At 47.4% G+C, this 127,422-nt stretch overlaps 5 protein-coding genes and 1 long non-coding RNA gene across 19 annotated transcripts; 4 read left to right on the top strand and 2 right to left on the bottom strand.

Annotated features, from left to right (window-relative positions):
- The first annotated feature begins 21,230 nt into the window (after window positions 1-21,230).
- On the top strand, window positions 21,231-37,567 carry LOC308556431 (class I histocompatibility antigen, Gogo-C*0203 alpha chain-like). Of its 6 annotated transcripts, none has more exons than XM_081135620.1 (8): window positions 21,231-21,454; window positions 25,156-25,263; window positions 31,887-32,147; window positions 33,113-33,388; window positions 35,359-35,634; window positions 35,745-35,843; window positions 36,146-36,178; window positions 36,423-37,567. In XM_081135620.1, the coding sequence occupies exons 1-8, from the start codon at window positions 21,325-21,327 to the stop codon at window positions 36,440-36,442; spliced, it is 1,203 nt and encodes a 400-aa protein (XP_080991746.1). In that variant the 5' UTR covers window positions 21,231-21,324; the 3' UTR covers window positions 36,443-37,567. The 6 variants fall into 6 exon arrangements, with proteins under 6 accessions (XP_080991746.1, XP_080991743.1, XP_080991741.1 ...); XM_081135617.1 differs by having other exon boundaries at window positions 21,239-21,454; window positions 35,359-35,497; XM_081135618.1 differs by lacking the exon at window positions 21,231-21,454 and adding an exon at window positions 21,511-21,659.
- Window positions 28,645-62,868, bottom strand: LOC308556436. Of its 2 annotated transcripts, XR_013998704.1 has the most exons (4): window positions 50,507-50,660; window positions 49,741-49,833; window positions 46,653-46,793; window positions 28,645-28,905 (listed from the first exon to the last, which is right to left on the bottom strand). It is a non-coding gene; the product is annotated as an uncharacterized lncRNA (long non-coding RNA). The 2 variants fall into 2 exon arrangements; XR_013998703.1 differs by lacking the exons at window positions 49,741-49,833; window positions 50,507-50,660 and adding an exon at window positions 62,187-62,868.
- TRIM52 (tripartite motif containing 52) lies at window positions 50,752-61,997 on the top strand. Of its 6 annotated transcripts, XM_081135628.1 has the most exons (3): window positions 50,781-51,879; window positions 61,572-61,639; window positions 61,741-61,997. In XM_081135628.1, exons 1-2 carry the CDS (start codon window positions 51,097-51,099, stop codon window positions 61,608-61,610), a joined length of 822 nt encoding a protein of 273 aa, XP_080991754.1. In that variant the 5' UTR covers window positions 50,781-51,096; the 3' UTR covers window positions 61,611-61,639; window positions 61,741-61,997. The 6 variants fall into 6 exon arrangements, with proteins under 6 accessions (XP_080991750.1, XP_080991751.1, XP_080991753.1 ...); XM_081135624.1 differs by lacking the exons at window positions 61,572-61,639; window positions 61,741-61,997 and adding an exon at window positions 54,726-56,466 and having other exon boundaries at window positions 50,752-51,879; XM_081135625.1 differs by lacking the exons at window positions 61,572-61,639; window positions 61,741-61,997 and adding an exon at window positions 56,645-58,237 and having other exon boundaries at window positions 50,777-51,879.
- On the top strand, window positions 62,626-67,524 carry RACK1 (receptor for activated C kinase 1). Its single transcript, XM_081135623.1, has 8 exons — window positions 62,626-63,154; window positions 64,143-64,314; window positions 64,859-65,006; window positions 65,217-65,312; window positions 65,710-65,820; window positions 66,240-66,380; window positions 66,890-67,000; window positions 67,416-67,524. Exons 1-8 carry the CDS (start codon window positions 63,046-63,048, stop codon window positions 67,479-67,481), a joined length of 954 nt encoding a protein of 317 aa, XP_080991749.1. The 5' UTR covers window positions 62,626-63,045; the 3' UTR covers window positions 67,482-67,524.
- A 1,205-nt stretch (window positions 67,525-68,729) lies between these two features.
- Window positions 68,730-78,601, bottom strand: TRIM41 (tripartite motif containing 41). 2 transcript variants are annotated; one of them, XM_081135610.1, is made up of 6 exons: window positions 77,071-78,601; window positions 73,521-73,616; window positions 71,555-71,785; window positions 70,984-71,006; window positions 70,699-70,826; window positions 68,730-70,272 (listed from the first exon to the last, which is right to left on the bottom strand). In XM_081135610.1, the coding sequence occupies exons 1-6, from the start codon at window positions 77,884-77,886 to the stop codon at window positions 69,668-69,670; spliced, it is 1,899 nt and encodes a 632-aa protein (XP_080991736.1). In that variant the 5' UTR covers window positions 77,887-78,601; the 3' UTR covers window positions 68,730-69,667. The 2 variants fall into 2 exon arrangements, with proteins under 2 accessions (XP_080991736.1, XP_080991735.1); XM_081135609.1 differs by having other exon boundaries at window positions 71,555-71,818; window positions 77,071-77,982.
- Window positions 78,602-93,911: 15,310 nt separating this feature from the next.
- On the top strand, window positions 93,912-104,946 carry TRIM7 (tripartite motif containing 7). Of its 2 annotated transcripts, XM_081135613.1 has the most exons (7): window positions 93,912-94,431; window positions 95,241-95,336; window positions 99,647-99,877; window positions 100,831-100,853; window positions 101,121-101,236; window positions 101,654-101,689; window positions 103,340-104,946. In XM_081135613.1, the coding sequence occupies exons 1-7, from the start codon at window positions 93,925-93,927 to the stop codon at window positions 103,849-103,851; spliced, it is 1,521 nt and encodes a 506-aa protein (XP_080991739.1). In that variant the 5' UTR covers window positions 93,912-93,924; the 3' UTR covers window positions 103,852-104,946. The 2 variants fall into 2 exon arrangements, with proteins under 2 accessions (XP_080991739.1, XP_080991740.1); XM_081135614.1 differs by lacking the exon at window positions 99,647-99,877 and having other exon boundaries at window positions 93,916-94,431; window positions 103,340-104,940.
- The last annotated feature ends 22,476 nt before the right edge of the window (window positions 104,947-127,422 follow it).

Below are 127,422 nucleotides of genomic sequence, written 5' to 3' on the forward strand. Positions count from 1 at the left end.
AGGAGAAAGAACTTGTGGGGCTTCGTTCACTGAGACCACGATTTAAGATCTTCATCCCAGCTGTTGCCGGCTGATTTCAGGAAGGCCTTCCATGTAAAGCCTGCCCATACATTCCTGCCCAGTCACCCACCCACCCCCCAAATCAGTCACTGACTTTTGTTCATTCCGTCCTAGAAGTATCGCCTGAATGTATTTGTCTTCTCCATTCCAGCAGACACTGCTTTTGCTAGCTCAGCATTTTCTAATTCCCCTCATTGGTTCCCTTAGCTTCAGTCTTTCCCACTTCCAACAGACCTTGCAAATCCAGTCATCAAAGAATGACTCCCCAATGTCTTATAAAAAATAAATACGATCTGATTAGCTTAGCCTGTAAAAGACTTGACATTCTTTGAACCTAACTTTTAAGTTGACTGCACGTTGTTGTTTTTTCTTGAATGTGTGTTTTTTTAATTGAAAGGAAGATTTTTTTTATGTGTAAATACCGTAAAGATTGTGCAGAAATGTATATGGTCTAAGCCAGGCAGTTCCATTTGCAGCACTGTTTTATATGTAGTTACATAATGTGATTATAGCTTTTTTTAAAAAATCCTCACTCAAGGATATTTTTTCCATTGTTTTTCAGAGAGGGTGTAAGGGAGAGAGAAACATCAATGTGAGAGAGACACATCCATTGGTTGCCTCCAGCTCTCACCCCGACCGAGGCTGGGGATCGAGCCTTCAACCCGAGGATCGTGCCCTTGACAGGAAATTGAACCCGCCACCCTTCAGTTCAAGGGCCAACGCTCTAACCACTGAGCCAAACCGGCTACTGCTAGAGCTGGCATTTTCTAATTTTGCATGCAAAAAAATTAATTTCTGCACCTAAAGACAACTGCATTTTGGCCTTGTTAAGCTGATATCATTTCTAGTTAAATCTTCCCACTTCTGTAAAGCACTTGCAAGTAAAGTCTTCTTATCAAGAGTATTAATGAGGGCTGGGGTCTGGGAGTTTCCAGCCTTGAAAGCATAACTTCCCATGTTAATTTTAGTTTTATTTTGGGATCTGTATAGTCTGAACAAATTTTTCTAGGGATGTTATGTAGTGGGTCAAAGTGTGCTGCTTATGGGTTGAACTCCACGAGACTCTCAGCCCTCAAGTTGCATTCAACCCTCTACATGCCTTGGTATCTCTCCCTGGCTGTCTAATAGGTGACCAACCTTCATATGTGCATCCCCGAACAAGTCAATTGTTTAATTACAGTTGAGTCGGAATTTCCCTATGGGGCTCCTGCATGTTGTGAGAAATGACCTCTAACACCTTTACAAAGATTATTAGTTGCCTAAGAACACCCCCAAGATTCAGGCTGGAAGGAGGAAATGCCCCTTATCTTCGGAGGTGAGTTCAGCTATCACTTATCCAGCAAAAGGTTTTTTGTTCAGACTCTCAGAAAGCAATTCCAGCTGAAAAGCCAAAGTTAAAAACCAGCTACCTATTTTTATTTCCTGTCTCGCCTTATCCTAGGGTCTGCCAACCCTTAACCTTAGTTCCACCTCAAGGATTTAAAAATACAGCTCAGATAAAGTCAGGCCCTCTACCACAAACAAAGGAAGGTCTTGAATCCAAGAGACAACTCACCCAAGTTCACCCAGTGCAGTGGGTACCAGTGGGCTCAACGGGCCCCTTGCTGGATCCTACCATTGGGTCCAGGTCCGGGTCAGCGGGGCGGTCCTGGGTGAGCTTCTTTGGAATCCTGCTGCAATACTCCAGGTAAATGTCAATGTAAAAAACATTCAAACCTGTAGAAAATTGTTGTGAGTTTATTTGAGCCAAACTATTGACAGTTGCTAGGAAGCAAAACCTCAACGGATTGAGAAAATGCTCCAGAGAATGGCAGTTTGCATCTTTTTTTTTTTAAAGAAATTTTATCTTTTTTATGTTTTTATTGATTTTAGAAAGAGAGGAAGAGAGATGGATAGAGAGAGAGAAGCCTCCTGCACACCCCCTACTGGGGACTGAGCCTGCAACCTGAGTATGTGCCCGCACTGGGAACCGAACCAGCGACCTCTTGGTTCATCTTGGTTCATGGGTTGATGCTCAACCACTGAGCCATACCAGCTGGGCTGCATCTTATTTTATACATTAGAATCAAAGGAGAAGACCTAAGGGGGCTACATGAAATCCATTGGTGAGAGATTAGGGAGGAAGGAGAAAGCAAAGCTGAGAAACTTCTGCGATTGGATAAAAGTAAAATAAGGCCTGGTCAGTGAGGCTCAGTTGGTTGGAGCATCTTCCTATGGACCAAAGGGTGGCAGGTTCAATTCCTGCTCAGGGAACATATCCAGGCTTGGGGTTTGACCCCAGTCGGGGTGCATGCAGGAGGCAACTGATCGATGTTTCTCTCTCACATCATGGTTTCCTTTCTCTCTGTTTCTCTCTCTAATAAATAAATAAAAATAAAAAATAAAAGTAAAATGATAGACACATGCTTCTTTTACATAATTGGGTGCAGGATAATTAACAGTCAACAATTAATTCAATAACAATGAGGGGATTGTGGTCTCCACTCTGGTGCAATCCCTGTGCTTTGAGGGGTCTGGAAAAAGTAAATTACTTTGACATTCCAAAGGTATGTTATTGTAGATGCAAAAAGACAATAGACATGCTTAATTAAGGTAAAGACACTTTCCATCCTGCCCGGGAGAGGGCCTAACCTGGGCCCGGTGGGCTGCCTGGGCATTTCTGCGCAACCTGGGCCCCAGTGATTCCATGGCACGAGGCAATTTACCAAACATGCCTTAAAAAGTGAACGTTTTAATACATTCAGCTTCTGTGAGACACCTCCATTGCTGGGAACATTCTACGGGGGGACTGGCTGGAACCTGCAGGGGCCCCTCGGGACTCTTGGAGACTGGAGGTCCCTGGCTGCTTCCAGCTCTACCACCCTCACCTTCCTGGACCTGGATTGCAGTGCTTCAGGCAGGACTGGGTCCCGAGTCTGGCTCATCTTCGGAACCCAGTGCAAATGGCACCTGCAGGATGCAAAAGTGCCTGCTCTGTCCCTGGACAAGCTCTCCAGGCTCTGAGCCCACAGTCCCTGCAACCTGGCAGGCACATCTGACTGACATCCAGGTATTGAGGACTTCCCTGAGCATCTTCGGTTTTTCCTTCAGAACCAAGGATCCCGGCTCCCGAGATTGACAGGAGGACAAGAAAACACCGGCCCACGGCTTGCCCCGAATCTCTACCCAGCCCCTCCTTCCTATGCCCTGAGACAGGTTCGCGTGTACACAGAGACAGCACTTCCAGGCGCCGTCCACACCGCCCACCCACACCCTCCCTTGGCTCCCTAAGGACCAGGGACCGAGGATCAGCTTGCCCTTCGGAGGATGGGACTGGGATTAGTGTCATTCGGGCAGAGAATCAGGGCACTGGGGACCTTGGTATGAGACCTAAGCGAGGGAAGGGGCCAGGGCTTGGGATGGCAAGTACCCTGGACCACGAGAACTTCCCACCAGGGGCAGAGTCGCACTGCTGGGGGCTGACCAGAGGGCTCGCCAAGTGCTGAGCTCAGAGCAGGAGCACCCCCATGCACACTGATACTGTTCTGGCGGATCCTACCCCCCCACACAAGCGCTCATCCAACCCATCCTCCAGGTATCTTCCAGGTTGTTTTTTTCTGCATTCCCTCAGAAATAAAATGTCCACCCTTTCTTTTCAGAGCTAGAAACAAAAGTTAAACCCAAAGTCTCAGTAAAAACAGGGGCTCAGAGACCCCACCTCTTTTGAATTTGGGCAATTAGCTTCTGAGTTTTCCAACTTCCTGCTCCACTGAGGTACACCTTCCACTCCCTCCGACCTACCCCTGGGATTAAGCCCCTCAACACAGAATGCCTAGAGGGTCCTTTACTGGCACCCAACTAAGAAGCCAAAGGTGGGATAGGGTTAAGGGTCAGCCCCACAGAGTGGCTTACTGAAGGTATGAGAGTGTGTGTGTGTGTGTGTGTGTGTGTGTGTGTGTGTGTGTGTAAGGGCTACAAGGTCTGGATAGGCCTAGGAAAGAGACACATGGAAGAAGGTTTTGGGGCTCAGGATATTCAAACTGTGTGCCCTTATCAATTTGTTTACAGGACTCTTGGGTTCACCTGAGCCCTGACATCCCCAAACCAGCAAATGGGAAGTGGGAAGCTAGCCTAGGGTACCTCAACTAGCATGGAGATGCTGCCATTTTCCAGGGTGAGATGGACTCATGTGCCCCAGATTAAGGAGGGCATGGACCTCAGGAACTCAGGTCTGGGGCCTAAGCTTGGCCAGGTGAGGGCAGTGGGGGAGTAACATGAGTGTAAGACAGCTGTCTTTCCACCATATAGGCTCTTTGGTCACAGAGACAGGAAGCCCAAGGTCAAAGAAGTTGGGTCCTCTCGCCCATCTTCAGAGCTGACCCTTGGCAAGCCACCTGTTCTGGCAGCCTGGGGAACAGCGAACTGCTGAGTTCCCAAGATTCCTACTACCACTTCTCCTTCCACTGTGAGAAAGCTTCTGCTTTTTGTTGTTGTTGTTGTTAGACCCTCAGATATGGAAGCTAGAATTCTGTGCATTTACTGGGCACTTACCTAGTGCCAAGATGGGAGTCAGATGCTGGAGATTCCCTTTGAATCCAAGAAAGTCTCACCAGACGCTGGGACATACAAGAAAAGGAAGACCATGTGAATCCAGCCTCTGAAAGACAGAGGAAGAACAGAAGGCTCTGAGAGGAGATTCACACCCCCACAAACACACACACTTCAGGAACATTGTCCCCACTCTGTTGAGCTCCTCTTCCTTGGTTAAATTTATTCCAAGGTATTTTCTTCTTTTTGATGCAGTTTTAAATGGGGTTGGTTTCTTAATTTCTCCTTCTGATGATTTATTATTAGTGTATAGAATCATGACAGATTTCTGTATATTAATTCCGTATCCTGCTACTTTTCTGAATTTATTTATTAATTCTATTACTTTTTGGATTCTTTAGAGTTTTCTATATATAGTATGATGTCATCTGCAAAGAGTGATGGTTTTAACTCTTCCTTTTCAACTTGAATGTTTTTTATTTATTTTTCTTGTCTCATTGCTGTGGCAAGGACTTCCAAAACTCTACTGAATAATAGTGGTAAGAGTGTGCAGCCTTGTCTTCTTCCTCATTTTAGAGGGAAAGCTTTCAGCTATTCAACATTTAGTATGATGTTAGCTGTGTGCTTGTCATATATGGCCTTCATCATGTTAAAGTAAGTTCTCTCCTTTTTTTTCCCCAATATGTTTTTACTGATTTTTTAAGAGAGAGAGGAAGGGAGAGAGAGAGAGAAAGAGAGAGAAACTTCAATGTGAGAGAGAAACATCAATCAGTTGCATCCCGTACACACCCTGACTGAGAATCAAACCCACAATGTGGCTATGTACCCTGACCAGGAATCAAACCAGTGGGCTTTTGGTACATGGGACAATGCTCAACCAACTGAGCTACACCAGCCAGGGCTCTTTTTTTTTTTTTAATTTAATTTTTTTTATTGTTGACATTATTGCAGATGTCCTCATTTCCCCACCCTTTGCCCACCTCCACCCGGCCCCCACCCCCACCTCCATTAGCCCTCACCACACTACTGTCTGAGTCCATGGTCTATGCATATATGTTCTTTAGCTAATTCCTTTACCTTCCTTTATCGTCTCCCCTAACCCCCTCCCCTCTGACATTTGTCAGTCTGTTCCATGTATCCATGCCTCTGGTTCTATTTTATTCATAAAATTTTATATAGTGGGCCCGGCCAGGGGTGGCTCAGTGGTTGAGCGTCGACCTAGGATCCAGGCGATCGGGGTTCGATTCCTGGTCAGGGCACATGCCCAGGTTGTGGGCTGCAGCCGATCAATGACTCTCTCATCATTGATGTTTCTATCTCTCTCCCTCCCTCTCCTTTCCTCTCTCTGAAATCAATAAAGATATATTTTTTTAAAAAAGTTTTATATAGTGAGATCATATGATATTTGTCTTTCTCTGACTGGCTTATTTCACTTAACATAATAATCTCCAGGTCCCTCCATGCTGTCCCAAAGGGTAAGAGCCTCCTCTTTTACAGCTGCATAGCACTCCATTGTGTGAATGTACCACAGCTTTTTAAACCAGCCATCTACTGATAGGCACTTGGGCTGTTTCCAGATCTTGGCTATTGTAAATAATGCAGCTATGAACGTAGGAGTGTATATATTTTTTTTTTCTGATTGGTGTTTTGGGATATTTAGGATATATACCAGCAATGGGATTGCTGGATCAAATGGCAGTTTGATTTTTAATTTTTTGAGGAAACTCCATACTGTTTTTCCACAGTGGCTGCACCAGTCTGCATTCCCACCAGCAGTGCACTAGGTTTCCCCTTTCTCCACACCCTCATTAGCACTTGTTGTTTGTTGGTGTATTGATAGTAGCCATTCTGACAGGTGTGAGGTGGTACCTCATTTTGGTTTTAATTTACATCTCTCTGATGAGTAGTGACATTGAGCATTTTTTCATATGTCTGTTAGCCATCTATATGTCCTCTTTGGAGAAGTGTCATTCAGGTCTTTTGCCCATTTTTTAAATTGGATTTTTTGTCTTCCTGGTGTTAAGTTGTATAAGTTCTTTATATATTCTAGAGATTAAAGCTTTATCAGATGAGTCATTGGTAAATATGTTCTCCCATATGGTAGGTTCCCTTTTCATTTTAAGGCTGGTATCTCTTGCTGTGCAGAAGCTTTTTAGTTTGCTGTACTCCCACTTGTTTATTGTTTTCCTGTGTTTCCCTTTCCCTCAGAGACATATCAGCAAAAATATTGCTCCTAGAGATGTCTGAGATTTTACTGCCTGTTTTTTTCTAGGATTTTTTATGGTTTTGATACTTACATTTAAGTCTTTTATCAATGGTTCAGTTTATTCTTGTGTATGCTGTAAATTGGTGGTCTAGTTTCTTTCTCATGCATGTCCCTGTGCAACTTTCCCAGCACCATTTTTTTTTAAAATATATCTTTATTGATTTCAGAGAGAGGAAAGGAGAGGGAAAGAGAGAGATAGAAACATCAATGATGGGAGAGTCATTGATTGAGCCCACAACCCGGGCATGTGCCCTGACAGGGAATCAAACCCCGATCGCCTGGATCCTAGGTCGATGCTCAACCCTGAGCCACGCCCGGCCTGGCCCCAGCACCATCTTTTGAACAAACTGTTTTTACTCCATTGTCTACTTTGTCAAATATTAATTAACAAAAAGGGTGTGTGTTAACTTCTGGACTCTCAGTTCTGTTCCATTGATCTATATGCTTGTTCTTGTGCCATTACAAGGCTGTTTTGAATACAGTGGCTTTGCAGTATAGTTTGATATCTGGTATTGGGATCCCTCCAACTCCAACGTCGTTCTTCTTTCTCAAGATTGTAGAGGCTAATCGGGGTCTTTTTTGGTTCCATACAAATTTTTGGAATATTTGTTCTACATCTGTGCAATATGCCTATGGTATTTTAATAGGGATTTCGTTGAATCTGTAGATTGATTTGGGTAGTATGGACATGGTATATGCTTCCACTTGTTTGGATCTTGCTTTATTTTCTTCAGTGTTCTATAGTTTTCCAAGTACATGTCTTTTACCTTGTTGGTTCAGCTATTCCTAGGCACCTTTTTTTATTGTTTTCGCAATTGTAAATGGGATTGTTTTCTTAGTTTTTATTTCTGAGAGTTTTTTATTGATGTATAAGAATGCCACTGATTATTGGATGTTAATTTTGTATCCTTCTACTTCGCCTCTTTTTGGTGAAGTCTTTAGGGTTTTCTATGTACAATATCGCACCATCTATGAACGACAGTTTTACTTCCTCCTTTCCAATGTGGATGCCTTTTATTTCTTCCTCTTGTCTGATCGCTGTGACCAGGACTTCCAGTACTATGTTGAATAAGAATGGTGAAAACTGACTTCCCTGTCTTGTTCCTGATCTTAAGGGAAATGCTTTTAATTTTGCCCATTGAATATGATATTGGCTGTAGGTATATGGCCTTTATTATGTTCAAGTATGATCTGTCTATTGCCACCTTGCTGAGAGTTTTCTGCATCTATTGATATGATCATGTCATTTTGATCTTTCATTTTTTTTATATTATGTATCACATTTAATTATCAATTTTTAAACACTTCTTTAATTCTGGGGAGGGGGGAGTGGTTATTTTTTTAATCCTCACCCAAGGATATATTTTTATTTATTTTTAGAGAGAGAGGAATGGAGAGGGAGACAGAGAGATAGAGAGGGAGAGAGAGGGACCGGGGTTGGGGGAGAGAGAGAGAGAGAGAGAGAGAGAGAGAGAGAGAGAGAGAATATCGATGTGAGGGAGAAACATCCATCAGTTGCTTCCACACGTGCCCTGAATGGGGATCTAACCCACAACCCAGGTATGTGCCCTGACTGGGAATTGAACCCATGACCATTCGGTACATGGGACAACACTCTAACCAACTGAGCCACACCAACCAAGGCGGTACCGCATTTATTGATTTGTGGATGTGGTACCAGCCTTGCATCCCTGAAATAAATCCCACTTGGTCATGGTGTATGATCTTTTTAAAGTATTGTTGGATCCAATTTGCTAATATTTTGTTGAAGATTTTAGTATTTATGTTCATCAAGGATATTGGCCTGTAATTTTCTTTCTTTGTAGTGTCTTTATCTAGTTTTGGAATTAGGATAATGCTGGCCTCATGAAAACAGCTTGGAAGTCTTCCTTTCTCTTGAATTTTTTGGAAGAGTTTGAGGAGGATAGGTGTTAGTTCTTCTTTGAATGTTTGGTAAAATTTGCCTGTGAAGCCATCTCATCCAGGACTTTTGCTTGCTGAGAGGTTGTTGTTGTTTTTATTAATGCTTCAATTTCATTAGTTGTTATCAGTCTGTTCATATTTTCTGATTCTTTCTGATTCAGCTTTGGAAGGCTGTATGTTTCTAGGAATTCATCCATTTCATCGCATTGTCCAATTTGTTGGCATATAGTTGTTCATAGTATTTTCTTACAATTCTTTTTATTTCTGTGATGTCTGTTGTTACTTCACCTCTTTTATTTCTGATTTTATTTATATGGGTTCTCTCTGGTGTGTTTTTGTTTTGTTTTGTTTTGTTTTTTGCTAGTCTGGCTAAAGGTTTATCAATCTTATTTATCTTTTTAAAGAATAAACTCTTGGTTTAATTGATCTTTTGTATTATTATTATTTTTTTTAGTCTCTATGTCATTTATTTTCACTCTGAACTTTATTATTTCCATCCTTCTGCTGTCTCTGGACTTTTATTATTGTTCTTTTTCTAGTTCTTTTAGGTGTAAGGTTAGATGATTTATTTGAGATTTTTCTTGTTTCTTGAAGTAGGTTTGTATAATTATGAACTTCTCTCCTAAAACTGCTTTTGCTGCATCTCCAAAATTTTGGAAACTTCAGTATTTTCATTTTCATTTGTCTCAAGTTAGTTTTTGATTGCCTGTTTGGTTTCCTCTTTGATCCATTGATTGTTTAGTATCATGTTGTTTAATCTTGACATATTTATGTGTGTTTTTTCAGTTTTCTTCCTGTAGTTAGTTTCTAGTTTTATGCCATTGTGATCAGAAAATACACTTGATATAATTTCAATCTTCTTGAGTTTATTGAGGTTTGTTTTGTGGCCTAGTAAGTGGTCTATCCTGGAAAATGAGAAAAATGTATAATCGGCAATTTTTGGATGAAATGTTCTATAAGTGTCTATTAAATTGATCTGGTTTGATGTGGCATTTAAGACTATTATTTCCTTATTAATTTTCTGCCTGGATGATCTATCCATTGAGGTAAGTGGAGTATTAAAGTCCTCAGCTATTAGTGTATTACTGTTAGTCTCTGCCTTTATGTCCATTAATATTTGCTTCATATCTTTGGGTGTTGCTATGTTGAGTTTGTAAATATTTACAATTGTTATATCTTCTTCATGGATTGACCCCTTTATCATTATATATTGTCTTTATTTGTCTCTTTTTAAATTCTTTGTTTTAAAGTCTATTTTATCTTATATGAGTATTGCTACTCCAGCTTTTTTTTCATTTCTATTTGCATGGTATATCTTTTTCCATCCCTTCACTTTCAGTCTGTGTATGTCTTTTGTTCTAAAGTGAGTCTGTTATAAGCAGAATATTGAGGGGTCTTATTTTTTATCCATTCTGCTACCCTATGTCTTTTCAGTGGAGCATTATTCCATTTATATTTAAAGTAATTCTTGATAGGTATGTGTTTATTACCATTTTGTTAATTGTTTTTGGTTCTTTTCTGTTCTTTTCTTCTTCTCTGATCTCTTTCCTTTTCATTTTCTGGCTTTCTTTGGTGTTTTGATTGAGTTTCTTTTTCTTCATTTTTCTATGTATTTTTTGTAGGCTTTTGGTTTGTGGCTACCATGAAGTTCATATACATCCATTTATATCTGTAGCAGTCTAATTCAAATGCATTCTAAAAGCACTACATTTTTACTCCCTCTCCAGGCTTTATGTTTTTGAGGTCAGGCTTAAAATTGTTTGTTTTGAGTATCCCCTGACTGTTAACTGTAGTTATAGTTAATTTTGCTTCTTTTGTTTTTTAACTTTCATGTCAGTTTTTTAAAGGGTTGATTCACTATGTTTATGTTTGCCTTTACCAGAGAGATTTTTTCTTTCCTGCATTTAGTTATTTCTGGTTATGGCCTTTTCTTCTCTGCATAAAGAAGATCCTTTATCATTTCTTATAAAGCTGGTTCAGTGTTGGCAAACTATTTTTGATTTTGTTTGTCTGGGAAATTCTTTATCTCTCCTTAATTTCTGAATGATAATTTTGCTGGATATGGTATTCTAGGTTGTAGGTTCTTTTCTTTCAGCACTTTTAATTTCCAGGTCCTTCCATGCTGTTGCAAAGGATAAGAGTTCCTTCTTTTTGACAGCCACTAGTATTCCATTGTGTAAATACATCACAGCTTTTGTATCCACTCATCTACCAAAGGGCACTTGGGCTGTTTCCAGATCTTAGCTATTATAAACAAAGCTGCTATGAACATAGGGGTGCATATATTCTATCTGATTGGAGTTTCGGGATTTTTTTTTAAATCCTCACCCAAAAATATTTTTTTCCATTGCTTTTCAGAGAGAGTGGAAGGGAGAGAGAGAAAGAAACATCAATAGGAGAAACACATATTGATTGGTTGTCTCCCGCACAGGCCCAACCAGGGTTGGAGATTAAGCCCACAACCGAGGTACGTGCGCTTGGCTGGAATCGAAACTGGGACCCTTCAGCCTGTGGGCCGATGCTCTAACAACTGAGCAAACTTGGTAGGGTGGGATTCTTAATATATATTCCTAGAAGTGAGATCGTTTTTTAAAACAGCAGATCCACCTTAAATTTTTGAGGAAATTCCATATTGTTTTCCATAGTGGCTGCACCAGTCTGCATTCCCACCAGCAGTGTACTAGGGTTCCCTTTTCCCCACATCCTTGCCAGCACTTGTTTGTTGATTTATTGGTGGTAGCCATTCTGGCAGGTGTGAGGTGGTACCTTGTTATCGTTTTAATTTGCATCTCTCTGTTGATTAGTGACGTTGAGCATTTTTTCATATGTCTCTTGGCCATTTGAATGTCCTCTTTGGAGAAGTGTCTATTTAGGTCCTCTGCCTATTTTTAAATTGTATTGTTTGTCTTCCTTTTGTTGAGTTGTATGAGTTCTTTATATATTTTGGAAATTAACCCCTTATCAGATGTATCATTGGTGAATATATTCTCCCATATAGTGGGTTCCCTTTTCATTTTGAGGCTGGTTTCTTTTGTTGTGCAGAAGCGTTTCGATTTGATGTAGTCCCATTTGTTTATTTTTTTTCTTTGTGTTCTCTTTCCCTAGGAGATGTATCTGTGAAAATTCTGCTATGTGAAATGTCGAGATTTTACTGCCTATGCTTTCTTCTAGAATTTTTATGGTTTTGTGACTTACATTTAAATCTTTTATCCATTTTAACTTTATTCTTGTGTATACTGTAAGTTGGTGGTCTAGCTTCACTTTTTTGCATGTATCTGTCCAATTTTCCCAACAGCATTTACTAAAGAGACTATCTTTACTCCACTGTATGGTCTTGCCTCATTTATCAAATGTTAATTGACCATATTGGTGTGGGTTGATTTCTGGGGTCTCTGTTCTGTTTCATTGATCCATATGCCTGTTCTTGAGCTAGTACCAGGCTGTTTTGATTACCGTAGTTTTGTAGTATAGTTTGACATCCAGAATTGTGATCTCTCCAGTGTTGTGTCTCCTTCTCAAGACTGCTGTGGCTATTTGCAGGGGTTTCTTGTTCATATAAATTTTTGGAATATTTGTCCTAGATCTGCGAAATATGCTGATGGTATTTTAATAGGGATTGCATTGAATCTATAGATTGCTTTGAGAAGTATGGACATTTTAATGATGTTAATTCTTCTAACCCATGAACACAGAACATACCTCAACTTGTTTGTATCTTCCTCTACTTCTTTTTTCAATGTCCTATAGCTTTCTTAGTACAGGTGTTTTACCTCCTTTATTAAGTTTATTCCTAGGTACCTTATTTCTTTGTTGTTGCAATGGTAAATGGGATTGTTTTTATAGTTTCTCTTACTGAGAGTTCATTATTGGTGTATAAAAATGCCATCAATTTCTGGATGTTAATTTTGTATTCTGCTGTTTTGCCAATTCATTTATTAAATCTAGTAGTTTATTGGATGAGTCTTTAGGGTTTTCTATGTACAATATTATGTCATTTGCGAATAATGACAGTTTTACTTCCTTCTTTCCAATCTGGGTGCCTTTTATTTTTTTTCTTCCTGCCTGATACCTGTGGATAGGACTTCCAGTACTATGTTGAATAAGAGTGGTGAAAGGGGACATCCTTGTCTTGTTCCTGTTCTTAAGGGACACGCTTTTAGTTTTTGCCCTTTGAGTATGATGTTGGCTGTAAGTTTGTCATATATAGCCTCTATTATGTTGAGGTATGTTCCCACCACTTCCACTTTTCTGAGAGTTTATATCAAAATTGGGTGCTGGATTTTGTCCAAGTCTTTCTGCACCTATTGATATGATCGTGTGGTTTTTATCTTTCATTTGTTTATGTGCCACATTTATTTATTTGCAAACATTGTACCAGACTTGTATCCCCGAAATAAATCCTACTTGGTCATGGTGTATGACCTTTTTAATATGTTGCTGGGTCCAATTTGCTAATATTTTGTTGCAGATTTTAGCATCTATGTTCATCAGGGATATTGGTCTATAACGTTCTTTCTTTGTAGTGTCTTAACCTGGTATTGGAATTAAGATAATACTGGCCTCATAAAAACAGCTTAAAAGTCTTCCCTTCTCAATTTTTTTTGGATCACTTGAGGAGGATAGAGGAATGTATAGTTCCTCTTTGAATGTTTGATAAAACTCCCCTGTGAATCCATCCAGTCCAGGACTTTTTTTGCTGGGAGTTTTTTTATTGCTGTTTCAATTTCATTAGTTGTTATTGGCTTATTCAGGTTTTCTGATTCTTCCTGATTGAATTTTGGAAAATTGTATGTTTCCAGGAACTTCCCATTTCACTTAGGTTGTCTAGTTTGTTGGCATATAAGTGTTCAATGTATTTTCTTACAATCCTTTGTATTTCTGTGATGTCAGTTGTTACTTTGCCTCTTTCATTTCTGATTTTATTTATTTGGGTCCTGTCTCTTTGTTTCTTGATGAGCCTGGTTAAAGGTTCATCAATCTTGTATATCTTTTCAAAGAACCAACTCTTGGTTTCATTGACCTTTTTTATTGTCTTGTTAGTCTCCATGTCATCTGTTTACACTGTGATCTTTATTATTTCCTTCCTTCTACCTACTCTGGGCTTTTCTTGTTGTTCTATTTCTCATTATTTTATTTTTTTCATTATTTTAGTTGTAGGGATAGATCGTTTACTTGAGCTTTTTCTTGTTTCTTGAGGTAGGTCTGTAATGCTATGAACTTCCTTCACAGGACTCTTTCACTGTGTCTCATAGGTTTGGGCTTGTTGTGTGTTCATTTGCTTCCAGAGAGATTTTTATTACTTCCTTGGTCTCATTGGTAACCCATTCATTGCTTCATAACATGCTCTTTAGCCTCCATTTGTTTGAATGTCTTTGAGAGTTTTTTTTAATTATAGTTGATTTCTAGTTTCATGCCATTGTGATTCGAGAAGATGTTGATATGATTTCAATAAGCTTGAACTTGTAAAGACTTGTGTCCTAACATGGGGTATAGTTGAGAATGTTCCATGTGAACTTAAGAAGAATGTATATTCTGCAGCTTAAGGGTGAAATGTTCTGTAAATACCAATTAAACCCATCTGATCTAGTGTGTCATTTAAGGTTGTAGTTTCCATGTTGATTTTCTTCCTGGAAGATCTATCCAGTGATGTCAAGGGGGGGTTAAAGTCCCCTACTATGACTGTATTGCTGTTGATCTTCCCTTAAAGTTCTCAAAGAGTTTTTCTTAAATATTTAGGGTGTCCCTATATCAGGTGTGTTATATGTTTACCAGGGTTATATCCTCTTTTTGGATCAATCTCGTTAGTATTAAGTAGTGACCTTTGTGTCCCTTACTATGGCCTTTGCTTTGAAGTGTATTTTGTCAGATATAAGTATTGCTACCTCTGCTTTTTTTTCCTCATTTGCATCGAAAATTTTCTTCCATCCCTTCACTTTTGTCATGTGTGAGTATTTTGTTCTGAAGTGGGTCTCTTGTAGAAATCATATATATGGGTCATGTGTTTTTTATCCATTCATCTACCCAGTGTTTTTTGATTGGATCATTTAAACCATTTACATTTAAGGTTGCGATTGATAGATACTTATTTTTTTTCTTTTTATCCTTTTGCATATGTTCCTCTCTCTATCTCTAGTTCTTCTTCTTCTTCCAAGAGTTTCTTTAACATTTCTTGCAATGGCTTTGTAGTGATAAACTCCTTCAGTCTTTTTTTTTTTTTTTTTGGTCTGTGAGCTCTTTATTTCACCTTCAGTTTCTAATGATAGCCTTACTGGATGGAGTAGTCTTGATTTCAGATCCTTGCTTTTCATTACTCTGAATACTTCATGCCATTTTCTTCTGGCCCGTTGTGTTTCTGTTGAGAAATCATCTGACAGCCTTATGGGAGCTCCATTGTAGGTAACTGACACTCTCTCTCTTGCTACCCTTAAGATTCTCTCTTTGTCTTTAATGTTTGACATTTTAATTATGATGTGTTTTGGTGTGGGTCTCTTTGTGTTCAACTTGATTGGGACTCTCTGTGCTTCCTCTACTTGTGTGACTTTTTCCTTCACCAGGTTAGGAAAGGTTTTTGTCATTATTTCTTCAAAAATGGTCTCTAGCCCGGCCGGGCATGGCTCAGCGGTTGAGCATCAGCCTAGGATCCAGGCGATCGAGGTTCGATTCCTGGTCAGGGCACATGCCTGGTTGCGGGCTCGATCAATGACTCTCTCATCATTGATGTTTATGTCCCTATCTCTCTCCTTTCCTCTCTCTGAAATCAATAAAGATATATTTTTTTAAAAAGTCTCTATATATTGTTCACTTTCTTCTCCCTCTGGTACCCCTGTGATGTGGATATTGTTCCATTCCATGTTGTCCCAAAGTTCCCTTAAACTCTCCTCATGCTTTTTAAGTGCTTTTTCTTTTTCCTGCTCTAATTTACTGGATTTTTTCCCCTACCTTGTCTTCCAAATCGCTTATTCAATCCTTTGTTTCATCAAGTCTGTTTTTAATTCCTTCCACTTATTCTTAATGTCAGATATAGTATTTTTCATTTCCAACTGGTTCTTATTCATGGTTTCTATGTCCTTTTTTCATGCTGATGTAGTTCTCACCAAGTTCTTATAGTTCTCTTTAAGTTTCTTATAATTCCCATTAAATTCCCTGTAGTTCTCACGAAGTTTCTTGAACATCCTTATAACCATTACTCTGAACTCTACATCTGATAAATTGCTTACCTCCATCTCTTTTGGTTCTTTTTCTGAAGATTCCTCCTTTTTCTTTTGTTTGGGGGTTGTTTCTTCATCTTCCCATTTTAGTTGTTTCTTTATGTTTGTTTCTATGTATTAGGTAGAACTGCTATGACTGCCTTTTGTAGTAAATGTCCTTTGGGGCCCAGTGGTGTGGTCTCTTTGAACTCTTGAGCTGGGTGCTCTAGAAGTGTTCCTTTTGTGGGTTATTTGGGCTCTTCTGTTGTAACTGCATTTTGATTCTTGTTGTTCCATTCATGTATGGGATCTCCTCTCAGGCTGGCTAACTGTGGGGCTCAACCTCAACCACAACATGCAAGCTGTTGTACAGGTGCTGACGGGACAAAGCAAAACAGGAAACAAAACAAAAACATACAAAAGAACCCAACAACAAAAACAACCACTAAAGAAAAGAGAACTAGGAAAGGGGACAAGAATAATAAAAAAGTAAATAATAGTAGTAAAATAAAAATAAAAAGAATACTAGAAGAGAAAGGGGAAGAAAAAATGTTCTAAAAGGAAAAAAGGGAGAGAAAAAATAAGAATAAAGAATAGGAAAAGGGAAATGGCAAAAAAAAAGAAAAGAAAAGAAGAAAGAAAGAAATATGAAAAAGAGGAGAAAGAACAGTAAAACAAAGAAAAAGAAAAAATAAAGTAAGAAAAGGAAAGAAGCAAATATGAGATATGAAAGAAACATGAGAGAAAAGAGAAAAAATGATAACAATAATAATAATACCAATGCAATAATAAAGAAAAAATAAAGAAAATAATGGGGGGGGAGGGAAGTTTGTCTCAGCAGATTTTGGTGCCTACTAGGATTTCCCTTTGGATTCTGCTCTTATGTTGTCTGAGGCTAATTGTTTTGTATGCTACTTTGGGGCCTCCCAGGAGATACTTTTGTGCTAGCCAATGCCAGAAGCTGTCCATGTTTGGCTTTCAGCATCCTGTTCAAAGTTTCCAGAGATCCATAGCTTGTGGCTGCCTCCACTGGGCTTGGCTGCACAAGGGAGGTGCCAAGCTGAGCTCTTAGGCTGGCTTTTTAGCAGCATGGGGCTATAAGGTGGGTTAGCTGATTTCAAGGGAAGATGGTGCGTGTGTTCCTGTAATATTTCCCTGTCCTCAGCAGGGTGGAGCCCCTCTTAAGCAGGCCAGTGGTGTCCGCTGGAAACCAGGAGTTTCTATCAGCTCTTCCATGAGAGGGAAGCACCAGTTAGGTTCCCAGGAGTGTTGAAAGAATGGACCCTCCCCATAGTCACTGAGACTGCTACCTCCTCAGCAGGGGTCAAGATGCAGGGTGGGGAATGCTGGATTCCAGAGGGTGGACCAACTGTATCTAGGGGTAGGGTATTTTTACTTTCCCCAGGCTTCTGCTGTTGGGAGGGGCTTGTGACTCTCAGGAAAAATGGCTGCTGTAATATCAGGGGTGGTGGAGATGACTCAGCACAGGTATCCTGGCAGCCTGCACCGCCCCCCCCCCCAGGACTCTCCCCAACTCCTTCTACCCCTGTCTGTCTCCTCAGGCAAGCCCAGTCTGCCTCCACCCTACATCCACCAAAACCTAGGCTGAGTGGCTGGGAACAAAAATCTTGTGCACCACCCCTTTAAAAAAGTGGCTTTGTCTCTGGCAGGCTCAGTTTCCTGGCAGATAGAAGCCCCACTGCTAGTTGCTGTGTGGGCAGCTGTTCCCAGCTCTGTCTGGGATCAGGAGCCCTGCCTGGGGTCCAGGCCTCTCTCTTCTCCAGGGGAACCCTCTTCACCCTTGACCAGTGGCTCCTAGGAGCTGGGCCAGGGCCTCTCATGACCCTGCCCTTCTTACCAAACTTGAGATGGTTTCTGCCCTTCCATGTTTAAAAGTCACCTCTTCAGCCAGTCTTCAGCTGGTAATTCAATTCAGGACGAATATTCCCCAATTTAATTTTTATTACAGTTAGATTCTGGGATGAGGTGCGAGAAAAGTCCACCTACTCCGCCATCATCTTCTGGATAACCCTGGAACATCTTAACGACCTGGCTTAGCACATGGAGTATGTGGAAGCTCCACATGGTGGGCATTTCCTGTGGGAAACAGCACCTTCCAGCAGTGAGTTGCTGTGGAGGTACCCCCTTGAGAGGAGCCAGGATACACCTGCAGATTGAACCCTAGGGGCTGAATGGACCCTCACCCTGGTCTATGTGCAGGACTCTCAGCTTTATCACAGAAGGGGCTCCTTGGGGCCCAAGGTGTGCTCAGAGGGGACCCCTTCCTGGAGTGGTTAGACAGGACTCCATGATAATGGGTCTCCCAACCTCCAGAAAGACTCCAGATTGACCCAGAGCCTAGTCACATCCCCCAGTCATTTGCCTGATTCTACCCTCTGGGTATAAAGACTTGGCTCTGGGGATGGGATCCTTGGCCTGGTCTTTCTGCCCTTAGAGGAGTCTCATTCTCCTCTCCTCCTGGTCTCCTTGTCTTCCTCTCCTCCTGGTCTCCTTGTCTTCCTCTCCTCCTGGTCTCCTTGTCTTCCTCTCCTCCTGGCCTCCTGTCTTCCTCTCCTCCTGACCTCCTTGTCTTCCTCTCCTCCTGGCCTCCTGTCTTCCTCTCCTCCTGACCTCCCTGTCTTCCTCTCCTCCTGGCCTCCTGTCTTCCTCTCCACCTGGCCTTCTGTCTTCCTCTCCTCCTGGCCTCCTGTCTTCCTCTCCTCCTGGCCTCCTTGTCTTCCTCTCCTCCTGGCCTCCTGTCTTCCTCTCCTCCTGGCCTCCTGTCTTCCTCTCCTCCTGGCCTCCTTGTCTTCCTCTCCTCCTGGCCTCTGTCTTCCTCTCCTCCTGGCCTCTGTCTTCCTTTCCTCCTGGCTTCTGTATTCCTCTCCTCCTGGCCTCCCATCTTCCTCTCCTCCTGACCTTCTGTTTTCATCTCTCTGTCCTCCTCGTCCTCTTGTCCTTCTTATCCTTTTGTCCTGTGTTCATCCACCTATTGCACAGAGATTTGAGATGTATGAGAAGGTGGACCTCACTGAAAGAGGAAAGGGCCAGGTCCCCATTCAGTGGGTCCTCTCCATCCAGTACCCTGTGATCATCCCCCAACAAGAGCTGGAAACAGCTCCTTCCTTTTTCTCCTCTCACCTCACCTCCCAGCTGCCCATCCTGTCCCCACCACTGTGGGAAATTGATGTGGGCTGCATCACAGGGGCAGCCAGGTAGAGCCATTGTTTAGGGTCACAGGATAATTTTCCTGGCTTGTGGACACTTGAGGAGGGCTGCCCACAGGTTCTGAGTCCTCTGTGCCTCCTGTCTCTTGCTGCTCTCTCTGAAGACACGAGTGTGGAGGGACAGTACTGAGGATGGAGGTGAGAAGATAACCTTTCTCCAGCCAGGGAGCACTAACCTCAGACTTTCCCTTCCACATGGATCTGGCTTTTCTAAGAGGCCTGAAAGCTTTGAAAGGGCATCTGTCCCACCAGTGTTGCCAGGACCATCGTCACTGTAGCTACAAATCATCCTGTGGCCAGGAGCCCTTGTCCACTTACACTCCTCTCTCTTCTCCCATCCCACTCACCCTGAGTGTCCCTCCTGACTGTGGACCTGGACAACCTTTAGTATTTCTTCTCTTGCCTCATCCTGCTAAGGCTCTTACCTCAGGCAGGCTAAGCAGACCCTGGGAGAGAGGGCAAGGGCTCCAGCCCAGAGCCCTGTGATTCCCTGTTACTCATGGGCAATAGCATCCAGCCCTCCCACACAGGAAGACACCATGTCCCCAGGAGTCAGCTGACACTGCTTAGGACAAACATGTCCTGTTTGCCATTTTCCATACTTCCTCCTCCTTGCAAAGGTTTCAGGTCAGAGCAGTGAAGACCTTAGTCAGGGAGCCTGTTATTGGAAGGTGACACCTTAGCCAGAGGTTGTGAAAAGTGAGAATTAATAGCTCCTGTAAGGCCTGTTACTGTGTAGACATGATAACAAGAAACCACAGAACCTGTTTTCAACCAGTGTGATCATCAATCAGTGACAATTTCACTCCAGTGACCCCACTTCTGAAAGTCAGCCCCTCTGCCCATCAGCCACCGCTCTCAAGGTGAATGTAAACACTCTCAACTCTAAAAATCCCCCAGTCCCTGAGGACTGTGCTTCCTAAAATTCTTTGTCAGGTCACCAGCGTGGCTCAGAGAGACTGCCTTACAACCTCTCTGGTGCTTAAGCACAGAATAAATGCAGCTTTCCATCTCAGCTTTTGAGAGGTCCTTTCTTTCTTCAACAAGGGGTTTTGACAATCCAGTCAGGTCCCCTGAAAGTCTAGGTTTCCCAGATTCTTTCTGCAAAGGCTGACATACGTTGCAGAAGCCTGTGGAAGTCCTGATTTGTCTTTAATCCTTCGGGGCAGGGATCTGAGAGCCATAAAATAATTCATTTTAATGACTTGACTTTGATGGTGAGCCTGATGCTAGGAGCAGACCTAGTATTCTGCTTCAGCACGTGGGTCCTTAGCCCTGAAAGGTAAGCTGTCCCATTGGGAGGGACCTGGGGATCTGAGAGTCTCAGATGCACCTATAGAGCGATTTAGCTTCAGCTCCCCATGGGGAGCACTGTGGGAGAATCCGCGTGGATATCTGGGCAGGAGATCAGGGAGAACAGAGCCAGGGATGGGGGAGAGTTTGGCCGATGTCCCTGGAACACCATCAGGCTCTTGGAACAGGACCTCCCAGTGAATTTTCAAGTAAGAGAAACTGCCCAGCTGAAAACTTGTCCTGAACATGAGGGTCCCTGGTCAGAATTCAGGCGGACTGTGAGCCTGGATGGTACAAATAACCTTGATTTTTACTAAGCTCTAGCAGTAATTTAGCCGTGTTTCCCGTGACGAACGGAGGTAGCAAAGCGCAGCAGGATCAGCAGGACCCGTGCCTTGGTCCCTAACAGAAAGCACAGGTGTCTTCGAATCACATGACAGTTGTGGCAGACACCTGCCCTACTTCCCAAATGACAGTAACGTCGTTTGGCTCCACCGCGGGGTGTCGTTTCATACGGTAGTGAAATAAGCTGTATTTCATAATCACCAACACAATTGGTTTTCTTTCGTATTTTTCTGGGTTTTCTCCCTCCGAGGACCAGCAGAGGGGGGCCAGAGAGGGTCCGTGAGAGCAGGGCGAAAGAAGCCCGGGGGGGGGGGGGGGGGGGGGGGCGAGGGGGGGCGAGGGCGGGGCCGGGGGCGGGGCCGGGGAGGGCGGGGCTGGCGGCTGCTTAGAAGCCCTGGAGAAGCGGAGCGTTGGGAGCCCAGAGATCCCGCGGAGGAGGCGTCCGCGGACCCGCGGCAGGGAGCGCGGACCCGAGGCCACCGGCCCGCAGCTGAAGATGGCCTCCGCCGGGACCGGCGCCCGGGGGCAGCGCGGGAGGCCGGCGGCCCGGGGCCCACGGAGCCCGGCTTGCGCGCCGTGGCTGCTGTTCCTGCTGCTGTCGGAGCTGGTGCGGGAGCGCGCAGCAGGTGAGGGAGCGGGGCGGGGGCGGGAGCGGGGGCGCACTCCCAGCCATCCCCCGCCCGAGCGCGGGTGGCGGTGGAGGAAGGCGACGGAGGGAGCCGCTGAGGTTGCGGAGGCCGCCTCCGGGTTTGGGGGGATAGCGAGTTTGGAGAGCTGCCCCAGAATCTGCGGGGGCGCCAAGCCCTCTTCCCACTGTGGCCCCGGATCTGGGTGAGCGGCCAGCGGGTGGGGACCGTGGGAGACTGGCGGGGCTCGGGGCGCGGGCGGTGACCCCCCGCCTGGACCCCGCTGACGTCACGCTTCCCGGGCATCCCCGTGGATGCCTCGGGAGGCCGCCGCTCGCGCTCGCGCTCGGCTCCCCGGCCGGGTGCTCCAGGTCAGCCCTAGGCGAGCCCCCCGCCCACGGGGATCTGGGGGCGGCCGGCACGTCCCCGGGCTCTGGCTCGGCCAAGCTCGGGGCGCCGCGGGGGGTCTCCCCGGGACCCCTCGGCCAGGCTCTCTCGGGTTGTCCGCGCAGCCCCGGGGGGGGGGGGGCGGGGGGGGAATGGAGGGAGAACAGGAGGGGCAGCCTAGGGTGGAATTTCCGTTCTTTCGCAGTTTCAGTTTTGTGCGCGGAGCTGGCGGGACCTGAGCTCCACCCGATTCCCCGGGGCGCCCCAAGGCCACCGCCCCCCGCGGCCGGGCCGGCGCCCCGGGCGTGTTTGCAGTCCGGGAGGGGTCCCCCGCCCTGGCTGTGATGCTTACTAGTCAAACCTTGTTATAAGAGCTTCACTTAAACGAAGCCATTTCCGCTTTTCAGAAAACATCCTCGGTTTACAATCTACCGATTTACGGTAAGTCCCAGGGAGGACACTAGGGGACAGCACTGGGACGTGCAGTCGGAGTTCCTAAAACTTTCCTATGCCTTAGATACAGTCTCAGGATGTTTTCAATACCTAAAATGAAATACATAGGATTACAAAGGAACCCAATTATTCAATAAAGCTATTAAACATTTTTAACTAGAAATAAAAATTTGTGATATGTAATATATGTGCTTCTAAGTTACATTAAATAATGCAGAGCAACAGAGCTAACAGCTCCCAGAATTTGGAAGTAGTGAGGAAAGGAAACATGTTTCCAGGTGTCTGCAACAACTGTCACATGATTTGAAAACACCTTTGGCTTGCATGGGACCAAATCACAGGTTCTGCTAACCCCGTTGCATATTGTTGCCCTGAGTCATCATGAGAGGAAAGGCTAAATGTCAGCTAGAAGTCTGTGGAAATAAGGTTATTTTTTTCTTCAAATTGAGGCTTCAGAACTCAAGTTTTCAGGTTTCACACAGTCCCGGGAGATCTGTGGACCCCCGGGTAAGAACCTCTTACAGCCCCTTCCTGGTGCGATATAGGGTGGTTCCAGTTGTGCATGGCAGGGATAGTCATGGGTATGTGCCTACAGGTCCTGTAGCCTTGTTGGGAGAAGGGTCAGGGCTGGCCCAGGGGGATGAGACCCCAAGCCAGGGAGGTGGGAAGAAGTGGAGGGATGAACCCAGGTGTGTGCCAAACTGTAGGGAGATATGGCACATGGAGGAGACAAAGCCAGAGGTTCCCAACAGGCCCCTCCTGATGTTCCTGGATGCTGACTTTCCTTTCAGGAGGTGAGAAATGGGGAAGTGGCTTTCAGGGGACAGATTTGTGAGTGCCGCAGCAGGGAGCTGAGCCTCATGGCACACTATAACAATTCAGTCCTATCTCCATGGTTACATAGGAAAACTGAGGCTCAGAGAGATTAACTGGCTATGCAGCGTTGCACAAACTTCCATTGGCTGGTTAGCATTTGGACCCCAGAAGGCTGGCTCTGGAGTCCATGCTGCCTCAGGCAAGGCCCAAGGCAGGAAGTCCTGACCAGGTGAGAGAGGCAAGAAGGCAGAATTAATCAGTGGCCCTTGGGACCGAGATACCTAGAGACAGAATAATTAAGATAGATAATTACAAAGCTGGTTACTAAGGCAAAACTGGAGTTAGGGGCTGGGAGGTGGGAGCAGGATGAAGGAGTTGCTCTTGGGCATCTGCCTGAGCACCTGGCTGGGTGTGCTGCTGGCAGTGCGAAGGGCAGGCTAGGTGAGGGACCTCAGAGGCTAGTGTGGGGCACTGAGAGACATGCTCCTGTGGGACTTTAAGGGCTGACTCCTGAGACTTTTTCTGGTCTCCTTCTACCCTTCCCTCCCTCCCTCCTCAGGTGCTTCTGCAGGCCCTTCTCACTCTGCTTCCCCAGTCCTCCCCTCCATGGAAGGCTCACCCAAGCCAGGGATTCAGGGTCCCCTCCATGCCAACCACAGCCATGTCCTTTCTCTGGCCCAGACCTTGCCCCTGAATTCCAGCCCTTAGGATCTGTACCAGCATGGCCTTTCCCGTGGACTGATTTGAAAAATGCTTTGAACAACGCCCCTTCCCACTAGGCACTATTCTAAGCACTTTGCAGTATTAACTTAGCATACCCTGACGACAGTCCTATTATCCCCCCACTTTCTGAAGGAGAAACTGAGGCATGGAGAGGCGATCTAGCCCCCTTTCTCTCCTTCCCAGACTCATCTCTTAAATTTGCAGTCTGCCTTGACCTTGGTTTTCCTGAATATACTAGTCTTTCTCCAGGCATTCATACTTTGCTAGTTCTTTTTGCCAAGAGCGGTAGTTTTCAAACTTTAGAATCACCTGAGAATCACCCAGAAGGTGTGTGAACTACAGAAAGCTGGGCCCCACCCCCGGTTTCTAATTCAGTAGGGCTGGGGCCTAGGGATGTGCATTTCTAACAAGTTCCCAGGCGGCACTGATGCATGGCCCAGGGATAACACCTAAAGACTCCCTAGCCTAGAATGTTCTTCCCTGCTCACCTACCCCACTGCCTGGAAGCTCACAGCTGGTAAGGTTTCCTCTGGGTCTCAGCCTGCAAGACTTGACCCAGCACCCTCCTGTCCCCAGGGTGTTACCAGCACCTGGTTCCTCCTGCACCCTGCTCTCATCAGCTCCCACTAGTCTTACTGAACCCAGTTGTTTAATTGTTCAGTTGTCCCCCTTCCTGCTAGACCTGATCTCCCTTGGGACCATGTCTGTCTCAGGTCATCTCTGTCCCCACCCGCACCCCCCCCACACACACACCTGGCCCAATGCCTGGCTTGTGCTAGGTGCTCAACAGATGTTTGTCAAATGAGTACTAACGCAAGGGGAGAGGCCAGGGCTGGCAGAGCTGCGCAGGCGAGCATGTCCGCCGGGAGGAGAGGGCCGTCCACGTGGCAGCACACAAGCATCACCTGGGAGCTTTCAACACCCGCCAGTGCCCAGTTCCCCCCACCCCATGTCAATGGCAGATTATCAGAGCTGCTGGGCGGCGCTGGGGCAGAAGTGGGGGCAGCCCGGCCCCGGCTTCCCTTCTCTCTGAATGAGAACAGTCAGGGCCTACCTTACAGGAAATGCCAGTGAAAACACCATGAATCAATACTTATAAAACTCAAGCAGCACACCTGGCACTAGGCCCAAGACGCACCTTGTTGGTTTGCACCTGCACGCCGGTGAAATTTCTAGTGGCTCCTCTGGCCAGGCCCCTGCGTCCCTCTTCCCTTCCAGCGTGCCTCTCATTGCCATTCCATACCCTCTCCCAGCAGACACGAAGATGTACAGGATATTTATGCCTGGAGATTCACACTTCCCTTTTCCATTTCTCCCTGCAGAGAGTCCCTGGGGGCTGCCTGTGGTGGCTGATGGCCCGGCTTCCTTAGCAAAGGACGTGATGGCAGAACTGGCCAGTCTGAAGCTGGAAAAGAAGCCATGGCCTGGAGGTAAGGCCCCACCCACCTGCTGGAGGGGCAGGATGGTAGGGGCCAGGAGCCCCCAGCCTGCAGAAGAGCACATCAGTCGGGAGTCTTGGGGACTGTCTCAGGAAGGGAGGACCCTGCCAGGGTAGGGGACACAGAGGCCAGAGCCTCATGAGGGTTCCCGGAGGGGAGGGGGGGGAGTGCTGGGACCTGGTCTCCAGAGGGCTGGCTCCTCACTCAGGCAGCCTCTGCTACCCAGCTCTTTCCTTCCCAGGCCCGCCCCTCCCCTCGAACAGGACTGGGAGACTGGGAAGATGATGTCTGGGGGACCCTTCCTCCATGCCTGTACTGTGCCTCATGTTCATATCTGCTCCAGCGCTATGGAGATCCCCACTTACAGTGGAGGAAAGCAGGGTCTAGAACTGTGACAAAACTTCCTCAAGGCCACTCGGCTAGAGTGGCAGAGCCATGTGGATTATGGAGAAGTGCGGCAGAGGCAAAAATAGTCTCCTTGTGGGGGCAGGGAAGGGGCCAGGCACCTCCCTCCCCACCACAGTCAGAGGAAGATAAGGACTGCTGAAGGGGCCCTGGCCAGTTTGGCTCAGTGGTTAGAGTGTCAGCCTGCGAACTGAAGGGTCCTGGGTTTGATTCCAGCCAAGGCCATGTACCTCAGCTGCAGGCTCGATTCCTGGTGCTGGTCTGGATGTGTGCGGGAGGCAACTAATTGATGTGTCTCTCATATCCATGTTTCTCTCTCTCTCCCCCCCTTCCACTCTCTCTGAAAAGCAATGGAAAGAAAAAAAAAAAGACTGCTTAAGGGATGCAGAACTGCCCATTGAGGGGCTGGCCACACAGCCCAGTGATCAGGAAGGGACAGTGGGAGGCTGATGACACAGACAGGCCCTGAGGCAGCAATACGCATGTGCCCACTTCCTTAGGCCGCGTCACAGCAGGAGCAAATTCCCCTAAACAGCTGCCATGTGGCCCTCACTTCCTCCTGCTATGGCCCCACAGTGCCTGCCACTGACCCCAGCCTGGCAGGGGTGGCACCTGGCACCTCCAAAGCCAGTGAGGTAGCCTGATTATTGCTCCCTCAGTTTATTTTGCCCCACTCTGGGCTGGAGCCCAAAGCATGATGGTCCCTCCTGGGTCCGGTGAGCAAATAGGAATCTAGTCACAGCTCAGACCATCTTCCTGGGGCAAAAGAGGGGGGGGGCATGTAGGCAGTGTGGCCCCATAGAGAGCAGACTGGGGCCCCCGGACCATCTGGCAGGTAGAGCAGACAGTGGTGGGATATTCAGGGAGGAGGGATGGCAGGCTCCTCACTGGGTATGAGCAAGGCTGTACCTGGAAGTCAGCTGCGATAGTGAGCTTGTCCTCAAAACAGGTCCCTTCCTCCTGGGATGGGCATCCAATGCCAGGGAGTGAGCCATGGGTGAAGCAGTCCAGAGTGGAGCAGAAGTCAAGGCCAGGAACCAGAGCTCCATGGTGGGGAGGGCTAGGTGAGCGGCTACATCCACACCATTCTAGACACCACCTGGACAAGCCTGAGAAGTCAACATTAACCCCTTCCTTCATCCCTGCTGTGGCACTGAGTCACACACCACTTCATTTTCCCCTGTGTTATTACAGCAGTCTCCAAACACCCTCTTGCCTCAGGACCTTTGCACTGACTTTCCCTCTACTGGAAGCCTCTCCCAGATTTTTACATGGCTGGCTCCATCAAGTCTTGACTCAAAAGTTTCCTTTTTGGGAAGACCATGCTATCTAAAATTTTAACCCCCGCCTAAACATCTCATATCTCCTGCTTTATTTTTTTTCCTTTGGCACTTACTGTCATCCAGCCTGTCATGCATTTTATTCATTTATCATTCATGTAAGCTTGCTGAGAGCAGGCACCGGGGCTGTTCTGCCAATGCCAGCATCTCCAGGGCCTTGGAGAGGGCCAGATAAATAGTTGGTGACCAGAAAGTCCTTTCCGAGTGGGGCAGTGGGAAGGTCCCCACTGGGCTGCCAGGGTGGGCAGAGTTCAGCCCGAAGTGTACTCACTAAAGGGTGGGTGTGGGCCAGGGGCCACTTCAAGAGTCTGTGTGCGCCATCTGGCCCTGCTTTTTACTACAGTGAGCTTGGCAAGTGACTTGGCTTCTCTGTGGCTCAGTTTCCCCATCTGTCATAGATCAGTACAGTGTACCTGCCTGATAAAGTTATTATGAGGGTGAATTGAGCCAAAATTTTGTAAAGTACCTGGGACAGAGCCTAGCACCTAAGTGTTTCAAAATTTTTTAAATGATACGTTGATAGACTTTTCCTCATTTTAACCAAAAATAATTGGCCATTAAAGCAGTTAGCATCAGTAAGTGCTGTAGTCCCCCCTTATCCACAGGGAATACGCTCCAAGATCCCCAGTGGATGCCTGAAACCACTGAGTACTGAACCTGTATATATTATGTTTTTCCTATACGTGCTACCTATCATAAAGCTTAATTTATAAACGAGGTGATTTCACAGACAGAAGATTCAATCTCACCACAGCTCTTAGCAACCTCAGCATACAAATTTTTTTCTCTCCTTAAGTTGAGAACTGTCACCTTTTCTCTTAAAGGAAGCACCTTCCGGGTTCTCTTGGGCATGTCCAAATTGCCAGAATCACTACTCTTGAGTTTGGGGGCCATTATGAAGTAAAATAAGGGTCACTTAAACACAAGCACTGTGATACCCCGAAGGCCAGTCTGAAAACTGAGAGGGCTGCTGTGTGGCTAACAGGCGGGGAGTTTACACACTGTGGATACACTAGACCCGTATCCTGGGCAGGACAGAGTAGGAGGGCTTGAGATTTCAGCATACTGCTCGGAATGGTGTGCAATTTAAAACCTATAAATTGTTATTTCTGGAATTTTCCATTTAATACTTTTGGACCGTGGTTGACCGCAGGTAAATGGAACGGTAGAAAGTGAAACTGGATAGGTGGGAACTGCTGTAGGAACATGACCTAGTGAGCAGATTGTGTACCTGCCCTAACAGATCAACCAGGCAGCATGTGGCTCCCTTTCCAGCCGAGCCTGGCCTTGGGATTACTTGCTTTTTGTCACCTTCTCACACCTGGGGAAGAGCGTGTAAGCACCTTTGTGACCTCTTTGCTCCCGTGGTGGAACGCCAGGGTCCCTGCACCCCACACTCCCGCCCCTCAGGCCTTGGTCTTGGTGGCGGCTGAGACTAGCTGCAGCTTTTAGAGGACATCCTTCCTTCCAGGCTGCACCTGCTTCTCACTGTCTCAGGGAAGGAGCCATGACCTTCAGGGCTTACTGGTTTAAGCTGGCCACCAAACTCACAGGCTGGCCCAGGCTTTAGTCTAACACCAGATGTATTCATTTCCTGTAGCTGCTGTAGCAGATAACCACATCTTGGTGGCTTAAGACAAAACACATTTATTCTCTTACAGTTCTGGAGGTCAGAGTTCAAAATGGGCTTCGCCGGGCTGAAATCAAGGTGTCAGCAGGGCAGCTCCCTACAGAGACTGGAAAGAAGAACCCATTTCCTTGCCTTTTCCAGCTTCTAGAGCTGAGTTCCTTGGTGCCTGGGCTTCCTGCGTCTTTCTGTGCTCCATCTTCATGTCACTTTGTTCTCACACAGTCAGGGAGTCTCCCTCTGCCTCCTTTTAATTTCTTTCTTTTTTTTTAGAGAGAGAGAGAAAGAGAAACATCGATTTGTTGCTCCATTTATTTATACATTCATTGGTTGATTCTCGTATGTGCCCTGACTGGGAATGGAGCCCCCAGCCTTCGTGTATTGGGATAATGCTCTAACCAACTGAGCTACTCAGCTAGGGCTCTCTCTGTCTCCCTTTTATAAGGACACATGTAGGGCCTGCCTAGACAATTCAGGGTCATGTCCCCATCTCAGGATCCTTTATTTAATCACATCTGCAAAGTCCCTATTACCACAGAAGGTAATATGCACAGGTTCCAGGGATAGCTGAGGAGCCATTGTTCAGCCCACTACACTATACTCCCTGTGGAGAGGGAGGCAGACAGGACACCCAGCCTTATGGGAGCCCAGCAGCTACCCAGGGACACAGGTGTCTTGCCGTCCCCCACACCCAGGGCAGGTGGAGCTGCTGCAGACCAGAACCAAGAAGCTGCAGCCTCTGTTCCCCCAAGGCCCATGTATCAATTCTCAGCTTCCAGCCCAGAAGCTCCCCAACTGATCTTGACTCTGGTTTGCAAAGAAACCTGAGAGAGATTCCAGTCATTTCCCAGGAGGCCTGCGCCAGCCCAGGCCAAATGTCAGCCTTTCACTCAAACACTCAACATTGACCTCTCGCTCCATAAGGAAGTTTCTCCAGCCATGAGAAAAGAGCACCATTTCCTCAGTTTAAAAGGCAACAGGCTGTGGAAGAGTATTGGGCTCCCCTCTTCCTAGTTCATGCCTTCAGGGACTATACTAGGCCTCTCTCCTGGGCCTCAGTTACCTCATTTGCAAAATGGGGCCAAATCACACCAACTTCTTAGGTTCATCCCCAGGATCAGCTGAGACAGTGAATGAAAAGCAGCTAGACCAGTGCAGGGCACACAGCGGTAACTGCAAAAATGGCAGCTGTGATTATTGTCACTGCCATTCATGCTCTTTTCATCCAGTTCAACAAATGCAGGAAGTAAGTGCCTACTGTGTGCCAAGCATGATGTTCCCCCAAGGCCTATGAAAACAGCGGTGACAGTCAGATGCATTGCCCACACTCATGGAGCCCATAGTCACTCACAGGGTGCACAGAGACCCCTCTGAGGGATGTCAGGGTGGAATCAGGAGGGCTTCCTGGAGGAGAGAGGAGATGCTAGCCCAGAGAAGAGAGAGAGGGGCGTGCCTGGGGCAGAAGGAACCTCAGGTGGGGAGGGCCTGGGCAGAGACTAGCATAAACGGGAGCTGGGAGCTGTGTGACGGTTTGACTCCTTTCACTTTAGAGTATTCAAGCATTGAATACCTACTGTGTGCAGAAAGCTGCTCTAGGAGTTGAGGAATCAAGAGATCAATGCTTACAGGAATCCCTGCCCTTGGGAGACAAACTGTTAGCAAGATAAACAAGTAAAGTGCAAAGATTCTCTAGGAGGTGGAGATGCTCAGGAGAACAGTAACTCAGAGACCAGAGTGGGGGTGGTAAATATTTCCATGGGTGAGCTAGGAAGGCCTTACTGAGAAGGTGGCATTTGAGCAAAAACAGTTTAAAAAGTTAGTTAAGAGCCAACCATGGCTATGTCTGAGAAAGGTGGGCTGAGTTTTTAAAGTACAGCATTTGTTTTAATAGCTTGAGTTGTTGTTATTGGTGGGGTGCTGTCTGCATCCCCACCTGTTGCTGATGAAAGTGGGCTTTTCGGGGTGCCACATGAATAAGAATTTCCTGAGGCCCCCACAGGAGTATGAGGTATTGTGGAAAGTTTTATTTCTGTGGAATTAAAGCCCTGAGTTTCCAAGGTCCCATTTCCCTCTGCTCCGCCATGGAAAAAGTCCCATTTTGTCTTTAGCGGAGCTAGAATCAAAGCCACTGCCCAGAGTTTCTGCTCCATTTTAGGGTCCATTTCAGCCCAGCATCTGGCTAGCTTAGCTTATGTTCCCAACTGCAGTCCATTGCATGTGGGGACCACATGGCTGTAGGCCATGTGGCTTCTATGACCACATGACTGTGGAGGTACACAGCAAATGGGGGTCACTGAGCAAGTAAGAAACAGGAGCTCAAGTGGCAAGACAGAGAATTCTTTGTCTCAAGGATTTTACCCTTCCAACATTTCATGCACTTGCAGTGGCTCCACCCCCAAGCCAGTTATCTTTGTTACCAGGTTAGACTCACAGACAAGCACCTTCCCTGTATCACCCCAACTGTGCATGCATCCATTTCTCCCTTTGTTGGACCCCTTCCCCCAGTGATTGGCAGGGAATGGACCGGTGGTTCCCTGGAGAGTGTAAAGTTTAGCTTCCTGGTGAAACTGCCCAGATGACCATGCTTATAATATCTGGCCTCCCTTTGCTCCTTTCCAATTATTAAAATGAGCTAGCTAGTTACAACGGTAACATTGCGACTGGCTGCTAAATTGATTTCATCTCCAGACCAAGTTGAATGGATGAGTTGGTGCTTCTGGACACATGGTAGAGAACCTGAGGCAGCATTTGGACTTAAAGAGACCAACTAGCAATGTCTGCTATGGAAGCAGGAGGGGTGGGAATTGGAGTCCAGGTGCGACTAGCTCTGCAGCCCTGGTTCAAGCCAAGAATGAAGGCCAACCTTTATTGGCTTCTCTGGGGAATGAATAATTCCACATAAATAAAGCTTCTAAACAAACAACTTTTTAAAAATCAGAATCTTTTTAATTGTGATTGGAAACCAGGTGATCACAGTTGCTGGAGACAGGTGTAAAGTGTGAGTGAGTGGGCCCTGAGAGAGGAGCTGAGAAACTGCTTTGGAGTGAAGTCACAAGCAGCGCGTAAACTTTGGCCTCAGTGCTTGACTGGTTATTTAAATGGTTCAGATGCCCTATTTTTGTAACCAAAATTGCCAGGTCTTTCTATTGCTCAAGACAGCAAATACGCTGGGTAGGTTTTTACCCTGACACCTGGTGCAGCCTGACATCGCATGTGAGCCTGAGACAGTCGTGTTTCCACAGGGTCGCACTCCCTCCGCTACCACTACCTGGCCCTGTCAGAGCCAGGCCCCGGCCTCCCCCACTTTCTGGCTGTGGGCTACGTGGACGACCACCCCTTCATACGGTACGACAGTCGTGTGGGCAGGGCCGAGCCCCAGGCCCCGTGGATCGCGCCCCTGGACGCCCAGTACTGGGAGACAGAGACCCAGAAGCAGAGGGCCTGGGCAGAGGTGCAGCAGGTGGAGATGTGGACGGTGATGGGCTACTACAACCAGAGTGGCGGTGCGTCAGGCGGGCTCCCCGCCCCCGTCCTTCCCTCCCTCGGGACAGGGTGCTCGGTGCAGCCTGTCAGAGGGCCCATGCGCACTCCTGAGGCATAGCCCTTCCCAGTCTCCTCCCACGGCCAAGCCGGGGCCACAGGGGCCTTCAGAACCAGTTCTGGCTTCAGCAGCTGGCCTGCGGGCCAGGGTAGGAAGCATCCACAGGAGCTAGAGGCCCACAATGTCTCCCCCCAGCTAACTGGGGTTCCAGAGCTCAGCAGCCTGGAGAGGCCTGCCCCCTGCCTCACTCCTTACCCTCCCCAAACACTTCCAATCATACCTGCCCCTGGGGGCCATCCGTGCCAGGAAGGGGAGGGAGGCCGGATGAACTTTTGACTAGGCAGGCAGCGCAGGGCAGGAGACAGAGCCCGGACGGGGACCCCTGGTCTGCCCAATGTTGGCAAAGGACAGGAGCATTTCTCAGCCTGGCCTCCCCACCTCAGCAACGGCGAGCTCACAAGCACTGCCAGGGCTTGGAGCACAGCTCTTCACACTGCACCTCCCACTCCATGCCCAGACTCCCAAATGACTAGAAGCCTCAGGTCCCCAAAGGCCCAGAAGGACAAGATATAAAGACTGGGAAGGGCTATGCCTAAGCCCAGGGCCCCCAGGAGAGACATGGCCCACCCTCAGTAAAGGTGTTGCCAGCTACTGAAACTGGGTTACTACTGAGAGCATCTTACACCCATAAATAAACGAATTTTTCCTTCTCACTGCATAGAAAATATTAATGTCTCATTATGAACTCGAGTGCTCTTCCCACATGAAAGGCCCCACAGTCTTCTCAGCCCTGGCTGCTCATAAAAATACCTGGGGAGCATCTTTTAAAATGCCAACGCCCTGCCCCACACTCTGCGGCCCCTGCCGGTGGTGGGTTTCTCAGCCCCACCGCCCCCACTCACGCCGCCTTCTCGCCCACACGCACAGGCCGGCACAGCGCTCAGCGCATGTTCGGCTGTAACATGCAGGAGGACGGCCGCTCCAGCAGCTTCTGGCAGTTCGGCTTTGATGGGCAGGACCACCTGTCGCTGGACCTGGAGACTCTGAGCTGGGTGTCAGCTGAGCCCATGGCCGTGCGGACCAAGCGCTGGTGGGAGTCGGAGCGCTGCTACGCTGAGTACGACAAGGCCTACCTGGAAGGCCTCTGCCTCGCCTCCCTGCGCAGGTACCTGGAGCTCGGAGGCCCGAGCCTCACCCGGAGAGGTAAGGCCCAGCCTGAGGCAACGCAGAGGGTGGCCCCACGCCCTTCTCAAGAGTTGTCCCATTTGACAATGAAGCCTGGGGAGTTGGGGGGAGCGGGCTGTGTCACTCTGGCTCAGGCAAGTCTGCTGGGGCCCAGAAAGATGGCCAATCACTAGAGCAGGAGGAGAGCCTGGACTTCAGGCTCTCACTCCCGGTGAGGTGGATGGGAGTTCTGGAATCCCCTGGCCAAGTGGTCTTGGGGAATAGCTCCCCCTAACTCAGCCTGGTTTTCTTCATCTGTAGGGAGAATGGATTAAACTTGGTGGCTCAGAAAGTCCTTTTGGGGTTTAACATCCTGTGGTTCTGCTCCCTGGGAAATGACCCCAGGCCCCAGGGGATAGTGTCCTTCACCACTCCCAGGACCAGGGGGAACTTCTGGGGAAGCTGAGGCCCTTTGTCCCCCCTCTTTCCACACAAGCCTCATGCTCAGTATGCCCCCCAGACCTGGGTGCATCCGAAATGCCTCCTGACCCTGGCCAGCAGGGCTGGACATAAGGAAGGTGGGTGCTTGGGCTGCGCGGGTAGAGGCTGCAGGCAGGCGGGGCTGGGGCTGGTCAGAGCACTCAGCACACCGTGGATGTCTGCTGGTTGAGCGGCGGGATGTGAATCATCTGAGGTAGTGGAGAAGCTGTTCCTCAAAGGGGAGGTTAGGACAAGTAATGTCAGGAAGAGGAGACGTGATTATGAGAGCACAGCATGGTGGTTTGGAGCTCAGGTACTTGAGCCCAGCCTCCAGATCCACACCCGGACTCCAGGACTTGCTGACTGTGTGACCTTGGGCAAGTTACTGGCCCTCTCTGTGCCTCAGTTTCCTCACCAGTATAATAAGGATGGTAATAATAGCCCACGCTTCCCTGCGGCACCATATTGATATGTGCTAAATAAGTGGTGTCGAGCTCTCATTCAGCACCAGGTGTTCTCCTACCTCCTTCACCTGGTAGACAGGTTATCCACAGAAACAGGACCGACAGGATTTGTATATATAAAGAGAGAGAGAGATGTAATAAGTAATTGGCTCATGTGATCGTGGAGGCTTAGAAGTTTCAAGATCTGCAGTCGACAAACTGGAGAACTGGGGGCGCCGATGGCACGGTTCTATTCCAAATGCTGACAGGCCAAGACTCATGAAGAGTCTGAAGACAGGAAAAGACCTATGTCCCAGCTCAAGCGATCGGGCAGGAGTTCCCTCTTATCAGTCTTTTTGTCCTATTCAGGTCTCCAGATGACTGGGTGACGCCCACCTACACTGGGGAGGGCCATCTGCTTTACTGAATCCAGAGTCAAATGTGAATCTCACCCAGAAGCACCTTCAACACCCCCAGAAAACTGTCTGACCAAATGCCTAGGCAGCCCCATGGCCCAACTGACACACAAAATGAACTGTCACGCCTAGATTATGTCATTCAGAACAACTCTGAGAGGAAGGAACCATGGATCCCCGTTAGGCCCCGAGAGACAGAAGGTGTGGACAGGGTCAGGCTGGGCTTCAAACCCAGGCTGTCCAGCTCCAGAGCCTGTACTCATAACCATGCTTGTTCCAAGTTGAGGGAAGGGACATCATTACTGACTTCATTGAACAACCTCCTATTGGGCCCCTGCTGTGTGCAGGAGGTCATGGGGGAAGTATGTAAAGTCTCTGAGAAAACTCCAGGGTCTCTGTGGGGCCCTGGAACACCCCCTGCCCTCATTGCCCCACCCAGGACTCCCTTGGAGGTTGGGGGCAAAGAGTCACATCCTTGCCATGGGAATTCCTAGGACAGTGCCCCTTTGGAATGGTTGACGACAGGTTGTCCCTGCCTCCAACATTGGGTTGTGTGTCTGCCCTGGAGAGAGCCGAATGGAGGATGCTGGAGGAGCCTGGGATCAAGCACAGGGGACAGGCGGAGAATGGCCACCCACAAGCCTTCCTCCCTCCATCTCTCTCTCTGCAGAGCCGCCCACAGTGCAGGTGACGAGGCACGTGATCCAGGGCAGGGGTGTCACACTGAGGTGCTGGGCCCTGGGCTTCTACCCACAGGACATCTCACTGAGCTGGTGGCTGGGTGAGGAGGAACTGACCCTGGAGACCGAGTACGTGGAGACACGCCCCAGCGGGGACGGCACCTACCAGACTTGGGCCGCTGTGTGGGTGCCGGCTGGGGAGGAGGCTGGCTACACCTGCCACGTGCAGCACGCTGGCCTGAACCACATGCTCACCATGGCGTGGGGTGAGGAGCTGGGCTTAGCTAGGAGGGGGCAATGAGGTCAGGGAGGGTCCCAGGGCCCCCAGAGATAGTCCCATGGTCTAGGGGTGCCTCCTTTTCTCCGCCTTCCTCAGAACCGCCCTCCAGTCAAGGATTCATTGCCATGGTTATCTGCCCCATCCTGTTCTTGCTGGTGGTTGGAGCTGTGATCCTGACCAGGAGGTACCTTCAAGGTAGGTGTGGTATAAAAGTGGGAGGCCCTCTGGCTGGTCCAGCCTCACAGGGGGAAACACTCTGCTGCCATTCCTTCAGCTACATTTCCCTTCTGGTGAGCCGCAGCTACTACTGAGGCCCCGCCCCTGCCACACAGCCACACAGCATCCCAGGGCCGGGAGGACCCCACAGCCAGGGGAGACCGCTGGGCCGGGCCTTGGAAAGGGCCCAGAGGGGGAGAGGGGGAGGGAAGGTGGACACCCAGCCTTCCACCTCTGCCCACTACTCATGTCATCTCTGGTTTGTGCTCTTTTTCTGACAGCCAAGGATAAGGAACCTTACGAACAAGCCCCAGGTGATTATGGGCTGGGTGGGTTCTGGAGAGGAAGCCCCAGGTGCTCCCAAGCCTGAGTGAGGAGCCTTAGAGCCAAAGATGGAGGCAGGGCACTAGGACAGGTGATCTCCCTTTCTGCAGCCTGGCCTCAGCCCGCTCCAAGGCCAGGCAGAGAGGGTGTGGTAAGGGCACTCCTGGGAGCCACCACCTGGGTTTGGTGGGGACCAGGAGCAGGTCGGGTCACCTTCCTTCTTCCTCCCTGCAGGTGGAGAGGAACCCCCATAATTCCCAAAGCCCAGCGAGAGCAGGGGCAGCTCAGCTTCTCTCTGGCCAGAAGTTCGCACACCAAGGAAGTGTTCTGGGGGGTGTTCGGGGGCCTGGCAGATGTGATCTGTCCATGATGAGCCCATCCCACCCCAAAACTGAGCCCTCCTCAACCTCGTCAGCTTTGTTACAAGTGGTCTGTGCCACTAAGGTGGCTCTGTGATCTTCCTGAAGTTCTTTGAAAAATGTAATAATTCCTCATCTTCTACGCTTGATAGTTTGCAGAATGACTTCATGTTAAGTGTAAATCTCAACTTGAGCCTCTCAGGCACCCTGTGACTGTGTGGGTCAGGGTAAGGGTATGTAAGGGTGTGCGGGTGGGTGTGGTGTGTGTGTGCATTAGGGTGTGCGATGTGTTGGTGATGGGGGGTGTCCTTGTGTATCTGAGGAGGAGCTTAGAGGAACAGGTGCTCAGGGGCCTGTCAGTTAACCCTGGGCAGCTGCAGGATGGGAAACAACTCTGTCTATATTTTCCTTCCTGTCCTTTTGAATGGTTTGAGTTTTTACAATAAGCACATGCTACTTTTACAGTAATATTTTTGCTATGTCCTGTGGAAATGCTTGTTAAGGGTGTGTCTGCAAAGGCCCAGCCTAACCTTTCTGAATTTCAACAGAGCAGAAAACCCCATGTCTCCTTTGCAAACAGGAATCACCATGGGACCACATCTTTGTTTATTCAACAAACAGTTCCTATCTCTTGGCCACCTGATATGCAAGGGACTGGGACGGAGAGAGGCCAGGCACTCTCTGCCTTTCCTTCAGTGACTTCAGGGCCTGACAGGGTCTCCTGTGGGGATGTCTGAAACCTGTGTCTGCAGCCCTGGGAGGCCCAAAGCCCAGGGTTTGAAAGATGTGATATTAGAAAAGGATTCAGATTGCACTGAGGATGTGTGTCTATCTCAGCGATGCCATCGTGTCCCACCTATGGAACCTCGTCCTAAGCAGGGTTCTAAGTGTGATGGGACAGCTTCTGCGCTGGGGCTGGCCCTGCCTCTGCCCTGGCACTGCATGGTCCCAGACCTTTTGCTCTCAGACAGCCTCCAGGTTCTTGACTCACCCAGGAAAAATTTCAAGGATGAGTCTGAGTGAGAACAAAGCAAGTTTTATTTAGGTAGACAAAAGGAAAGAGGCCAGGGCACAGGTGCCGCTATGAAAGAGGCAAAAAGTGAGTTGTGCTCGTGGTCAGTTAGTTCTTCAGATTTTATGTGTTTCCAAAGGGGTTGGGAATAGGGGCACCAAATTCTGACTCAGCCTTCTGGTTGGGAGGGGTTCTTGTTCCTAATATGGTCCAGTCAGGAAGTGTCATGGCCTTCGTCCCACCCTTATGTTCATAGCAGCACAGTTTACAATAGCCAAGATCTGGAAACAGCCCAACTGCCCATCAGTAGATGAGTGGATAAAAAAGCTGTGATATTTACACCATGGAATACTATGCAGCTGTGAAAAAGAAGGATCTCTTACCCCTTGGGACAGCATGGAGGGACCTGGAGAGCATTATGCTAAGTGAAATAAGCCAGTCAGAGAAAGACAAGTATCACATGATCTCACTTATATGTGGAATCTAATGAACAAAATAAACTGATGAGCAAAATAGGACCAGAGGCATGGAAGCATGGAACAGACTGACAGGGTCAGAGGGAAAGGGGGAGTAGGGGCAGGAAGAGATTAACCAAAGAACTTATATGCATATATGCATTAACCCATAAACAGACAATAGTGTGGTGAAAGCCTGGGGTAGGGTGGAAACTGGGTGGAGGGGGGGCAATGTGGGGAAAATGGGAGACATCTGTAATATTCTCAACAATAAAGATAAATTTAGAAAAAAAACCCTGCTTGTCTAAGATACCATATTATTTTACTTATATTATGGCATTGAAACAAACTATACAAATGGACAAACAAAACAGAAACAGACTCAGGCACAGAGAACACACTGATGGTTGTCAGATGGGGCACTAGGTAAAAAGGGTGAAAAGATTAAGAGAAGTACAGATTGGCAGTTACAAAACAGTCATGTTGGTGTAAAGTACAGGATGTGGAATATAGTCAATAATATTGTAATAACTATGGACGGTGCCAGATGGGTGCTAGACTTATTCGGGGGGGGGGGGGATCACTTCATAAGTTATATAAATGTCCCGCTATGTTGTACACCTAAAACTAATACAGAATAATATTGAATGTAAACTATAATTTAAAAATAGAAGTTACTATTGATAACAAAAAGAAATGAAATAAAATGAAAACTGCATGTTTATTAAAAAAATCAACCAATGAATGCATAAATAAGTGAAATGAGTCATCTCTCTCTCCCCCCATCCCCTTCTTCTCTCGTCTCTAAAAATCAATTACTAAAACATTTTTTAAAAAAGACTTAGGGTAGCTGAATGGATAAGAAAGCAAGACCCGTATATATGCTGTCTACAAGAGACCCACCTCAAAATGAAAGATAGATAGACTAAAAGTAAAGGGATGGAAAAAGATGTTTCATACAAATGGAAATTTAAAAAAAAAAGGCTAGAGTAGCAATACTTATGTCTGATGAAACAGACTTTAAAACAAAGGCTATAGTAAGAGACAAAGAAAGACACTACATATTGAGTGTCTACAAAATGAGTCTTAATAAATTCAAGATGGCAGAAATCATATCAAGCATCTTCTCAGATTACAATGGTATGAAACTACAAATCAACTGCAATAAAAAAGAAACCTGAAAAGCATTCCAACACATGGAGGCTAAATATCATGTTATTTAACAATAAATGGATAAACTCAGATCAAGGAAAAATTTAAAAATTACCTGGAAACAAACAAATGAACACAACAACCCTGAGAGAGAAGTTCATAGAATTACAGGTCTACCTCAAAAAGCAAGAAAAAAATCTCAAATAATCTAACTGTTCACCTAAAATAATTAGACAAAGAACAACAAACACAGCACAGGGTAAGTACAGGAAAGAAATAATAAAGAACAAGTGGGAAATGAATGAAATAGAGACTGAAAAAATAAAAAGATCAATGAAACAAAGAGCTGATTCTTTGAAAAAATAAGTAAGATTGTCAAACCTTTAAGCAGACTCATCAAGAAAAAAAAGAAGAGGACCCAAATAAATAAAATCAAAAATGAAAGAGGAGAAGTAACAGCTGACACCATTGTAAGAAAATACTATGAACAACTATATGCCAACAAATTGGACAATCTGGAATAAATGGATAAATTCCTAGAAACATACAATCTTCCAAAACTGAATCAGGAAGAATCAGAGAATCTGAACAAACCAACTACAACTAGTGAAATTGAAGCAGTAATCAAAATCTACCAACAAGCAAAAGTCCTGGACTGCATGGCTTCATAGGTGAATTTTACCAAACATTCAAAGAAAAACTAACACCCATCCTTCTCAAACTATTCCAAAAAAATCCAAGAGGAGGGATGACTCCCCAGTTCTTTTTACAATGCCAGCATTATCCTAAATCCAAAAACAGATAAAGACACTACAAAGAAAGAGAATTACAGGCCAACATCTCTGATGGACATAGATGCTAAAATCCTCAACTAAATATTAGCAAGTTGGATCCAGCTGTAGATTTAAAAGATCATACACCATGATGAAGTGGGATTTATTCCAGGCATGCAAGGCTGGTACAATATTTGCAGATCAATAAACAAAGTGAACAATAAAAACCACATGCTCATATCAATAGATGCAGAAAAAGCACTTGATAAAATCCAACACCCATTTTTGAAAAAAACTATCAGCAAAGTGGGAATAGAGGGATAATACCTAAACATCATGAAGGCCACATATGACAGATTCATAACTGACATCATATTGAATGGGGAAAAACTAAAAGTGTTTCCCTTAAGATCAAGAATAAGACAGGGATGTCCACTTTCACCACTCTTATTCAACATGGTACTGGAAGTCCTAGCCACACAATCAGACAACAAGAAGAAATAAAAGGCATCAAAATTGGAAAGCAGGAAGTAAAATTGTCATTATTTGCAGATGACATGATATTGTACATAGAAAACCCTAAAAACTCCAACAAACGACTACTAGGTCTAATAAATGAATTTGGAAAAGTAGCAGGAAACAATTAATATTCAGAAATTGGTGGCATTTTTGTACACCAATAATGAACTATCAGAAAGAGAAACTAAGAAAACAATCCAATTTACTATTGCAACAACAAAAACAGTAAGGTACCTAGGAATAAATTAACCAAGGGGGTAAAAGACCTATACTGGAAAACTATAAGACACTGAAGAAAGAAATGGAGGAAAATACAAATAAGTGGAATACAAATACCGTGGTCATGGATTGGAAGAAGTAACATCACTAAAATGTCCATACTGCCCGGCCGAGCGTGGCTCAGCGGTTGAGCATCGACCTGGGATCCAGGCAACTGGGGTTCGATTCCCGGTCAGGGCACATGCCCAGGTTGTGGGCTCGATCAATGACTCTCTCATCATTGATGTTTCTATCTCTCTCTCTCCCTCTCCTTTCCTCTCTCTGAAATCAATAAAGATATATTAAAAAAATAAAAATAAATAAAATAAAATGTCCATACTACCCAAAGCAATCTATAGATTCAATGCAATTCCTATTGAGATACCAATGGCAGCCCTGGATGGTGTTGCTCAGTGGTAAGAGCCTTGGCCCAGTCACTGAAGGGTCAAGGGTTTCATTCCTAGTCAATGGTGAATACCTGGGTTGTGGGTTTGCTCCCTGCCTCCCCCTCCCCAATCCTTCGCCCCCCTCCTTTGGTCAGGGCACGTCCAGGAGGCAGCTAATTGATGTGTCTCTCTCATGTAGATGTTTCTCTCTCTCTCTCCTCCTTCCCTCCCTTCCACTCTCGCTGAAAAGCAATGGAAAAAATATATCCTCTGGTGAGGATTAATTTAAAAAAAAAGATACCAATGGCATATTTCATAGATCTAGAACAAATATTACAAAAATTTATATGGAACCCAAAAGACCCAGAACAGCCACAGCATTCTTCAGAAAGAAGACCAAAGTTGGAGGGGTCACAATACTGAATTTCAAGCTATACTACAAGGCCATTCTAATCAAAACAGGCATAAGAACAAGCATATAGATCAATGGAATGGAATGGAGAACCTGGAAATAAACCCATGCCATTATGGGCAATTATTATTTGACAAAGGAGGCAAGACCATACTATGAAGTAAAAACAGTCTCTTCAATAAATGGTGCTGGGAAAATTGGACAGGAACATACAAAAAAAATGAAACAAGACCACCAACTTACACCATACACAAGAATAAATACAAAATAGATAAGAGACTTAAATATAAGTAATGAAATTTTAAAAATCCTAGAAGAAATCATAGGCAGTAAAATCTCAGACATCTCTCATAGCAATATTTTTCCTAGAGAAAGGTAAAGTGGGGGAAAAGTAAACAAATGGGACTACATTGAACTAAAAAGCTTCCACACAGCAAAAGAAATCATCAACAAAATGAAAAGGGAACCCACTGTATGAGAGAATATATTAGCCAGTGAGAGTTTTTGATAAGGGGTTAATTTCCAAAAATGTATAGAGAACTTATACAACTCAGCACCAGGAAAACGAACAATCCAATTTTAAAATGGGGAAAGGACCTGGGTAGATACTTCTACAAAGAGAACATACAGATAGCCAAGAGACATATGGAAAAATGCTCAACATCACTAATCATCAGAGAGGTGCAAATTAAAACCACAATAGATATCACCTCAAACCTCCCAGAATGGCTACCTTCTATAAATCAACAAACAACAAGTGCTGGTGAGAATATCCAGAAAAAGGACCCTAGTGCACTGTTTGTGGGAATGCAGACTGGTGCAACCACTGGAGAAAACAGTACAGCATTTACTAAAAAAATTAAAAATGGAACTTGCTTTTGACCCAGTGACCCCACTTCTGGGAATAGATCATAATAATTCTAATACACCAATTTGGAAAAAAATATGCACCCCTATGCTCATAGCAGCATTATTTACAATAGCCAAGATCTGTAAACGGCCTAAATGCCCATCAGTAGATGAGTGAATAAAAAAGATGTGGTACATTTACATAAGGGAATATTACATAGCCATAAAAAAGAAAGAACTCTTACCTTTTGCAGCAGTATGGTTAGACCTGGAGATTATTAAGCTAAGTGAAATGAGCCAGGCAGTGAAAGACAAATACCATATGATCTCCCTTATATGTGTAATCTAATGAACAAAATAAACTGAGGGGAAAAACAAAAACAGAGGCATGGATACACGGAACTAACTGACAGTTGTCAGAGAGAATAGGGGTGGGGGTACTGGATGAAATAAGGTGAAGGGATTAGCCAAAAAACATTTATGCATAACCCATAGACATAGATAACAGTTTGGTATTGCCAGAGGGATGGGGGGGTGAGAAATATGTGGAGGTGAGCAAACGGTGAAAATGTGGACATCTGTAATAGTGTAAACAACAAAATTAAAAGTTAAATAAAAAATAAAATGGGAACACAACAACCCAAAATCGATGGGACACAGCAAAAGCAGTCTTCAGAGGAAATTTCGTAGCATTGCAGGCCTACCTCAAGAAACTCTCAGTAAAGTGGGAATAGAGGAAACATACCTCAACAAAAATGTTCAATAAACAATCTAACTTTATACTTAAAGGAACTAGAAAAAAACAAAAATAAACAAAAAGACAAAGCCCAACATGAGTAGAAGAAATGAAATAATAATGATCAGAGCAGAAATAAATGAAATAGAGCCTTAAAAAAAAAAAAAATGCAAAAGGTCAATGAAACCAAGAACTGGTTTTGTGAAATGATAAACAAGATTGAAAAACCTTTATCAAGACTCATCAGGAAAGAAAGGGAGAAGACCCAAATAAATAAAATCAGAAATTAAAGAGAAGTAATAACTGACACCAAAGAAATACAAAGGATCATAAGAAAATACTATGAACAACTATATGCCAACAAATTGAACAATCTGGAAAAATGGATAAATTCCTAGAAAAGTATAATTTTCCAAAACTGAATCAGAAAGAATCAGAGAATCTGAACAGACTGATTACAACTAGTAAAACCGAAGCAGTAACAAAAAAACAAGAGTCCTGGACCAGATGGCTTCACAGGTGAATTTTACCAAACATTCAAAGAAGAACTAACACCTATTCTCCTCAAACTATTCCAAAAAATTCAAGAGGAGGGAAGACTCCCAAGCTTATTTATGAGGCCAGTATTATCCTATTTCCAAAACCAGACAAAGATATTACAGAAAAAGAAAATTATAGGCCAATATCCCTGATGAACATAGACACTCAGTTCCTCAACAAAATATTAACAAATTAGAGCCCTTAGCTGGTTTGGCTCAGTGGCTAGAGCGTTGGCCTGCAGACTGAAGGGTTCTGGGTTTGATTGAAACCTAAGGGCACATACCTCAGTTTCAGGCTCAGTCTCCCACCCTGGTTGGGGCTCGTGCAGGAAGCAACCAATCAATGTGTCTCTCCCACATCGATGTGTTTTTTTTTTTCTCTCTCTCTCCCTTCCACTTTCTCTGAAAAGCAATGGAAAAATATCCTCAGGTGAGGATCAATATATATAAACAAATTAGATATAGTAATACATTTAAAAGGTCATATACCATGACCAAGTTGGATTATTCCAGAGATGCAAGGTTGGTACAGTAGCCACAAATCAATAAGCGTGACACATCACATAAACAGAATAAAGGATAAACCCGTCTGATCCTATCAACAGGTGCAGAAAAGGCATGTAGCAAAATACAGCACCGTTTGTGATAAAAACTCTCACTAAAGTGGGAATATGGGAGACATATCTCAACATGTTCAATGGTGAAAAGCTAACAGTGGTTTCCTTAAGATTAGGAATGAGAGAAGGACGTTCACTTTCACCACTTTTATTCAACTTAGTAGCCACAGTAATCAGACAAGAAGAAAGGAAAGAAGTAAAACTGTGATTATTTGCAGATGACATGATACTGTATATACAGAACCTTAAAGATTCCACCAAAAACCTACTAGAACTGATAAACACATTCAGTAAAGTAGTAGGATACAAAATAAATATGCAGATATCAGATGCATTTTTATACATGAATAATGATCTATCAGAAAGTGAAACTAAGAAAACAATCTCATTTACAATTGCTTCAAAAAAAAAAAAATACCTAGGAATAATCTTAACCAGGGATATAAAAGACCTGTACTCAGAAAATTATGAGACACTGAAAAAAGAAATTGAAGAAGATACAAATGAGAGGAGGCACATACCATGTTCGTGGATTGGAAGAATTAACATCATTAAAGTGTCCATACTACCCAAAGCAATCTATAGATTCAATGCGATTCCTATCAAGAAATCAATGGCATATTTCACAGAACTAGAACAAATATTCCAAAATTTCATATAGAACCACAATAAACCTCGAATAGCCACAGGAACCTTACAAAAGAAGAACAAAGTTGGAGGAATCGCACTACCTGATATCAAACTATACTACAAGGACCTAGTAATTAGGACAGCATGGTACTAGCATAAAAACAGACATAAAGATCAATGGAACACCCCAGAAATAAACCCACAGCTTTATAGTCAATTAATTTTTGACAAAGGAGGCAAAAACAAACAATAGGCTAAAGATAGTCTGTTCAATAAATGATTTTGGGCCCTGGCCGATGTGGCTTAGTGGTTAGAGTGTAGACCCACACACCAAAGGGTTTCAGGTTTGATTCCAAGTCAAGGGCACGTACCTGGGTTTTGGGTTAGATCCCCAACCCCTGTTGGGGCGTGTCTGGGAGGCAACCAATCCATGTGCCTCTCTCACATCGATTGATATTTCACCCTCTCCCTCTCTCTCTCTCTGCCTTCCACTCTCTCTGAAAAGCAATGGAAAAAATATCCTCAGGTGAGGATTAAAAATAAATAAATTAAGCCCGGCTGGGCGTGGCTCAGTGGTTGAGCATCGACCTAGGATCCAGGAGATCCAGCGGTTCAATTGCCCCTCAGGGCACATGCCTGGGTTTCCGGCTCGATCCCCAGTTGGGGGCGTGCAGGAGGCAGCCAATCAATGACTCTCCCATCACTAATGTTTCTATCTCTCTCTCTCCTTCTCCCTCCCTCTCTCTGAAATCAATAAAGATATATTTAAAAAATAATAATAATAAATTAAAAATGGAACTGCCTTATGACCCAGCAATTCCACTTCTGGGAATGTATCCAAAGAAACCCAAAGCACTAATTCAAAAGAATATATGTACCCCTCTGTTCATTGCAGCATTATTTACAATAGCCAAGATCTGGAAGCAACCCAAGTGCCCATCAGTAGATGATTGGATAAAAAAGCTGTGGGACATTAAACAATGGAATACTGTTCAACCTTAAAAAAAAAAAAAAAGGAAATCTTCCCTTTTGCTACAGCATGGATGGACCTGGAGAGTATTATGCTAAGTCAAAAAAGCCAGTCAGAGAAAGGCAAGTACCATATTATTTCACTTATATGTGGAATCTAATGAACAAAATAAACTAACAAAGTGGAGACAGACTCATGGATACAGAGAACAGACTGACAGCTGTCAGAGGGGTGGGGTTGGGGGCTAGGAGAGAAGGGCAAAGCAGTTAAGAAAAAAAATAAAAAGACTCCTGGACGCAGACAACAGTACAAGTGATTGCCAGAGGGAAGGGGCGCGGGGGGAGGTAGAAAAACCGAAGTGGAGATACAGGGTGATGGAAGGAGACTTGATTTGGGGTGGTAAAAACACAATACAATATAGAGATGATGTATTGTAGAATTGTGTACTTGAAACCTGTACACAGGTTAATAATTTTATTAACCAATGTCACCCCAATAAATTCAATAAAAGAATAAAAAATAAAATAAAATTTAAAAAGTCAAGATAGTGGTTACCTGGGGACGGGAAACGAGTGGAGGTAGACCTGGGATTTCTGGGGTTGCTCCATTTCTTGTTCTGGATGTACACTTTGAAATTTTATTGGAGCTGTATATCTTTGATGTGTGCATTTCTGGGTAGATGTTACATTTCAAGCAGAGCAAAGAGACAGAATCACCAATATTCCCAGAATTTGTAACAGTGAGACCAGCCAAAATCCTATAACCAGACACAAGGCTAACCCACTAGTCACACTCACTCTGTCCAGCCCAGGACCTCTGGAATCTGACTGGGAAAGGGATGCCAGGAGCAGAAGAGCTGGGATCTTGAACTCATCGGGGAGACACAAGCCACAATCGTAGCATCAGAAGGCACTCTGGAGGTTCTCTCTTCCAGCTTCCTAGCCCAGGGGTCAGAGAGTAAATATTTAAGTGTCAGAGAATAAATATTTAAGTGTCAGAGAGTAAATATTTAAGAGTCTTCCAGCCACATAGTCTCTGCATAGTCATCTTTGTTTTCTTTTTTTAAATCCTCACCTAAGGATATGTTTATTGGCTTTAGAGGGGGAGGGAGAGAGGAAGAAATATCAATGTGAGAGAGAAACATAGATTGTTTCTGTACGTGCCCCTAAGGGAGATCAAACCCGCAACCTGGGCATGTGTCCTGACCGGGAATAGAACCCACAGCCTTCTGGTGTATGGAACAATGCACCAACAACTGAGCCACACCAGCCAAGGCTTTGTTTTCCCTTTTTTACAACCCTTTCAAATTCAAAAAACAGTCTTAGCTCTTGGGCCTTACAAAAAGAAACTGGGAGCCAAATTTGCCAACTGCTGTGTGACCTAGCCCATGCTAGACTACCTCTCTGATACCTCTGACAAATGGTCCCCACAGTGTCTGTGTGCCAAGGGGTTACCTCCTCACCAGGAAATGGAATTTAATCATCTCCAATGGAACTCTTCTATGGGCTTCACCAGCCTAAAAAGGCTGCTGTTCCCATGGATAAATTTTCTAAAATCAGAGTCCTGAGTAAAATACACTGGCAGCCATCACCACTGCTAGGCCAGCCGGACTGCCCTCCACTGCTGCCGTTTTCTGAGTGCCCTGAGACAGTGGCACCTGGGGCCTTGTGTATGCCAGGCGGCCTGCTCTGACAACCCACAGCTCTCAGCTGGGTTCAGGAGAAAGCTAGCAGAACTCCTGCAAATAGAAGAGTGTGCCTGGTTGCTGGGAGATGTGGGGGCTGCAAGAGAGCTTAAAACCAAGCTTCCCGTATACCTTGGAAAAGATTAGCTAAGCTTCACCACACTGTGAAATCTGAACAAAGCCCATCTCCCAGCTGCCACTTGGATTTGAGGAGAGGTAATTCAGAAGAGAAAGGAAGATAAAACAGGTGTTGAGCTTTACAGATCCTCATTCACTTAGGTATTCTTGAGAATGGGTGTCCACTCTATGTTCCTTTAGGTATCACAAGTTCCTTCGAGATGCTCCCTCTAGCCTTCTCACCATCTTCTCCCACTTGCTTCCTTTGGCTCTCCCCTTAAGCTGCCCCTCTCCCCACCTGGGCTCAGCACCCCGGGGGCAGGCAGGAACTTGCTTTTGAGTAGCCCTCCCTCTTCCCTCCATCTGCTCTCCAGCTTGTTCCCCCATCCTCCTCTATGTGCAGGTCAGAACCTACATTCAGTGCTGGAGAAGTATTCCAGCCTTAAAACTCAGTTCCAGTTCTTATTGCTCAGATTTCCCCACCCACACCCTCCCCACTATCCCTGTGGCTCCTCTGGTTCTACTGTGACCTCCAAGAAGGCTCCCAGACTGTATACTGGGAGTCTACTTGTTAGTTTCCTAACAACCCCATGGATAGGTGTCTTGTCCTAGACAGGTCAGGCCTAGGTTTCAACTCCCATCCTCTCCAGACATAGGGCTCTCAGAACCATTAGGATGACACATGATGGGCTATTTTTCACCACAGGGTCCCAATCACTTGACCCTATTCAAAGTGGGAGAAAATAGAAGATGGGGAGTTTCTTCCAAGGCACATCTAGTACAGGACAGGAATGCAGTCTCAGGTGATGCTGGTACAAAGATAACCTCAGTGGGCACTGTTCCAGTCACTTTACAGATGGCAGCTAATCCAACTTCACAACAACCCATCACATGTGTGCTACTATCATCTTTATTTTGCAGATAGGAAATTGCCAAAGATGCTGAGAAACTAATCCAAGTGGGTTAATTTCTTGAATTATTGAGAGATCATTCTGCAAATTATATAGTTGTCTAACCACTATGCTGCACACCTGAAACTAATATAAAATAATATTGAATATCAACGGGCGTGGCTCAGTGGTTGAGCATCAACCTAGGATCCAGGCAATCGGGGTTCGATTCCCGGTCAGGGCACATGCCCAGGCTGTGGGCTCAATCAATGACTCTCTCATCGTTGATGTTTCTATCTCTCTCTCTCCCTCTCCTTTCCTCTCTCTGAAATCACTAAAGATTTTTTTTTAAATGAATATCAACTGTAATTAAAAAATTATTCAAAAAACTAATCCAAGGTCACACAGAGAGCGACAGAGTTGGATCCTAACACAGCCTGGTGCCGCACTTGGGGAAGTCTCCCTCAGGAGATTATGCCTGGACAAAGACCTGAAGGATACTTAGGAATTATATCTGGGTGAAGCCCTGATACAAGAGCCTTCTAGGTAAGAGGACATGTCCAAAGACAGAGGCAAAAGCCTGGTATGAGTGTGCCAGACTGCCGTTTCAGATGAATGGTTCTGGTGGTTGCAGGATGGACTGAAATGAAGGCAAGTGACCCTTTAGGAAACTTTTTGATCAGGTGGAAGCTGATAGGGTCAGATCTAGAATGGCAGGAACAGGGAAGGCCTAAATTTGAGAAGATAAAAATCAGTGGGACTTGATTCATGTATGTACTCGGCAGATCTGTAGGGAGCACTTGCTGTACGTTCAGCACTGATAGAGAACTTGGGTGTAAAGTGGACAGCAGTTAGTGCCACCCTTGCTTTGTGACACTTATAGTTTCAAGTTCAGGCCCAGAGGGAGAGAGGAAGGGTCCAGGGTGTGTTGAAGGTTCCATTAGGACAGGTGATGTTCCTCAAAGCAAACAGTGGCCAGCTAGTGAGGGGTGCAATCACTCCAGGGGATGTTTGTTTGTTTTTTAAATATATCTTTATTGATTTCAGAGGGAGGGTGTGGGAGACAGAGATAGAAACATCAATGATGAGAGTTACTGATGCCCCCCTGCACATCTCTCACCCGGGATGGAGCCCGCACCCAGGCCTGTGCCCGCCACCCGGGCCTGTGCCCACCACCCGGGCATGGGCCCTGACCAGATCAAACTGCAGTCTCCTGGACCACAGGTCCATGCTCAACCGCTGAGCCACGCCGGCCAGGCACTCCAGTGGATCTTGAACAGCATTTTACTAAAATAAAACAGAACATATCAGGGAGCCTTGAATGCCATAAGAACAATTTCCAGAAATGTTCTGTTACGTGTGCAAGTCTGTATTGGATCAATATGTGCAGTGTACTTCTGACTGAGGGTCAAGTAAAAATAGAAAAACCTTGTAAAACCTTCGATGAAGGGGGACCACACACCTATAACTCTGTACTCCTTGAGGGGGCTAGTTACGTCTTACTCATTTTTTTGTTTGTTTCTATTACGTGGGTAGATCAAAGTGGACGGATAAAGAATGGGTGGGTTATGCATGCGTAAGATGAATGGATGGCTAGATGGAAGGATGAAAAAGGCGTGATGGGTGAGCGGATGGTGAATGGGAGGATTAAGGCGGGAAGGAGGGAAGAGCACAGGCAGAAGCTGGCGCCGCGCGAGTGTGAAGTGCCCGAGGGGTCGCGGGACCGTGGAGACGAACACACACTAATGTCGAGCGAGAAGTCAGGGTTCGCCGGCCGAGGCTCTGCAGATACCAAGAGAGGGGTGCATGGGTTTGAAAAGCTAAGCTGGAGGCACATAAACCCCAGACAGATGCCCTGACCTTGGGCCACTCCGCGTCACCGCGAGCTCAGTCCCGCGCGGCCCGCGCCTCTCCCCCACCGCCTCGGGCTGGGAGCGCTCGAGCTGGCGGCTGCACTCACCGCCGCTGAGGCCCGTTTCTGGGTCCCGGCTCTCCCGGGCGGCTGCCGGACCCTGTGTCTGGACGGTCCGAGCGCGGCTAAGGCGGCTCAGCAGCGTCCATCGCTGGTCCCTCCGCCCCGGCGCCTCCTCCCCCAGCCGCGTCTGGCGCGGGGCAGATGGACGCACGGGGGCGCTCCCGGCGGCGCGGCTCCGGGGACACCATAGAGACGCGGTCCGCCGCCGGCCCAGACCGCCCCTCCCGGGTAGGTTAGAGGGCCGACGTCATTTTCAGTCGCCTGAGCCGCGGGATGAGGAAAGCCGGTCTCTGAGGTGGGCGCCTGGTTGGGCAAAGTCGGAGGGAGGCGAAAACCGCGGTGGGATTTGCGTTTGCTCGCTGACACTCGAGGGGAAGTGGGGGCCGCGGCCTGGTTCGGCCCCCGCTGCCCTCGGAGCGCGGCGTGAGCCCGGTCCTCGGGCCTTCGCGTCTCGAGCTCGGAAGAGCGGAAGAGGGGGGAGCAAGGCTTCTCTGAGGGCCTGAGGAGGAAGGTTGCGGAGCCCCCGCTCCTCGACTCCCAGTGGACGCCTCCACGCCTGCCGACAGCGCTTGAAGATGGCTGGCTATCCCAACACTCGCAACCCTGTGCAGACCCTTCAGGAGGAGGCGGTGTGCGCCATCTGTCTGGACTACTTCACGGACCCCGTGTCCATCGGCTGCGGGCACAACTTCTGCCGAGGGTGTGTGACCCAGCTGTGGGGCAAGGAAGAGGAGGACGGGGACGAAGAGGAGGGTGAGTGGGAGGACGACGACGAGGCGGCGTTGGGGGCCATCGGTGGATGGGGCAGCTCCGTCCGAGAGGTTTTGTACCAGGAGAGTGCTGACGAGTTGTTCCAGGACCAAGAGGATGATGACCCCTGGGTCGGAGACGGTGGCATGAGGAATTGGGACATGCACTATGTGTGGGACCCGGAAGAGGAGGAAGGTCGTGGCTACTACCTGGAAGGCTTGAGACATGACCTGAGAGTTGACGCCTTCGGAGAAGAGGAGGTACAGGAAGAATACGAGGACGAAGAGCTGTACCCCGACACCCACCAGCCCCCTCCCCCGGCCCCTCCACGGCTGTTCACCTGCCCCCAGTGCCGAAGGAGCTTCACAAGTCGTAGCTTTCGTCCCAACTTGCAGCTGGCTAACATGGTCCAGATAATTCGCCAAATGTGCCCCTGTCCGTATCCAGGGACCCCGGGGAATGATACAGGTGTCTGCTCCAAACACCAAGAAGCCCTGAAGCTCTTCTGTGAGGTAGACAAAGAGGCCATCTGTGTGGTGTGTCGAGAATCCAGGAGCCACAAGCAGCACAGCGTGGTGCCGTTGGAGGAGGTGGTGCAGGAGTACAAGGTGAGAGGCTTAAGGGAATATGGGGGTTTGAACAAGAGCTGAGAGGGATGGGTACTTGTTAGTTTATTTAATCTTTTTTTGTGAGGAATTGGGGGGCATACTGGAGAGAGATGGGCACATGTAGACAAAGACTAAGGCCAGTTGGCTTTCCCAGAGGAAGCTGAGCAAAGACACTAGTTACCAGAAGGTGACCACTGTTGTCATTCCCTTTCAGTCTACCTAAGTATAAGGGTAGAGGTGACAGACCCCTAGTACTTAATTTCCATCTGATGTGAGTCCTGAGTCTGTCCCTAAGCACGAAGCCAGGACTCGACACATAGGAATGGAAAGCCATAGTACTTGAAGACAATAGACATCAAGACTTCAGAGCACAAGCAGTGTCAAACAGTAACTGGTAAACTGAAATGCCAGGTTTGAGTCCTATACTATTAAGAGCAACTGGCCATGCCTCACTACCAAAATTTGGGGGTGCTTCCCCACCTTCAGTAGGGCCCACTTTCCCTGTAGAGAAAGGCAGGACAAATATGTCTTTGGCAGATCAATATCAACCTCATATCCTGATCACTTTGCTTTCCTGGCATGGTATTGTAGTGGCAAGAGTGAAGGACTTAGGATCAGATGACCTGGCCCTGCCACTTACTGTCTCATCTTGGGGCAGGTTTCAACCTGCTAACTTTACTTTTTCCCTAGTCTTATTATGATTAAAAGAGATCATGTGTGCCCTGGCCACTGTGGCTCAGTTGGTTGAGCATCATCCTGTGCACCAAAAGGTCACTGGTTTGATTGCTGGTCAGGGCATATGCCCAGGTTGTGAGCTCCATCCCCAGTTGGGGTGCATGCAGGAGGCAGGAGATTGATGTTTCTCTTTCTCCCTCTCCCTTTCCCTCTCTCAAAAAATAAATAGAAACGTTTAAAAAGAGAAATCATGTGTGAAAGTATTTTATAAACTGTAAGGCACTTTTTTGACTTTCCTATTTGTCTTCCCTTCTTTGGATTTTGACTTGGTTAATGCCTTGCTTTCTAAGTATTAGAGTAGTAGAGAGTTGACTCAATGACAGTGTGAATACTCTTTCTTACCTGAATCTAGGTGGATGTGACCCCTTGCAATACCCAAGGAAGGAGAGGTTGTACTCAGGCCCATAAAAGTCTTAACCTGGAGGATATTCAATAGCAGCTGCTCACATCTCAGTAGTGCTTGACAGTTTATAAAATGTATTTCCTCATGTTCTCCTACAGCAGTGATTTTCAAACTATGGGTTTTGACAATTAGTGGGTCTTAAAATAAGTGGGTCATGCCCCGCATTATTTGGGCAAAAGCAAAAATATCAGAGTGCATGGAGCACATAAGAAGGGTAAGTATTGTTTTATAAAACTTTTAAATGATATGTACATATGTGTATACTTGGTCTCAGAGTAAAAGGTATTGTTTACTCTGGATTGCAGTCAAAACACCAACAGATCATATATTAGACATCATCACCCCCATTTTATAGTAACTTGGTAAGTGCACAGTTAAGACACAAATCTTAACTACAAATCACTACCAACCATCATACTAACCTGACTTTAAGGACAAACCCAAGCACCATGCTTTCCACTAGGGTAATAATTAAATTTGTCTACAGAAGAAACTATATACTTCTGCGTTTTAGTACACTGAAGCTGAGGAAAGAAGGTAACCTTTCATTCCTCTGCTAGAATTTTTCTGGAAAGGATTTGAAATTGGAATTTTAATTAAAAGCCAATTTAAACAAGAGAAAAGAGATGGTCTCTTCAACTGGGGAGATCAGATAAAACACTCATTTGAAACCTGAAAATTATTTATAAACAGCAAATCAAGTTAAAGAAATTGGGGATAATCTCTTTTGAAATATAGAATATTTAAAAGAAAACTTTTACTTTCAAACATACACCAGAACTTAGGTAGATGGTGTTGCCAAATATAGGAATTACACTGAAGAGAAAAAATTATTATTTTATGTAAGTTGATAGTAACTGACATATTCTTTCACTCTTTATACAGTACATAGTTTTGTAACTTCCTTTCAATGGTGAATGCAAGATTTAGAATTTTACTGAAGAAGTTTCTAATAGTTAACATTATATAAGGAACTATTTTTGTATAATGGTTTATTTAACATGTTATACATTATCAATCACAGTGCTGGTTACAGTGAATTCTCTATTGTCAGCTACTAATTCAACACAAATTTTTTATCTACTTTGGAGTGATTAGGCTTTTTAGTTTTAGGGGCTATGAGTAGAGAGCTGTTACTCAGTGATTTTTAGGAATAGGAGAGAATGGCATTCTCTCCCCCTCCCTCCACAACTTATATCAGCATTGCAGGGTATGGGGAGTTATAGTAGAGAGAGCAAGAAACTACAGGTGTTCATTTATACTACTGCATATCCAGGACAGTTATATTGTTTCAAGGTCAATGTTCTTTTTAAAAAATTTTTATTGTTGAAAGTATTACAGATGACCCCCTTGTCTTTGTCCATGGGTATGCATATATGCACATAAATTCTTTGGTTAATCTCTTCCCACCCCCAACCCCCGAGGTCAATGTTCTTTTAAAGTTTAATTTTGTATAAGAGGCTTTTTAGCTCTGAAAACTTATTTACATCTTCCTTTTTTGTCTATCCCATGAGTTAGAGTTCGTCTTGACTCTTCAAGCTAGAATCAGAGGATTATGAAAGTAAGATCATTTTAGATTTGACCAAGAGCACCATTAAATGGTGTCAGGTTTTAGGCGGCAGATGGGTGTATAAAAAGAAAATGAACAAAGAATTTCACCTACTGGGGATCAGGCATAACTGGATGCCTGTATTGCCCTGCCACCCAGGTGCCACCTGTAAAGTCATTCATCGCTCTGCAAGAGGGACCAGATGCTTCCATCATCAGTACTCCTTGTTTATCTGTTTTGTCCTTTGACATAGCTAAAGATGACAGCCAATTTCTTTTTGAGGTTTTTATCAAGTATATATTCACGTTACAATGTAGAAGATAGGGTCAGCTTCTCCAGTTATGTTATCTGAAAGTGTTGGGCAGTGACACCATGCCAAACACTGTTAAATTTATACCATTAAAAACAGTAGAGTGTTCCACAAAGCACAATTCTCTGCAGCTTTAAGACTGGACTATATTGGAATATTAACAGGAATCTTCAAAGGCCATGAAAGCTTAATATTAAATAACTCTTTTAATTGCAAAGGAGAAAAAAATGGAGAAACTTGTGAAACCCTTCATTCCAAGTACTGCCACAACTTTAAGAGGAAATTGAGGAATACCGGAATTTCTTCACTTACTTCTGCAGTCTTAACAATGAATTAATGAATGACAGCATATCACTCTTCAGGTTTTAAAAAACATCAGCTCATCCTTCTTTGCTAATAGTTAAGATGAATCTACTGACAAAGAAAATTGTGCTTTGCTTTTCATCACAATTATTAGGCTTTAAAAACCATGTGCTATTTTCATAAACCAAGTACTTGACCACTAAAGACAATATTTTTGAAGCTGTATTAAATAAACTGAGTTTGGGGGGAAATTATAGGAGTATTCACTGATGGTACTACAGCAATGGCATATTTTAGATCTGTTGTTTTGTTTTGGCAAAAATTGAAGAAATTCGGCATTCAGGATGTACTGGAACAGTCAACGCCAAGCATAGAATTCCATCGATCTGCCCACAGACTACAGGAAATCTTCAGCCTTGCTGTCAGCATGTATGAAAAACAGTACATTTGATTCCAGTTTGCCTTGGGTTTTGAAGATCTGAATGCTGTTTGGAGTGTTTTTTCTGTTACATACTGAGGTTCCCTGGTTGTCAAAGAACTGAATTCAGCTGAATTTATGGACAGAACAACTGAATTTGGAACGCCAATGATAGAACAATCCTGATTTTGGAACACCAACAAAAGAATCTGTACTTTAAAAACTAAAACTTTCAGAATTTAACATGTTATAGTTTAAAATACACTGACCCTGAAATGCCAAGGAGCAAACACCAATGTCACTGCTCATTATGAAATACTTCAAGCAAAACTTGCCAAAAATTCAGATACAGAGAGCAAACCCATGCTAACAGTGTCTATCTTTCTTGGTCAGTCTTTTGAGGACCAGATTCATGAATGTTATTTCAAGAAAAAAAGCAAAATATCCAGGACTATTTTTGGGAGATGTGTTCTTGACCCTTTTCTTAAGACCTACCTTTGGTAGCTTTTGGGAAGAATGTGTTTCACACTGATGTTCAGTTTTCACTGGAAGAACTTAAGAAGGATTTTGTGGAACTCAAAGTCTTGATTGTTTTTACTAGCAACTTCCAGATACTCTAGAGAAGTTTGGGTGTAAAACGTCTAAGCAGATAGAATACTTCATTCCATTTGTTATTCCATTTTTTTCCCTTACATTATAAAAGGTTGGGGTTTTTTTTCCTGCTATATCTAGCTGTGAGGAGAAGCAGTGCAAGAGTGTTGTTAAAACAGCATTTTGTTGCATCTTCTACACCACCCGGGAAAAAAAGTTAAGGTGTAACTGTGACATGGTTATCACATCATCTAATAAAGTTTTGCCTTCCAAAATTACCATTTTTTGGATTAATTTTAGTCATGATACTTAGTTGTGAAAATTTAAATATCACTAGAAGGAGAATGTAAGATTTTTAAATATATAAGTAGAGGTGGGTTACAAAAATGTTGAGAGAAACTGGTATATTCATATCCACCAGATGCTCATCTGTTTATTGAATATCTTCCCTACTAGGTTCGGCTGTTGACTGCTGTATCACAAGTCAGACTGTTTAAACTTGCTCCTCTCTACTTCTGTGGCTGTACCGGGGACTCATCTTCACACAGACTTGCTACATATCTGAAATCCTCAACTCCAGTTGCACTATGACCTTAGCTCTTAGCTTTCTGGTATAGTTAAACACACTCTAGTTATACCTGCCCTTTAGCTATATGGAGGCCACTGTTCTATCAACTCCTCATTGTTTTCTTCCCAATTTATCAGACACTTGCTAGCTTTACTATCCTACTGAGTCTGGACCTCATGATTAGTCTTCGAATGAATAACTGGTCCATGTTGTGGTCTAGACCAGGGTTTCTCAACCTCAGCACTATTGACACTTGAGTGAGATAATTTTTTGGTGGTGGTAGGAGGGTTGTGCATTGTAGTATGCTTAGCAGCATCTCTGGACTCTACCCATTAGCTGTAAGTAGCACCACTCCACCAGCTGTGACAACAGATGTCTCCAGACATTGCCAGGTGACATGTCAGGGGAGAGAGAGTACAAGATCACTCCTGGTTGAGAACCACTGATCTAGACTCAGGGAAACTGGTCATAGCCACTGATCACTTCACTTAGGCCCTACAGCCAGTGCCTGGCATAGGTGTTCAAAAGTGTTCAGTGGAAGAAAACTCTCACCTAGCTGGGCCCTTACTAAATGTAGTCTTAACACCAGTACGTTAATTGATAGGACCCAGACTTCTCCCAGCTCTTGGCATGCAGGTGGCAAGGTCAACAAGCCTTTTTTAAACATTAGAGCTGCCTCTGTCACTGCCACTTGGGATAACAGAGCAATGACAAAGCAGCATATGAAATCAAGATCTAGAAATGTAAATAAAAGGCAGTCATTTTAGCTCCTCAGTTTAAGCAAGACCATAGGGCAGTCTTTTAAGTATTGTGCAGAACTAGTACATAAGACCAGAGCCTGTCTACTTAAGAGTGTGGGTGGCCCTGAGCTGATAGACATAAACATCAGCCCCTAAAGTACTTCCTTAAAAGCTAAGACTCCCCTGCTATTGGCCATCAACCTCTGGCCACTATGCCATGCCTCCTGAAACCTTTATAGGACCTATAGTTTCCTTGCTATTTCCCACCTCCAATCCCTGACCCCCTCTGAAAGTTACCCTGTAACAGTGAAGTTATTACAAATATTTATTAACTGATAAAATGAGATTACAGGGGGAAGCAGGAGTACTAGTCATCTGTACCAGGTCTAAAAGGACTTTCTGCACTGATGGATATGTTCTAAATCTATGCTGTCCAATACAGTAGGCACCACTAGCTACATATGACTTTTGAGCTATTGAAATATGGCTAGTGCAACACAGGAACTGAATTTTTAATTGTATTTAATTTTAATTGATTTTAAATAGTTATACTTGGTGAGTGGCTATCAAATCATATTGAAATGTACAGTTCTATGCAAAGGCAAGTTGAATTCCGCTCCTTCCTAAAGAGTAGTATAGCAAGTCCAAAGGAAAGATGAAAACACGAGTGCAACTTCTTTTCCCAATCAGGAGAGATAGGCTGCAAGGTGACATTTTTAGGCATAAAAGGAAAAAATACTTAAAGAAGGCTTTCTTGTATTTTTTAAGAACCTAACCAAAATGGTATTGAGCCAGTTTCACTTGTGGGGGATGTGATGGTTTTAATGGAAATTAGCTAAAAAACAAATTGTATTATCCCCTTCCCGGAAAAAGCTGGGGGGCTGGGTCCTCAGGAAGGATATAAGTATAAATAAGGTTTTATTTGGTGCCTGATGTGGGCAAAACCTAATATTAAGCAGGTTAGTGGGTTCTTCCCTTTCTCATTTCACAGCAAATCCTGACAGAGGATGGTGAGGTCTTCAAGTCCTAGAGGGGAAAGCAGTTTGTGCTGACAGTGTGAATGAGAAAAGTGAGAGGTGTAGGAAGAACAGGGCTGAAGAGACCATGAGAGCTAAAGGTGGTGATATATTACACTTTTAATAACAGTCTTGGCCCACAAACCAGAGTCTTCAGATGTACAGTATGAGAATTACGTGCTTGGGGAAATGGCTCATCTCTTGCATGTGAGAAATATAGGAGGGAAAGCAACAAGGCTTCTGTTATCAGGAGACCTGCAAAGTGGAAGGAAATGGCCTCTAAGCTAGTACTTTTCGCCCTACCTCTCCCCTTCCCAGAGGGGGAAAATGGACATCTTAGGGATTTGTATTAAAGAACAGGAAGGCTCATTCCTCCATAGCTATCCCACCTACTAAAGTTCATACTTAGGCCTTCCTGACCTTTTCCCTCATCCTAATGTACTTGGGTCCAGAGTTGGTCTGAGCCTTCTGGTTGAAAATACCACTTGGCACCAAGAAGGGCCAAGAAATACAAAGGGAGTCCTGGGTGGCCTGGAAGAGGCTCCCTGGAAGCCACATACCCCTTTTTTATCTGCCATTTCCTAGGCACACAGAATTCCCTCTCCCACTACAGCAAAGAATGGAATTTCTCAGCAGGCTCTGGCTTTATAACCCAAGTGTGAGCAGGGAATACAGTCTCCTTCAGCCCTCATATCTTGTGGCAAGCTAACCAGCCTCAAGGTTCCATTTCAATACATTCTCCTGACCCTAGTTCATATGAAATTCTCCTCCTGGTAAAAAAACACTCAGAAAAGGCACCTTGGGTCAACTTTTATTTCTATCACCTAATGCTGCTTTAAATCCTTTAGCAAGGCCAGAAGCTTGCCTTCTCCCTGCATTTCTTAAGAGTCCTGCCTGGACCATGCCCACTTCCACAGCTTCTGACTCTGCACATTGGCTAAAGCACACAAAGCCTAGGGAATCCCACAGTCCATCTCCCAGGGAAGACCCAACAGAATGCCTTAGGATCTGCTTCCTGGGGGGAGCTATTAGATCTCAGATTTCTGAATAAGATGGACACTGAATCTTTATTGAGAGAAAAGAAAAAAATGGCACGTGATTTCTTGTAAGATCTGTTCCCGGTGTTAATTTAATGCCACATCCCCACCTCTCACTAGGAAGAATGGACCGAACTATAATCATACTCCCATGTTTCCTTGTCACCAACCTTTTGAGCTTAATTCTTTAGGCCTCAATCATTAAGTAATTTTTATATACAGTGCAATTCTAGACTCTGGAGTGAAGGTAGAAGGGAGAAGATGGATTGGAAGAGGTGTTCAACCCCTAACTCATAAGGATTTGGTTAAGTCCTCAGTCCCTTCCTTCACTCCTAGAGACCCTCCTGTCTGGCTTCGGAACTCTTCTTGTTTCTAGTCTTACTCCCACCTAGCCTCCACTGTGACAACAGATGCCTTTTTGCAAACTCAAATCTAGGCAGGAGAGGGATGGGAATCCTAAAAAGGAAGTCCTTAGGTTTGAGGACAAAGTCCAAAATCCTTAGCATACTACCTCAGGTTTAATTCTCTCCCACCTTCCCTCTTGAAACCATCTTTCCCAAACATACCACTTATACACCCCCCGCCCCCACCCCGTGCTGATCCTGCTTCCTGGTACATCCACCCTCTCATTAGCCAGCGCCCTTTACTAAGTCTGAGGCTGGCCACCAAGATTAAGAGTCTTCCACATGCCAAACCCTCTGCCTTGTGCTGGGAATGCAGTGTGTAAGCAGAAACAGACCAGTCCCTGTCCTCAGAGCACTTGAGGGGTTCAACAGCAAATTCGGATAAGTGTTATAAAGGCTCAGAACACTCTAAGGGCATGAAACAAAGGAGCCCGGCTGCGAGACCTAAGGTCAAAGAGCACTTCCCTGATGTGGCAACCTGGGCTGAGACTTTAAAGAAACTTTGATTCTAAAAAAGGGGGATAAGGTGGGCCTTCCTTTCCTTCAGCTCTGCTCCTACCACCTACCATAGCCCTCACCTGAGCATTCAAGGGAAGACCTATCTCTCCTGAATGCTGGCAGAAGGGGATGAAGGCCTCTGCTCCTTGGAGAAGGGATCGTGGGCCTCTGACAAGAAGTCCAAGGGGCTCCTTCCAGCTCTGCAGGTCCTGTGGGCTCCCTCCAAAAAAGGAATGTTGAGATGGACTTCCTTAGAAGAACCTCTCCAGTCTCTTCTAGGGATTCTTACCTTTTTTGGAACAGAGGTGGGGACATGGGAGAGGGGGGAATCCCAGGGGCTCTAACAGAAGTGGGTGAGACCCAGTTGAATTCCCAGCTAGGAGTGGTGGGACTGAGCCCAGCCCAGAAGGGTTCTGCGTACTAGGGTGTCTAGGGGTGGGGGAGGCTCTGAATACAGCCAGAATCTTCCCCAAAGGCAGGTGGGTCCAGTAGGCTTCCACTGCCAAGAGGCTGGAGAAAAGATGGTTGAGAAAGAAAAGGCCTGAAGACCTGGCCTAGGCAGGTGGTAGACTTGGTAGAGGCACAGCTGGTTCTCAGACATCCCACAGCTGAGGGATGTCACCCCGCTGGAAGGAACTGGGCTTTCTTTGCTGACAGAGAGTGAATCCAATGATTCCTGGTTGAGGGGAGTGAGGAGCCCTTGAGCTGGGCCAGGTGGGGGGCCTGTATGCCTAGCAGGGAGTCACAGAGCCCCTGAGGGAAGCAGGTGTGGGTGGGGCTTAACTCCAGCTGGATCCCAGTGAGAAAGGATGCCCTACCCATCCCTGCTCCTGGCTACACCCAAAGTGGTCTCCAAGGTTGGAGAGACACCACCCTTGGCTCAAGTCCCTCAGAGGCACTGTGGCCTGCCAGTATCCCCTCCAAAAAAGGAGAGGCCAGGCAGTGGTTGGAGGAGAACCCCAAAGTGGAAAGCTCAAATCCTGTATGCTCTAGTTGTCTGCAAAGTCCACTATATTCCACTTCTCCCTCTCCCTCACTGGCACAGTGTGCTCCAGGGCAAATATATATTTTAAACTATATTTTTGTTTATTTACTTTAAATACATCTTTATTGATTTCAGAGAGAGGAAGGGCCAGCCGGGCTGCTTTACCAATCTTAATTTATTTACTCTCCACAACACAATGTGAGGTGGGTACTATAGTTTCCAATCTCATTTCACATATCTGAAACTAAATATATGTTACAAACAGAAAAGTAAATACCTATAATTCTCCCTTTATTTTGCCTAGATGATATGTCTGCCATCATCCTGGTCTGTGCCCTGCCCTTTAAAAAAGCATTTGAGCCCTGGCCGGTGGTTCGGTTGGTGGGAGCATCATCCCCTGCACCAAAAGGTTGAGCGGTTCAATTCGCGGTCAGGGCACATGCCCGGGTTGCAGGTTCGATCCCCAATCGGGCGTGAAGGAGGCAGCGGATCAACGGCTCTCTCATCATTGATGTTTCCCTCTCCCTTCCTCTCTCCGAAATCAATAAAGATATATTTTTTAAAAATAAAAATGAATAAACATACCCTCAAGTGAGGATTTTTAAAAATAAATAAAAATAAGCATTTTGGGGGGTGCTGCCAGCACTGTCTCGCATCAGGGATGTGCGGCAGCGGGAGGCACTGCACCTTCACTTGCCGCGAGGTTCACAGGGAGGCCCGCGGCAGCCGGGGCCGCATTACACTGCTTACCTGTCAGGGGAACGTCCTTCCCGCCTTTCTGTCAAGTGGCTGGGCCCGGAGCCGGCTGTCGGCCCGAGTCCCCGGGGCCCTTCCTTCCTCTCGGTACCGTTCGGCGTCCGCAGAGCTGTCCGCGCTCCCGCCCCGGCCGAGCGGAGGCCACAGGCCCGCTTCTCGTCGCTCCGGCTCCAGCTATAACCCGTTCTTGCCTTAGTCCGCGTGGGCTAAGTCCTTCCAGACACGCAGTGTCTCGGCCAAAACCATCCAACACAAGCGTCTGAGGGAAAAGCCGCCCCCTGTGCGTGGAAATCTTTTAGGGTTTACTGGTTCTCCTGAGCAGACTTTAAACATGTGATACGTGTTTTTCGCATTGCCCACCGTTACAATTGCCACCTCGAAATTAAGATCCCCGTGCGTTGCCATCTGAGCCACGGAGCGGACGGGACGGGGTGGCGCTGTAGCCCGTAGGAACAAAGAAGCCTCTAGGCAGTCGGGGCAATTTACCTTGCACGTCCCTCTTGCGCTTCTTAGGCATCACGTCCCAATAAGCGTGCGAGGAGCATTTTTAAGCACGGTGCTGTTGGTTTCTGAATGTCTTTGTACGCGTTACGAAATTATGCGGCATGGCGAAGGGACCATAAGGTCCTGCTATTTCACCTCGCCCTAAGCTCTACACGGCGGCGCCATCTTGCGCAGCATTGAATCGTGGGGGCCGCCATTTTGCAAGAACGGGCGGGGATTTCCGGTTCCGGCGGGGGCTGCTCTCTCTTTTCCTCGGCAGGGCCGTGGCGGTGCTACTTGTGCTGCTCCTCTCTCTGAGGTATCCAAGTCCATCCTCGTCGCTGCGGCGACACCCGCACCCGCCGCCGTCATGACTGAGCAGATGACCCTTCGTGGCACCCTCAAGGGCCACAATGGCTGGGTGACCCAGATCGCTACCACTCCCCAGTTCCCGGACATGATATTGTCCGCCTCTCGAGGTACGAACTGAGATGTGGGGCGGAGGGTTGGGGAGTATAAGAGAGGTCGTACGCGTCGCGTGGCTGGGCCAGTGGCACGCGTGTTGGCGGCCGGAAAAACCCTGGGTGTAAGGGGTGTGCGGACTTGTGCCTAGGCCTCAGCCGGGATGCAGACCTCGAGACATCAGCCAGTGGCTACCAGGAGGGTTGCAGGTTGGGGGCTTTTTAATTTCTTGCTCGTCTCCCCACGGGTGTGTTTAAGTGTGCCCGGGAGCCTACGGTCGGGCGGTGCGGTGATGACACCAACATGCCATCTGAGTGCCCTTGCTGAGATCCAGAGGCTGTTTCTGAGCTGCCGCCCGGCCCTCTGCTCAGTGGGAAGCGGGTGGGCACCGAGGGGACCATGCGTAACTTCTTCCCCAGCTGGCCTGAGCCTGCCCTTTCTGTCTTCGGTTTTTTTCTCATCTCTGCACCTTACTGCGTTTGGAAGCGTCTTGTGCCTTTCGTTTGCACCCACACTTGAAGATGATCGGAGGGTTTTTTTAGGATCACCTCTGGTGCTTAATCGGAAGGCTTGAGTGAAACAGGTTTCAGTAAAAGGATCCATTCTGTAGCGTGTAAAGGCTTCCCTAGTCCCAGCACTTTTGGCAGCCCACAACTAGTCTTCCCACCTCCAAGCTGCAGAGTTTTGAATTAGGTGGCAGGTAAAACTGAACTAGATGTTGAACTGGTTTCAGTCTCAGAAAAGGGCATCCATAACGTGGTCAAGTTGTGCACACCTAAGTTAAATTCTCACGTTACGGCTTAGCTCTACTTGACTGTCTTGAATAGTGAGTCACTTGGCCTTGGCTGGTAATGCTCTCATAGCCTGCAGTTCCCCTCCCTAAGTGTTCTTAATCTGTTAGGTTGTAGACCCACCAAGGACCTTAAGGCATCCTGGATTGTCCAGTAGGTAAGTGGCCTGTGAGGTTACTCACTGAGTTTCCTTTTCTGTTTTAATTACCCTTAGACAAGACTATCATCATGTGGAAGCTGACCAGGGATGAGACCAACTACGGCATCCCACAACGCGCTCTTCGGGGTCACTCCCATTTTGTTAGTGACGTGGTCATCTCCTCAGATGGCCAGTTTGCCCTCTCTGGCTCCTGGGATGGAACCCTTCGCCTCTGGGATCTCACAACGCAAGTAGCTGCTCACTTAGCTCTGGGGCATTGGGGGAAAGCCAGCAGAAAGAAGGTAGATACTGTTGGAAGATGGTTTCCCATGGGCCCTCCGGTTCCTTGTGGGAATTGTAAGTCAAGAGATCACCTAGAGCGGGTGGTTGGGGTTGTTTGACCACCCTCCTTGTTGCTTTCAGTTATGCAGAGGTGCTGAGGAGTGGTCTGGTTGAGCAATTTTGCCAGATATTGCCATTAAGAGTAGGCAAGAGTTTGAGCAGGTTCTGTCTTGGGAGCTTAGTGTTTGGATAGTCGAGCATAATGAGGGATCCTGGTGATGACAGACGACATTGTCAGCCAATCCCCATGTGGGAGTGAGGACATGTCCTGCAATTCTGAAGGGATTCTCTAGCATAGCCTTAGCCAAGGGCCTGCTGTGTACAGAGCCGTGTCCAGGGTTATGTGAATAAATACAGCTCCACTGGGCAGGAACAAGGCCAAGGAAACAGTCTGCCTGGAAGAATGCTTGCAAAGTCTGTCTAGACAATGACCAAGTCCTTCCTCTCAGGGGCACCACCACACGCCGATTTGTAGGCCATACCAAGGATGTGCTGAGTGTGGCCTTCTCCTCTGACAACCGGCAGATTGTCTCTGGCTCCCGAGATAAAACCATCAAGTTATGGAATACTCTGGGTGTATGCAAATACACTGTCCAGGTAAAGTGAAGGCACATGTTAAGGTTCTCTTATACCCTTTTTAACCTAGGCCTTATATGGTGATTTCAGGCCTCATTTGCTAAAGGTTTCATTGATCTTGAAGGTTTGGGTTTGGAAGTGTGAAAACAAGGTTGACATTATAACTGAGGGGTAGAGGTCAAGAGTTTCATGGGACAAGATGGTTTCCCCTAATTTCCTTTTCATCTGTAGGATGAGAGCCACTCAGAATGGGTGTCTTGTGTCCGATTCTCACCCAACAGCAGCAATCCCATCATCGTGTCCTGTGGCTGGGACAAGCTGGTCAAGGTGAGCTTACAGCCAGGGTGTAGGGTCTTTTCCAGCTGGGATGTGTTCCCACTGTCTCCTAGGTGGTCATAGGCTCCAACTTTGAAAGATTTGTCCCTCAGTTTACTATTTTCTTCTTGCTAGTTGGTCTAAAGTAGTTAATTGATGAGCCTAAAGTAACTAATGATGTTTACCTTAACATGTACCTTTACTATATTCATTACCTGTTTTAATTCTGATTGTCCATAAGTGGGCAAGACTTTTTTGGAGGTCACTGATAGAATGAAATATGGCCACCATATCCAGGAATACTTTTAAACAAGGTATAAAAGCCCTTTCTGTTTGACTTGAGCTCTTTTGACTCTGGCAGATACAGAGCCAGGTTCTTCACCTATGACCACCACCACCTCAAATTTAGGTATGGAACCTGGCAAACTGCAAGCTGAAGACGAATCACATCGGCCACACAGGGTATCTGAACACTGTGACTGTCTCTCCAGATGGATCCCTCTGTGCTTCTGGAGGCAAGGTACTCAAGGGGCCAGGAGTGTCCTACTCAATGGGGACAGTGTCTTAGAAAGAATACTAAGACAGTGAGATAGCAATCCAAGAATAAATGTTTCTGAAGATTACTTTCTGAAAATGATACAGATAGGTATACTGTTTAAAAGAAAAAGATCGTCTTCTATAAATCTGGTTTCTTGAAGCTATTGATGAGATTAGGATCTCGTTTTCCAAAATGATCATAGTGATTTAGAAGTCATGGGCTCTTAGGGTTGGTGGGTGAGGTGGTGCATTAAAGGAAAGGCACACAGATAAATATTGCTACTTGAATCATTAGTTTTTGGGAAGTTCAGGATACAGGAGTGGGGTAATTAATCTTGAGACAGCTGGTATTAACATCTGAAAGAGGTCACATTGCCCTGACTCACCTTTCCTCTCTCCCAGGATGGCCAGGCCATGCTGTGGGACCTCAATGAAGGCAAGCACCTTTATACTCTTGATGGTGGGGACATCATCAATGCCCTGTGCTTCAGCCCCAATCGCTACTGGCTCTGTGCTGCGACTGGCCCCAGCATCAAGATCTGGGTGAGTATGGGTTGCAGTTGAGGCCAGGTACCTAGCTGTACTCTCTAAGTCAGGGCAACAATGTGATTTCCTGGACAACTGCTGTCGGGGTGTTGGTGGAGACCCAGAAAAAGCTAGTTAAAACTTCCTGGGGTTGGGATTTGCAATGGTTATATCTTTGCCTACTAAAAGGGATGGCCAATTTTAGTAGCTTATTTAACCTCAGCACAATTGACATTTTTGTCTGAATAATTCACTGAAGGGGTGGGGGGTAGTCTTGTGTATTTTAGGATGATTAGCAGCATCCCTGGTCTTGTCTCACCAGTAGATGCCTATAGCAAACTCCCTTTATGACCAAAAATGCCTCTAGGCATTGCCAAGTGGCACCAGGGGTGGCAAAAATTTTCCTGTTGAGATGACTGAGTTATAAGGGGACTTTTGAGAAGGGACCTCTATTGTCAGTTTTGGGGGTTTGTCAGTGGCATTAAAGTGCTGAGAGATTCCTTACCCCTGTTTTGTTCCTTCCCCAGGACTTAGAGGGCAAGATCATTGTAGATGAATTGAAGCAAGAAGTTATCAGTACTAGCAGCAAGGCAGAGCCACCCCAGTGCACCTCTCTGGCCTGGTCTGCTGATGGCCAGGTAAGTGGATGTGTCCTCAGGTGACTCAGCTCCTACCTTGTTTTTTCTTCCTATCTGCTTTTAGTGTGTCTCGTATGCCAATTACAAGGTCAGCGTCTTTGACATGAAGTAAAATGACAGCATTAGGATGATTGGGGAGGACCTATTTAGCTGTGCCAGTGAAGAGAGTACATGTTCCTGCATTGGAGGAAAGATTATGGTCTAGAGGACAGTGATTACCTGTTTTCAGTTAACTTTAACTTGACCGGTATACAAGAATATAAATCCTTATTTACCAGCTGTTACTTCGTCTAGGAATAATCACCACCTATAATCATGTAGCTAGAAGAGTGGGGATCTTAAGGGCCATTGTGGCTGCACTGGTGGAACTGCAGTTTCATGGCCCTGACCTATCCCTGTCGTTTCTCCTTTGCAGACTCTCTTTGCCGGCTACACAGACAACCTGGTGCGAGTGTGGCAGGTGACCATCGGCACCCGCTAGAAATATGAGACAGAGCTTTAGAAATAAAAAACTGGTTTTCTGACTTGTAGAAAATCTTTCTCTGATGGCAGGGCGGGGTGCTTCCTGTGCTGTGCTGCTTGCAGGTTTAGTTAAGATACTGGCAGACTGGAAGCATGGGCCAAACAAGGCTTTGGGGAAGAGGGAGAAGTTGCCAGTCTGTGTTAGGTTCCCTCATCACAATGTCCTGTTTCAGATAGATTCTCAGTGCCTCCCATAAGCGTGAAGAAATTGTTCAGTGAAAGGGACCGATTATTCCACAGTGTTTGCAGTCAATTTAAAGTTAGCAGAATTCTCCGGTCCAAATCTTTTTAATAAGATTTTATGTTTCTATTGATTTGAGAGAAAGGGAGAAACATACATTGGCTGCCTCCTGCACGCCCCCTACTAGGGATTGAGCCCCCAACCTGGGCATGTACCCTGACCGAAAATTGAATCTGCACCCTCTAGATGCTTGAGATGATGCTCAACCAGCTGATCCACACCAGCCAGGGCTCGGTCCAATTAACACATAAAAAAGAATTGAACGATACATTTTGTCATGCTCCAAAAGGAAGATTAAAAACTTTCTGAAACTCATAATGTAGCCTATATCATATTAGGTCTTTTGTTAAAATGGGTTTTTTAAAAAAATCTTAAAGGCAAGGCAGCTCACCAAAAGAATTGCTACTTAATTCCTTTTTACTCCTTCCATAATTGGAGATTTTAAATTTTATAAAAGGGTCTGGAGGTATTCATAATCACAGAGCTGGCTAAATGACAAGCAGCATATTGAAGTAGCCTGTATGTACCTTCCATTTCCTCTTCAACTAATAGTGAGGCAACTCTGACTTTAGCTCCAACTTTATGGGATTTCTAGATACATTCACTTATAAAAAATACTTTGGAAATATAGTGCTGCCTGAGCCATGGGTGGGGTGATTCTTAGGGAAACAGTCCTAAAGCACAGCAGTAGGAATCAAGCAAGAGATAGGAATCTGCAGGTGATCTTCAGCTAGTCTGAAGAATATGCTAGTAAAGTAGGTAAGATATACAAGTGGGTAAGGTTTATATCCCAATCTCTTGAAACAGGATCTTGTGCCTAACAGCTAACCAGATAAGGCACGTATAGAGGAAAGATGCAATTAACCATCTCATTTAGTGGAGGGCCTGGCTTATTGTAGAAGGAAATGGCTTCTGAGTTACATCCTCAGTTTCTGCTAGTCTAAAGGAATGGACTCCACAAGAGAAGCAAATAAAACTTTTTATTTCCACAACCCAACTTCCCTTTTCCCCAGGAACATAAATTGACCTGGGCCATCAAAGCACAGGATGAAAGCTGATAAATGACAGAAGGCAAAGGGTTACTAGAAAAATAGATTATACCCAAGGCTCTCCTGGGGACCCAAACCCTGCTCCCCATCAGGGCTCATCAAATGGAACTAGACATGAAGAGAAGATGGAAACTGACAAAAGGAACTCCACTGAACAAGGGGAAGGAGCCTGGCAGTGGAAAGGGTAGGGTGAGATATGCTGGAAAAAAGGGTGAGAAAATAATTTATTTGGGGGTATAAGGTATGTAGTTTCAATCGTGTCGACCATTCCAGATCTCTCACTGAAGCTAAATTCTGGCCAGTCTATGGAGGTAGAAATTGGGGGTGGAAGAAAGTTTAGAATCCCTCCTTCCCCAGAGAGTAGATGGTCATTATCCAGCTCTACCCTTTGCCCAGCCTGCCTCCCCTCAAAGCTTCCAAATCCCTTAGCTAAATCTTGCATCAGAAAATGGAATTGGAATGGGGTACTCATGAGTCTTGCCCAAATCCTCCAGCCTGGGAACTGACATGAAGGATTAAGAGCTGGGAAGGGGAAAGGGAAGTTAATAAAATTAAATATCCCCTCCCCTATTCAAACTCAAGCCCTGGGTAGACAGGAAGGGGAAGACCAGGCAGCTGTTTTCAGGGACCCATGCAGACCTGTTGGACAGATAGTAGGTGAGAGGAGGCAGAGCTGGAGGCCAGAAGGGTTCCTTAGGCTCCTAGAGGGAGAATCAGGGTCCTGGGGTCAAGGAAGAGCAGGATGCAATGCAGTAACAGTTTTGGGAGCCTTTGAGGCCCCAAACTTGGGCCGCCCTCCACCACCACCCGCCCCACCAGTGATGACCAGAGGGGCCCCTGCGGGTGGCAGGCTGATCAAGGGCACAGCTTGATGCGGGTACCCTTGGAGAGCACCCGGAAGAAAGGGAAGACACGCTCGCCCAGGAAGGCAGCTGAGAAGGTGTGCACGTGGGCCAGAGTCTCTGCATTGTAGAAGCCCAGGCGCCCAGCTTCATAGTCCAGGTACACGCCAAAGCGCCGTGGTTTCTCACTTGGGCTCAGCAGTGTCTGCTCCGTCGAGCTCTGTGCCTGGTAACGTTTGCCATTGGTGCCCACACACCACACTTCCCGCTGGAGAAGGGGCTGCTGGGGTAGGTGGAGCCGGCGGCGGCGGTGGTGATGGCGTGATGAAGAGCTGGCATCCCCGATGCCCAGAGAGGAACCCCCAGAGCCCACCTTCTCCTTATGATGGGTTGATTCTCGGGCAGCACCCACCGCCCAGCCCCGCCGCCCACCCACCTCTACCTCCCAGTAGTGCCGGCCAGAACGGAAGCCTTGGGCCCCCAGTACGCAGCAGTCGGCCGAGAAGCGCTTGGAATGGTCAGCAACCTCCTGCCGCCGCTCTGCCAGGCGGACCCCCCGGCGGTCAGGAGACAGCATCAGGGCCGGGTGAGCCGTGTCAGGGTCCAGTGTCAGGTCCACTTGCAGGGGGAGAGGACAAATACGCCAGGGATGGGCCCACTGTTCCCCATCAATAGCCAACTCCAAGGTTCAGCCTTTCCTAATGGCCTCCCCCCTTTACTTCCTTGACCCCCAGCTGTCCTTAGTTTCCCACCCCCTTCCTTCCTAGAAGCCAGGATCAGGTTCCTATGAGTTCTACCTCTTTCCCCACTCTTGTTTCCAGGACACTGGACAGGTCTTCCCTCTGGCCTTGGCTCCTTGCCAGCCCTCACCCCAACACCTACCTGGGCTACGACAGAAGTCTTGGCTTGAAGCCCCAGGTGGCCTACCTGTAGCCTGCTCCATCTCAGCCCCCATTCTTCCCCTGGGGCCCATCTTCCCTCAGAACCCAATCTCAGGTCTGTGAAGGGAAAGGCAAAGGAAGGTCGTACAGGTGACCTCCCTACCTCGAGCAGCCTGACAGAACATCCGGCTCATTTTCCTCACGATGGCGTCTGTCAGGAAGTCATGGCTATGGGGTTGACACGGGTCAGGGGACCAGATCTCTGGGGGCTCCAGCTGTATCTCTTCACACCTGGAGGAAGGGGACCAGGCAGGGGGTGGGACCATGATATTCCCAGAGGGAAGCATAGAAGCCAAGGGGAAGGAGAGGAGAGGGGCAGGACAGCCAAAAGCGGCAAGGATGGGGGACCAGATGCCACGGTCACAAAGGATAAAGGGTGAGAACACACCTATTGAAAGTCTCCTTGATGTCCTGGGAATAACAGAAACACAAAGAGGAGAGGGAGAGAAAGACAAAGAGAGAGTCAGCTGTGCAGGGATGATCCCTTCTCCCAGCCTGATTCCAGCCAGAGAAAGACTGAACATAGACAGGGAGTGAGAAAAAGCACCTCCAGGCCTTCAACAAACATGCACCCATCTCAATCATCCCTATGCCTCAGCATACCTAACTCCTCTCATCCTGCTGTGAGCCTAGGCACAGAATTCTCAACCCCAGGAAAATCATTTTCACAGTATGACTTGGTCATCCTTTTCAGAATGTCACTGTCAAAAATTCTTTCCTCGACTCTCATTTAAAGCCCTCCTTCTACGACTGAATCTTCTTTATTTTCATTGGGTATAATCACACACAACACATTTGGCAATAACTCTTCAGCCTCAAAAGACCTTTGAGTCTTCAAGTGAAATCCCTGTGGGTTTCTCCCAATGAGAAAAGGCAGCTATGGACAGGTGTTTGGTAAGCAATGCCTGACAGCAAACACAGGGTGCTGGGGAGCAGACAAGGAAGGGGATACTGCTCACCTGGAGCAGCCGCAGGCCCCCTTGCTGGCTCCGTTCCTGGGCCTCGGCCAGCAGACGGCTCAGCTGGGCAGCCTGCTCCGCTAGAAGGCTGGCCGCTGCACCTGCGCGCCCCAGCTGGGCTTCGTGCATCTCTCGAAGGCGCCGCTCCAGCCCTGCCTGCTCTTCAGCCAGAAACCTTGTCAGCCGCCCAAACTCTGAGGCCACAGCTGCCAGCTCTGACTTCATCTGGCTCTGGGATGATGCAAAGGGGGTGGTGGATACCACCTCAACACACAGAAACATAAATCTCCAATTGTGCAACTGCTGCCCCTCAACCCAAGGCAAAGGAGCCCTACATCCTGAAAGGAGAGAGGCACCTGTCCCCTTTTCCCACTCCCAGCCTTACGAAGCGTCATCCCCCCACTCCCCGCACACTGGTCCAAAACTCACCCCTCTCTGCCTGCAATACTTCTACCTTGGCTACCTAACTTGACTCACTCTTCAGGTCTAAGCTTTAGTGATCCCTAAGAGAAGCCTTCCCTCCCCTCCATATCTAAATCAGGACCATTCCCATTCGTATCGCGCTCTCATGGCAAAAATCTCAACTGGAAACGGTATCTTTACATTGGAGTGCCCTTTGACCTCCTTTTCCCCGATGCCTGGGCCCTGGTGCAGCACCAACCACAGAACAGGTGCTTGGTAAAAATTTCTTGAATAAAAAACTCAGGAATAAAGATACGAAGTTAAGGTCCTGACTATACCACTAGTGACCTTGGTAAAGTCACTCAATTCCAGATCAGGAATAGGCAAACTTTTTCTGTAAAGGGCCAGATAATATTTTATACTTTAAAGGCTAAGAGGCAAAATCAAGAATATTATTATGTAGGTATTTCTATTGTAAGAGAAAACATCTGTCCACTCCCACCCCATTCGCCTGAGTTGGTCAATCCCAGATGGTGGGCACGCTTTTTGCCCATGTATCATCAGCTGGAGACATTCCTGGGACAAAAGGTGACAGGCTAGAGTGGGGAGGGAAGTTCTGAATGGCAAGTGGGTGAAATAAGTTTCTCTCTCTGTCCCAGTGACACTCAGATCCTTACACCTTCTCTGCACACCAGGAGCCCAAAAGTCTCAAATTGGGCAACCAACTGGGAGCAAGAGGACTCTCTAACTCCCAGATCCAGATTCTCCCACTCAGTGCAAGGCAGTGATCAGCAGCAGAGTCCCTAAAGTGTAGGTGGCAACAAGCACAGGCCCTGGGAAGTGGTAAGGCCCACCCACCAGCCAGGGTGGCAGGCACACAGGAGATGGGGGTCTAGAGGTGCAACAGGAGGGATGTCCCAGACTTGGTCTCTGAAGCTTAGGAGCAGACCATTCCAGTGCCTGGTGGCCTTACAAAAACGGGATGACAGGTGGGAATTGGGGGGGAAATATCTAAAAATACTCCTTGGGGAGAGGTGAGAAATAATGAAAAAGGCCGAGAAACACTGGACTAGAAGATATTAGGTCTGCAATTCCAACATTCACTAATTCCTCCCCTCCATTAAATATCCTGGCCCCTTCTCATACTCAAAACTGCCCTGCCTACCACCTGCCATCTATTCTGGGATCTGGGGCTTTTCTGATGGCTGCTTCTTGGATTTTGGCTTGCCCCCTTCTGTCCTCCACTATCCAGCATGGTTGGCACAGGGTGGTGGGACAATGGCTCTAGAGTTAGGTGTCTGGAATGGTAAGCCTGCTCTGTGGCCTTGAGCCAGACACCCAATCTCTCCAAGCTAGGCCTCTCACCCCACTTTGGAACCTGGGAATGTATATACCTCCTGACCCTCTAAGGCTACTCTCTCAAGACCCTGGGAGGGTGTCTACCTCTTTTCCAGGCCTTGGCTGCCCCTCTTCAGGAGATCTAGTCACCACTAATAAGAGTGGGCAGCCCATCTTCCCTGCCCTGACCAGAGTCAGTCAGCCCCTGTCAAGGACATTCACCCACCTTCAGCTCTGTCACCCGCCTCTCCTCCTTGGCTTTCATCTTCTGCACAGCCTCCAGGTGCTTCCTTAGAGGTTCCACATGCCCCTGCAGTTTGGCCTGAGGGAACAGTAAAAGGAAGGCTAATGGCCTGGGCTGGGAGAGGGCACCTGCTCACAGAACCCATCTTCCCCAATCCTCCCTGCAATGGGCTGGGTCTCAAAGCCTGATCCCCATCACAGTTATCAAATGAGCATCATACTACCTTCCTCCTCTTCCTTCTCTTCAGATGATGACAAAGGCTCCAACCCTCCACTTGCACTCATGTCCACAGCCCTGGATGTGTTCTCTAAAGGTAGGATCCTGACTAGAGAGCCCCCCACTCTGAGGTAGAGTGGGCCTGGCTTGAGCACCTCACCATACAAAGTCCTTCCATATGAATGTTCCTGCTCATGGTCCCTTCCCCCTCATAAGCAATCTTCCTCATAACTTTCACCTCTAAGAAATTTTCTGATGATTTTCAAAAGATAAAAATCCGTCAGTGGTTCTCTACCACTTGCAAAATATGACCTTCTAACTGCCCCTACATTTCCAGCTTCCTCTCCTGTACCTACCCCTTCTACAGACTTTTAGTTTTAGCCACATAAAATTCCTTGTCTTTTTCTGGCTTTACAATACTTCCCAAGCACTATGATCATTACAACTGTGTCTGCCTTTCCCAGGACACAGGGACTCTTGGTTGCCACTTTAATTTCTATGTTTCTCTCTATCCTTCTGCTTTCTCTCCCACTCAATCACTTGCTAAATGAAAAACAAAAACCCTCTCCTCCTAAAAATTCAACCTTCACAACAAATATGCACTTAAGCTAAGCTCTGTGTTCCGATCATTTGTAGCAATTTTTTTCTTTAAAAGGCTGTTAGATCAGAATGGGTGAGATACGCCCAACCTATTTATTTCCTTTTTTATGTCTTCTGCTTCTGTGTTTATCCCTCCTTTTCCTTGAGGGGTAACAGAGGGCAGAAGAGCTCAAGTCTAGACTCCAATCTGATCCTAAATGCAGTCAGGTGACCTGAAGCAAGCCGATTCCAGTTTCATCTTAAAATGGGAACTGGGAATAACAGAATCTACCCCTTGGGTAGTATGCTTAGCACAGTGTCTGGCATCTAGCAACAGATCAGTAAATGTTACCTAGTATTCCCTACCTAGGCCTTAAGCTGCCAATGAAAGGCCTGACAATGACCCTTGAACTAAAGAAGTTAATGACTCAGGGTACAAAAGGCCGTTGTTGCGCAGGTAAGTGGTTATAGAAAAATTACAGTAATATGATTACAATCAATCCATAACATGAAAATAGCATAAACTACACAAAATTTTGCCTTTTGATATGACTTTCTACTTTTCTCCAGCAGTGTCAATAATTTTAACTCTATTAATACAGAATTTATGATGCTTAAATTTTCTATTTAATATTTTTCCTAAATCGTTCACAAAAAATTGAGAAGCAGAAATCCAAATATAGTAGGCAAAATTTTCAAGGAACTTTAACTGTTTTGGAACTTTATTTGTACATCATTTGTGTGTTACCACCTATTCAATAAAGAAATATTTCTACAAAACACAGTGCCAAGCTAGTGCTAGTTAGTGTATGTATCTGAACAGAACAAACTACTTGCCTATAAAATAGCCTATAACTTAGAAAGGGAATCAACTCAAATTAGTTCTATATAATAAAACTTGTTATTGACATTTGCTGATCAATTAATATCAGATTATTTGTGTCTATGTGACTTTCCCAAATTGCAGAGCCCTACTGGACTGGCATTCAATAGATGTGGTTAACACAAATTAAAATTCAGTTTCAGAAACTTCAAAAGTCCTGCAAGAGGAGTGTGAAGGAAAAAGGGATGGAATGCCCATGAATATTCCACCCTGGGATCCAGTTACCAAAGTGACTACACACTCTTTAATGGGTACAGTTAACTAGGAACTGAGGGGATATAAAAGAGAATGAGAAAAGGAGCTCACAACTTCCCCTAATATTGCATGGCCTAAAAGGCAAGTGATATTACCAATGCAGTGCGCCCTATACTATGCTGGGCTTCCTAAAGATACTCTCCTTGTCACTGCTTCAGAATCTCTAGTGGTAGAGCCCACTCTACTTTTGAAAATCAGCACTAGTAATTTGGCCAATCAGCCACATTTGACAATCACTGTGTGGAAGAAATAGTTAACATGCCATGAAGGGATGTCGGTTTGTTTTACCTCTACCACTCATAGCTGAGAAGATCTAGACACATTACTCTAAAATTGGGGTAACGATAATAATACCTAAATGAGATTATTGTAGGAATCAGGAGGTACGAAAACACAAGTCATAAAACAAAAAAACTCTGTGCCAATCACATAGAAGCTACCTTCTCCTCTTCCCGGTCCCACTGCTTCAAACACATCCAGGCCTTCGCTAAGTAGTGATATTTGTGCTGGCTGTCTCACAGCCAAATCTCCTTTACCTATGTCCAAAGAGAGTCAGGATCAAAAGTAGGGGGCAAGATATTAACCAAAATAGAATCAGACTCCAAGATGAAGTTGTATGTCAAAAAAGTCAAACAGACATCCAAATACTGGTGACCTTGTTAACAGTATAGACCAGGGGGGTGGGGGGAGGGGCGGGGATAGGAAGGTAGGTCATAACCAAGTCCATCACTTACTAGTAGCTGTGTGGCCCTGTGTATATTATTTAAATCTCTCTGACTCTGTTTCCCGATCTGTAAAATGGGAATAGAAACCATATCAAACTCACAGGGTTGTTTTGAGTTTTAAATGAGACAGTCCATGAAAAGTGCTTAGTATAGTGCCTGGAGTACACAGTTTATGTTCAATAAATATTAATTTTTAATCCTGGAGAAAATAAAGTTCAAAGACATTCAGAGACTTAAAGTCTCGCCCTTTTTTCTGAATTCCCAGGAAAGGTAAGAAGTTCTGGCCAGTACATCAGAAAGATGCATATCAAACAGAAGTCCTCAGGGGGAGAACCAAGCCATAACGTGGGGTGGGTGGAGAACCCATTAGAAGGCAAGTTCAGGGCATCTGGGTCTGACACTAGGAGTTATTACAATGTGCCTACTCCTCAGCGTCCTTTTTTGTTCCTTGAGGCCCCAAGTTCTTCCCATCTCTAGGGGTCTCAATCAAGGATAGACCAAAGGAAAATGAGACTGGTGGTAAAGCCCTAGGGGCATGTCACCTGCACTTCTACACTTAGGGACAGGGAGAGCGTGAAAGAGTAGTGGTTTTTCCCCAGGAGACACAGGCCAGTGATATGGCATCACCAGCTTTGCCCAATTTCCTTTGAGAAAGCCAGTCTTCCCTGGTCTTCACTGTGTCTGCTTTGTCCGTGTACAGGATCCTTCCCACGCTAACCCTTGGTGGCAGTAAGTGTTTAGACAAGGAGGGTCAGCTCGCCAGTACACGAGGTTCTTTGCGGGGAAGGTTCTTTGGGGGTGGGGGACATTTCTTTTTCCCAGCTCCTTCCTTCTTCTCCTCCCCCCCTAGACTCCCATCTTCTACTCCTCTCACCTTGTACTCCTGCACCACCTCCTCCAGGGGCACCACGCTGTGCTGCTTGTGGCTCCTAGATTCTCGACACACCACACAGATGGCCTCTTCATCCACCTCACAGAAGAGCTTCAGGGCTTCTTGGTGCTTGGGACAGATGCCCTGCTCATTCCCACGGTTCCCCCGACCAGGTGCAGGGTGCATCTGTCGAATCACCTGGACCATGTTGGCCAGCTGCAGGTTGGGGCGGAAGCTCCGCCTGGGAAAGCTCTTCCGGCACTGGGGGCAGGTGAAGCACCTCCGCGGGGCTGGGGGCGGGGGGAGCGACGAGACGGGGTCTAGCTCCTCTTCCTCCTCCTCCTCCAGCACTTCTTCCTCGTCCTCCTCGTCCTCCCCCCTCAGGTCCTCCTCCATGTCCCCCAAGTAGTAGTCCAGGTCTTCTTCCTCCTCCTCCTCCTCCCACACGTAGTCCATGTTGTCCCAGTTGGACCCGCCCATGCCACCAGTCCAGAACACACCTTCCTCTTCCTCCTCGACCTCTTCCTCCAAGTCGCCCTCGTAGTCTTCATCCCTCATGGGGGTGTCCCAGCCCCCGCCGGCCCCCACGGCCTCCACTTCCTCCTCTTCCCCATCCTCCTCCTCCTCCTCCTCCTCCCGGTCCAACTCGTCCCTGTCCTCCTCGTCCTCCCCTCCCCACAGCTGGGTCACACACACTCGGCAGAAGTTGTGCCCGCAGCCGATGGACACGGGGTCCGTGAAGTAATCGAGGCAGATGGCGCACACCGCCTCCTCCTGAAGGGTCTGCACAGGGTTGGGTGCCATGGCAACGGCAGCCATCTTAGTGTCCACTCAGCCAGGGTAGAAGGTGAGGGGGCGGGGGGGGTCTTCCCTATCAGACGCCCTGACGACCCGGCCCCACCCCCAGACCTGCCTCTCCACACCTAGCCTCAAGCGCAGGTAGATTAATGTCCTCCCGACAGCCCACCCCTCCACACGGTTTCCTACTCCCGGACGACAAGCGTGTGTCTGCGAGGGGAGAGGACACAGCTGAGCGCTACCGCCAAGTCCCTCAGGTGGCCCTGAGTGCAAATCTGCCCCCAACGCTCCCTGGGCCTCCTCATAAACCCCCGCCCCTCCTCACTTCCTGGCTCCGCCCCCTCACTTCCGTTCTCCCTCTCGACACTTCCGGTGCCTACAAGCCACCCAAGCTAGAGAGTTCCTTCCGCGGTCTCGCAAAGCTCCCTTCCCGCCCCGGGCCCTGGAGGACAGGAAACGACAAAGAGGCGCTCTAGCATCCACTCGGGAAGAGGGCGGGAGGGCTAGAACAACGGAGGCCCGCATCTCTGTGGTGCGGGGGAGTGAGAGACGCAGACGAAACAGAAGGGCCGGCCACCCTCACCCCCCACCACTGGGGATAAACTTCGGGAGACGATGGAAGCCTTTGCGGCCGTCCGCTGTCGGTGCTATGACAGCACCGGCCCGGCGCCATCCTACCGGCCGGACTCGAAGGACTGCAGCAAGCACTCCTCACAGCTGATGCCGGAAGCAGAGGGGCGGGTGCCAGTGAGCGCCCTAGAGTATTTCCGGCCCTTCTAGGCAGAGGACGACGTCGTTTGAGGACTCGGAGCGTCCCTCAATGACCATCAGGGGGCGGGGTCTGAAGAAGTGCGGTGGGTGGGGCCAGAGACCTTTCCCCTCCTCCGCACTATGGTTGGCATTTCCACACCCACTGTAGAAACTGCCTTCTGGTCACTGTCACAGTATATAGAGGAGCTTTCCGAACTGCACATCAGTAAAGGGATAGTGAGTGGCAAGTCATTACATGCACGTTCACATAGTGGAACACGCGAGCTGTAAAAAGGAATCCTTCAAGATTTTTTTTTTGAGAGTACTGTTTATTAAAGCTGGGGACAGTGAAACAAGGAAGGGCTTAGGTTAGAGGAAGCAACAGGAGAGACGCTAGGCGGGGCTGCCTTGGCTTTCTAGAAACGTTATGGGAAATAAGTGAGCCAAGGCCGGGCTGCTGTCAGCTCGCTGGAGAGTCAGAGAAAAGGGGGTCTCGGGGACAGGTTCACGGGGTTAGCCCAGCCGTCATTGCTCCCCTGATTGCAAGTCTGTTAAGGACCCTTAGAGTTTAGGAGGTGCACGCCTGTGGGAAATGAAGACGGGGGCGGGAAAGGCGCAGGCGTGCTCCCGGGAGGGAGAGTGCACTTCAAGAGGTATTAAGTGAGAAAACCGAGGCACCCAACAGTGTGTAGAGTGTACTGCCATCTGTAAAAGGGGGGGAGGGGAGGCTGTTAAATGTATTTGATATGTTTATGTCCTGTGTTTACTCCTATCAAATACGGATAATAGTTCCTATCTTAGAGGGTTTTGTGAAATCAGTTGAAGTCATGCAAAGTGATAGAATGTTGATTAGTACATAGTGATGAAGCTTAGCTGCCCGTGCCTGTCATCGTCGTCTGTCTCTGGAAGAATACTAGTGGCAGATATTCTCTGGGAACGCCAAGGGTCCGGGACAGGAAGGATACTTTTTCGTATATATCGTTCTGTATCTTTTGAATTTCCAACCAAATAAATGTATTACCTTAAAGAAAACAAAACAAAAACCTTTTTTCCCAAGTGCCATCGATTCAATCAGCACCACTCGGGCTCCGTGCCCAAAACACCTCGAGGTCTGTTTTCATGGGGTCCCAGTCTCAGAGCAGGGGCTCATAATGGGTTTGTGGTATTGGTTTTACTTGAGAAAATCGCATCTGGGATGCAGAACTGTATTAGATGCTGCCGTTAGCATCTGTCAGATAGATTTTTTTTGTGCGAGAGAAATACTGTAATACTTGAAAGTTTTAAAAACGTGTCATTTAATTTTTTAAAAAGACTGCGTGGAAGTTACAGGGCCGTTATTCTTGCACAGAACCCCCAGCGAGTGCCGGCGATGCGGGTGGGTAAGCTCGAAGCGGGCCTGTACTTCCGAAGGGGGTGGTGCCCAAACTACGAGTCCTCGTGAATGAGCTATTGGAGGCCAACCCAGGAGCTGCGGGTTGGCATAGAAGTGCGGTCACAACACCTGAACCGTAGCTCAGCTGCCGGGCGCAGGGAGCTCAGGCTCGGTTCCCCTGGAGCGTGGGCTTCATTTCACCCCGCCACCCGGGCTACGGTAGCTTCAGGGAGGTGCCAGCCGAAGACAGTAGGCAGCGGTTTCCGTAGTGTAGTGGTTATCACGTTCGCCTCACACGCGAAAGGTCCCCGGTTCGAAACCGGGCGGAAACAAGTTTTTGATCCAGTTCGCGTTTCTACAGTGGTTTCCCCGCCCCAAAGTCTGGAGGACAAGCGGTTGTCACGTGGCTTAAGAACACATGTAGGTCTATCCGTTTCGGGGAGTCGGGGACTAAAACTTCCCGTCGGAAGCCGGGTGGGCATCGCACCCCACGTCGGGGGCCTAGGGACGAGGACAGAGCCAGGCGCACGGCGGGCGCTCCGCAGCACTTGTACGGTTGGTTCTTGAAGTATATTCGTGTCCCTGCTTCTGAATCTCGGTCTTTTGAGACATAAAAGCAGACATTAGCTGCCTCTTGGCCTCACTCAGGCGGTAAGGCATGAAACCCCTAATTTCAAGGTTGTGGGTTCGAGTTCCATGTTGGGCTCCTTTCCTTTTGCTAACGGTGACAATTCCAGGGCCCTGTCCATCAGGCCACCATTCCGCCGGCTGAAGTCCGCCTATCTACGTTCAGCACGGACCAGGCGCCTCGTAGCTTCCCAGAGCTGCGGTAGGACCCCAGTGCCCACCCTGGACGTTTGTCAGTCCAAGCCCTAGCCCTGCGATGTGCTAGCACCTTGCTAGGTGATGTGAAGGTCGGGATTCCACGCCCTCAATGCCGCCACCTGGTTTCCAGGTCAAGTCAAGAAAGAGGTGTCCTTTGTAACCTGAGGCCCTCATCTTCAGTGTATTCTCTGTACGCTCGATTTTAAGGGTCGATCTTTTTGGAAACGTTGCCCCACACACGCCAGCCTCCCCACATATTGCACACACATAAGAGAATGTAAAAATATCCTTTATTTTAGAACACCCTCCTTAACATGAACATCCTCAGTTTACCAGTCTTGTCGCAGAATTTTTCTTTAACTGCAATTAAAATTCATTTCTTTTATTGACTGTTTCCTTAGCCCATTTGCTGTTTTTTGGCTGAAGAAGCCTCCCCACATACACAGCAGACCACAAGAGGAGTCTGCGGATCCTATAAAGGTGGTTTATTAACCTTGCTAAGCGAAGAATAGCCGAACTGGGGGAGTTTGGGAAGTGGTAGCATGACACCCCCTGAGAGCAGCCTGCACAGGAATAGATTAGAGTTTGTAAAATAGGCAGCGTTGCTAGTTCAGTCCTGTTCATGGGCCCCTGGGGAGTTGCTGTAGCTATGGTCTTATCTTGCAACATATGAGTCTAAACAACCTAGTGTTGGAAACGTGTAAACTTTGAGATTTTGTCTTGCGCAAAGGCTGTGGATTCAATTGCAAATTGTGGTTTCAGGGTTATTTTTGTTGTTGTTGTTGTTCACTGGGACTGGAAAACATTCCCTTAAAAATGCTGGTTTTTTCATTAAAGGCCCAGTTTTAAATTCCCCCTCCAAGTAAGTGACCACACTACTCTTGCCACAAAGGAGTCAAGTTCATCAGTTCAGACTTCAGCAAAAGCATGGAAGGATATTTGGTCTTTTTCCTGAGTGGTGATGATAGGCCGATGAGGCAGGAGGACTCACTCTGATTTACATTTTAGAGTGATCCTTCAGAAGTGATGAACAAGAGGTGTGAGGGGAGCGTTGCTGCATCTGGGACAGGGGCCAGATGGACAGCTGCAGTCCAGATAAAAGGCAGCAGGTGAAGGAGCTGGATGCACGGTTTGATGCCCGGCAGGAGCGGGGCTCCCAGGTTTCTGCTTTAGATGGTTTAATAACAGAGATCAGACACTGAATATTGGGCGTGGGAAGTGACAGAGGAGAGAGAAGTACAGTAATCCCCTTATCAGCAGTTTCACTTTCCCTGGTTTCAGTTACTCAGGGTCAACTGTGATCCCAAAATATTAAATTGGAAATTCCAGAAATAAACAATTCATAAGTTTTAAATCTCTCGCCATTCTGATTAGCAAGACAAAACCTCCTGCCATGTCAACCCCTCCCGCCCAGGACTTGAATCAGCCCTTTGCTCTCAGTGTCTACCCTATATGTTACACCTGGTTAGTCAGTTAGTAACCATCTCCGTTAAAGGATCACATGTCAGGGTATCGCAGTGCTTGCGTTCAAGTAACCCTTATTTTACTTAATAATGGCCCTAAAGTGCAAGAGTACTAGTGCTGGCAATTCAGATATGCCACATTGTATTTCCTGTACATTCCTATGTACATATAGGAAAAAAACATAGTTCTGGTTTTAGGCATCCACTGAGGGTCTTGGAATATATCCCCTGCAAACAACGGGGTACTATACTCTAACGAGTTCAGCCTTGAACAGGTAGGGGGCAGTCTAACAGGACATGTCCAAGATGCGTGGATCTGAAGCTTGGGGAGAGCGGTGATTGCTGGAGCCACAGATGTGGGCACAGAGGCTGGGTCAAGCTGTGAGGGGAAACCTGACTCTCCAGGCAGATGGCCTCGAGTACATGGTGGAGAAGTTGGAAGAGGAGGGAAGCCAGCAGGGAAGTTCCCACCAAGGCCAAGGGAGTTGAAATGTGCAAAAAGGGGTGGGGGGCAGATTGGCAGAATCAAATTATGATCTAATAAGGTAAAGCGGTAAAGCATCCATGGGTTGGGCCACCTGCAGGGTCCTGATGACTTGAACCAGGCTGTGCCAGAGGTCCTCCCGCCTGTGTGCTGGTGGAGAGGGGCTTCGGGGTCACAGACACATCAAGGATTCTTACTGGGTAGGACTCAGCCTCTGCTTCTATTCCTGATTCCACAGGTCTAAAGAAATAAGTGTAATAGATGGGAAAATGTTTTGCAATACTAAGCCATCGTTACTACTTTTAAATTTGTTTTATGTAAATCTACATATAGCATGCATTAAAACTTATCCCAATTCTGTACCCTAAATGCTAGGATTGATGAGTTTTATTTTTATAAAATACTTAAAAGATTTCATGACGTTTTTAAAATTTAACATAATTTTAGCTTTACTTAAATATCACTGACTTAAAATTTGATATTTATTAATTTCAATCTCCCCTTTAAAAATATATAATTTTACATAATTTAAAAGAAATATAGTTATTTTGAAAGCACTGTAAAATTAATTTTATTTTATCTATATTTTAGTTTAATTTTGACGAAAATGTATTCAAATCTCACATACTTTGAATGCATTTTGTGTTTTTTAATTTTTTAGATGGTAACTGTCAATAGGTCACAAATTATGTGAAAATTTAAACCCTGCAACTGTCTCCCTAGAAGAAATATAAATACAGTAATGGACAGAGTTAACCAGTCTCAAGCCTTCGATTTTTACCTTCCCTCCTGCGAGGCCCGCTGTTCTTGTTTACAACTTTTTTTTTTTAATTACTGGACGGGACTAATTTCACGACCCACTAACTGGTCGCTCTGCAGTTTGACAAAAATTATTACCCAGGGACACCCTAGTATGTGTTTTCCGGGGCTGAACCATCCCGAAGGCTCTGACCGGGCAGGTGGGAGTCGCAGACTCGAGTGGTGACCAGGGTGTAAGTGTTATAGGACCAAGAGAAAGACACTCCCACCGCCTGTTTCCGTAGTGTAGTGGTTATCACGTTCGCCTAACACGCGAAAGGTCCCCGGTTCGAAACCGGGCGGAAACAGCTGTTTCGGTTAGTCATTTTTCTTTCCCGAAGTATCTTCTAATTAGTGAATTTCTTCTAATTAGTGAATTTGCCTATTTACGTCATTTGCCGTTGGGGTGCGTGTGCACCCGTGCATACTTACAGCGTTATCCGCTCTCCCGCGTTTTCCAATCCTTCACCAGCTCACTGCAATCAAGATACCCAGGTCCCTAGGTTTATGGTGCAAAGAAGGCGGCCTATGTCGTTAGGAACTGTCTCCAAAGGGCTTACAACCCTGGCCGATAAAAAGGCAGCAAAGGCCGGAATGCCACACGACGACAGACGAAACATGGCAAATGCAACATTACAAAGGGCAAGGAGGAACGAGTCGGAAATGTATGGTGGGAGTGAGTCAGGGGAACAGGTTTTTACAGGACGAGAGGAGCTGTCGCAATCTCCGCACCGGCGACACCTTGGGCGGTGTACCTGCGCCTGCGGGAGGCGTGGCCCTCGGAGCAGCAGGTGAGGCCGCCCAGGCGCAGACGCGCCCCAGCGCGGAAAGCAGCTGGTTCCTGGGACTGGGGGGTTGGGGGGATCTCGGCCATCGCGACGTCCTCCACGCGACAGACGCCACCGTGAGCGAGTCTAGGTATTTCTACTGGGAATGGCTTCCCTCCGAGCCCGCACCGCCTCGCCGCCGGTCCTCAGTGGGGCCACCTGTGCCCCTGCACTGGCGCCTCCACTCCGGCTCCCGCGTCTCTACCCCGCAGACCCACGTGGCCTGTACCCCGACGCCCCCCACCGTCCCGGGTGTCCTCGACGGCGGGTCAAGCCGTCAGAGGGACCCTCAGTCTCCCTCCAGAGGTCTCCGGGTCCGCCCCTCCCTTCACCGATCCTCACTTGCCCGGCGCTGGCCTTGGGACTGTGGGACCCCCGCAGGTGTGTCGGGGAGCAGGACCCGCAGGTCAAGGGGAAAAGGCAGCGGGACCCTCAGAGCAGCAGCCCAGCGGCGGGGCCCCCGGTCCAGAGCTCCCTGCGGGAGAGACGTCAGTGCGGGCACCCCTTGCGGGCCCCTCCGACGCAGCCTGAGCGCGCCTGCAAAATGGGGTGCACGCTCTTGCACGCAGGATGGGGCGCACTTACAAGTGTGACAAGCACCTAATTTCCCTGCTGTGCTGCCAAACTTGGAAGTCAAATAAATAAAACATCAAAGTGGTAAATAAAATTCTCTTTAACGTTTTATACGCCTTAAATGCAGACAGAGCATGCATGATTCAAAGCACAGCCCAGGGATGGCAAGGCTTGTGAGGCCGCCTGCATTCTGCTAACAATGAAAGAAAGGGAACAACTTTAAAATGCAGCCGGAGCTGCTATGCCAGAGGAGCTGCCCTGCAGTCCTATAGCTGGACCCTTCAGAATGTTAAAACGGGGCAGAATAACTTGTGGAGGGGCCTGAGCAACCTTGTGCCTTGTAAAAGAACTGTTAGCAAAGGTAACAAGAAAGCAACTATTATAACTACAGGACTCATGACTGCCAGACGGAAAATTGAAAACATTGTTTACAGTGAACATGGCTGTGTTATGTTACCTGCACCAATAGAAATGCCTTCCTTCTATTAATGTAATTGTTCCCCTTCTCTTTCTCATAAATACCCATTGCCTTTGTCTCCTAATCCAAACATTATTTGGGCTTTTGCCTGACTCAGTGCTCACAAATAGCCATTCTTATTAATCTCAAATAAATGTTTGTTGCCTCTCACTTTGAAAGTCCTTTTTATTTTTTGGTTACCGATTCGAACAACTTGCACACAACAACCAATATTGTGCCCATTTCTTTATCATTGCTCTTTCCCACTTATTTGTATGCCTTCTCAGAATGTATAGATGTACTCACCCAAGGAGGCGGGCCACGGCCCAGCCATGGAACTTAGAGAGTGAGAGGAGTGAGGGGTGGAGAATTCTGAGCCCCACTTGGAAGAAATCTCCAAGTTCCCCTGCTGACCCAATTTCTTTTTCCACCTCATATTTTACTGACTGGTTTGAGATGATTCAGTGCAGACCCCACCCCAGGCTTTGGACTGCCAGAGTATCTCCTGACCTCCCTCGCTCCAAGCTGACCTCTTTGGTGGCCAGGGGACTCTGGGAGACCAGAACCCACTCAGGCCTGTCACTCTACTCCAGGTGGACTTTGCTCTGTGCCTCAGCTAATGTGAGTTCTCATCATCTTTCTCTGGAGACAGTAAACAAATCCAAAACAACGCAATTAACCTCACAGCACTGGCTGGGCTGGGCTGGGCTGGGCTGAGCTGGGCAAAAAGCTTGTGTGAATCATGTTTCCTTTGGGTTTCACTTAACGCTAACTTGTAATTGTGGCTTTGAAGGCTATGCTAATCTTATTTCGACAGCACTAGTACTCTCTTTTTGAGGCTGAAACCGTAGCTGCTTGCCAGTGGAAGTCCCTTTCCACCGGCCCCTTGTCCTTTCAGCATTGCCCAGACGATCCGAAAGCATCCTTGTTTCCTGGTAGCGATCACGTTCCGGGTCTAACTATAATTTCTCCTGCCCTAGGATGCAGGGGTATGTTCAGGGAGCTCAAATTTTTGTCAATGAAGAGTCAAAGAAAAGAGCCAAACCTGGGTGCCAGGGCAGAACACAGGGCCAGAGGTCCCTGGCTCCCCATTTCTGTTACCCGAGGGAAACAGTTTAAAGGATGTGAGTTCACACCGAGGGTTCTATTTAATTGTAGCTTTGCTAGAACTTTACTGTTTGTTTGTTTTTTTAAATAAACATTACTCCACGACATCATTACTCTACAAAATTTTCTACCTAAATTTTTAACCTCCCATTAAGAAGTAATTGTATTACTTTTTGTTTTATTTTTAAGCTTTTTTATTAGGAAATTTAAAGTAGAGAGAATGGTATTGTGAAATCCCAAGTACCCATAATCCAGCTTCAACAATTTTTTCTTTCCCACCATTCCTGTTTTACCTCTACCTCCACAGCTTCCCACCCCCTCACTCTTCTTTAGCTCTCAGATTCCACAGACTGTCCTTTTATAGTCACTCTTCTGACCATCTCCCCTTCCCTCTGGTAGTTCAGGTACTCTGTAGACCTTCAAAGTTTAGGAAATTATATTAATAGCTACAGATCCCATGAAGTGGGCCATGCTATGGACTAGGCACTTGAAACAAACCTATGGTGTGCCACTATTAAAAGGAAACTTCATCTATTTATTCATTACATTGCAGTAAGAAACAGGCCAGGTCCCTACACTCCTGTTTACCTTCTGATAGGCAATTAAAATAACAAGTAAACAGATAAAGAGATAACCTCAGAGAGTTATAAGGTCTGTGAGAAAATGAAAGATAATTATCTGATAAAGTGGCAGGCGAGCAGACAACATTAGAGAGATGGTCCAGGAAAGATGCATCAGATGAGGTGACAATGAGCTGACTCAGGAAGATAAAGAGCCAGTCTTCCAAAGATATTAGGGGAGAGGCCTAGAGTAGGAGGGAGTTTGGTGGGTTCAGGGACAGAAGAAAGACCAGGGGCTTGGACAGTAAGGAGCCACAGTTATACCTCCTTGGCTCTTCATCCTGATGACTCCATCTCCACCATTTGCTGTTTTTCTTTGCAAGTGGATTGAAAAATGAGTGGACACTGGATATACAGTCTTAAAGGACTCCCAGACCAATGAGGAATACAGTAGAGCCTCAATGTGGAGTTTTTAAGAGCAGATGAATGAGCAGGTAGGTTCATTCAGAAGATTGCAAATAAGCAGTACACCTGGGTTTTCTAGATGCTGTGGGCTGGTGGTTAAAGGAGGGAGTCTGCGGCAGCAATCCAGGTTCAGATGCCAGCTCTGCATTCCAGCTGTGCCCCCTAACCAATGCCCCCCTCTCCTCCCACTAACTGAGGGCTCAGATAGATAAATCTGTAACTGTCATTTGAAATGTCTAGGAGAATATCAGCAATGTCTTAGATGTTCAGGATGACACCTTATTTAATGAAAGGGTTCTTTGAAAATTTGCTAGTTTATAAGAAAAACAATCATATTTGTAAATTGATTACAACCTTAAGAATAACTAGGCTTTAACATTTACAACTGTACTGCATTGAATATTAATCACAAACAAGTGTGCATTCTTTCCCCCTTGCCCTTAGACACTAAACATCTCAAATGACAACAGAGAGGCTTTCCCAAAATATCCAGTTATTTTAAGCCAGAATGGAGGAGCAGGTCATTTTGGGTCATCTTTTTGGCCACTATTCCTATAGCAGGCAGTCCTCCAGAATTAGGTTGCTCTGGTTGACATTTTGTCTTCTTCCTTACCCCAAATTCACACTCCCCAGGACACCAGCATGTGACTGAGACCTGTCTTTTATCTGGGAGACTTGCACCCTTAAACCCATGTGACATGATATAAATGGCAGTGAAATAGTGGGGTGAACATTTGATGTGAGTTGGGCCATCTCTCCTGATGCTTCACAGATCCTGGGAGATGACTGGTGAAGTCTAGTAAAGGGAAACCAGCTCTTAAGAAAGAGCTGATACTGGTGTATTTTTCTACTTATTAGAAAATAGGCATGAATATATTAAATTTGGAGATGATTTTCTGTTTAAAATGAGGCTTCTAAATGAAAATATTCAAGTGGGTGGTTGGTTAATAATTTACATATAAATTATATATAATCATTATTGTATGACCTCTTCACAAACTACATGCATGATCTAATAATTTATATATGCCTCACATAACACCAACCAAGTAAAAAATCATATAAACTTAATTTATTATATCTGGTTGGATTCTTCCTGTCCAAGGGAGAAAATTTGCAGAGTAAGAAATAACTGAGTAGTCCTTTCCAATGAGGTTGTGGCTTTGCAAGAGAAGAAAACAGGATGGCCTTTAAAGAACTAGGCCTGAGAAGAGAAAAAAATAATATTGTCCTATAGAATTAGATTATGAACCATAAACGAGAGTGACACTGTGATCTTCAGAATCTTTTGTCTGAGTATGCTCCTGTAAGTGGCAAAAGGAGAGCTCTTTTCGCTGCCAGGCAGTGCCCTGTAGGGCCTGCAATGGGTGTTAGTAGGATAGGCAGTGAGGAGCCCTGGCAATTTTAAGGGTGTGGGGGAGGAGGCAGTCAGATGTTTAGATTTTTTGCTGAAGCAGCTCGTTGCTACCATAGCAGTGGAGAAATAGGCAATCTCATTCATGGCTGGTGGGAGGAAATATCAGCAGGTAGGATCCACAACCGGGTGACTTGCCTGCTTCTATAAATTACAATAGCATATATACCTTGACCCAGTAATCTCACTTCTGGGAATTTGTTCTGCAGATATGAGTGCAAAAGTAAAAATGACAATGTTACATGCTTACTAACTGCAGCATTAATTGTAATAGCAGGAGATTGGAAACAATATAAATGTCCATCGGTAGGTGATGTGTTAAATAAACTGTGATTCATCTACAGCAGAATAGTATGAGACTGCAAAAAGAGATTGAGAACATTTTATATGTCTTGAGATAGAAAGGTCTTCAAAATATAACAGAGCTGTAATTATATTTTTGTGTAAAAGAAAGGAAAATAAAAAATCTATTCATCAAAAACTGTAAGAATATGTACATAGATTATTACCTAGGGAGAGAAGGTAAAAGTTAGGCACTTTTCACTGAATATATTTCTAGATCGCTCAATTTTTTTCTTTTTTTTAAATTTATCTTTATTGTTGAAAGTATTGCAGGTGTCCCATTTTTCCCCGCCAAATAACCCCCTCTACCTCGCTCCAACCCCATCCCCAGGCCTTCACCCAGTCATTGTCTGTGTCCATGGATTATGCATATATACATATAACTTCTTTGGTTAATCTCTTCCCACCCTCCACCCCCTTCCCTCTTCCCTCTGAAATATGATCAGCTGTTATATGCTTCAATGTCTCTGGATCTATTTAGTTCATCAGATTCTTTTGTTCATTAGCTTCTTGTTAAAAAAGACCTTTCAACATTTCCTGTAGTGCTGGTTTGGTGGTGATGAACTCCTTTAGCTTTTCCTTGTCTGAGAAGTTCTTTTAGATAGCTCAATTTTTGAACAGTATTAATGCATTACCTACTCAAAAGATGTTTTAAAAACTTTTTTTGGGGGGGGGGTGCAGCCTCCGTGGGAAATGGTATGCAGATTATTTAAAAAATTAAACACAAATAAAATGATCAGCAATTCCACTTCTAGTATATACCCAAAATAAGAGAAAGTAGAAACTTGAATGGATATTTGTACACCCAAGTTGATAGCATTAATCACAATAGCCAAAAGGTAGAAGGAACCCAAGTGTTTATTGATAGATGAGTGGATAAACAAAATGTATTATATACGTACGATGGCTTATTATTCAGCCTTAAAAGAAATGAAATTTTGACATATGATACAACTTGAATAAACCTTGAAGACATTATGCTAAGTGCAATAAGTCAGTCACAAATGGACAAATATTGCATAATTTGTCTTATATGAGATACCCAGAGTAGTCAAATTCATAGAAACAACAGATAGAATACCAGGGCCTGGGGGAAGGGACAGGGGGAAGTAATTGTTTACTGGGTCTAGAGTTTCAGTTGGGAAAGATTTAAGAGTTCTGGGCATGGATTGTGGTGATGGTTACACAACAATGTGAATTTTGTTTGAAGCTTCGGAACTGTACACTTAAAAATGGTTAAAATGGTAAATTTTGTCATGCATATTTTACCCAATTTTTTAAAACTGAGTCTGTTTACGTACACAGGCTCGATTAAAAAATGAACAAGAGTATAGCCACAAAAGGCCCAGACAAACATTGCACACAGTAAATTTTCACTGCAGAATTTCTTTGCTTTTCAGAGATGTCAGGCAATTCAGTGACTTGAAGCTTTAAAACCAAAAGTTGCCATCTCGCCCAACGTGGGGCTCGAACCCACGACCCTGAGATTAAGAGTCTCATGCTCTACCGACTGAGCTAGCCGGGCGCGGCTGTGGTTGGGCCTCACATATCCTACCAACAATGATTACTTCACTGCGGGATCGGGCCTGTCGCTGGAGGTGTGCGGCTGGGCTCAGTCGGAGTCTGATCCGGCCGTTAGAAGGCTCAGCGCAGCTCGGAAGCTCAGACTCCGAGGATCGTGCCTGACCGTCCCTCCTCTTTCCGCCCGTTTTCTGCTTGCAGTTCTTTGCCAGCGACCTAGCCCTTTCCATCCCCGGAAGCTCCCGGCGCGAAGGGAAGACGTGCGCACCCCGATGCCACTGGCGCGATCGCCTGGGGTTTTCTAACCTGGAGTTAAAAGGCAGAGTCACGGGGTGGGAGTGGGTGAGGGCCGCAGCAGACTCCTCCAGCGCGGGCAACAGGCCACGCTCCGGGGCTGGCGCACCCACCATAGACTATACAGGTGTGTATTACAGAATTGTACACCCGAAACCTATATAATTTTATTAACCAGTGTCACCTCAATAAATAAATTTAAAAAACAAAACAAAAATCGGCTGTGGAAATATGGTGCGTTTCAGAACTTGGGAGTCCAGGAAAAAGGAACGCAAACCCGCGCTGGAGATGCCGGGGATCGAACCCGGGGCCTCATACATGCAAAGCATGCGCTCTACCGCTGAGCTACATCCCCCACTCGACAGAGCTGTTCTCTATGCTTCCTTAAGCAGTGTCTTCGCGGGGGTACGTGTGGCTTGACAGCCTCTCCCGAGCGCGACAACCCAGAAGCCGCAGAACAAGAGCGGGCAGCGTCGCGAGGGTCTCCAGGGTTCTCTACTAAGACCACAGGGGCGCAGACCTCAGTCGAAGGGCGCCCCGGGGAGGGCAGGGCCGGGATAAACGCCTGGAGGCAGCGGTGGAAAAAGAAGGGGGAATCATCTGACGCGATGCCCCAAATGGACCGTGAGCTGAAAAAGAAAAGAAGACTGTGTGCAGGATGCTGCGTTTATAAAACAAAAAGAGGGAGGAGTGTAGTAAATATAACATTTGTATAAAATAATTCAGAATTGCTTGGGATGCGGAAGGGACTGGGGTTTAGGCGAGAGGCAGACTTTTCACTATAAACCGCTCTGTGCATCTGAACTTTGAACCGCGTCCAAATTACTTCAACCCAAGAAAAGTTTACAGAGCGCCTACCAGGCACCAAGAACTGCTCTAGAAAACGGGTGAACAGAACTCACGTAGTCCATGCCCTCTAACAGCTCGCATTCCAGGGGCAGTAAAGCGCTAGATGGGAAACCGAGCCAGCGTTGCGCGGGAGAAAGTGCTGCCGTGTGACTGTCGACAGGCTTCCCAGAGAAAGGTCACATTGGAAACAAGACTTGAAGGAGGTGGGAAGCGAGCCAAGCGCGCATCTGGGAGAAGAGAGGCCCGAGGAAGGGGAACAGCCCGTTCAAAGGCCCTGAGGTAGGGTCCTCCTGGCGTGTTGCAGGGACAGAAAGGAGGTGCGTGTGGCAGGAGGGGAGTCGATGGGAGAGAGCCCTGAGATGAGAGCAGAGGGGAGGCCCGGGGCCAGGGGTGGGGGGAAGAATGGGGTAGGGCTCTTAGACAATGGTGAAGACTGTGGCTTTCACTCCGAAAGGTGGGAGCCACTGGGGGGTTCGGAAGAGGAGGGCCATGATTTGACTTACACATGACATTCTAACAGGATTGTTCCCACAGGGTGAAGAAAGGGCAGCGGAGTGGGACGGAAGGTGAGAGGCTGTTGCTCGTTGGAGACTATGCAGCGGAGGGAGGGAGAGACTGCGGACTGCAGAGGACTGGGTTGAGGTGTGCGCAGTTTTTTCCTCTTGGGGTCACAGAGGACACCCTGGGTTTGTCCTGAGCACCTGGAGGGATGGAGTTAGATGGGGTGGGGTGGGGAACGCTGTGTGAGAAGCACGTGGTGGGGCGCATCAGAAGTACAGTTGCGGACGCGGTGAGCGTGGGACGCCCTGAGAACGCGCAGGTGGAGATGCTACGCTGGAGCTGGATGGGGAAGCCGGGCATCCTCGGGCCCTGGGCTGGGTTTGTGCACTGTGGTGTCATCAGGGAGAGGGTCACCCAGGCCCATAAAGTGTAAGAGGTCACAAGGGATTCAGTACAGAGGGCCAAGGACAGGCGGGACAGGGAAAAGGGCTAAGGGAACAGGCCCTGGAGCTGGGGGGAATGCCTGGAAGGCGCTGAGAAAGGGTGTCGGGAAGGAGGGAGCACCAGATGCGAGGCCTAAGGAGGGGTCTTCGCCTTTGGGTTAGGATCTCCAAGGCCACTGGTGATTTTAAGAGGGATTTCTGAGGAGGGTGAGGGCGAAAGCTTGACCCCAGTGGTCTCCGGAGGGCATGACAGGGGATGGAAGCAAAGAATACTAGCAGCTCTGGAGGGGGGCTGTGGAGATAAGGGCGGGAGCGGGGAGATAACACCGAGTAACTTGGGAAAAATTATTGTAAATGTGTTTTTTGTTTAAAAACAGTTAAATAAAGAATAAACAAGGGGGAGGGGACAATCGCAGGAAAGGTAGTTACAGAGGTGGATACAGGGCCACGCTTGGGGGTGGCGAACCAGAGCCAGGTTCCAGACTCCAAATTTAGCTCCAGCGCTGAAGCTGGACGAACCTGCACTCTGGCGACCTGACGCTGCGGCGCGGGCGCCAGGCCCTGGCGCGGGCCGTGCCGAGGCGGCCTCGGGCGGCAGCCGGGAGCGGCGCCCAGCCGGCCGTGTGCGCCCACCTGTCCCGGCCCGTTTCCCACCGCTGACTGGGTCAGGCGGGGGCAGCCTGGAGGCCGCCGAGCCAAGAGCGCACAGCTGGGAACCCGGCGTCCGCGGAGGGGCTGCGCGACGGGGCGACGGAGAGACGGAGAGACGGGGCCGCGGGACCGCGGAACCACTGGGGACTGAGGGGTCCGGCAGCGGGGCGCAGGGCGCGGGCCCTCACTTGGACCCCTCGCTGCGCCGCCCGGCCCGCACCCAGCGCGCACCTCCGCACCCGGTTCCCCAGCCGGCCGGCGCCAGCCCCGCCCTTCCTCCCAGAGGGCGCCGGGTTCCCAGCTGTGCGCTATTGGCTCGGCCGCCTCCAGTGCGCCGCCCGACTCCGTCCGCCGAGGGCGCGCATGGCGGCGGTGGGGCCGCGCACCGGCCCCGGCTCGGGGGCCGAGGCCCTGGCACTCGCGGTAGAGCTGCAGGGCGAGGCGACATGTTCCATTTGCCTGGAGCTCTTCAAAGAGCCGGTGTCCGTCGAGTGCGGCCACAGCTTCTGCCGCTCCTGCATCGCGCGCTGCTGGGAGCGCCCGGGCGCGGGGTCCGCCGCCGCGCCCCGCCTGCCGCCCTGCCCGCTGCCCTGCCCGCAGTGCCGCGAGCCCGCGCGCCCGGGACAGCTGCGGCCCAACCGGCAGCTGGCCGCGGTGGCCGCACTGCTGCGGCGCTTCAGCCTACCCACGGGCGCCGCGGGCGAGCGCGGGGCGCCGGAGGCGGCGGCGGCTGCGTGCGCGCAGCACGGCGAGCCGCTCAAGCTCTACTGCCAGGACGACGGACGCGCCATTTGCGTGGTGTGCGACCGCGCCCGCGAGCACCGCGCGCACGCCGTGCTGCCGCTTGAAGAAGCCGTGCACGAGGCTAAGGTGAGCGCCCGCGACCCCGCGACCCCGCGTCCCCGTCCGCCTGTCCCCGCTCGCAGTGCAGAGGGCAGGCAGGCAGCAGCCTGGAGGCTCGGGGGAGCCCCTGCCCCCCTCCTGCTCGGCACCGGCTCCGGGCTGAGCGTGGCCATCCCTCTGTCACCCCCACAGTGCCCCCGAACCGCCTGGGCGATGTCCCACAGACTTGGCGATTTTCTCTCTCTCAGCCCCCGCCCTCTAGCGGCCACTTGGGCATGTCCACGCCTCCGCTGCCCGCACTCTCAGCTCTTTCCCCGAGTGCGAAAACGCCCCAAGAGGTCGGGGAAGGGTTGAGTAGAGCAAGGAGAGAGCCATCTGGGCTGTGCCAAAGCTGCGGACTCGGGCTCCTTTCTTTCCTGCCTCCTTGCTGGGGCCCCAGCTGAGGTGGGGGGGCCTCAGGCACACCGTCCCGTCTTTCTTTGCTCCCTACACGGCTCCAACCCTTCCACACACAGGGATTTCTGATGGTGGGGCGGAGAGCAGAAAAGACTAGGTGGGTTGGGCAGCTGGGGGTGGGAGGGGCTTGTGTTTCAGCCGGAATCTGTGCGCTTGATGGTCCTGGAGAAGTGAGGTCCTTGACTTTTGGCGTTGCCCTAAGGATGCCCGGCCCCCTTTGTGAAGGCAGCGCAGGCTGCATTCATCCTGCCCAGAGATGGTTCACCCCGACCTCCTCGATGAACAGGGCCTTCCCGTCCTCCTGCGTGGCTCCAGGAAGGCACCGGTGGGGGTTTCCGGAATCCTGCACCCGTAATGTCTCCCTTCTCACCCTCCTGCAGGAGCTCCTGGAGTCCAAGCTGAAGGTCTTGAAGAATGATCTGGAGGACTATGAGGTGTTTCGTTCCACCGAAGAGAAGGAGAGCAAGGAGCTCCTGGTGAGGCCCCCTCCCCCAACAGCAGAGGGCCACCCAGTACCCTGGCGCTGTTTTTGTGTGTGGTGTTGGAGTGTGTACCTGTGGAACAGCGGGGGTGGATTTTAGAAAGATAATAGGATGCATATTATAAATGGTGACTGATCTTAGGGATGACTGAGAAATTATCTTTCTGGACTTCTGTGTTGTTCGAGAATGTTCTGCTGGTGTTCCTGGCTCCCACTCTTTTATTCTTTCTTTAGACAAAGTTAAAAAAACAGATCACAACAAAACTTTTTGGCAAAGTATGCTTACCTTTTCAATAGAAAGTTTGTGGAGTGTTATGGGCTTGAGGAAAATGAAAACAGTTTTCATATAAAGGCCGGAAACATGAAAAAAGTTATCAAAAGCAACATCTGAATCTCATCCAACACTGAGTTTGAATGACATGAGCTTACAAGTTTTTGAAGAGCTGGGGACCGGAGGGTGGGTGAGTTGCCCAGTCTGGGCTCTTTGGCCAGATAAAGCATCTTGGACAGAGATCTCACAGGTGCATTCCAGTCTAAACACAAAGACTGAGTCAGTATTTTATTCATTGTTTATTATCACACACTGTTTAAGTTATAAAAACAGTTATTTCTTTGTTTAAGGCAATTTTCCCAAGAAGCGTTACATGACTTAAGTGAAGAACTTTAAGAAACTAAATAACATTAAGAGATATTTTTAAAAATATGTTTTTATTGATTTTAGAGAGAGAGGAAGGAAGAGGGATAGAGAGATAGAAACATCAATGAGTGACATCAGTCGGCTGCCTCCTGCTCGCCCCCTACTGGGGATCTAGCGGGAATCAAAACTGGGGACCTCTTGGTTCATGGGTTGACACTCAACCACTGAGCCAGGCCAGCCAGCACATTAAGAGATCTTTATATAGGAAAACCTAAGAGATGTGGCCAAATGCTACTTTTTGGGGAAATGCACAGCTTGAATGTATTTCTTGTTTGATAGTGTGTATGAGTGTGGACTCATGAATAGGGTGTATTCTAAGGGGTAAAATCCGTTACTGTCATATTAATTTTGCTCCAGTCTTGGTCATTAAGAGTTACTACTTGAAATTTCAATTAATATTTTAAAAACAAAGATAAATAAATAAATTAACCCATTAAAAAGAAAAAAAAATGTGACCGTATACTTTATTATATAACCAGAGCTTTTGAAAGTGAAAAGAAGTACTAAAATTATCCTTCTAGAACAGCTGGCTTACTGGAACTGTCCCAGTGAATCAGGATGTAAAGTCATTTTAATATTATATAACACCCCAATTAGGGCTGTGGAGCATCTCCTAATTGAATGCAATAGTGTTTCTGCAGAGAGACATGAATACTCATACTATGTGAAAACATAAATACAGTAAACAGCCTCATGTTAGCCGAGGGCATTTTTGCCACCAAAGGCAAAAAACTTTTTTTTCATTCTTAGAGTTTTTTAGGTTTTGAAATTAGGCTAAGGGGAAGGGGACTCACTGGGTGTCAGAGCTGCTAAGGGCTGGAGGTCTGGTGACCAGTTTCCAGCAGCCCCTGCTGCACAGCCCAGTGTGCCCATCGCTCCCTGGTGGGCAGGAATTATATTTTGAATTCTTTACAGTGGAACAGGAAAGTGAAATGGGGCTGATTTTGATTAAGGTGGGCAACATGGGTCATGCACTGTAATTTTCTACCTTGCAAACTCAGTTCTTAGCTCAATAAATAGGTGTTAAAAGAATGAAAGGATCTACGAGGGTCTGTTAGGACAGGGCCATTCAGTTCTGGAGTTGGAAATTGAAGGAAGAGGAACTTGAGAACTCTCCTATCCTCAAGGTGGGGAGGGGAAGACCCTGAGTTCAGATGCCCCGTTCCTGACCCTCAGCTGTACCTGGTGCACCTGCCTCCAGTGTGCACCCCACCCTTCCCATCTGATCATTTACTTCCCTTCCCAAGGAAGAGCTCAATCCTCATTTCTAGACCCCTACCCTCCTCTTCTGGAGAAAGGAGTAAGCTTGTGGCTCTTCCATTTATGACCCAGAGGGCCTCCCACATCGTGGGCAGCTTCATGATCTCTGACCCCACCCACCATGACACTACTTAGCACCTTCCACTCTGCCCCCTGCCAATCCACCACCCCTCTGGCCCACACATTCTTTAGAATTACAGAATACTACCTGCTTAATAAAACAATAGAGGTAGAGAACAACTCTTGCTGCATGGTAACAAAGAGAATGAATACTTTTATTTGAAAATGCTCTTACCATTTATGAGTGCTTCTCAACTGGGACAATTTTGGCCCCCAGGGGACATTTGGCAACGTCTGGAGATACTTCTTGTTGTCAGCACTGGGGCAGGGGTGCTGCTGGGATTTAGTGGCTGAGGCCAGGGTGCTGATGAAGCATCCTGCAATGCACAGGACAGCCCTCCACAACAAAGAATTATCTCGTCCCAAATAAAAATAGCACAGATGTTGGTAAACCCTGATTTAGAGCATTTTGGCTAATATTGTTCCACTTGTGTTATTTCCTTGGGTGGCCATATACTATAATTCTAAGAAACTCAAATTTTGGTGTCAGACTCCCTGGGTTAGAATCCTGACTCCCCACTTAACTGGTGACAATGCTTCTCTGTCTCTCTCCTCATTTGTAAAACGAGTGCACCCACATCATTGGGTTGTTGTCAGTGTTGAGTGAGTTTACACCTGTAAAGGGCCCCATGGTGCAGCTTCCTGCTTGCCCAGTGTCCTGGAGGTCCTGGGGGAGCCATCTCCTGAATTCAAAACCCACTCACAGTCCCCTGTTCCAGCCATTCCTCACCTGAGGGCCGGGATTGAACCTGCAACCCAGGTGTGTGCCTTTCACCAGGAATCAAACCTGCGTATCTTTGGTTCTTGGGCCGATGTGCTAACCACTGAGCAGCACCTGCTAGGCATCCTCCCTTAGGGGTTTTTAAAGAAGAGGACCTGTGACTGTCCAGCTTGTCCTGGAGGAATGGAATCCTTCTCACTTCTCATTAGCCATGAGAGGCCTTGCTTGTTATGTCGTGTGCAGTCCCTTCCACGTATTCATGTAAAGAATCCAGAGGATCAGTAGCATGAGCCTGTGTCTGGAAACAGAGGAGTGAAAATCCTATGGGTAATGGTCATGGAAATAGCAGAGTATGAAGCCTGCACACACAGCACATCCTCACTTGGGGCATGTAGGTGTGCTGCTACCTCTGGACACTGGCATTGATTTTCCTTCCTTCTTTCTGTTCTGTAACTCCCAGATTTTGTATCATGAGCATGTGTTACCTTCATAATTGCTAAATAGAAATGGTGCTCTTTAAAAGGAAGTAAAGGCCTTGGCTGGGCAGCTCAGTTAGTTTTTAGTTAGAGCATTGTCCCGATACACCATGGCTGTGGGTTCATCCCCAGTCAGGGCACATATAAGAATCAACCAAAATAGGTAGAACAACAAATCACTGTTTCTCTCTTCCCCTTCTCTCTCTCTCTGAAATCAATTTTTAAAAACTTTAAAATGAGGAGTAAAGTGAGGAGTGAACGTTGGAAGGGTGATGAATGTTAGAAAACAAAATTCAACTGAGTATCTTTTAAAGGTCTTCCTGGCTTTGTTCAGTGATTGATGGAGTGGTCAGCATCTAATCCAGCAGATAGACAGGAGCCCCTGGTACAAAGGCAAGAGATTTTATAAGCAGAGGTAGCGGGAACAAGGAAATTTCAGAAGGCGAAAAGCCCGGGTTGGTTATGGCATCCCCTACAGGGGATGGCAGGTTACGGAACAGAGGCAATTCCCGGTTGGCTGGCTTAAGATTCCTTTTCTGGGATAGCTGAAACTTGAATGAAATCTGTTTAGTGAGGTGGGGCTTAGCATAAGCGACTCCATTTTGGCCCTGTTTTCTTGTATGCAACATATAATAAATGTGTTTGGGGAAGAAAGAGTGACTCCAGGTTAATATTTAGAGTGACCCCAGGAGGCACTAACTTATCCTTCCCACTTTTCATTAAGGAAACTGCAGCCCTGAGTAGTTTGGGAGAGTTCGAAGTTGCCCTACATTGGTTGGAGAGCCCAGGTACAAAGAGACACATGGGCACATCTTTAACGGGAATCGAGAGCATGAGTTGAAGCTGCTGTGCCTTTAGAGTTGGGATATGAAATTAGAAACTGTGCAGGGTGTGCGTGTGTGGGTGAGCCCCTGACCCCTGAGCAGTGAGGCGGATGGAACCCTGCCCTGTGGGATGACGCAAAGCTCCTGTCCAAAGGCCAAGTCTTGCTCATGTCCCTTATCTCTGCAACTTCTCCTCTCCTGAGACAGAAGCAGATGGCAGCTGAGCGAGAGAAGGTGGGGGCAGAGTTTCAGGCACTGCGGGCCTTCCTGGTGGAGCAGGAGGGCCGGCTCCTGGGCCGCCTGGAGGAGCTGTCCCGGGAGGTAACACAAAAGCAGAATGAGAATCTAGCCCAGCTCGGGGGCGAGATCGCCCAGCTATCCAAGCTCACCAGCCAGATCCAGGAGACAGCTGGCAAGCCTGACCTTGACTTTCTCCAGGTGAGTCTGGCTCCCCAGGGCTTTGAGTCATTTATCTTAAGGCATCAAAGGCAGTGAGAACAGAGTCAGATCCTGTGAGTTTAGTAGACTCGCACAATCTGGAGCCAAAGGGAACTGGAGAGAGGTGCCTTGATTTTCCTGGGGTTAGAGGTCTAAAGGGATATGATAAAACTTTCCTGACAGTAAATAACAGTAATATATCTTACGTTATATTTTAGTATGTACACACTTGAGACTAGAATCTCAGGAAATAACACCTTTACTAATGTGATGCACTTAGATGTTTTCTATTTTATATCATTAAAAAAAATAGTCACAGTCTACTAAATAAACTTCACAAGTTGCAGATGGCTCAAAAACAGTCATTTAAAAGACACTGGTCCAGCCCTAGCTGATTTGACTCAGTGGTTAGAGCGTCGAGCCCGTAGACTGAAGGGTCCTGGGTTTGATTCTGGACAAAAGTACCCCAGTTGTAGGCTTGATCCCCACGAGGCTCGTGTGGGAGGCAACCAATTGATGTGTCTCTCTCACATCAACGTTTCTTCTCTTTCTCTCTCTCTCTGTCTCCTCCTTCCACTCTGGGAAAAAAATATCCTCAGGTGAGGATTTTAAAAAAGAAAGACACCGAAGTCGCTGCATAAAGGCTGTGACTTGTCTTGGTGGTGCCGAGAGCAGAGGCAACGCTGGGCTCCAGCACATGGTGCCAGTGATGATTCTGTCATGATGGGAGCATTTCGGAGCTGTGGGCAGGGCCACGGGACCCACCAGGTCGATGAGACGCCCAGCTGCCTGCCCCAGGGGGAAGCCCTTGGCACCCCGGCCCACGCAGGCAGTGGGCTGTGGCACCTGCCTCTTGCCTATCCCTCTGGAAGCAGGGAAGGGGCCGGTTCTATTTTTTCAAAGGCAAATGGAGGTTACCTGACGTTGATCTTTTCTTTCTTCTTCCTTCCCAGGAATTCAAAAGCACACTAAGCAGGTGAGTGGACCTGACAGTGCCCTGGGCCCCTCTTAGCTGGCTCTTCGTTTCCACTGCGTGCTCTCTTTGTTCCCAGCCCCCAGCCGCTCTCCTCCCAGCCCCCACTGCCTTATCCCGGTACCTTCTGAGGCAGAAGTCCCTGTGCCTGGCTGTGGGAATCGGCACGAAGGCAGGCTCTCCTTTTCCTACCCCTCCCACCAAGAGGGTGTCACTCTCCTAACTGCGGGAGTGGGACAGTGTTGGTGGGCCTTCCTCCTTGTCATGCAGGTGCAGCAATGTGCCTGCCCCCAAACCAAGCACAGTCTCTTCTGAGATGAAGAATAAAGTCTGGAATGTTTCCCTCAAGACCTTTGTCTTAAAGGGGCTGCTCAAGAAGTTCAAAGGTAGGGCCCATGTGTGGGGCGGGGCTGGGAGATGCCAGTGGCAGTGGTGGTTTTGGTGATTTGGGGTCCAAAGATGTGCCTTTCCAGAAGCTGTGTGAGAAAACCAGAGCTGGGGTGTGTGGTGACTGGTTTATTCCAGCCCCTCAGGGCACAAAGCTTCCCCTGGGGACAGACGGGATAGGGGGGCAATGAGGGCAGAAAGAGGGATGAAGAAGGAGATCTCAGCTCTGACCAGCTCCAGGCAAAAGGGGGGGAAGCTGGACCGGGAAAGCCAGAATACTGCAGGCGGTGCCTCTGGCCTCTCTGGGGAGTGAGTGAGCCAGGGGCCCATCAGTGTCAGAGGACGTGGTATCGCTGTCATTGTCAGACTGTCTCCTGTGTCATTCATGTACACCCTGCTTTGTTTCCCCTCCTCAGAGGATCTTCGTGGAGAGCTGGAGAAAGAAGAGAAAGGTACAATAGCTGTGGTGATGATAGTGAGTGCTTGTTATCTGGCCACACAGAGAATTCACTCCTTGCTGGCACCTGTCTCTCTGGGCTTTGTGTGTGGTTGGTTCCTTCTGTCCGCCCACCTCAGGGACTCTCCACCTACTCCCCTTTCCCCCGTGTCCATACCTCACCTCACAGCGCTGACTCCCTCAGGCCACAGTGGGGTCTGTAGGCATATGGTCCAGAGGAGGAGTGCCCTGCCCCTCAGGATACTTAGGTTGGGGAAGGCTTGTCGGTCACCTAAACAAGCCTTTCTCTCCCCTGTCCCCATTCCCAAACTTACTGAGACCTCTTCTGGGGACTGGAGTTGTGTGCGGGGGTGAGGGGAAACAGGAGGAAACTGAGGACAAGGCAGGAGGTTCTCTCTCCTGCAGAGCTCTGGGGTGAGTGGGATCCAACCCCACGGGGAGGGGAGGGCTAAGTCAGACTTTGCATGGAAAGAACCCAAACCAGCTGAGTCAGACTATGCCCCTTCTCTGCCCAGAACCCTGCATTGGCCCCTGTCGCTCAGTAAAGGCTGGGGTTCTCAAAGGGATCTTCCAGGCCCCAGGGGACCTGGCCTTACTGCGTACTCTTTCCCTGTGCACTCTCGGCTGCTCCTGGAATGTGCCAAGCACACGCTTACCTGGGCCTGGAACATGCTTCACCAGACAGCCGCCTATCTGGTTTCTTCACCTGCATATCTTTGCTTAAATGTACCTTTTCAGTGAGGACTTCCCTGGCTCCTCTAGTTGAAATCACAGTCTGCTGTCCCAGTTCCTCTTCTATGTTTTTTGTTTGTTTGTTTCTTTTATTGTCTCTCCTCCCCCCCAAGAAAGGAAGTTGGAGGAGGGCTGGGATTCCCAGGGCCTAGCACAGGCCTGGAACGCTGTAGTACTTACAAGTGTGCATATTCGAGCTTTTTATTATGGAAAATTTCAAACATATACTAAAGTAGAGGATTATGTGCTCACCATATACCCTCAGCAATGATCACTAACACCTCTCTCCATTTCTTCCCACTGGATTATTATTTTTTTAATAAAAAATGTTTTTATTGATTTCAGAGAGAGGAAAGGAAAAGGAGAGATAGGAACATCAATGATGAGAGAGAGTTGTTGCCTCCTGCATGGAAATTGAGCCCCAAACCCCCAGGAATCCAACAGTGACCTCCTGGTTCGTGGGTCGACCTCAACCACTGTGCCAGCTGGCCAGCCTGCCTTCCCACTGGATTATTTGGAAGCAAATCACAGAGAGTATCATTTCCATAAATATCCCAGTATTTGATCTCTAAAGAGATAGGCTTTAAAAAAAAAGTTTATATTGTTTTTAGAGAGAAAGAGAGAGACATCTCCATCGGCTGCCTCCTGCAGGAGCCCACAACCCGGGCATGTGCCCTGACCTCTTGGTGCACAGGAGGACACTCAACTGACTGAGTCATACCGGCCAGGGCTAAAGAGAGAAAAAACAACCACAAAACCATCATCATAATTAGAAAAATTGATGATTCTTTCTGGTATTTAAGTGTTTGACAGTTTGATTTCAGCATGTACTTGTTGGGGTGGGGCAGGAATTAGGGGTGGGAGCTGTGCAAGGAGCCTGCATGGGCTGTCTCTCCCTGCCTCCCCACTGCAGTGGAACTGACCTTGGACCCCAACACGGCCAACCCCCGCCTCATCCTCTCTCTGGATCTTAAGAGCGTCCGTCTTGGACAGCGGGCCCAGGACGTGCCCAACCACCCGCATCGCTTCGATACCAACACAAGAGTCCTGGCGTCCTGTGGCTTTTCGTCTGGGCGGCACCACTGGGAGGTGGAAGTGGGCCCCCAGGATGGCTGGGCCTTCGGCGTGGCCCGAGAGAGTGTGCGCCGCAAGGGCCTCACGCCCTTCACCCCCGAGGAGGGTGTCTGGGCGCTGCAGCTCAACAACGGGCAGTACTGGGCCGTGACCACCCCTGAGCGGACACCCCTCAGCTGTGGCCACCTGTCCCGCGTGAGGGTGGCGCTGGACCTGGAGGTGGGGGCCGTGTCCTTCTACGCGACGGAGGACATGCGCCACCTCTACACCTTCCGTGTCAACTTCCAAGAGCGTGTGTTCCCCCTTTTCTCTGTCTGCTCCACTGGCACCTACTTGCGAATCTGGCCTTGAGAGACATTGCAGGGTCCCAGAGGCAGTGGGTCAGGCAAAGGTGACCGCCTTCTCCTGGCTGCCCATGGGAAGGGACGTTCTCCCTTGGAGCTTCCTGGTCACTTGCATCTGCCCTTCACTCTTCTTGCCCCAGGCTGCCTTAGAGAGGCTTCTGGAGACTAAGCCTCAGAAGCAGGAGACTGAAAGGGGCTCTGTGTTCAACTGAGCAGAGGAAGAGAGGCCTGGGACCCCCAGGGCCTGTCCCCTACCTGTTGTTCCTGGCATGTGGACTTGGCACCAGCTCTGAGGAGGTAGAGGCGGGTGAGGATGGGAGCCCAGCTGTTCACAGGTGCTTCCTCTTACTGGGGCTTACTGCTCAGACTCAGCAGAGCCTCTGGCTCCTTGGAACAACACCCTGGCCCTGTGTTGTCCTCAGTTGCAAGGGGCACATTTGGGGCCAGGTCAGCCAGGTTCATGATCACTTCTGTTTTGCCTTCTTGTCAGCAGCCAGCTCTGCCTTCAGAGACCTGAATCCAGCTGGCCTAATCAAATCATCTACTCAGGGAGGAGCACTGTGCTAGCTCAAAGGACATTCTGGGCCAGAACTGGAAGGAGACCCTTGACCTGTACATGAGGGAAAAGCCCCGGACAATATATAGGCATGGCTACCCTCTAACATCCATAAACTGATGATACAGAGTGATATGTATGTACATCCTTGGCCACAGTGACAGCCACATGTTCTCACAGATGCCTAAACCCCTCTCAAGTGCCAAAGTACAGTCTCCCTGGGTAAGGAAACAAAAGGTTTTGGAATTTTGAAACATGAGAGTACTCACAATTTTACAGATGCAACTAACACCAGCATGGAAACCCAGAGCACAAACATGCACCTGACAGATTGTTTCTGGAACCTGCCAAATGTATGCTAACAGCGGAGGACCCTGGTGCCAAAACCAGCTCAGCCTGCGCCCTGGTGGCTATCACCCTGGCTAATTGTTCCCCAGCTTCTGTAAGGCTGGGCTTCTGGGAGGGTTGTGGTGGGCTGTTCCTTGCTTAGTGCTCCCCAGGAAAGGGGGATGGAGATGGAAATACAGACGATGAGTTCATTTCTACAGTGGCTTAGCTCATTCTTGACTTACCCAGTCTGAGTGCAAGAGCACAAGTATGAGCAAGGATTTCTGCCAGACAAGCAAGCATGTGTGCTGTGTGTGAGAAATGTGCACACGTGTTTATATCAGATTGCCAGGGCAGAGGGGTGTGTGGATCTTGCAGAGGGTATGTATGAGCACATGCATAGGGTTTAGGTATTGAAACTGACCTAGGTCAATTAGGTCATACCCTATTATTGATTTCTTGTGAAATATCAGCCACCCCATATTTAGGTGATGGCTGTAGGTTTCCAACCCTATGCGTAGGCTGCCTGGCTAGATGAAAGCCAGTTTCAGACCTAATTCTGTTCTACCCAGGTTGTTTAGACAGATGCAGGGACGGTGACAGTCAGATAGTCTGGTCTGCAAGAGTCATGGAGCTTCTGTACTCAGTTCCTTGAGATGCTTCAAGCACACTTTGTATACAGGGTTCTTGTTAGAGCAGGCATGGCATTGTTCTAGAGGTGGACCCAGAGCACACAGCAACAGGCAGTCAGAATCCAGTGTCCTACAGGTCGGGGACATTTAAGAGTCTAGCTCACAGCAGCATTCCAGAAGGTGAGTTCTGTGCCCTCTTCATACACAGAGTGTAGCTCTAGAACACTGGAGCCAATCAAGACAGTTGACTACTATTGATTTTCACGATGAAAACCCATGGCTTTTGAACCAAGTGTCACAACTACCCTTTATGTCATCTAGCAACTGTGCTGAAGTATTGTAACATGTTACAGGTCACAGAAGATAGGGTGACTGGTGGAGGCCCTGGAGGGCCAGGTCTGGGGACTGAAAAATATTTTCAGTTTTTGTGTTTGTGTGTCTATCAGAGTTTGTAGAATAACAACATAGATATCTATATATCTGAAGAGATGTAACAACAGTTAATAACTGCACATGGAGGGTGAGAGAGATGTTCTCTTTTGGCCACCAGTGCAGTGGGGTGACTTTGGATGTCGTAATGCTGGTGTGAGTATGTGCGCATGTATGCATTTTTCTCTCCCATCCTTTGGGCAGCATAAGATCTCTGAGATCTTTGAGATCTCTGGGACTCTTAGAGCAATGACTGGCCTAACTTGGGTCCATCTGACTCCAACTATTAGTCCCAGATCCTTGTGAGCTGTAGAGCTGTGAGAACCCAGGTCTTTGCCAGCAGACTCACACCGCTACTCACTATCCAGAGAGGAGTTCACCTAGGGGCCTGCTTTTGGCCAGGCAATCCAGTGACCCAAGTCATCTGGCCTTGCAGGGACCATAGGGCAGGTTGGGCAAGCAGGCCAACGCCCACCACCTACCTACAGGTGCAACTTTTAAAATATATATTTTTATTGATTTTAGAGGGGGAGAGAGAAAGAAACATCAATGAGAGTCATTGATCTGCTGCCTCCTGCAGCCCCCAGCTGAGGATCCAGCCGGCAACCTGGGCGTGTTCCCTGAACGGGGGAATCAAACCTGGATCTCCTGGATCTCAGGTCGATGCTCAAGCCCGGAGCCAGGGCAGCCCTGCAGCCGCCACTTTCGGGCATTCCCGGGCTGGGACTCCTGGGCTCTCACCCTCTCCCCGTGCCCTCAACTCCGCGAGCCCTTTGAGGGCCCTGGCAGAACCTGCTCCTCGAGTCCAAGGGCTGTCTCGTCCTGATTGCCTACAGGTGCGGTAGGGACTGGGGGCCCCGCCCTGCCCCAGCCCTCGGCCCAGCGCTTCATGAAGCTGAATTACTGTGATTTCTCCACCGTCGTCAGCCTCTGATTCCTCCCGACTCTCCCCCTACCCCGCCCCCCGCCCGGCCCACCCGAGGCCCCGCCCGGGTCCGCGCGCCCTCGCCGCTCCGGCGCGGCACCGACGCCTCCAGACGCCGCGGGCTGAGCGGCGGCGGCCCGGCGGGCCCTTCGGGGCCAGGACGCCGGCCCGGTTCTGTTCGCGTGGTGTCTTCGCGGAGCCCGTCGCGGCGTCAACTAGTGGCAGGCGGGAGGCTGGCTTACTGTGGGCCCTATAGCTCAGGGGTTAGAGCACTGGTCTTGTAAACCAGGGGTCGCGAGTTCAAATCTCGCTGGGGCCTCGCTTGGGCTTTCGCTCCACATTTTTCTTAAACTGAGGGGCAGAAACGCGTGAGACGCGCAAACCAACCCGCGCCCCGGCTCCCTGGGAGCTGCCGGCTCTTTGCCCCGTGGGTGTCAGCCGCCCGACGGTCCCGCGCTCGGCCGCTCGGTTCTGGAAGAGCCGCCCCCGCCGCGCAGGCCGTGGCCTTGTGAGCGCAGGTGCCACCGGCCCCGCTCCCCTTGCGCCCCGCGATCCCTCGCGTGACTCCTGCGTGCACGACGGCGAGTTCGTGGAGACTCTTCCCGTACCGTTCCCGGGAGGGGCCGGGGCTCGCCCTCGCCTTCCTTTCTCCCCAGTTGCGTGGAGACCCCCTGGCCGCGCCCCTCCCGCCCCCTCGGGACCTACTGTTTTAGTTGGAAGGGCGACTAAAGTCCCGGTGTCACTCCCCGCTGGCCCTCGCGGCCTGGCTCCTATAGAGAGGCGGCCTTCGGGTGCCGCAGGCATCTCAGGAGCCCCGGGCGCCGAAGTCGGGGAGGGAAGCGGGTGCTCCTGCTCCACGCACCCCGCCAACTCCATTCACCGCCTCCTCCCACAGCGACGCGGGTGTCCATGAGTGGTTCCCTCCTCCGGTGCACCGGCCCGGGTTCTGTTTCCTCCCTCCCCTGAGGACACGTTTTTATTGATTTTAGAGATAGAGGGAGGGGGAGGGAAGGGGAGGGGGGGAGAGGGAGAAAGAGAGACTGATCGGCTGCCTCCAGCACCGGCCCCTCCCGGAGATGTGCCCGGCCCGGGGATGGAACCTGCAGCCCTTGGGCGCATGGGACGGGAGGGCGCTCCAACCAGCTGTCACCTGGCCAGGGCCTTGGCTCTGTGTTCTAACCCCCAGCGGCGCTAGAGCGCTGCCTGGAGTCCGCGGTGTCCCCACGCGAGGCTGCGACTAGCTCAAGGCCACTCTGGCTGGAGAGACGGCTCCTGCGTCTGGGTGGCGCGGCGGGGGGCGGTCGCCTCTGCCAAGGCCTCCCCGTGGGTGCTGCCCGCGAAGGCCGCGGCGGATGGGCGCCCGAGAGCCCCCGCGCGCCTGGCTCTGCCCGTGGGGCCGCGCCCCCTCCATTGCTCGCTGGGGACTTAGGCTCATTTATACACTTGACTTTGTGAACAGCATGAACCAATAAATCAAAGCTCAAAGGTCAGCATGTATTAGTTGTGTGGGGTTTTTTATTTGGTGTTTAAAAGAAAAACCTGAATGGTTAAAAAAGAAAGACTGGAAGCGAAATGTGACAAGTTTACAGCCTTTAGGTCCGGATGTGACGGATGTGGGCGTTTGTTTGCACTTTTCGTTAAATAATTCCATAGAGAAGAGAAGCTAATGCTTACGACGCGGGGGCGGGAGCCACCCCGGGCCGCGGGGCCGCGGGGCCGCCGAGAGCCGCGGAGCGCCCACCTGACCCTCCGCGCGCGGGAGGGGCGCGGCCCCCGAAGAGGCCGGAGCGGGCGCAGCGAGGGGCAGCTCCGAGGGCTGCGCGAGGGCGCGGGTGGTGGCAGTGGAACCAATGAGCACCCCTTCCCTCGGAGGAGGTAACCACCTCGCGTCCCCCACACTGTTTTGTAACAGCCAGCTGGAGACACAAAAATAAACCTTTGGGCCAGCTCTGTATTTTGTGAACTTTACAGCAGGGTGTCAGGATCGCTGTTTTACTCCTAAACGACCAGTGCAGTTAAGTTCTTTGGGAAGAGCTGGCCCGAGCCGAGGGATGGGGAGAGCGCCCGCGCAGCCTCTGGTTCTCCGGGTGCGGATGGCTCCAGGGCGGCCCCGGGGGCGCGGAGGCCCAGCACCCGCCTGGAGCCGCGGGCGCGCGCACCGCTGCCAGCCTCCAGGAGCGAGGCCCTGGGTCACCGCATTTCTGCCCTACACTTCCCTGCATTTCCTGAACACTTTGCAAATAAGTATGTGTTGTTTTTAAAATATTTTCATAAGATGATAAAGAAAAGTCCCCTCCCCTTTACCAGGCAGCCCATCTCAAGAGGCTACCCCCAGTTTCATTTCCCCTGTCGCGGCCGAGAACCCAGTTCGTCCCGCCTCCCGCCGAGCCCGGCGCCGGGTTCTCTCCAGGAGACCCCCCGCTCTCTCGGCCTCTGCGTCCTGTCCCTGGGCCTCCAGACTTGCGCTTTATTTGGGCTCCCTTGGGAGGGGCTTCCAGTCTTCAAAAGCGAAAGGATGCCCCTTTCTGGGCCTGAGTAGCCCGAGCAATCCGAGCGCATTCGGATTCTAGGGCGTCTCAGGGCGGCCGAGCGGGGCGGAGCGTTTGCTCTGCGGAGCTACGTGCCACTGAGTTAACCGCGAGCGCGGAGACGGCTGAGAGCGACAGGACGAGCCCGGGGAACTCCGGAACCCGAGGGGCTCCAATACACCAGAAACAGAGCTCCGCTCTCCTGGCGGTGCGATGACTACACAGAGAATCAGATTAAGGCCTGCTGGGCGAAATGAGCTAACAGCTGGCTCGTTGGTCTAGGGGTATGATTCTCGCTTTGGGTGCGAGAGGTCCCGGGTTCAAATCCCGGACGAGCCCATTCGTTTTCATACACAGCAAAATTTCTTGTGATATGGACAGTTTGGGTTCTGCACGGGGATCCAGAAGAGCAGCAGGAGAGCTGGGTGTCCGGAAGAAAAGCACCCAGAAGGGTGAGCAAGGCGCCCCGGAACCCGGAGTGGTCGTGGGAGGCCGAGCGCAGGACCCCCGCGTGCGATTCCGTTGGCCGTGGGGCCGATCCTTTTCGCCCTCACAGAATTGCAGGAGCCTCGGCTTCAGCAACGCCGTGGCCGCGGTGGGCTTTGGCAGCAGTTAATAATGGAACTGGGGGGGGCCTGCTTGCGGGCTTCCGTAGTGTAGTGGTTATCACGTTCGCCTAACACGCGAAAGGTCCCCGGTTCGAAACCGGGCGGAAACATATCTTGTAAGCGCTTCTCTTTTTCTCCTCGCCACTGGAAATTTGTTCCGTTCCGTTAGGTTTGGAGCCCTACAGACTATCCAGGACTTCGCGTCTCCATCCCCGCCTGGCTGCAGCGATGTGCGGCCGCGCAGGGGAAGCGGCGTCACACCCTTCAGCCACCTGCGCCTGCGAAGACCTTCCGCCCCCTAGCGGTTGGTCACGGTCCCCGCGCGCAGACCAGCCTCTAGCCGTGAACGGAGCCCTATGGAGCGCGGGCAGAGCCTCCCGCTGGGCTTCAGCTTCACGTGGTCCTTCCTCTGCGGCCCAGAGGAAAAAACCCGAGGACCGACGGCGCTGCAGCAGCTCGGCGGCGGATTCCGGCCCGCGCCTCCCACGGACCTGAAGTCTCGGCCCAGCGCCTTAGCCGCGTGGCAGCCCTGCCTCGTCGCTGGGGTCTGCCTGGGTGTCTCTTTCCAGGGTCCGCAACGTCGCCAGCAGCCTCAGGAAAATTTTTTGTATGGAATTTTAAACCAAATTAACCGACAAAAGAAAGGAAGGAAAGAAAGAAACTGAAGAAGCTCATGTAAACATACTTGGGTAGTTGTCACAGCGCCTTCTAAAAAACTCCAGGTGACTTTAAAAGAGCCTTTTGCTTTTATCCACAGACGGCCGGCGGTCTAAGTAATTACGGCAACCATTTAAAACGAGGGGCTGCACATCTGTAATATTTTAAACAAAAATAAAATTTAAAAATAAATAAAATAAAATGAGGGACTGTGTGAAGGGTCAAGGGAGTAGCTGAAGACTCACTTGCTGAGATTGTCTATGAGTATAACACAGACCAATCAACTGGCTGATTTTCTTGAATAAAGGCAAAAGTACGGTTTATAAAAGGAAAAGAAGAGAGGGGAGAAAGCTCACAGCGAGTCTTGAGACAGTGAGTCTTTTTTCTCCTGGGTAAACTGCGTGGCTGGAGACTGTCACAAACGTGGGTCTGGGGTCTGCCCTGGATGGGCTGGCTGAGCCCATCAACAAATGATTCAGTTTTTACATTTCTCAAAAAAAAAAAAAAAAAACCAACCCAAAACAAAAACCAACCAAGCAACCAAAACCCCGCCAGTCAGCAGTCAGCTGTGAGGCATGCTGTAACTCTGCAATGCCTGCAAAATCTGGGTTGTGTCAGCAGTTTTCTTCATGCCAATTCTTCAGAAATTACGCAAAACTTTTTGGGTGTTTTTTTTTTCTCACTCAAGTCAACAATAAACCAATGGAACATTGTGAATGAAAAAGGGGCTATGCAATAAACCTGACAAGCTCAGGGGACTACATGGCAAGCCTGACATTACAGGCTTGATAAGCTTAGTGACCAAAAGCAACTTACACAGGATGGTCAAGTCACAAAATTCTAACTGGGTGGTGGGGGAGGGGGTTGGGAGGGGTATCACGTCCCAGGCCCAGCTTCCTTAGCAAAGGACGTGAGCCCTAACCATTGTTCTTATGCATCTGGGCTAACATACCTTTGAAATGTCAGACGAATTTTCTTTTCCTACCCCTGGAAGGCACAATGCCCAGCACCAGAGCCCAAGCCCACCAAGCATGAGACCACAGAACCCCTCATTGCTATCTTGTTGCCCACATAGCATCTCTATGTGCTGTAAATATTAAATGTTAACTATCTTTTACCTCACCAATGTAAAAGAAGTATTGTTTCTCCATTTTGACATTTCTTCAAACCTAGCTAATTCCACCCCCCCAGCCTTTATTTTCTCCTGCCCCCTTAATCTACCACCAATGGATTTCATGCACCTTCCTTATGTCTCCTTCTTTGATTTTAATGTATAAATTAAGCTGCAAAACTGTAATTCTCCGGAGCATCTGAAATCTTGCTTCTTAACATATGTTGTAAGTTTTGCTCAAATAAACTCATAAAAATTCTCTACAGGTTTGGATATTTCTTATGTCAACAACAGAATTCAGCAGTTTTCTTTTTTGATGTGTTTAGGCATGATTTCTTTGAGTTTATCTTGTTTGGGATTCCTTAAGCTTCTTTTCTTTTTAAAAAACTTATCTTTATTGTTGAAAGTATTACAGATGTACCCCTTTTTCCTGCCTTGATACCTTCCACCCCGCATTCACCCCCCCAGGCCTTCCCCATACCAATGTCTGTGTCCATGGGTTATGCATATAAGTTCTTTGATTAATCTCTCCCCATCCACTCCCCCACCTCTGCCTTCCCTCTGAGATCCCTCAGTCTGGTCCATGCTTCTGTGTCTCTGATCTATTTTGTTCCTCAGTTTATTTTGTTCATTAGATTCCACATATAAGTGAGATCATGTGGTATCTGTCTTTCTCTGACTGGCTTATTTCGCTTAGCATAATACTCTCCAGTTCCCTCCATGCTGTCCCAAAAGGTAAGAGATCCTTCTTTTTCAAAGCCTCATAGTATTCCATGGTGTAAATGTCCACAGCTGTTTTATCCGCTCATCTACTGATGGGCACCTGGGCTGTTTCCAGATCTTAGCTATTGGAAATTGCGCTGCTATGAACATAGGGGTGCGTAAGTTCCTTCTGATTGGTATTTCAGGTTTCTTAGGATATATTCCTAAAATTGGGATCACTGGGTCAAATGGTAGGTCAATTTTTAATTTTTTGAGCAAACTCCATACTGTTTTCCATAGTGGCTGCACCAGTCTGCATTCCCACCAGCAGTGTACTAGGGCTCCCTTTTCTCCAGACCCTCGCCAGCACTTGTCCTTTGACGATTTGTTGATGGAACCATTCTGACAGCTGTGAGGTGATACCTCATTGTGGTTTTAATTTGCATCTCTGATGATTAGTGATTGAGCGTTTTTTCATATGCCTCTTGGCCATCTGCATGTCCTCTTTGGAGAAGTGCCTATTTGGGTCCTTTGCCCAGTTTTTAATTGGATTGTTTGTCTTCTTGTTATAGAGTTGTATTCGTTTTTCATATATTTTGGAGAATAATCCCTTATCAGATGTATCACTGGCAAATATGTACTCCCATACAGTGGGCTCCCTTTTAGTTTTGTTCAGAAGCTTTTTATTTTGATGTAGTCCCATTTGTTTATTTTTTCCTTTGTTTCTCTTGCCCTAGGAGATGTATCGGCAAATGTATTTTTACGAGAGATGCCTGAGATTTTGCTGCCTACATTTTAGGATTTTTATGGTTTCACGTCTTACATTTAAGTCTTGTATCCATTTTGAGTTTATTTTTGTCTAAGTTGGTGGTCTAGTTTCATTTTTTCGCATGTACCTGTTCAATTTTCCCAACCCCATTTATTAAAGAGACTGTCTTTACTCCATTGTATGCTCTTGCCTCCTTTGTCAAATATTAATTGACCATAATGGCGTGGGTTAATTTCTGGGTTCTCTGTTCTATTCCACTGATCTATATGTCTGTCCTTGTGCCAGTACCAGACTGTTTTGATTACAGTGGCTTTGTAGTATAACTTGATATCTGGTATTGTGATCCCTCCAACTTTGTTCTTCCTTCTCAAGATTGCTGTGGCTATTCAGGGTCCTTTTTGGTTCCTTATACATTTTCGAAGTGTTTGTTCTAGATCTGTGAAATATGCTGTTGGTATTTTAATAGGGATTGCATTGAATTTATACATTGCTTTGGATAGTATGGGCTTTTCAATGATGTTAATTCTTCCAATTCATGAACATGGTATATTCTTCCACTTGTTTATATCTTCCTCGATCTCTTTTTGCAACGTCCTGTAGTTTTCCGAGTACAGCAGTCTTACCTCCTTGGTTAAGTTTATTCTTAAGTACCTTAGTTTTTTTGTTACAATGGTAAATGTGATTGTTTATTAGTTTCTCTTTCTGGGAGTACATTATTGGTGTATAAAAATGCCATCAATTTCTGGGTATTAATTTTGTATTCTGCTACCTTGTTGAATTCATTTATTAAATCTAGTAGTTTTATGGTGGAGTCTAAGATTTTCTACATACAATATCATGTCATCTGCAAATAATGAGTTTTACTTCCTCCTTTCCAATTTGGATGCCTTTTATGTTTTCTTCTTGTCTGATGGCTGTGGCTAGGACTTCAGTATTATGTTGAATAAGAGTGGTGAAAGTGGACACCCCTGTCTGGTTCCTCTTCTTAGGGGAAATGGTTTTAGTTTTTGCCCATTGATTATGATGTTGGCTGTAGGTTTGTGATATATGGCCTTTATTATGTTGAAGTATGAGCCCTCTATTCCCACTTTGCTGAGAGTTTTTATCATAAATGGGTGCTGGATTTTGTTGAATGCTTTCTCTGCATCTATTGATATGATCATGTGATTTTTGTCTTTCAATTTGTTTATGTGATGTATCACATTTATTGACTTGCAAATATTGTACCAGCCATGCATCTCGGAATAAAACACACTTCGTCATAGTGTATGATCTTTTTAATAATATATACTGGATCCGATTTGGTAATATTTTGTTGAGGATTTTAGCATCTATGTTCATAGGGGATATTGGCCTGTAATTCTGTTTCTTTGTAGTGTCTTTATCTGGTTTTGAAATTAGGATGATGCTGGCCTTGTAAAAAGAGCTTGGAAGTGTTCCTTCCTCTTGGATTTTTTGGAATAGGTTGAGGAGGATAGGTGCTAGTTCTTCTTTGAATGTTTGGTAAAACTCCCCTGTGAAGCCATCCGGACCAGGGCTTGTGTGTGCTGGGAATCTCTTGATTACTGCCTCAAACCCATCAGCAGTCATCAGTCTATTCAGGTTTCCAACTCTTCCAGATTGAGTTTTGGCAGGCTGTATTTTTCTAGGAATTTGTCCATTTCATCCAGGTTGTCCAGCTTGTTGGCATATAGTTGTTCATAGTATTTTCTTACACTCCTTTGTATTTCTGTTGTGTCAGTTGTTACTTCACCTCTTTTGTTTCTGATTTTATTTATTTGGGTCCTCTCTCTTCGTTTTTTGATGAGTCTGGCTAGAGTTTCATCAATCTTGTTTATCTTTTCAAAGAACCAGCTCTTGGTTTCATTGATCTTTCTACTGCCTTTTTAGTCTCTATGCCATTTATTTCTGCTCTGATCTTGATTATTTCCCTCCTTCTACTTACTGTGGGCTTTTCTTGTTGTTCTCTTTCTAATTCTTTAAGTCTTAGGGTTAGATAGTTTATTATAAATTTTTCTTGTTTCTCGAAGTAGGCCTGTAGTGCTATGAACTTCCCTCTCAGGAGTGCTTTTGCTGTGTCCCATAGATTTTTGGTTGTTGGGTGTTCATTTTCATTTATTTCCAGGAAGTTTTTTATTTCTTCCTTGATCTCTTTGGTAACGCACTCATTGTTTAATGGCATGCTATTTAGACTCCATGTGTTTGAATGATTTTGGGTGTTTTGTTGTAGTTGATTTCTAGTTTCATGCCATTGTGATCCAAGAAGATACTTAATATTATTTCAATCTTCTTGAATTTGTAGAGACTGGTTTTGTGTCCTAACCTGTGGTCTATCTTTGAGAATGTCCCATGTGCACTTGATAAGAATGTATATTCTGCAGCTTTGAGGTGAAATGTTCTATAAATGCCACTTAAGTCCATCTGATCTAGTGTGTCATTTAGGATCACTGTTTCCTTGTTGATTTTTTGTCTAGAAGATCTAACCAGTGATGTTAGTGGGACATTAAAGTCCCCTACTATGATTGTATTGCTGTTGATTTCTTCCTTAAAGTAATCTAGAAGTCTTTTTTATATATTTAGGTGCTCCTGTATTGGGTGCATATGTGTTTACCAGAGTTATATCCTCTTGTTGTACCAATCCCTTTAGTATTATGAAGTGGCCTTCAGTTTGAAGTCTATTTGGTCAGATATGAGTATTGTTACCTCAGCTTTTTTTTTTTTTCCCATTTGTACAAAAAAATTTTCCATCCCTTTACTTTTATCCTGTGTGAGTCTTTTGTTCCGAGGTGGGTCTTTTGTAGACAGCATATATATATGGGTCATGTTTTCTTATCCATTCAGCTACCCTATATCTTTTAACTGGAGCATTTAATTCATTTACATTTAAGGTTGTTATTGATATGTACTTATTTAATACCATTTTTTCTTTATGCCTATGTTCCTTTCTCTCTCTATTTCTTCTTCTTAAACAGTCCCTTAGCATTCCTTGCAATGCTGGTTTGGCAGTACTGAACTCCTTGAGTCTTCTTTTGTCTGGGAAACTCTTTATTTTGCCTCTGTTTTAAATGAGAACTTTGCTGTATAGAGCAGTGTTGGTTGCAGGTTCTTGCTTTTCATTACTTTGAATACTTCATGCCAATCCCTCTGGCCTGGAGTGTTTTTGTGGGGACATCTTCTGACAGCCTTATGGGAGCTCCCTTGTAGGTGTCTCTCTTGCTACCTTTAAGATTCTCTCTTTGGCCAGGCTGGCATGGCTCAGCAGTTGAGCATCAACCTATGATCCAGAAGAACACGGTTCGATTCACGGTCAGGGCATATGGCCGGGTTGCTGGCTCAATCCCCAGTGGCGGACGTGCAGGAGGCAGCTGATCAATGACTCTTTCATCATTGATGTTTCTGTCTCTCTCTCCCACTCCCTTTCTCTCTCTGAAATCAATGAAGATATATAAAAAATTCTCTCTTTGTCTTTAGCCTGGGCCATTTTAATTATAATGTGTTTGGTGTGGGTCTCTTTGGGTTTATCTTGATTGGGACTCTGTACTCCCTGAATGTGTGTAACTTTTTCTTTCACCAGGTTAAGGAAGTTTCCTGTGATTATTCCTTCAAACAGGTTCTCTGTCCCTTGCTCACTTTTTTCTCCTTCTAGTACCACTATTATGCAGATATTGTTATGTTTCATGCTGTCCCAGTGTTTCCTTAAACTATTTTCATTCTTTTTTATTCTTTTTTCTTTTTGTTGCCCTGTCTCGGTGTTTTTTTCTACCTTGTCTTCCAAATCGCTGATTCATTCCTCCACTTTGCCAGCCTACTTTTAATTCCTTCCAGTGTATTCTTGATGTCAGATATGGTATTCTTCATTTCCCACTGGTTCTTATTCATAGTTTCTATGCTCCTTTTCATGTTTATGTAGTTCTATGACGTTTTGTCATTCTCATTAAGTTCCTTGTAGTTCTCACTAAGCTGGTTGAGCATCCTTATAACCATCATTTTGAACTCTGTGTCTGATAAATTGCTTGCTTACATTTCACTTAGTTATTTTTCTGGAGATTTTTTCTTTTCTTTCATTTGGGGGTTATGTCTTTGTCACCCCATTTTACCTGCCTCTTTGTGTTTGTTTCTATGTGTTAGATAGAACTACTATGACTCCAAGTCCTCATAAAGTGGCCTTATGTAGTAAGTATCCTATGGGACTCAGTGGTGTAGTCTTCCTGATCTCCTGAGCTGAATACTCTAGGAATGTTCCTTGTGTGGGTTATGTGGCCATCCTGTTGTAATTGAGGGTTGATTGCCCTTGGCCTGTTCATGGTTGGGACTGACTTTCACACCAGGGAAATGAGTTCAGCCGGATTGGGCCAGCAGGAGTTGGGAAGGCAAATCCAATCTGCCCTTTGATTAGGGTAGAGTGGGCCCTTGGTCCTTGAGAGGGGAGCTAGCTATGTGTCTTCTAGCTCAGTGCTGCCTGGCCAGAGACCCTGTAGGGAGGCACCGAGGGGGTCGTGCCCCATATACCAGTTTTGAGTTGTGTTCCTCTTCTCTTGTGCAGATGCACCAGCAGAAGGGTGCAGGTGGAGCCTGGAGGAATAGATCAAGGCTGCCCCTCTGCTTAGGGTGGCACTGGCTCTTGGGAGGGGAGAGAACTTGTCACCCCCTTCTATCTCTGCAGCTCACTGCCAGAGATCCTGATGGAGACCTCTGAGAGGGTGGCTCCAGATGTCCCCGTTCTGATTTGCACTTCCTTCCCTCTGTGGGACTGCACTTGGCCAGCAGCGCCAGCAGATTTTGGGAATGCAAGTCCAGGCAGGCCTTTTTTGGGGGTGGTGCAGCCCTCAGCCCTCCTATGGAGGGGAGCTGGCCACTTGCCTTCTAGCTTGGTGGCACCCCACTACAGATCCTGAAGGGAGGCTTGAAATTCCACATTTCTCCCCAGCTACACAGCTGACCATGGCCTGAGGCACCGACCAGGGCACCTCCCACTAGGGATGGCGCCTACCTAACCAGTGGGAGGGGGAAAGATTGACTCCTATTCCCAAGCCACTCAGTTCAGTGCTTGTCTAAGACCACCTATAGTTTCTCCCAAAAAAGAGTGCACCTCAGGTCCCTCTTGGGTGCAGCCAACTGTCCTCTATGCTGGACTCAAGCATGGCAGGGTGGTGTCATCAGTATTTGGAGGACAGGTTAGTGTACCTTCTCCAGCTGGTGCTGTAAGAATAGAAGTGCTGGACCCTGGGAGGTGGCACCTGAGGGCTGTGTGGGATGTTGGCTCAGGACCGCCTCAGTAGCCTACCTTTTAGCTCTCTGGAGCTATCCCACCCAGGTCTTCTCTCTATGGCTTCCATATGCCCTGAGCCTCCTTCTACCAGAGCCCTGGGTGTGTGCCTGAGAGCGAGCCCCTGTGTGCTGGCTCTTAAAGAGTTCACTGGGGATTCAACCAGACTCCCTTCTCTTTCCAGTAGACAAAGTCCCCATTTATTTTTGCTGCTAAATGTTATGCAGGCTCTTCTTCCTGGCCCTGGTGCTCTGGTTTGGGGGTCCCAGCATGATATTGAGACACAACCTTCCTCTGGTGGAGGGGGTTGGGGGCTTTTGCAGCTGGGATAGTTCTCTGACTTCACAGCAGCTGCCCCCTGGTATAGGGACCAGCCCTTCTTGTGTCTCCGCCCTTCTTACCATTCTCTGTGTAGCTTCGTTTTTTCAATCCTTGGATATAATTCTCCTGTTCATGTGTCCTTCTGTTTTTAATTCAGGTTAATTGCTCTAAATTTTAGCTCTAACTCTGGTTCGGCACCAGGAGGAGGTGTGTGTTGCTTTCACCTACTCCACCACCATTTTTCTTCTCAATATTGTCAACCTTTGAAGAAAAGGCAGACGTTGATTAATAATCCCAATATCTAAAGAGAGCTGCTAGAGACATATACATTCACAGAAACATGGATGAAATGCCTGAACTTTCCCAATTCGTGGAAGAAACAGAAATGGACAATAAAGATGGAAAAAGATAGTATGCAATAAAATGAGATACGTCTGCATATGAGAAGAAGGCATTCAGTTCTTTGAACTCTACACACAAAAAATAAAAAGCTAGTATGTTTATTGATTTTTTAACATGAGATACCTTTCCACTTATTAAATTCTCACAGATTGAAAAACATTCTACTTGAGATGGGGAGGGGGTGGAGCTGGCTGTTCTTATAGAAGAACAGAGATACAGCCCATCTGGGGTGGGGCCTGAGGGTTTATATTCATAACAAAGGCCAGCAGAGGGCAATGCTCTCTGGAAGTTATGAATGGAAGCAACAAATCACCATAGTGCTGTGACTTGTCACCAAAAGAAACTCCAGCTGTTGCAGATTACATCGCAACTGTTGCAGACACCTTGAAATATTATCAGTTTCTTGAAATTATATCATTTATTAGATCCACTGCTATATCTTGTTATTTACTGTATAATAAGTACAGTATCATATCTGGTTGAAATTACTGTTAGATCATTTTTGACATAGAAAATTGGCCCACTTAATAAAATACGTTTTAATTTTTGATTACTGTATGTTAATATAATGGCTTTCCTTTGTATTTTCTATGTATTTGTGTTTTTACAAATTATTCTGAGAAGGAGTCTATGGTACAAAGAGGGTGGGGTCCCTGCTTTGATGCCAAGTTTCCTCCTGAGCTGCACATTAGTTACCTGCAGGCCTTTAGTGCTTTGATCTGTGTCCCAACTGAGGGCTTTTTTTCTTTTTTAAAAATTTATATTTATTGTTGAAAGTATTAAAGATGTCCCTCTTTTTCCCCCATTGATACCTTCTACCATGCATCCACCCCTGCCCCAGGCCTTCCCCATACCAATGTCTGTGTAGATGGGTTATGCTTATAAACATACAAGTTCTTTGATTAATCTCTCCCCACCCACTCCCCCACCCTCACCTTCCCTCTGAGATCCCTCAGTCTGTCCCATGCTTCTATGTCTCTGGATTTATTTTGTTCATCAGTTTATTTTGTTTATTACATTCCACATATGAGTGAGATCATGTGATACTTGTCTTTCTCTGACTGGCTTATTTCACTTAGCATAATACCCTCCGGGTCCCTCCATGCTGTCCCAAAGGATCAGAGATCCTTCCTTTTTATAGCTGCATACTATACCATGGTGTAAATGTGCCACAGCTTTTTTATCCACTTATCTACTGATGGGCACCTGGGCTGTTTCAAGATCTTAGCTATTGTAAATTGCGTTGAGAGACTTGTTTTGTGTCCTAACATGTGGACTATCTTTGAGAATGTCCTGTGTGCACTTGAGAAGAATGTATAATCTGCAGCTTTGGGGTGGAATGTTCTGTAAATGTTAATTAAATCCACCTGATCTAGCGTATCATTTAGGGTCAATGTTGCCTCATTGATTTTTTGTCTGGAGGCCTATGCAGTGAAGCCAGTGGGGTGTTAAAGTCCCCTACTATGATTGTATTGCTGTTGATCTCTCCCTTAAAGTCCTCAAGAAGTTTTTTTGTAAACTTAGGTGCTCCTATATTGGGTGCATATATGTGCATTTATGTTTATCAGGGTCATATCCTCTTGTTGGATCAATCCCTTTAGTATTATGTAGTGACCTTTCTTGTCTCTCATTATGGTCTTCATTTTTAAGTCTCCTTTGTTCGATATGAGTATTGCTACCCCAGTTTTTTTTTTGCATGGAAAAAATTTTTCCATCCCTTCAGTCTCATCCTGTGTGAGTCTTTTGTTTTGACGTGGGTCTCTTGTACACAGCATATATTTGGGTCATGTTTACTTATCCACTCAGCCACCTTATGTCTTTTTATTGGGGCATTTAATTCATTTACATTTAAGGTTATTGTTGATACTTATCTATTGCCATTTTAATTCTTTATGCCTATGTTTCTCTCTCTCTCTATTTCTACTAATTACAGCCATCCCTTTAACATTTCCTGCAATGCTGGTTTGGTGGCAATAAACTCCTTTAGCCTTTTTTTGTCTGTGAAGCTCTTTATTTCACCACCTATTTTGAATGATAGCCTTGTTGGATAGAGTAGTCTTGGTTTCAGATCCTTGCTTTCCATTACAGTGAATACATCATGCCATTCCCTTCTGGCCTATAGAGTTTCTGATGAGAAATCATCTGACAGCCTTATGGGAGCTCCTTTGTAGGTAACAGATTGCTTTTTTTTAGCTGTCTTTAAGATTCTCTCTGTAACTTGAATGCTTGGCATTTTAATTATGATGTATCTGGGCATGGGCCTCTTTGGATTCTTCTTGCTTGGCACTCTCTGTGCCTCCTGAACTTGAGTGACTTTTTCCTTCACCAGGTTAGGGAAATTTTCTGCCATTATTTCTTTAAACAGGTTCTCTAGCCCTTGCTTACTTTTGACCTCTTCTGGCACTCTTATGATGCAAATATTGTTATGTTTCATGTTGTCCCACAGCTCCCTTAGACTGCCTTGTTTTTTTAATTGTTTTTCCTTTTTGGATTTCTGATTGAGTGATTTTTTTCTACCCTGTCTTCTAATTCACTGATCTGATCCTCAGATTCTTCTAATCTGCTGTTTATTCCTTCCAATGTATTCTTTATTTCTGCTATGTCATTCTTAATTTCCTTCATAGTTTCCGTATCTTTTCTCATGCTGTTGAGCATCCTTACAATCAGTATTCTGAACTCTATATCTGACAGATTGCTCATCTCCATTTCATTTAGCTCTTTTTCTGGAGACTCCTCTTGTTCTTTCATTTGGGGCTTGTTTTTTTGTCTCCCCATTTTGGCTACCTGTTTGGGTTTGTTTCTCTGTATTAGGTAGATCTGCTAGGACTCTCAGTCTTTTTGGATGGTCTCTGGTGCAGGCCAATGTCAGATGCAGTTTGTGACTGGCCCTGAGTACCCTGTTTGGAACTATCAACAACCCTTGACTTGAGGTCTCCTCTGTTGGGTCTGGGTGAGTTTGGACAGGACCCAGATGCACACCAAAGTCTGCATTTCCAAGGCTCGGGTCCAGAAGCAGATCAGGCAAAGACTCAAAGCACTCTGAGGTCTCCTTCTGCCTGCAGGCTGATTAATCTGATTCTTTTTATGAGCCTCAGGCTGTAGAAACTCCACTGGGTAGGGTGAGAGGTTTTCCAGCAGGGTGGGGCAGTTGCTTTCCTCTCAGGCAAAAGCAGCAAAATGTCTGCCTGAGGAAGATGCCCTCTGCTGCATGGGGGAATGACTAGGCACAGGAATCCAGAGGGTTTTTTTCTCATCTCATTCTCCAGAACCCACATCCCCAGATTCTCCTCACACAGCTCCAGTCCACCCTGCCCTCCCTCTGCCGGAGCCCAAGGTGAGTGGCTACACACAAAACTTTGTGTGTTGGCTCTTTAAGAGGGTGCCTGCAGTTCAGCTGCCTCTCCCTGGCAGACAGAAACCCAGCCACTTTTCACACATAGATCTTATGTGGGCACCTTTCTCAGTTCTGGTGCTCTGGGCTGGGAAGCCCAGCCTGGGGTTTAGGCCCCAGAGTCCTCAGTGGGAACCCCCACAGCTGAGACATCCTTCCGGAACTTCAGCTGCTGCCTGTGGGAGCCCAGCCAGCCCTCTCGTGCCTCCACACTTCCTACCAGTCTCTGCGTGGTCTCCACTTTTCCTCCTTGGTTATGGGGGTGCTCTCCAGCCAGTCTTCAGTTGATTATTCAGGATGGTTTTTGTATATTTTAGTTGTAGTTCCAGTTTGGTTCTGGGAGAGTGTCAGTGTAGCTTCCACTCAGTCCATCGCTATGTTTAATCTCTTAAGAGCTTTCAATTTGATTGGTTTGTGGTAGACCAAAGCAACTTTTAAATGACACCCTCGTGATTCTAATAGGCAGCTAAAATTTGGAACCATTGCTTGTGATGACCTCTGCCTGCTCCTCAAATCCTGGGGCCCGGAGAGTAATTCAAGATGACTGGTTGGTTTGTCTGGGAAGCAGCAGACTGCTGTACAGCTGCTGTCCCCAGCACACTGTCAGAACCCCGAGAAAGTCCCAGAAAAACTCTCTGGGCCTTGGTCATGAGTCTCTTCAGATTGACCACACTTAAAAGTCACCCAGGTTGCTTTTTGATGGAGTATGTTTGGGAGCTTACCTCTTTTGGAAATAGGTTTCGACTGTGCCTCAAATAAAGACACAATGAATGGAAAGTAACCGGGCAAGGGAAGCTTTACTTCTGCAGAAGGGAGCGGAGCTACCCGAGTCAGGCAGGCGGGCACATGGCACGGGAGTCCCCTCGGCTTTCATCCCTAAGGAGAGCGCCACTGTGCCAGGCCCTATGTTTAGGGTGAGGCGTCACAATCTAAACCCGCAGCCTGATTTGGACAACAGGGGCACAGAGTGGGCCCTTGGGATGGACAACTGCCTGCACAGACTCTTAATACAAATGGGGGCTGCCACGGTGAAATGGAGGATGCTGAGGGGGGCGTCTGTTCAGTTTGACCTGTTCTAATCTCTTTGACAGAAAAGACTATTTCCTTCTCACACCTCCAGAAGTTCTGATTTAGTACATCAAGAGTAGGCTCAGGAAGTCACTTTCCCAGAAGCCACTGGGGAGACAGCGGTGCAGGTGAGCCCAGTGCTGACATCAGTTGCCTCCAACAGCTTTCTACGGCCTTGGGGTGGAGGGGTGGGCACACGGAGAAAGGAAAGGTACCAACTCCTGAGGGAAACCCCATTTACCACCCTTTAATTTTAGTAAAAGCTAAGGAAGGTACAAAACCAAACTGTCCTGTCCCCTGACCTCTCCCTAGCCCACCCCAGCAGCTTCCGTCCCGGCCTCCAGCTCCTCCCATCTCCCTGTACTCAGTGCCTCCGGCCCACCCACTGCCCCCGGTCATTTGTTCTCCTGTCAGCACAGGCTCCTCTTGCACTCCCAGTCCCTGCTGTCCTCGGGTCTGCGGCCTTTATCTCACCTTCCACCTCCTAAGCATCTTCCCCAACAGCTTTTCCTAGAAAAATCACCCATGGAGGGCGAGTCGGTCCATCCTGGAGTTTGACACGGGCAAGTTTCTGACCTCATCTGGCCGTGGGGGCTCCTCGAAGAGTTTTCTGCTCCTTGTTTTGAAACTCTCCATGCAGGTTAGAAAAAGAAAAACACAGCCCTTAGCTCTAACCCCCAAGGACCATCTTCTGCTTGTCTGTCTTGTAGCTCTAAGAGCAGCAGCTGGCGGGGGCTCGGGGTAAGGCAGCAGTGAGTTAGGAAGTGAGAGAGCCTGGCACTGGCTGCTGAGAACTGGGCACCCAGGCTGTTAGGTCCAGGAAGGGACGCATGAAGGAAGAATTAATCTGCTCTAGAGAAGTGATCAGGAGACCAGGTGTCACTCACTGAGTCCCTCTAGAAGGTGCACAGAGCCCTCGCCCCCGGTAAACATCTAGGATAGTGTCCTCTTTTTACACTCATCTTGGGGCCTCTGTCACGCATGGCTGCCCTTTGGTCTCGCTTGTTTGCCCCCATCTACGCTCCTTGCACACCCATCTCCAGTCCCCCCACCCCCACCGCCATCTGCTAGGAGATGTACTGGGGCTCCAGACCTTCCCAGGCAGTGGTAATGACCATCAGCCGACTGCTCCCTACCCCACAGCACTGATTCTCAGGGCTTCTAAACAGGCCCACCTGAGTTGGTATCACCCAGGCCCCTCAGGTTCCCGGGCTCCTCTTCAGACCACCCGAATCAGAGTGTCTGGAGTGGGGCTCAGAGAACTGCATTTATGACAAGCCCTTGGGTGATTCTGAAGTGCGGCCCTAAAGGGTGAAGACCAGGCTCCAAGTGCTGCCTGCTGTGGGGGCTTCCCAAGCTCCCCCCCACCCCCTACCTGTTTCCTCACTGCATCTGTTCCGGGCCTCAGCTACTGAGCTGCGATGCTTTCCAGCTGTCTCTCTGTAGCTCGGCAGCGTTCATCTTTGGCCCCGGTGCCTGGCACTTAGTGGGTGTGCTCAGGGCTCCCCTTTCTGCCGCACCAACAGCAAATGCCTGGTAAAGTCTCTGGCGGAGGCTTTGGGGGGAGGTGCAGAGCGGGCTGTGAGAGAAGCAGGCAGTTGTTCCTGTGACTGGCTGGTTCACGCAGCAGCTCAGGACGCCTCCGCAGGGAGGTCTCCAGCAGCCTCCTTCAGCTCCATGGTCTGGAGGAGATGCGAGCCTAAGGGCAAAGCATGCAGGTGAGCAGAAACGGAATTCCTAGTGAGCAATTCAATCAGAGACGGATGCGGTAGGATGCGGTCTGAGGGTCCACGCGACCATAAAGCCATGTGAGAGTCTCCAGGGAGGTGGGAAGGTGACCAGATAATAGCCAGGGCAAGGCCTGATGCAAACTCTACTTAAGCTGGGCGACCTGCTTCGCTGTTCCTCGGACCAAACAGCTGAGTTCCCCAGCGTAAGTCTGGCTGCATTGGCCAGAGAACGTTCTGAATGGTTTGGGAATGAAGCGATGGGGAGCCTGCTTCATTCTAGAGGCTGAAGGCAGGGCGGGCAGTCGGCTGGGTACTGTATGCCCAGTGCCCGAGGGATGGGATAGCCTGTCGAAGTGGGTTTGGCCTGGGCCAGGCTGGGAGGCGGCTGAGCACTGTATGCCCAGTGCCCAAGGGATGGGATAGCTCGTGGAAGTGGGTTTGGCCTGGGCCAGGCTGGGAGCCCGGCTGGGGTGGGCTTCTGCTGCCGTCCAGGTGCCCATGGTGGTGCCTAAGTGGTCCAGCTCTGGGTCTATTTGGAAGGTAAAGCTGACAGGATTTGCTGACAGTCCAGGCTGGGCTGTGAGGGTGAGGGGGTAAGGATGACACAACGCTGTGTTTTAGGGCAGGAGGACTGAAGGGAGTGGCCCCCCCTGCAGTGGTGGGGCAGGCTGCCTGTGGAGGGCCGGACGTCAGGGGCTCACTTGCGTTCAGGTTCCATTTGCAGCACCTCTCATAGTTACTCTCACCGCCCTCTGAGCCACCATTCCCTTTTCCCTAGCCCTGAGAAATGACCTGTCTCCCTACACTCACTTTTTATACCCAGATAGTTCGTTTTCTAACTTCTGCATCCTGAAAGAATAGTTAAAAGTGAAAATCTGATTTGAATTGTGAGTTTGACTAATTTCCCATGGTTTCCTGTTGCCCCTTGGGGAACACCTGCTCCCTCCACATGATCCCCAGGCCTTTGCTGTCTGGCCCCCAGAAACGGAATTGCTGGGTTATAAGGTAGTTTTGTTTTTAATTTTTTTTTTAAATACTCACCTGGGGGTATTTTTTTCCCCACTGCTTTTCAGATAGAGTGGAAGTGGGAAGGGAGAGAGAGAGAGAGAGAGAAAGAGAGAAACATCAGTGTGAGAAACACATGGATGGGTTGCCTCCTGCTCTCGAGCTGACAGGAGCCGGGGATTGAGCCTGCAACCGAGGTATGTGCCCTTGGCTGGAACTGAACCCAGGACACTTCCGTCGTGGGCAGACGTTCTAACCATGGAGCCAAACTGACTAGGGCTATTTTTAAGTTTTTGAGGAATCTTCATTCTGTTTTCCCTAGTGGCTGCACCAGTCTGCAGTTCCACCAACAGTGCATGAGAGTTTCCTTTTCTCTACATTCTTGTCAACTCATGTTATTTGTTGACTTTTTGATAACAGCCATTCTGATAGGTGTGAGGTGATATCTCATTGTGCTTTTGAATTGCATTTCCCTGACGATGGGTGATGTTGAACGCTTTTGTATGTCTGTTGGCCATCTGTGTGTCCTCTTTAGAGAAATATCTCTTCATGTCCTCTGCCCATTTTAAAAAATCATATCGTTTGTTTATTTTTTCTTACTGAGTTGTATGAGTTCCTTATATATTTTGGATATCAACACCTTATTCAATATACCATTTGCAAATATCTTCTGTTCAGTAGGTTGTCTTTTCATCTTGTTGATGGTTTACTGTGCAGAGGCTTTTTAGCTTGATGTATTTCCATTTATTTCTTTTCGTTTTTGCTGCCTTTGCCCAAGGAGATATAGCCAAAAAAATATTAAGAGTGATGTCAAAGAGTTCCATTTCTATGCTTTATTTAGGACTTTTATGGTTTCAGGTCTGACATTTAAGTCTTTAATCCATTTTAAGTTTATTTTTGTATATGTTGTAAGAGAATGGTTCATTTTCACTTTTTTGCATTTATCTGTCCAGTTTTTCCAGTATCACTTGTTGAAGAGACTCTGACTTCTCCGTTGTATATTGTGCTTCCTTTGTCATAGGTTAATTGACCATGTAAGTGAGGGTTTATTTCTGGGCTCTCTATTCTGTTCCACTGATCCGTGTGTCTGTTTTTTGCCTGTGTCATACTGTTTTAATTATTATAGCTTTGTAATGTAGTTTGAAATCAGG

Source organism: Miniopterus schreibersii, assembly GCF_964146895.1.
Source record: "Miniopterus schreibersii genome assembly, chromosome: 4".
In the NCBI taxonomy this organism is placed as follows: Eukaryota; Metazoa; Chordata; class Mammalia; order Chiroptera; family Miniopteridae; genus Miniopterus; species Miniopterus schreibersii.

Excerpts from the sequence above, each read along its gene's own strand:
- TRIM7 (XM_081135613.1), top strand. The coding sequence starts at position 93,925 with ATGGCGGCGGTGGGGCCGCGCACCGGCCCCGGCTCGGGGGCCGAGGCC. Across the intron at positions 94,432-95,240 it reads AAGCCGTGCACGAGGCTAAG|GAGCTCCTGGAGTCCAAGCT; the intron begins GTGAGCGCCCGC and ends ACCCTCCTGCAG. Across the intron at positions 99,878-100,830 it reads CTGACCTTGACTTTCTCCAG|GAATTCAAAAGCACACTAAG; the intron begins GTGAGTCTGGCT and ends CTTCCTTCCCAG.
- RACK1 (XM_081135623.1), top strand. The coding sequence starts at position 63,046 with ATGACTGAGCAGATGACCCTTCGTGGCACCCTCAAGGGCCACAATGGC. Across the intron at positions 65,821-66,239 it reads TCTGTGCTTCTGGAGGCAAG|GATGGCCAGGCCATGCTGTG; the intron begins GTACTCAAGGGG and ends CCTCTCTCCCAG. Across the intron at positions 66,381-66,889 it reads GCCCCAGCATCAAGATCTGG|GACTTAGAGGGCAAGATCAT; the intron begins GTGAGTATGGGT and ends TTCCTTCCCCAG.
- TRIM52 (XM_081135624.1), top strand. The coding sequence starts at position 51,097 with ATGGCTGGCTATCCCAACACTCGCAACCCTGTGCAGACCCTTCAGGAG. Across the intron at positions 51,880-54,725 it reads AGGTGGTGCAGGAGTACAAG|GTGCCACCTGTAAAGTCATT; the intron begins GTGAGAGGCTTA and ends CCTGCCACCCAG.
- LOC308556431 (XM_081135620.1), top strand. The coding sequence starts at position 21,325 with ATGGCCTCCGCCGGGACCGGCGCCCGGGGGCAGCGCGGGAGGCCGGCG. Across the intron at positions 21,455-25,155 it reads GGTGCGGGAGCGCGCAGCAG|AGAGTCCCTGGGGGCTGCCT; the intron begins GTGAGGGAGCGG and ends TTCTCCCTGCAG. Across the intron at positions 32,148-33,112 it reads CTACTACAACCAGAGTGGCG|GCCGGCACAGCGCTCAGCGC; the intron begins GTGCGTCAGGCG and ends CCACACGCACAG.
- TRIM41 (XM_081135609.1), bottom strand. The coding sequence starts at position 77,886 with ATGGCTGCCGTTGCCATGGCACCCAACCCTGTGCAGACCCTTCAGGAG. Across the intron at positions 73,617-77,070 it reads AGGTGGTGCAGGAGTACAAG|GCCAAACTGCAGGGGCATGT; the intron begins GTGAGAGGAGTA and ends CTGTTCCCTCAG. Across the intron at positions 71,007-71,554 it reads GGGGCCTGCGGCTGCTCCAG|GACATCAAGGAGACTTTCAA; the intron begins GTGAGCAGTATC and ends TGTTATTCCCAG.